Source organism: Seriola dumerili, unplaced genomic scaffold (assembly GCF_002260705.1).
Source record: "Seriola dumerili isolate Sdu_G_001 unplaced genomic scaffold, Sdu_1.0 BDQW01000110.1, whole genome shotgun sequence".
Lineage (NCBI taxonomy): Eukaryota > Metazoa > Chordata > Actinopteri > Carangiformes > Carangidae > Seriola > Seriola dumerili.
In genome coordinates this window covers 2,264,842-2,409,020 of record NW_019174365.1, presented here as the reverse complement: position 1 = coordinate 2,409,020, position 144,179 = coordinate 2,264,842, and the positions used below count along the sequence as shown (strand labels likewise).

General features: G+C 41.5%; 2 protein-coding genes across 3 annotated transcripts; both read left to right on the top strand.

The window, feature by feature from the left end:
• Positions 1-40,599: 40,599 nt before the first annotated feature.
• On the top strand, positions 40,600-85,021 carry col8a2 (collagen type VIII alpha 2 chain). Its single transcript, XM_022746951.1, has 3 exons — positions 40,600-41,169; positions 76,907-77,098; positions 82,840-85,021. Exons 2-3 carry the CDS (start codon positions 76,936-76,938, stop codon positions 84,741-84,743), a joined length of 2,067 nt encoding a protein of 688 aa, XP_022602672.1. The 5' UTR covers positions 40,600-41,169; positions 76,907-76,935; the 3' UTR covers positions 84,744-85,021.
• Positions 85,022-90,311: 5,290 nt separating this feature from the next.
• Positions 90,312-110,055, top strand: ptp4a2 (protein tyrosine phosphatase type IVA, member 2). 2 transcript variants are annotated; one of them, XM_022746953.1, is made up of 7 exons: positions 90,312-90,418; positions 105,894-106,190; positions 106,529-106,637; positions 106,724-106,816; positions 106,911-107,041; positions 108,747-108,821; positions 109,607-110,055. In XM_022746953.1, exons 2-7 carry the CDS (start codon positions 106,186-106,188, stop codon positions 109,716-109,718), a joined length of 525 nt encoding a protein of 174 aa, XP_022602674.1. In that variant the 5' UTR covers positions 90,312-90,418; positions 105,894-106,185; the 3' UTR covers positions 109,719-110,055. The 2 variants fall into 2 exon arrangements, with proteins under 2 accessions (XP_022602674.1, XP_022602675.1); XM_022746954.1 differs by lacking the exon at positions 90,312-90,418 and adding an exon at positions 93,367-93,436.
• The last annotated feature ends 34,124 nt before the right edge of the window (positions 110,056-144,179 follow it).

The window sequence follows — 144,179 nt, the reverse complement described above, 5'->3', positions numbered from 1 at the left end:
AATCTGAACTGCATGTCGGAGTCTTGGTTCCACTCGCTACCATCTTCATTCCTCCTCTCTTTCATTCCAACTTCCTCTCATTCTCTCTCTTCCTGACCCTGCAGCTGTTTGGGGGAATATTTCCTTTCTTTCTTTCATTCTCTTTTTGATCAGTGTCTTAACATATAGTACCTGGTTGAAGAGGGTATGTGATGCTTATCTCTTTCTCTCTGAACCTTTTCCTTGTCTAAAACCTCCCTGTTCATCTCCACTGGCAAGCGAAGGTGTGTATGTGAATATGTGCACGTGTGTATGTTGTGTACTCCATCCATCCACTCTATTCAGCACATCTGGGCCGCAGCTGAACGCTCCTTCGGGCAACGTCTGCACTGTTTGGTTTTCAACATCTTGTATGTGTGTGTGTGTGTGTGTGTGTATGTGTGTGTGTGTGTGTGTGTGTGTGTGTGTGTGTGTGTGTGTGTGTGTGTCTCTCAGTGTGAGAGAGAGAGAGAGAGGATGTGTGTGAATGTATGTATGTATATGTGAGTGTGTGTGTGTGTGTGTGAGAGGATGTGTGTGAATGTATGCTCTATAAGATAAGATGACCCCAAACGGGGAAAAAGGCTGGATGGATGTCTTTTATGTCTCAGCGTGTGCACTTGTGCTTTAATCATAATCACAGTGTGTGTGTGTGCATGTACATCTTGCATGCATGTATGTAGAATACAGGTGGATGTCACTCCTTTATGAACTCAGTCACCCCTACTTCTATACAGCTTCCATACCGTTCCAGGGCCCTGCAGAGCTAATATTTTATTAGGTAACCGAACACAGCCAATACGGGGGAACTGCACATTGCAGACATTGCATTCTATTTTATTTTTAGCTTGAGAATCAGACCAAGGTCCACAGACAGCGGTGATGGCTTTTAGAGAACGAGTCATACACGCCGCAGCCTTAAGACTCTCATGCAAGGTTTGAGTCTTTGGCAGGCGTCGGGGCCTGTGTGAGCTGAGCCAGGTGATTGTCTTTTTGCCTGTGTATTTTCTCTGTATTCAGGTATAAATATTTATTATACGGAGAAACAGAACAGAAGAGGCTGTTTGTCTTCACTTCCTCGGCCCCCAGATGATTTTCTTTATTCATGTGTTATGGATTTTGCTTGATAATTCAGATTTGCTAACATAGCTTAAAAATGATAGTAGCAGTACAGAACATGGGGGCTTTTGCTTTGTGCTTGTCACAAATGAAATTGTGAAAAATGTGAGAACTTTAGGGCTGATTTGGGATTTAGTTTCTAAAATTTGGCTGGCTCATACAAACACACAAATGCCTCATTCGTTGTTGTGAATGTTGTTGTGGATATTCAGATGTCCTGACTGAACTAGTGAAACGTTTTGCACATTGACCACCAATGCGTGATTTTCTGTGATTTGTCTCAATTTTCACACTTGTGTTGCCTTGTAAATGTAAATGTCTGTTTCCTGGCGTCATTTCACTGCTTACAATACAAAGTGGGCGAACAAAGCAAAGCTGCAGCAAGTACATTTGTATGTGGCAATGTTTTAATCAGGTTTGCCGTCATCCAAAGTATACCAACAGTTTTTCAGTGTAATCTAATGTGATTGTTTTTTTGTCTAACCTAAATCACCTGGTATTAAAGTCAAGGTGGAATTACAAGTAATTTTTCAAAAATATATATCTTCTTGACTTACATTGTCATTACTTTTCAGTTTATTCTTTTTTTAAATTTTTTTTCACACTAAAAATCACACGAGGTTTAAAAAGTAATCCAGGGTCGGGTCAATACAGCATGTACACAATACTGGGTTAACTTTACCTAGAACCAGTGGGTTGTTGTGACCCAGTGTTGATGATATTTATACAGTATATTACCATTGGGTCACGGTTTTTCTACTCATGGGCACTGGGTAAAGTTAACCCATTATTTTGCCAGCGCTATATTGACCAAATCCTAATTTTTAGGGTGTTTCTGCGGTGATGGCGCCCCCTACATTAGTGTTCTTCAGGGTGCATAAATTTGTGGTTTCAGCTCCCATTGTCGGTAGTGGTAATGTGATTGGTGCAACCTCTGCGTGCACTAAGACAGACAGCTAACTAGAGGTGGGCAATATTGATAGGTGTTGTTTAGGCCCATCCCTGATATGAGCACGCACTATGTCATTCCACAACTCCGTATGTTACTCTGTGTCATGTTTCAAATCACGGTGTAACATAGAGCTGAGTTCACAGGACTACTTGTTGCTCTGAGTTTTGATAGTGTGGTCATTTGCCGTCACAACTGGACCCATGAAAGAGGGATTAACGGCTAACGTTAGCTCAACCCCATCCTCCCCCTGTATAACGTGGGACAGACACAGCATTGATTGCGGCCAATGGCTCACAAGGTGTTATAGCAACATGAATGAAAGGAACATCTGATGGAATGTTAATGTTAATGACAGAGTTAATGTTAGCAAGCTTGGCTAACTAGTTAGCCAAGCTTGCTAACAGTACATAACCAATGCTGTATCTGCTGTTTGAAAAAGAGAAAATAACATCTTGTATCAATACTTAGAATCTATAACTTACAAAATTGCATGCTCCGGTCAGTCACGCCTACAGAAGTTAACAGCATGTCTCTTAGCAACCCAAGCTTAGACACTGTGTCCACAAATATGTCCAAAAACAGTTTTATCCTGTTTTGAAGAATTGAAAAATTAGCACGACAGCTGAACTATCATTATATTTCTTTAGAAAATAGTTAAAGAGTTCAAATTTCAGTTTGACTTTAACAAATAAACTTCCACAAGTAAGTGTTAACTCATTAACAACAGTAGAGCAAAGACTGTACCACAGAGTGACATGCCAATCCTGGTTAGAATGATGTTTAAAGCTCAGTTAAGGCTTCTGTACATGCAGGGCATTTATTACCATGTACACACTGGGCACATGTTTTCGATCTGCAGTGCTGTGTGACTTGTCTTGTTTCTAACATGTCATGCATACTGTTATTCCTCAATCTAGCATTTCTTGCTCCTGTGGCAAAACAAACTGTGGAGCGACGGATTTGAATGAAACGTAGATAGAGGAACAAGAGACAGAGCTGAAGGGAGCGGGGGGAAAAAAAGCACAGTGAATTTCCTGAAATGATCCCTTACACTTTCTGCACATGATTCCAGTGATTAATGGGCAGGGAGCACAGTGATTTGGTGTAATCGAGGTGGCAGGGATTGGTGCTATATACATCCAAATTGAGATTAATGGAGAGGACTGTATGTACTTTGCTGAAAAGGTACCCTGCACTACCTCACAGGGTGGGTGAGACGCTTGCCAAGATTATGTATGAAATTAAGTAATTTGAGTGTCTGTAAAAGCAGATATACTGTGGGGCCCACCACAAAATTCATCAGAGAATGCTTCTCACAACTGAATTATTTGCATTGAACCCTCTTATTTTCACATTTGTTAAAATATATTTTGTTTAAACTGTGTGTAATATTTCTAAATGGCGTTTCACATTTACTTGAGTAATTTGAGTTACTCTGACTCCCACTATGGTTCATTTTTTAAATTTATTCTCCGCTCTAACCTAAACATGTGAAGAATTTCTTAATGGTCCATTTCACAGATGGATTTCTGTTCATTTCTCGCTTATCAAATGTGTTTTTGTGTAATCTTTTAAAAACTGTGGGAATATGAAGAAGGCTGATTGAAATTATTGACCTCTAAGGCAGACGTACACACACACACACTGAAGTTTGTCCTTATCACTGTCTGTGTTTGTGTTGATAACATGCTGCTGGGGTCAAGAAATACACCACTAAACACTAGATTTATGACACAGCGCGTTTACTCTTGTCATATCAGTCAGTCCCAGGTGTCAGACATTCATTGCAATGAATGTCACAGTATCACACACATGCACACAAAAATTTCAACACATCGAGCGGTCATAACATGGGAATGCAAATCCAAACGAAAAGAGGAATTCTTGGAACAAAAGGGAAAACAAGCCAACAAAGCAGTTAACTGTAAATCAAGAGTGTGTTCTGACCACTGGATGATGGATGCTGGCTGCAGTGTTTGTGTTTACTGGGGTATCGAATGCTGTTTATGAGCACAGGCGTTACCATGGGAGCAGACAGACCATCCAGGGGTCGTGTGACGGAGGCCTCGGGCACTCCGTCATCACCGAGTGGAGCTCTCTGCTTTGATTTCCTTTATTAGGTCCCTCATGTTTGCCTCTGTGTGCATGTGTGTATTCGTGTGTGTGTGTGTGTCGGGGTTGATTCACTTAACGGGTGCTCGCGTCCCTGATGATTAATTTAACAGTGGAATGTTACCCATAAACGCTGAGTGACATATCAGAGCGTTGTTAAGTTTTTTAGTCGCAGCACTCTGGTTTCGTACAGACTATCTGTCTTTGATCACACATATAGTGTGTGACAGACCAGGCCACGCATGACACATACTGCAGAAACACAGTAAACTGTTTGCTGTGGTTAGTACAGTACATGGGCCAAAGTCTTTAACAAGCTCAGTATTGCTGTTTTGGAGTTACCTCTGTGTTGCCTGGTGCAGGCTAAAGCCAGACATGAAAACAACGGGCTGATATTAATTCATTTCAGTGGAATCGCCTGTAAAATTTCCCTATTTTGTAGGGTTCAACTGTGCAAATTCGCACTGTGCAAATTTGTTTCTTAACAATCCTGACCTTTATGGGAAAAGGAAAGTCCTAAACAAAAGAAGCTATTGTATCAGATGTGTTGCACCATCCAGTTTTTATATAAACCAACAATACACAATTCCAGCACCTGCACCTATTTTCTGTAGCCAAGACTCTTCCATTTAGAAATTGTGACTTTGATCTTAAAAGAGTTGACAGTGAGTGGAGACTTCACATATGTATTGACATGGTTAGAAAAAGCATACGTACGCTCTATGATACAAATGCAGTCTGGACCTATCACCATCAAAGTTTTAAATGACTTTGCAGCTCACAAGCAAAGCTGCAGAAAACCTTACTGAAAGATTTAAACACTGCGGCAACAAGACCCTCAGCTTCCAAATGTTGTTAAAGTCAACAATCATGGTCTTCACCATGAAATACGTCAATTACATCATTCAAATATGCACATTCCTCTGTCATTGGCTGAGGCCTCGGCTAACTGCCAAATGGGAGGACAAAAAAAAAAAAAAATTGATTTATCATCACACTAATATGAGGAACATGGCCACAGAGTAATTTTGATTCAGACATTAACTCAGTGTATCTGTCTACTGTATCTGTCAATCACTTGGCAATGCTAAAAGAATTTGGGAAAATAGAAAACTGAAGCTCACTGAACATGAGAGCTGGCAAAGGAGATCTTAGCAAATATAAAGAAGTCTAAACATTTTTCCTACAGTGACAAAAAAATAAAAAGCTGACACCACAGTTATATAGTTTACTTAATTAGTTAAGGAGAGGCTAGCCACACTATTTTCCCTGATTATGAATTATGGTAATGAATGAAAGCAGAACATCTGGTATATTTATTTACTGCCTTTTTTCTATTTTCTTCCATATGTCAATATCTTTTATGTTCTGCCTCTCTGATGAGATTTTCCACTTCGCAAATTTGCATCGAAAAGCAACAGTTTGACTCTTTAGCTCCACCTGTTGAGTTATAAGCAATGAGATCACGTTTGCCTCCGGAGCAGACTGACTCTGAGGTGTTTGTATAACTAAATGTCCAGGCTGAATGCAGACAGGATGTTATGATAGGCCCACTTTCACAAACAGGAAGCATTTTAACCCAAGCGACAGTACAGTTTGCAGTATTTTGATTATGATTTGTTTAGACCCCAGCAAAATCCCCCCCCCCCGCCACCCCCCCCCCCAATAGTATTGTATGCAAATGCATGATTTACTTTGTTACACTTGCCTGCTGCTGGAAGTGATGAAACATGGACGCTGGATCCATTTAATGCGATGAAAGCTTTTTTTTTCTTTTTTTTTTTTCTAACATTCCTTATCAGGTGATGTTTGGGTTTTTCGAGCTGATACGGAATGTGGGAAGTTCATTGTTTTGTCATGTCACTCAGGCCAACTAGAGTGGAAATGAACACTGTTGGCTGTCGTTTTATTTTGAAAAAGAAAAAAAAAAGTTCATATCAGAATGTTAGCTATGAAAAACTATCCTTGAATAGTTTTGCTAAAATCTATTATTTTTTGCTCCCTCTTTTGTCCGATACAGTTTTATATAATTACTTGAATTTATGCCATTACACCCATGCATCTCGTGCATGTTTCTCTTTCTGCTTTGCACCATTGCAGTAAAATTGATTTCCTCAGATTGTCTGATCGCGCAGTAAGAGCAGGAAGCAGGAAGTGCTTGTTGCCATGGCACAGCGTGAATGTTATGCTCTGACAAACACTGCTCAGTGACACTTGGCAAGCAGCGTTGTTACCGTCTGGACCGCCCTGCGAAATGTGCAGACGCGTGTGCGTGTATCCGCGTCTGTGCGAGTTTTCCTGCCTCCTTAATGCGTCGCTTCCTCCGTCTATTTGTCTTCTCACAGACGGGCGGCTGACTTTGCACAGGGGGCTCACGGGAGATAAGCCTCAGAGGTCACGGAGTGCTCATAAAGAACTCCGCTCATTGACCAGCTCGTTGTTTACAGAGTCTCTCGACCTTTACATCGATGAATGTCAGTCCAGCTCGTAACAAAAATTTAATGAATACTGGACAAATGGAAGGAATAAATCCAACCTGTCACATTTCTGGCTCCAAGAAGTATAATCATTGATGCTAAATCAGTTGGGTCTCAACCTGAAGACCGTCAAGAGAGGTCAAGAGAGATCTGTGATTTATAGCATTACTCAGCGGGAGTTTGGAGGGGGGGCGTTACAGGCGCCCCAGGGAAGATGGATTAAGTGAGGGCCCCGACCTCTGCCTCCCTCTCTCCCAGGAACCCTCTGCTCTTTATCCCTGGAAGTCACCCCTGACAGAGGCCCTATTTGTCCAATTCACATTTGCTCTTTGTCAAAAACAAAAAAGTAATGATAGGATGAAGGACAGGACTGTGTGTGTGTGTGTGTGTGTGTTACGTGACAGCACTTTGATAGCTACACCCACAAGCTTAATGCAAAGTGGTGGGCATGTTCAAGAACACATGCAGCGGACTGTCAAAAAGTGCCTTTGATTGCTCCGAGGCTGGCTAGTGTCATGTACCCCAGTGTGGGTATATGTGAGGTCGACAGTCTAACTACACACTGGGGAGCAGAGACTTTATAACCGACCTGTAATCACCTGTCACCCCGCAATCCTCTAACTACCTCTGAGGTCACGCGAGCATGTGTGTGGTTTTCAGTCTGAGAAAAGAGGCAGACAGACACATGGGAAGAAAGAAATACTTAAACCCATTTATCATCTTAGTTACAAGACAAATGCACAGAGAGAATTAGTATTAGCTTGAAATTTCTTGCTAGACATTAGAGTGCAAAGTAAGTGAGTCTCTTAAAGCTTTTGGAATGTATAACAAATGTTTCGGGCGCCGTTTTTCAGTGTTTTTACATTCCAGGCATACAGTGATGAGGGTCATTTGTCTTATGTGGTCATTTGTGTGAGTGCATGCGTGCGTGTGTGTGTGTGTATGTGTGTGCAAATGTGCGCGGGCGGAGCACATAGGATGGGAAACAAAGCGATTTTGGCCAAGGGATTAGGTATAAATGGGTGTACTGCGAAAGACAGGAAAAACAAAGTGAAGATAGATAAAGTGAGAGGGTGGAGTGAGGCGGAGAAAATTAAAGGAAAATAAATGGGAGGGTAGAGAGGCAAGAAGAAGCGGAGGAACGGAATAGGGTGGAAAATAGTGGAAAAAATAAGGAGGGCAGGAGGGAGGGCTGAGGGCCTGAGGGAGTGGCAGCGAGGGTCGTTTGAGTTGGAGCGAGAGGAGAAGGGGCTTTGGGAAGGGAAAGGGAGAGAGGGACACTGTGAAATGTTGAAAAACCTCACAATTGATGGTGTTTGATTTCCACAGTAATTACCATTCCTCTGGCTCCGTGCATTCCCAATCTGGGCCTATCTTATATCCACGCCACATTCCGCAAATGATTAGCTGGCCCACTGCTTCTCCCTGCTGCCCACGTACCGAGTCTGCGAGAATAGACAGGGAGAATTTGGGTTTAGATGCTCCTTGATGCAACAGAAACGGGGGGAAAATTTGCACAAGTACCTTAAAAACTCGGCTGTCATCTCATACTAAAAAAAATACCTGTGACATGAAAGGTGCAGGACCATTCCTAACAGCATTGGCCACGGGGGTTCGTAATATCCTTGCCCTCATGTTGAGAAAAAGAAAAAATGAAATGGAGGAAAAAGAAAGACAGAAAGAGAACACGAGAGCTGCTGTGCCAAGCTTATTCGCACACAGCTCCAACAGCAGCCGTGCTTAGCTGTGTGAAAAGAACTGGCTGCAGTCGTTTAGAAAAACGTCCACTTCACTTTTCCCTGTTGATAATTCGTCACCAGAGCAGAGCTGGTGTGTGTGAGGCCAGTACATTCAGCCCATCAGAGCTGACTGCTGCCGGATGATCAGTTTAGTGTATGTGTGATATTTGTTTGTGTATACAAGCTCTTGCAGTGTGTATCCTCTCGTGGTGTTTGTGTGCAACTGCACAATAAAGAGTTAGTGTGTGTGAATACTGCCACATGCAGAGGAGCAGACTGTAGATCAGCAGGCCCCGAGACCCACGAGCACCTGGAGGTCTCCGGCCCCAGCCACCATCCCATCAACCCTGTCATCAATCACTGCCCAGTTACACTACAGGGGGCTTCATTGTATGTCCCATAAGCCTGCAGAACAATAAAGTGGCCCTCATAGTTTCCAATATTGCACAGGGCAGCATGAGAACGGGCCCATACTGTAAGCTTCTGTACGCTGAGCAGAGTGAAACTATAAAACAGACGTACACATACGTATGCAGACCTGCACCTCACATGGATATATCAACTAGGCGCAAACAGGATGACCTTCTCGGATAGCAATGTTCTACACCCAGGGGTGATTCTGCACCACTGCAGTCTAGACAGAACACCCCGAGGTACCCTGCTCTGTTACTTATTTTCCCCTTCCGTTCTCACTGACGGCCTCTCGGGGACTGTGGACTGAACTGTTATCTAATATAACCACCACGGCGGTGTTGACGGGTGTTTATTTATTTACTTATTTATTGTCTTCTCCTGGGTCTTGGACTATGGATCCATTCTCAGTGGGGGTGGGAAGCATGTGGGCCAACTGTGCTTACGGTACTGTGAAATTTTGTAAATGTCTGGAACAATGCTTCTGCTTCCTGCTGCAGTGTGAGTAGCAGGGTCACAACATGCAACTTTTTAATACACACTGTTGCCCATAAAGTTGGAATAATTTTGTTTTCAAACACAATCCTCTGGTTATTCCTATTTAAATGCATCAGTAATCACTTTTGACCAGGTGCAATGATTACATTATGTGTCCCAATTACCCGGGTGAAATGAAATAAATCACATTGTCACAATCATTTCATGGAAAGAGGTATAAAATATTTTATTCCAACTTTACAAGCAACAGTGTACATGTCAACATATATGTGTTGTTGGAGTATTACCCAGTTCTTCTAATCAAAGCTGCTAGCAATTAAAACAGCCTGATCAACTCTTCATGGTGTTTTTAAGCCTGAATTGCACTATTATTTCTTTGGATTCAAGCCTCTGTTGTGCTTTGTTTATTTTCGTTTTCTTGTGAAATGAAATGGAAGGGGTAATCCACCGACAGGCTGAACAGATGGATGGAAACTTAACAAAATTTTTGATGTAAAGGTATCCTGCAGAGTTTTTGACCACTAGTAGCACTTTGGAGCAATGGTCCCTTGTTTTCTTTTTATTTTGCACACATGCACATGTACAGCACAAGCCATTCCCATCCTGCTGTCGGTGTTATAATATTCCGTTGATTGACAGATGATGGCTGTAACATGGCAACAATGAGAGTGAAGAAGATTGTTAGCAAAGAGAACATGGGTGTAAACAATGCATGATTTAAATAGATTTAAAAAAATTGGCTTTGCAGATGAGGAAAGGAAATGCATTCAGTATGTTTGTTGAGTGTAGGATACGCACATTGGATTTTGGTGAGAAACGCTGAATGTAAACAAAACTGTTTACAAGAAAGCTCCTCAGGTACCTGAGGATAGACCAGTGAGAAACCTTCATCTCTGAAACATATTTTCATCAAGTTTGAGGATATATGTGTGTTTTCACAGAAATGGGGACTTTTTCCCTGGAGTAGTTTTGTGCTAAGACCATACATGGAGTTCGACAGTCGCTTGTAGTATTTCAGCTTACAATTTTACACTGTTATTCAGTATTTTCCTTTGCCAAAACTAAAGAAATCATTGTGGTAGGAAAATATTTTGGTTTGTTTGTCCTTGAAAGAGAAGCCATGCGAATTTCTGCATTAAATAACAATGGAAACACATTTCGTGAATAAATAATGACACACCATTTATAGCAAAGTGTTTCCTGATGCAGCTAAGTTCTTTTTATCGGCCCTATTTTCTTTGCCAGTCAAAGCACACCTAACTCACATTACATTGTTTAGTTACATGTTTATGTAAGATTGCCTGCACAGCTGGGTGGAAACATGATTATGAATTACATCTACCCAGACTCTTCAAACATCTCTGCAGTGGTTTTTGTGTTGTTGATAATTTCTGACTGAAAAAATGACCAAATATGTTTATTTTACTCTAAAGAATTGCACAATAGAACTTTCTACAACATGTTTAAACAGGCCCAGTTAAACCCAAAGCTGTGGATTCCTGTATAAATGGGAAATGACGGATGAAAGAGATGGGGCTGCTGCTGTTGGAGAACTTTCGGGCAGATTATCAACATTTCTTCTCCCTGAGACATTGAATATTTGGAGAAGTGACAGTTGTGTATTTGGGTAAGGATGAGAAAATTCGTTTAAGCCAAAATAGAGGAGGGAAAATGAAAGTGAGAAAACAAACAGTGAATTCGGTTGCACACTTCAGTTGTGCAATGATTGCAAATATGAAATACATTTTCCCTCACTCTGTCGTTCAAGGACAAGCTCGCGCTTTCCCTCTGCCTTGAATTCTCTCTCTTTTATCCCTCTTTTATAATCCTTGCTTCAACCCCACAAAGCAAGTTTTTTTTTTCCACCTCTTCTCCTGGGAGCTAGGATAAATATTTAGTGTTTCCCTGTTCCACGCTTGTGTCCCACTGTATCACATGCTTTCTTTTTCCGCAAGTGGTCACAGGTGTAGCTACGCTCACAGCTTTGGAAATGTTTTCCCTCTACTAGGTTTGATCGATATATCCGGAAGAAGCTCGGAGCGATGCCACGGTCTGGGATTGCACAGGATTTTGGAATTATCCGCTGATGGGTTGCAAAGGGTCTGGTGAAACACTCGTCAGCAACAGGCTTTGATCAGGCGTGCCGGGAGAGGACAGGAGCGACACTGACCGAATATATTTTGACTGGCCCGAGTGAAAAAAGGCTGGCAGCGAGTGTTAGAACGGGCACAGAAAAGCAGAAAGTGTAAAACTGAATTTGTCAGACCTAACGGGACTTTTCGGTTTCATGCCGTCTGGGTCTTATTTTATTTTTTTTTTGTTTTGACCATCCTTCCTGTCCATATTCATAATATTTTACTAAGTTAACTGCTAGGATGTTGAAACATGGAGACTAAAGCAAAAAAAAAAAAAAAAAAAATCAAATGTGCGGTAAAATTATTACCAAAACTGTAACCACTATAAACATAAATCACTATTAACAAACTGAAACTTGTGTTGAAATTCAACTTAACGTACTTACCTATAGTTTTTGTCTACAATGATGGGTCATTACTAAGATTTTTGGGTGTGCTTAGTTTTGGTTTTATTTCCAAATAAAGTTTAAATAATGGTTTTTACACACAGGAAATTTGACCTCTACATCCGAAAGTAGTGAACACACACACACCTGGAGCAGAGGGCAGCTGTGGTGCAGCGCCCAGGGAGCCATTTGGGAGTTTTGTGCCTTGCTCAAGGGCACTTCAGCCACGTATGTTGAGGGAGGGGAAAGTACTGCCCCGCAGCTGCCCCCGTGGTCTAGAGGTTGTGTTTATGACCTCATGTTTCCTGCCCTGTCAGGTTTGATTGTAGAAACATCGTCTTGTTTCCAGATGGGAGCAGTTTTTTCAGTGATGTCACTATTGACCAAAACTATGTAAATGCAACCCAAAATAATCAAGAGAGATTTGACTTGAAAAGCCAATCCACCCATATCACCCCTTGTGGTAGCCATTGAGATAGTTTGATTTTACTTGCCATGGTTTTGAGCTACCCACCAAAAATTGGGACCTGTGAGGGACCAAGCAGCAAAACACAGGACACAGAGTTTTGGATTTTTTTTATTTTTATTCGCTCAACAAAAGAGAAAAAGGCAAGGCAACAGTAATAGTTGAATTTAGTGCCTAATCTGACCTCAACAAACATCAAACTGAAGTCATCAAAGACAAAACTGACCTAAACGAGACATTAGACGACACAGTATACACTGGCTGAACCAACATTTGGTGGTAAAACGAACTAAATATGTGCACTTCATCTTGAGCCCAAATACAAAATCAAACTGTGTTGGTTCTTTAATCATATAAATGATGCCTGTAACTGTAGGTAAAATCTAAATCACTACAAAAGTAAAAAAGAAAGTGAGGGTCGGTGCTGGTGTGACCATCACAAGGACATTATTTAGAGAAAGACAAGCTTGATGAAGCAGCACAGACAAAGTTTCACTCTTCTCCATTGTACTGAGATAGCAGAAGAATTCTGGGCACAAGAAACTGAAAGTATGTGCAAAGGCGGATACACAACAGGTAAACAGAAAAATATCTGTAATTTGGGTGATCTTACCCTTTATCTGGTGTATAATGAGGAATGTTCAGTAGCAGTTTTGAATGTGTTTTCTTTTGGTAGAGGAGGGATTTCTGTCACCACTTCACCTCCTTCCAAGGTGAGTGGAGAAGTGGAAGTGTCTTCAGATGTCACTCACTTGTAGTATAAAGAACAACATCATTGTGAGACCAACACATTTGAGTTTGTGGTTTTAATTAGGGCTGTTGCATTCGGCTTGTTTTGGAGCTGTGGAGCTTTTGGAGCTTGTTTTTTTTTTTTTTTTTTTTGGAACAATTTATTTATTGAAAACTGTACTTGTAAAGCAGGCGTGTGCACTGAGACGCTGTATGTCCTTCCTCACAAACATGGAAACACATTGGCTAAAGTCCTCTGTCTTGCTGTGTCACTCCCAGCATGAAGCAGTAGTTTCATTAAGGAAACTGAGTTTACATCATTGCAGTGATAAGCTGTGTTTTGCTCTCATAGGACACCTTCATCATGGAACTAGACAGCACTGAAGCAGTCACCTCTCTCTTCTCTTCATGAGCGACCTGACATTAAGGCTGGTGGGTGATTATGTTTATTTCATTAAGCAAATGCTGCATTCTTCTGTCTCTCTTTACACTCGTCTTTTCATGCACCATCACACATGCACCTCATAATCCTATCTTTTACAAAAACTATCCACCGTAGCCTTTCAGGTTTCTTTCCTCTATTCTGAACTATGGCAAAAATGTGTCTGTGTTTTTCCTTTTTAGGAATTGGAAAGAATTCTCCAATCATTCTCTCTCTTGTCTTTTTTTTTTTTTTCCACCCACCTTTCATTTACAAAAGCATCAGCAGTGACGAGGAGCATGTCTGGACTTCTGTGCAGAGATAGCAGTCAAAATAAACCCAGGGGAGATGCGCTGGACCAGATGAAGTGGAAAGGTACGCCACTGAGTGACTATGAATTGCTCTGTTGTGAGAGGAATGGGCAGTGAGGCGGCTGGAATAGTTGGCATTGTTGAGAGACTTCATGGGATTCTGGGATGATAAAATAATTCCCCCAGCCACCATTCATCTGTTTTCTTTTTCTCTGGCAAATTATGTCATCACCCAAACTGGACCTGTCATCCCTCCATGACTGGTTAAGCAATGGTGCATGATGGATTTGTCGTCCCCCCCCCCATCAGGCCAGTGGCATCCAGTGATGCTTGACTGCATATAAGTAAGATTTGCAGAGAGCAGGGGAACAAAAGTGAGAGAGGACATAAAGATGAAAAGGAAACTCGCACGTGGTATCTGTTCGTTTATTTGGCCCAGACAGAGAGAAAGGGAAAGCTGTCCAGGGAGCAATGTGTGTGTTTGTTTTAACTGCCAGGTCAAATTCAGGGCAAGGGTCATATGTATTTAAGTGGCCCCAAGGCTGTTCTCACTGATGTGGGAGAGGAGGAGAGAGGTTTGAACGGGGTGGAACGGCACCCCCAGTGATCTTTTATCGCTGGATCCTCCGCCAAAGTGTTTGACCTGCAGCTATCAATCGGGGACTCTCATAGGTAGTTCAGAGGACACGGAGACAGTGGGGGGGGGAGTCACAGAGTGTCCATGTGAAAATAACAGAGTTTCAGTTTCCACAACTTAGATTCTGCATCAAATGTTGACTGCGCTCTCTGTTCTCCATTTTTATAAAGAACGATGTGATGTTCACCCTGATACACTGTACATACTGTAGCCGCCCTTCTGAGTTACATTACGTGTAATCCTCCACTGTGCTTCGAGGAAGATGCTATCGATGGCAACAGATTCCAGTCTCACCCCCTGCACTCTCCGATCCAATCATAGCGATTCCTACAACATTTTCAGCATTCTTTGCCCACACTGGCATACCTCCTGAAACTTGGCCCTTTGACACAGACAGCGAGGGGAAAAGCCAAAGAGCGGTCACCCAAAGTTGGGAACGATGAGTGTGTTATTCAACAGAAGCAGGGACGTCTGGATATTACAACATAATGGCGTGTTAAAACACAGGTTTATATGAGATCCCTGATGCACAGGCTCAGACTTATGAGTCACAGACCTCGAATAAAAAGTATAAAAATATGGACATTGTTTCAAAATGATCTAATGCTTCACATGTCATTTTCTGCCTCTGAGCAGGCAGGTATTTGCCATAGAAAGGTTCACAGCTTATATAAGCTAGATGGGCCTATAAAACTTAGCCTAAGGTGTATTATGCCTCCTGAGTGGATACACCTGGCCGGGCATTTGCATGTGCACATGCCAGCGTGTGTGTGTTTGTGTGTGCATATAGTACAGTTAATGTGCTTTAGAATTTTTTCACTCTGCTTCTGTTTGAGTTGCTGGTTGTATGGCTAAGTCAAGACGCAGTGTCAGTTTAGTCTCAGTTTTGACATTTTGACATTAAAACTAATCACCTCTTACTGAGACCAGGCTTCTAGCCACACTTCATTAAAAGAGCATTAAAGCAAAAGCAAGTCAAAACCCCACTGAACGTTCACAGGGCACATTCATTTTGTTTTTAAAGTTAGTTTAAACTTTACCTTTTCACTGGAGCAATTTTTGATAAATTCCATTTTTTTGTGAAACAATTGCATATAAAAAATAATTGTACCAACAAAAGGGTTGCAACATTGAGAGGTACTGTACAGATCACAAATAGAGAAATCCAAAATAAAATGGCCTGGAAGATGTTAAATGGAGCGTCCTAATGAACATTATAAACACAAAATTGGTTTGACAAACAAACTCTCAGCCCGTCCACTCACTAGATTTCTTTTGGAGCGCTTTGGAGTTTGTAAGTTCATTTTAGTAAACTTGAACTTGAGTCAAGTTCAACTCCCTCCGCATTAGCATCCCACTGAGCCAGCACAGTGTTCCCATTTAAATGAATTGGATTTTTCACGCAGTGCTGTTGCTTGTCTGAACACGGCTTTTAAACTTCTTATTGTATTACCCCAATTTAAACCATTTGGTGAAATAAAAACTAAAAACTAAAATATTTCCCTGCTATTCACGTGTGTGGGATCAACCATAGAAGGATGTTTCTGCTTTGTCGGTCCAAAATTGAGGAAGCTTGAAGAACTTTTTTCGGTGTAGGCACCAGGTAAATGGTGTGGTGATGTGTACGTAACATTTTAAATGTCAAAGTATGACTTCTGGACGGATTGTATGCCCACATCTTTAGGATAAACACAATCTCAAAAATTACACTGGATTAACGGTGGTAGGCAGAATTTCGGTTTAGCTCAGGTGAATAGCCCGTTAAATGACCTTTCAACTTTTAGCTCCCAAGGCCATTAGTCAGTCTGTATCTCCTTCAGATATTCATCTTTTTATCTGTTTTTTGGTTTGAGGTGGTGATATGTGTGTCAGTAAAAGCTGACATGCTTGGAAATGTTTTCTCTTGCTTTCCCAAGAGCTGCAGTTTGATGAGCTTCCAGCTCCTTCTCGTGTTCTGAGGCAATGATACACTGCGATGGAATGTTTTCATTCAGCATTGGCCTTTTGCAGCGACCTGACAAGCATTTAAATAAGAATAGGATTGGGAGTTCTACTTTTGGACTCCGATTTTTAAATGCAATTTGCAGATATTTTGTTGTTCCCCGTTTGTAATGAAAGACATGTACAGAAAGACTAAAGACGATGTGTGATGAGAATCTGATTTTCCTTTATTGAGACTTGGCTACAGAAGGATCAACAAAGCTGCTGTTTGAAACTTTCTGACGAGTTCAAGTCGGTTGCTGGCTGATCAGGACAAGATCAACTGTCTTTCTCGGAAGTCACACATATGACTTTTATTTTCTTCTGAAAAAGGGAACTCACCCAACACACAGAATAACACCTAAAGCAATGCGTCTTTGGCACTCCGACTGTTTCCTGTTACATTTTAAATTGATGATAAGGCTGTTTCTCACCTCACACAGTGTGTTTTTTATCCCTGAAAAGATATGCAGAGATGGAAGCAGAGGAGAAAGGGCCCCCACAACAAAGAGCCGACCATAAACTGTGGGATTCTTACTCATATTATGGTGTCGAGTGTCCTCTCGGTGGCTTTTGATCAGGGGCATTAGATTATACTTTTAGCTCCTCTCTTTGCAAATTCCAGTTGTGTGACTCGGCCAGTGGTGTCTCCTTTAATATTTCCACACACTCAGGCACACACACACACTCTCTCAAAAACACTTCATCAGCATCAGCAGATATCTGGACACGTTTGGCTTTGTATTTCATCGGTTTAGTGTTTCTTTTGTTCATTTTACTGCTAATCAGACCTGAGGCATAACTCACACAAAGAGGAAAACCCTGCCACTTTAGTGTGAAATGCTGCACCAACTCCCGCAGCGAGCGCAGCTTTGGTGGCCCCATCCAAATAAACTCAAACCTGCAAGCCACGTTTTTTTCGGCACATCTTCAACAAGAACCCTTGATGTCTCCTTTGTGATTTCACCTCATGGGAACCCATGAAACACCTGGAGCATTCCTCAGAAACTATTCATACAGAGAAGACATGAAGAAGGTATGAAGGTAAAGGTTGCAGCTGCAGGCTGTTTCTCCTGCTGAAATACAGCGCAGTTCCTCATGTTCCACCCACTCTGTCTCTCTTCAGGTCAACAGTAAACCAATCCCACTAATGAGCAGGCTAAAGACAACACGACGGGATCGAAGCTGAGAAAAATCAGCTCTGTTGCAGCATAAACTTGAGAGGGAAAGCCATCATATGCAATGTATGTATGTGCGCTTCTGGCTGCATGTCCGTGTGCAATTCATTCATCTTTTATGGCCTTTACAGTCGAGTACTTGGTATGTTATATGTGTGTTTTTAATGTAGCTGAGCTCTAATTTATGCGCGTCCCAGTCTTCATGTGTGGTCTCCCAAAAGCACTACATGTGGCCGTGGTTAAAAGTGGATTATTTCAATTGTTCAAAAAATTTAGCAAATATCTTCATCCCCCTGCCCTCCCTCTGCTTGTCACCTCCGTGGAAAACAAATGGAGTCTAATGGCATTCTTTGCATTCTTGGTGCGCGGAGCTGCTGTTTCCGTATTTCACGGATCTGAATGGTGTGGCCCAGGCAGTCTGGAATTCCTGGCTGGGAGATCAGAGGCCTTGATTTATCAGGATGTACTCTCTGTAAGGTGTGTGCACGGTCAGGGGAAACTCGGATACACACACCTGCTTGAATTTAGAAAAAGATCTTTTGCACGAGTGTAAACTGGAGTGAAGCCCCCGTCACTGATTCATGAAGTCACCAAATCGGGGGTTCGGTGTGGTCTGGTTAGCATTTGGTAGCATTTGTGGTTACATGTGCACAAAGAAGTGGCAGCACAGGTGTAGTATTTTACGTCTGGATGTGCACTGTGTACTGGAGGGTAATAGGGTGGGATTATGAAAAATCTGTCGTGCATTGCCAGTGGGTTCGATGGCCTAGTAATAACTGTGGCAAATCAAAACAGCTCTTCTCTTCTCATTTAAAGCAGCGTCCCTTTTCACCAGTGGAGATTTTACCTCTGTAACTCAGTACTGATGGATGCGTCATCCAATCAAAAACATGCTTACCAAATAAAATAATTGCTGCCTTGATAACTTTTGAGCGATGTAAAATTCTTCCTCCTAATATCCTAAACTGGTGTGCAGTGTTTTGGCATCTAATAAGCCTTCAAACCATGGATCTGTTACTCAGACTGAATTGTAGATTGTATTTCATGTCTCAGCGGTAAGTCAAACCACACACAGCCGTTAACGCAGCCCCATGCATTTTCTTAACTCAGGGCAGAACAAACCTCATACATGGTGATGGAGAGACATGAACTTGTCAATAGTCTTTAGTCTCCTCCTGTATAACACATAATTCATGAGCCAACGTATCCCTCCACTCCCACAACGAAGCAACTAGCTGTATGATTCTTTCCTGCCTTGTTCTCTGACGACCTAGCAGTGTTTTTCTTCATGTGACAGTGCGACCTTTGTGGCTTTACAAGAGGATTTTGTTCAGTCCTAAGCATTGGTCCACCCCAAATTACTGTACATGAGCCAATCAGTGTGTTTAGCACACACGGCACAATACCAAATATGCTACAAAATCTGCTAAAAATAATAATGACTTAGGGTCTTAGACTGGCCATATTAGACTACGATAGATTGATTCATAAGCATACTGTATATACACGGTAATTATATGTGATTTTAACTGATTTTATCTTTAGATTATATCTGCCACATGCAGTTAATTTGTGTTAAGTGCTTCCAGAAGCACTAGTTTAAAAACTACAACACGTTACCTTGTTTTATATTAAAGTAGGTAGGTCTGTCTGTTGTGTTTGGGAAATTAAGCTCCAACAGAGAGGGAGAGAGATGCCATGAATAAAATGAAGAGATATATACAGTATTAGTGAACTACCAGTGCAACCAAATGCACCCAACCTCTCCATTTAATTGAAGAAAAGCTTGGCAATTTGCTGTAGAAAGCCCTCTTTGCAGTGGGAATGTGAAACCATTCATTTAGACAAGACCAGCTTGGATATGTGTCCCTGCAAGGCAAACACAGTCAACACAGTTATGATGCTGGGGGCAAAATTAATCACCAAGTTTTCCATACAGGAAGCCGCCTCATTCACAGAAGTCATGAGGTAAATGCCCAAAAGGTTCTGGCTGGTTATTTTGGGAAAGCACAAGCTCTTAACCTTTTGAGGGTTGACGTGGAAGAAAATGATGAGGGTAGCAACTGCACACTTTGCCGAGCTGTTATTTTGAAAAACAGTAACGTTAGGCTGAAGTGGCTCGAGCAGAGTCGTAAGTGGTATTCTGCAAAATTTGCTTGTGTTTGCTCATAATGTCAGTGACAGTTTTGACTGTTGAACACATTCCCAATTTGACAGCTTCATCATGGTGAGTTTTGTTTTTCCTCCTCCAGAGTGGAGGCCATGAAGGAGTGCTGAGTCATGTCTTTGAGGTGGCTGGAACTCTGTAAAAAAAAAAAAAAAAATCAGTTGTTCACCAGTGGTACCCAGGTCCCAAGCCCAGCACTTTTACTCAATCACAACCAGCTGTCCACATGCCTGAAAACACATAGTAAGCCACAAAACTTTGTTAAAATAAAGAGTGAACCTGCTTTAAAAGCCCCAGATGTATAGCTGCCTGCTGTTTTCGCTGAGGACTGGAGCCACTCCTGAAACACCTGCAGCTTTCAGGAGAGTGCTCTTCTGAGGCCTCTTAGTACTTACTTACCGTAAATGATGCTTTTTGCACATTTTAGTGGCTGTAAAGAAAAATTAAAATGTTTTTCTTCTGATCTTATTATTTATATGTTAAATGTACGAAAGATGTCAAAACGGCAAGGTTTTCTGTTTGAAATATCGAGGTGCACCAATCTATATAAATTGTAGCAATAAATTTTTCATTTAATTCGCAAAGTTGAAAACTCACTTGAATGTAACACTTTTTCAGTTTAAGGCCAAATACTTACCGGTCTCACTGCGGTCAAACTTAGCTTGTGTTCCCCCGCAACCTCAAGGCCAACACCAACGGCATCATGAAAATACCAGACGGGTGACAAACCAAAGGGAAAAGCCTGAATAAATGAGCAGAGAAACATAATGAATACAGCTGCTTCCACACACTGCATGGTACAATTAAGCAATTAACATCGAGTCATGCTCTGTGGCATGTGTAAAAATGCCGAGCAGACCCAGCTGATTCTCATTTTGTTTTAAGATGGCAAGAAGAAAAGAGGGTTCATTGTTGGGGTTCGAATGGCAAGAGCTTCAGTCACAAAGACTGCTCAACTGGCCAGGAACAGTGACTAGAGTGACATCTGTATTTAGATCTAACTCTCAAAAAATAGGGTCGGAGGTTGTGGTCAACAGCGCACGTTTAATGACCGTGATGCTCGTGTGATATATAAGAAGACACAGGAGACTGAGAATTAACGTGACAAGGCTGAGTCAGCAAGAACAGTCCATCAACGGTTACATAGAGAGGGATGTTTATGCTAGGGTTGCGGTGCCTAAACCTTCAGTACGTACACAAACCATTGGCACTGGTCTACAGAGATGTATAATGATATGATCAGATGAGTCATCCTTCACCATATTCTCCACAAGCGGGCGGGTGCATGAAGAGAATGATACAGACCTGAATGATTGTGACCCCTGCAGTGAGGGGATAAAGTGGCTCTGTTATTCTGTGGGAGGCATTTTGCTGCGTGGTTAGTGTCCAGCTGTCCGTTTAGAGGGACAGGTCACTGCAAATCAATACAAAGTTGTTCTGAGTGATGACCTTTATCCTATGATGAAACCATCTAACCTGATGGGAGTCTTCTCTTCCTGTATGCCAATGCTTACATCCATAGGGCACGAGGGGTCGCTGAATGGTTTGATGAGTGTGAAAATAATGTGAGCTATGGTCTTCACAGAGACCAGATCTAAACCCAATTTGAACACCAATGGGAGATTTTCGTGTCTGGCAGCACTCTTTACCATGGTGTTCATCCCTCCAGTGGAATTAAGAGGCTCAGAGAATCAAAGCCAAGGAGTGTTGAAGTTGTTCTGGCCGCACGTGATGGCCCAACATTTACTAAGACACTTTATATTGTTTTTTATTTTTGTCGCCTGTCTGAAGTCACCCCACGGGAGCGTGCACGCTTTAAATTTCTAGAGGCAGATGAAATCAGAGAGAGGCAGCGGCCATTTTGCATCAAATAACTGCCAAAAAGCTATTCTGGCTTATCCAGTTCAGGGAACCCATCCTAGGATGCACTATGTAGATGGGAAGGTACGTCTTGGCTAATAAGGCTTACAACACTATCTTGTGTAAAATGAAAATAAGCTAACCAAACTGTCAAACTGCAGTAATCTTACTTTTTTTTAACCAAAGGAATCAATATGAATTTTCCATCAGTATTGATACATCATATTTTTGCATTTTTAGTTCTGGAAACCTACTGTCCTGTACATCGCAAAGAAGGCTAGTCAACATCAGCATCAGTACCTTATACTTGGTAGAATAGAACTGACGTCACAACTGACGATGTTCGACACCAACACCAGTAGTGCTGTTGCAGTGCATTTAACACAACAAAGTTAATGCAGAAGCTCTAGGGCCTTCACACACATCCTGTAATAGCAGTAACATGCGGATTACTGACTGACTTATCTGAGCGCACACAAAGAACAATCCGTACACCTTAGTTACACATCTTTATTTAGTTGGAAATGTATTCTTTTAAACTTTTGCCTGTTTTTTCTCAGTTCCATTTGAAGACTTTTAATAGCTACAAGTGCTACATGCATGAATCGTAAACCAGCTTCTTGAGTTGAGCTCATAGTCTGAGGTATTTCTGAACACATTTTTGGATATAGCCACTGAAAAGCCACACACGTGCTTAAGCATGGGAGAAACTCGGCGGGTCTCACAGAAATCATACTGTCAGGCACTCAGTCATTCAGGCTAACACACACCCACACACATGTACACTCACACACACATCATTCCACAAGTTTAACTCTCTAGCTAACTCAATAATGACCTTTAAAAAGTATTCTCATTATCCCTAAAGCAAACAGGCATCCCTATAAAAAAAAAAAAAAAAAAAAAAAGGTTAAATGAGATTCTGTAAAGTCAAATATACATGTATTTTACGGCCTGCTATTGGATCCACATGCCAGGGGTAATTTAGGAGAGAACACACTTCTACTTCTGTATCCCTATGACTTTTTGATTGTTACAATTACATGTGCATGGCTCTTGTTAAGACTCCTGACCGTTTATGGTTTCCGGCTGAGTACACAGGTTCAGATATTTTTTTCCTTCTCATTCAAGCAGGAACATTAAAGCCCACCTCTGAGACCTTGTCGCAGATGGTCCGATGATCTGTACGCAGAGGACCCCACACTAAAATATTTGTACCCTTTGCCTTTCTTCTCCTCTTCCCTTTCCTGCGCCTTCTCTGCATTTTGTCATTTCTCCTGCCAACCAGTAAAGCTCAGCTCCCTGAGAGCTATAAAACGAGTGTTTTAACAAAAAACACTGGCATGCCTTTGCACTCCTTCAAAGGCGACTCTTCTGGCGCTGGACACAGTACAGAGACTCCGCTCATGTCTCGTTGGATACTCTCAGACACGTTCTCAATCGACAAACACAGAGGGGTGGGATATTTGCATGGCAATTCCAAGCATCACCACAAACTTCAGACACATGGTGCACGGAGACAAAAGACGAGAGTGACAACTTATTAAAAGGAACTAAAACGCAAAAACCTCCAATAGCCATACATTTATACCTGAGATGGCCTTGAGAGTGAGCGTTCCCAGGACTCTGATGAGTGCTGCGCTCTGGCGCTGCGGTTCCCAGGAGGTTGTGTGCTCCAGTCTCTCTAATGAGAGAACCTTCCACGCTAGACATTGTGGGCTCTGGCTCCAGCCTCCAGCCCATGCTGTTCTCACCACAAAGAAACAAGCCAAGTTATTCACTGATTCCTCTCTGACATCCCTGGCCAAAATGTCTCCAATCCCATCCTCCTACTGCCACCACTCTCAGCTTTCCCTCTAACACTTACCCTCATCTTTCTCTTCTCTCTTCTCTTTCTTTCAATTTCTCTTCTAAAATGTGGTTGAAGTTGTTATTATGACTCAGAGAGCTCATACTCTTATATTAAAGAGGGTCAGAGACACACAATTTGAAAATGCGAGGGCACAAATCTTACATGGGCAACTCTCAGGCAAACTGACTCACACATTCAAACTCTTACAGGAGCGCTGCTGCTGTGCTTGGCATGTTCAGCCAGCGTCAGTGTTTACACAGCATGTGATAGCTCTGGCTAACGGGAGGGAGGAAATAGCATCTGCAAAAAGGGTGGCCAGTTCTGAAGGAGGAGGTCCATCTGTGCAAACAACACCTAGTTAAGGGAGTTATTAATTACCCCGGGTCACCGGCCAAACTTTTGGCCCGGCACAGGAGCAGGAGCACAGGGAGGGAGAGGGGTGACGTTAAATAACAAAGGGAGAGGGAAAAGCACTGGTGAGGACAGTGGAGTAGTTGATGTGAGGAACCATATTCCGTGGTGTTCCTCAAGACTTTTTCTTCGTTTACATCGATAAAAATCAACCACAAAAAGAGCAAAGTAATCAAAGTTGTAAACTTCTTTGGAACATTTGGCACACCTTGTCTTATCCTACAACCACATGCCCTCCTTTCTCCTTCACTTTCTACTCCTCTTAAATTTGGGAGAGAGGGGTCAATTGCTCTTTTTTTTTTGTTTTTTTGCCCCTCCTTTCTGCTTTCAAGAATGTCTGCAATGCTTCCCAGGAATCCTGCCTTGTTGACTTTGGTTTGGGATAAAAGGTATAGCGTTCTCTGTTCTCCGTGCTGATCCGAAAGGTGATTAGGCCGGGCCTCAACATGAGCCCATGCATAGCCCAGCACGTTGGCCCAGACAGATTACCCTACGTTCCTGTGTGCTCCTGTTATTCAGGGGACCCAGGTGAAGAGATAGATGAGAGGGGGGAAATTAAGGGAAGAATGTTGGTAGCTTGGTGGTGGTAGAGGGGGACACATTTTTTATGGACAGTGAAAGTGCAGATGCTAATTGTATTGTGTTGAGGCTCTTGTGGGTCATTGCTTTTTTTTTAGTAATAGAGCTGATTCCCTGACTGACCACATCGCAGCCAGGTTACAGGAGGATAGTATCAATCACTTTGCTGATAGATTTTTTTTCACTCTGCGTAAAGATTTTTTGTCACTGATGGTATAGTTTTTTGTTTATGTATTATTTCATTACCATTTAAATGTACATAAATGCAGATGTACAAACATCAGGATGCAGTTGAGTCTGATTGTTGCTTCTGAATCTTCTGCTGAGTTTTGGATTCTGAGCAGGTTCAATCTGTTGCAGGTTGTAACTGTTTTGTCCAATTTAGTGAAAGACATTCAAAATTCATATACCTGCCTCTCTTCACCTTAAAGGTTTACTCTTTAACACGTATCTCATTTGTTCAAAAACCGTTCAAACTGACAATTTCTGGAGTTATGTACCTTTTCTTACCTTAATCCTCTTCATCCCCTGAGGGAGTGAAGGCCACAATGAGCTCCCTCCTTGGTTCTCTATTTTTGCCAACACTTAAAGCTCCCTAAAATTAAATTCATTGTGTCTGGTTCACCCGTCATAGTTCTGTACCAGGCTATTTTTGGTCATCCAGGTTTTCTTTTGCCTAGAGGAGTCCATCCGAACATAACATAACTCCCTAACCCCTAACCCGATCTGCCTCAATCAGAAAAAAGAAAATCTTCTTTAGTCCTGCAGATGTGAAGAAACCTCTTGGACGAGAGGTGAAACGTCTACAACCAAGTCCAGTTGTCCTCAATTCAACTTTTCCTTGATAACCATGACCTGGATGACTGAGAATCTTCACAGACATCTTGCTGAGCATTTTGGGATGAATGCCCTCAAATTGGTGAAAGGATAGCCAGGAAAAAAACACAAAAGCGTCTTTGACGAGAGGCGAAACGTCTTCAAGTATCTACAACCAAGTCCAGTTGCCCTCGATTCAACTTTTCTTGGATAACCATGACCTGGATGACTGAGAGTCTTCACAGACACAGTCCTATCACTCATACTTTTCATGCAGAGCCAGTCCATCAACACTTTCTTATTGCCACTGTATCAAGGTGGTATTTCCTCATCTCTCTGAGAACTTGTGCTGTCTTAGATGTCAGATAGATGCTTCGGACGTTCCATGTTCCTACACGGATCTTGTTTTTTTTTTTGTCCCAGCAGGTACTCTTTCACACCCCAGGCTTCCCACAGGTTTTCACCTGGGGTCATACAGTTACTGAATACTTCCTTTGATTCAATGAATTAGTCATTGAGGTTTAGAGGTGTCGGTAGGTGCATGTATTTTCAAACTTTAGACGGAGGCAGGCGAGCTGTTTCTCTCTGTTTCCAGTCTTTATGCTAAGATAAGCTAATCACAGCATGGATGCAGGTATCAATCTGCTAATCTCACTCTTGGCAAGAAAGCGAATATGTGTATTTCCCAAAATGTCAAACTATTCTTCTAACCACAAACTATGCCACTGACATCATAAAGTGTGCATTGATTTCAGGGTGAACCAACTTAAACTCTTTGCTTTTTATTCCTCTCTCCTGTGTAACACTTGATTTTGGAGAAGTATTGTTTTTGTTCCCTTGCTGCTTCAATATTCCTTTCCTCTCTGCACTGTAATTACCCTCTCCCTCCTCCTAACTCTTCTACCCAAAACTACCATCAGGAAGCTGTAAGTAACCAGTGTTCTGAAATAAGGGCTATTTCCACATGCACTGTACTCTGATGCATGGGTGAGAGAAAATCGTGATTAGCTTGCATGGGCCAACAATAATATTGTGTTTAATCTAGATATCATTACATGCAAAATGAGCAGGAGAAATTCAAGGGCACCATTGTTTGCCTCGGCCAGTTTTTCAGGGGTCCAGTGATGGAGTGTTTCCTTTAGAAATCCAAACCAGGAAAGAGGTGGAGGTGCCACTTACAGTATTTGAGCAAAATGAAGAGAAAGACCTAGAATCAGAGCGACAGGAGGGGAGAAGGTGAGGCAGAAAATGCCTTGAAAGCAGCACAATAATCAATTACCTTCTAATAGCACTTTCATACGTGTGTTAACAGCATGTATGTGTGTGTTCTGTGTGACAGCATGGACGACCACACACCCAGTCTTTCGGCGCACTTGAAATTACTCCTACATGAAGTTAATCGTTGCTATTTTTGTCCCCTATTGTTCAGAACCAATGTCTGAACAAATATTTTCTTGCTGGGAATTAGATGAGAAGATCAATGGCCTAATTAATCAAAAGAGACTAACAGCGTTGTGCTTACCATAATGGTACTAAATGGTGTGTGTTTCTCTAGAGAATGGCCAAAATATTGCACACTGACAAACAGGGCAGTTTAACTAGATAACAGCCAAGTTTGTAGTTTTTACAGCTCATGTTATTGATGTTAATTATCTACAGCTAATAAAATCCACAGTGACAGTTGTTATTTCAGCCAACAAATTCAAAAGCTAACCGCTAAAACGGAGCCTGGGCCTGATTTTTCTCTATTTAAGGTTTTCAGTTGCCAAAGGTCAGGAGAGGGAACGTGAAGTGGAAAACCCAGTGCTTCTACTTGGCGAGGGTTTGTCCTCATGGATGAGGCACTGGGACAGAGGCAATCCTCTGCCGCCCCGTTTCTCATCGCCTCTATCCAAGAGGACGAATCAGGGCCAAGTGCAGCAGTGGAGAAACAGGAGGAGGAAACAGAGGCAGGGACATCTGTAGGTTCCCCAAATTGAGCCAGGAAGACTGACAGAGACTTGTTGGAGCTTATTAGGAGGACACACAGTTCCAGGAAGAGAGAGAAAAAATAAGAGGAGCAGGGCAAAGACCAATCGTCCATTCACCCCCTTTTGGAAAAACATGTAGAAAAATATTAATAGCTGCACAAATTGTGGAAAAAACATATTTTTTTGGAATATAGCTGCACAATTGAGTATTTTCTGCATCTGTCTGTGTGCCTCCTTGTTAAAAGGACTTCACTGAGTTGCAGCACATCAAAAGACAGATTCTTACATAATTTTCTTATACTTTTTCCATTTCTGCCATTGTGTGTAGAATTAGAAAATGTCTGACTTTGGCGACTCCCAGTGGTAAGTATCCAAAAAGACACTTAGACACACAGCAATGCACACAACACTGCAACACACCCACATAGACTGCACATACACATCGACTGCCTGTTTATCAGGTACACCTAGCTAAAACTAGCGCCTGCGTACGTGAAGGTTATAATGTTCAGATTTTGTTGGAACTGTTTTACAGAGGTATTGATTCAACTGTATGATCATTTTTGGAGGTTGTAATTTGTGGTGCTATTGAACTGCTATACTGACAAATGTTTCTATTATTTTGTCCACTCCATTTGTGTGTACATAATAAACTGCCAGCTGAGTGTATTGCCACTGGGTTTGAAAGATGCTATGAGGAATTTTAAAAGGGTTTAACAGCATCCGCTTGGAGCGACACTTGAATGTCAGTCGAACCTGATAATTTGTGTTACTTGGGATCTTTCAGAGCACCTTGCTGCTGAAATATGTCATAATAAAGAATTCATGACCCAAACACTCTGTAGCTATCCACTTGAAAGAAGCACTTCGGTGGTATTTGTGATCAACAAACAACATGTGAGAGATTTTTCATCATCAATCATGCAAATTTAAAGACTTTTGTTCAAATTCCACCAACATGTCGTGATCGCTGGAAGGTGAAAAATACACTGGCCATAAAATATAACAAGTAGCTGGAAGAAGCTAAAACATCCCATAAAAATTGGAGGAACTGCAGAGTCCGGTGATAATTACCGTTGGCTTCATCACTAGCGACCTCTGTTATATTACACTTAGTCTTTTCATCCACTGTTAATATCAAAATATCGATGAGTGGAGTTTAAAAGTTTATTGATCTGCACATACTTGGTTTACTACTCTGTGTGCTTAGTTAGACAATAATCACTTATTTTCATTCATTAGATACTTGATATTGTGACCAAAACTTTCAAACAAACATGGAGACGAAAGTGATACTTCCACCACCTGACTGTTAGAGTGTTATCACATATGCACTTGTTTTGAGGGAAGATGTGTTTTCATTTGAAATAGTACTTGTGTGTGATTTTTCTTTCCAGTCCATTTACAGGGCAGAAACAGATTTCTCTCCCATGTGTAGTGCATTGCAGACATTCAGCTCACACCGATTAAACAAACTTTAACCATAGCCTGTTCAACATGGTGTTACACTCCTTTTGTTGGGAGAAATTTGGGGTATAGCAACTGCAAAACAGAACAGCCCTTTTATACACCTAATCCATAACATTTGATGTATTTATGTATTTGTGGAAATATGAAACACCTTTTCTTTGGGATTGGAGGCAGAGAATCAGATAAGAGAGAATATTTGCCAACCACCACAATCTGATCCTTGATTTCCACAAGTGATTTACACCATTATATTACACAGGAAAAGAAACGATAAGATCAGCTAATGCTCTCGGTCTCCCCATGCCCTTCTTAATAACTCCTCAGAGAGGGGCGAGAGGAAGAGGAAGGAGGAAGAGGGAGCTCAGAGAGGGTGAGAGTGCCACGGGATGTGATTAGGCTGGACCTCCCGTTTATGATTTCTGTATTACAGGCGCTTGGTGCCAGACATTCCCTCCATGGAAGGAATGTCTTCCTAACCAGTTCCATGTGAATGGTTTAGGAGGGAACCACAGCCCACTGGTTGGGTTGAGGGCTCAGCCTTTAAAACACACACCAAGGGAGAAATATGTAGAGGATGCAGGGCAAGAGGCTGGAGAGGAGGGAGAAAGAGAGAATAGAATGGGGAGAGATGATGAACAAAAGGTCAGAAATGAGCGGAGGGATCTAACTTGTTATATACCACATGCACATACATACTTGTTTATACAGTATGTACAGTATTCAGTTCACTTTGTCCCCAGCTTTTTTTCTTTTTTTTTAACCTAAAACTACTACCCACTCCAGCTGCTGTGGGCATAAATTAACATGGAGTGTTGAATTAAACGATATTAGGTGGTAGTGGTGATTCAAATAAAGTTAGTGATGTGGCTTTAGGTTTCATACATAACACAGACTAATATCTTTTCCAGGATAGCATGACTTCAGCTTTATGAGGCAAATATAGGGGGGGGTGTTAACCCTGAGCAAGAAAAGAGAGCATATTTATAGGCTACAAAATCTGTTGGCTTTTTATAGATGAGATCATTGAATTTATTGTGTTAAAATTGTTTTGAATGAGGCATCATTTACTGTCTCCTCTATATGCAGTAAATCTGATCCAAAGGTCATGCAGAACATACAGCGATTTTCTCTGAATTTTCATTATTGTAGACTTCTATCACACAGACATCTAGACACTAATACACACTCAGACATTAAATGACATCATAAAAGCTCTGCCCGCTGTCTGTGTTTAAATGTTGGACTTCATAAATTCCACCGACTGCACTTTGTGACAATTTAACGCAATTGAATTGTAATTGCAACACTAACAAATCATTATTATGCTTTTAAAAAATGTTGTTTCCTCTGCAGTTCACATTCTGCTTCTCTTCCCACGAGAAAATGGCCTGGAGAGAGCACAAACTCAGCTCCGTCCCTCTGCAAATTATTTGCATTTTACAGCCTGAGAGTAGCACAGTGTTGGATGCAAAGTGTGAATGTTTGTTTGTCCTGGAATTTGTACTGGGCTGGATTAATCTCCTTTGTGACTTTGGCCACGTGTAACATAGTGATAACAGTGGCGTTGTTGGGACCGGCTGCAGTCACTGAGCAGCAGCTAACAGCAGGAAAAAGCTTCACAGAGTAAAACTGTTGCAAGGAACATTTATTTGGCAACTTAAATTAACAATAATGTGCTATAAAAAAACAAAAACAAATGCACAACCTCATACATAACTGTACAGGTGCTGTTAATAATGTATGTAATGCCTGATTTGGCTCTTCTATTCCCTCTCACTTATTTTCTCATTTCTGTTATTCCATGCATTAATATAGCCCACCCTCTTAGTGTCTTTCTTCAACACACACACACACACACACACACACGCATACACAACTGACAGATGTCATGACCTTGTCCTATGCAAGTTACTGGCCTTAGCTCCAACAATAATGTTTATTCGTCTGTCTCAGGAAAGAAAAGACACGCCTGCCGCTAGCAGCTAGTCAAAGCAGGAAATCTACAAGAGAAAATGTAGATGTCCTGCACATGTCCAAGCCTCTACATTTCATTCACATAAACACTAGTAGGTGTGCAAACAGACAGACACAAGCGTGCAGAGAGACAGGCTGAAGCCCCAAGCCTGTGGCAGCCAGCTGTAATTGGTAATTGAGGAAGGTGCTAATTGGTTAAGTGGTGGTGAGTTGCTTGGCCATGTGGAGGGTCTGGAGGCATGTTAGTGAAAAAGACTGCAGAGGATAAAGACCTTTTCCAGGTCGCAGCTGCAGTATGCAACCCGTACACCAGACACCGATTCTGTAAACTTTTGATTCAAGTTTTTAGCATTCAGTGTCAGTGTTCTTTTTCTTCCTGCGATATCCTGTGCATGAAAGTATGGTTGCAATAATGAAAAGATTGTACTTGTGGCAAATAAACAATGGTTAGCTAAGAGTATCATGAAACCAAACCCCATTTTATTTTATTTGTGGTTGTTCATTCTATTTACATTCAGTAATTACCTCTCTATATAGTAGATTTATTGGTAGTGGTGGAGTCCACCATTCCTACACTACTTTCAGATTGCCTTCACATACACAAGGTATTCACAGGGAACAATGCAAGCATGTAATCCAGCAAATCCAGCAGTAAACCATGCTGTTTATGGTTTAGTCTCTTAATGCTGTATCAGAGCTTTATCAAGTAATTACTTCTAGAACCCTAACATTTCCTTCTGCTGCTGCCTCACATTAAAGGAGCTACTTGTAAGTTTTGCTATTGCTACATAGCCAGTGTTAACATTAAAAGCTGTTTGCTTACCCATGTAGAAGAAACATTGTGAGTTCATCATCAAAATTCATTCCTCTATTTGCTAAGAGCTGTCTCCAATGGTGGAGAGCAACACCAATGTTAACTCTTGTCTCTATCACGTCTTTTCTTATACTGAAGTTAGCACGCTAATCAGCTAGCCTTGGCCCGTCTCGTCACTTTCTGATAGTGACTCACCCGACAAGAAACAAATTACCGGCAGACAAAACGTACATGTACCCCCTTTAAAAGTGTTGAGCTGGTGAATCACAGCATGGCTTTTATTGTGAAGCAGTCACAATGCAATGTATTTGTCACAGACGTCATCATCATTCATCAAAAATGCAACAACAAAACAAGGCAACAGTCATTTTCTGCACTTTCTAACTGTGAATCAATTAAACACTGCAGGGGATAAACAATAACGGGCCACAGTGAGCTGTTAGATGAAGAATCCTCACGCCATTTGCAGCATGAAATTAGATCATGGCTTCAGTTATATTTGACTGACTTCTTTATTAAAACAAGCTGAATTTGTTTGGCTGCATTATAAACAGATTCACTTGTTGCTCCTCTGTTGTATTTCTGACAAAAGTGCCTCCTCAACCAGTGTATACTGTAGTGTTAGACCACACTTGTTGTTACCACGGTAACCATTGCAATTCCTACGCCTACTGGGCTTCATTATGACATGGCCACATTTCCATTTACTCTCTTTTCTGTCCTTGTCGGTTTTTTTATACTTTCAGCTGTTTTTGCGGCACATCTGTATCTGACTCTTTATCCATCCATGCATGTCGTGCTCTTTATCTAGTAGCACCCTGATCCAAGATGCTGGTTTTGGTCTTGGTTGCTCACTTGCCGCCTCCATGGGTGGTCCTAGCTGCAGTTTTTCCTGCTGTGGTGTTTGTACAGTTCGCAGGTCTTTGTTTTTCTGGCATGTCTCTCCATGCTAACCAAAGCTGGAGAGCCTGCTGCCTGTTTTCTTTTGCAGAGCTACATATCTGCAGGCTTTCGCAGAGAAACCGGGCAAAAAGCAAAAAAACAGAAGGAGGGGAGAGAGGCAGAAAGGCAGAGAAACACAAATGCTTTGCCTTCAAAAACCAAGTTGTCCCCTTACTCCCCATAGGTGTATGTGAGAGCAAGAGTTATCCCTGCTCTGCTGACATAAACTGTGGTTTGTTGGCAAAGGCCTGGCACACATGTTGACAGCCTCATTATTTATACCCCATTTTGACAGCTTGTTTTGTGTCATACACACACACACATATTTCCATCTTCGCGTGGCCCTGTCTTCTCAGTTTCACAGGAATAAGTCAACTAAATGAATTTTGTATGAAAAAACAGTGTTTCCCCAAAGGGTGCGTTATGGATCAAACAGTCACTCAGTCACCAGCGCTTAATGGCTAATTCCCCCGACTCTGAACAAAGTCATATTGTTCCCTGTTTATACTCCCAGAATGATCAAAGGTGAAAAATGATCCCTTCCGACAGTTAATATTTCTAAATGTCTCACTGAGAACCAATTTTGTGTTATTCAAACTGGTTTCCCAGATGCATTTATCAGGACATATTACCCATTCAGAAATTGAAATTCATGATGTGATATCCACAGAATGTGTGTGAACAGAGCTCTGAGACAGTGACTACAGTGTAATTTCTCCGTTTCCTTGTGTTTGGAGGATGGTGGGTGGTGGGACACGTGGAAACAGCTGTTTAGGGAGGAGGTTCCTGTGAGCATCAAGGTCAGGACACATTCACAAAGCTAGACAGGAAGCCAGGTAGGACAGGACGCCAATATACTGTATATGAATGTGTGTGTGTGTGTGTGTGTGTATGTGTGTGTGTGTGTGCGCATTTAGCAGGATGCACGTCTGTATGTGTGCATGTGCCCTCTCACAGATGGTACCAGTGACAGCTTCACAGTTAAAGCTCAGTGGGAATATTTGGTTATAAAGGGGCTGTAACACAAAACAAACAATACTAGAAAGTTCCCCAGGGTCAGCAAGTGGTCAAGTGAGTAAATGAGTTTGTTATAATAGGGCTAAACTCACAACAGCGAGTTTGAGAGGACCGCACTGACCTCCTGAGGCATTTGCAGCGGGAACACAGAAGCTACTTAGTGTGAACACAGAGGGTAAAGGTTAGGAAAAGGATTGCTTCCCCTCAAAAGGTCATAACCCAGGTCGATGTAGAGCCCTGAGAGAGCAGGACCTACAAGTGTAATACAGCTGGGGAAATTATCTCAGTGAGACATTCAAGCTGAAGCACTGAACTTTTGATGGAGAGTTGATTAATCATTTAGTTAATTAATAAATCAGTCAATCGACGAATTGACAGCCTATGTGCTGATCGGTTAATCAGTAGTTTATTCAAGCAAAAATAGCAAACGTTCTCCGGATCCATCTCCTCAAATGTGAAGACTCACTATTTTTATATGATTCTTGAAAATTGTCATGAGCATTTTTCACAATTTTTTTTCTCATTTCATAGACCAAATCTTTGATTGATTGAAAAAATAACAGACAGATTAAGAAATAATTAAAATAACCATTAGTGTCAGCCCCTATGTAAAAGTTAAACTCATTTTGAACCACTGAAAACGACATGTGATCAGAGTGTTTCACTCTGGGAGACTCATCTCTCTTTAAGTCTTGCTGAACTACAGAAATGACGTGTCACTACTTAGCAGTGTTTCTTTCTCTAACAAATAAAACACACTGGGTTCAAAATGGAAGTGCTGTAAGAACCCGAGCAATAACTGAGGACAGAGCTATATTCTGCTCTAAACAGTTTCTCATTGACATGTCCTAAGATGGTAAGAAGCGACAAACATTTTGAGCACACCTCACTTTGCTTAAACTCGCTGACAGTTTACTGTAGCATCTTCTCATTGTGCTTATCATGCTTTTGTTTTCAAAATGGAAAGTCAGCTGTGGCTGCTTAGCAAGCTTGTTTGGCCTATCGAGAGCTTAATTACCTTGTCATCAGTATATCATACTGTTTTCTGATGTACAGGACTTAATTATCTAATTATCTACACATATGATATGTATATATTGTGCCGTCAGTTGTCCCGAGAAAATAGTTTATATTATTATGTTGAGATATAAAATGTCATTATCTCACGATTAAAGCTAAAATATCTCACTAACTCTAACTTGAAATAAGCCTGATTGCCCCAGTAATGTGTCTTTTTAGAGTCTATCCATCAGACTGACAGAATAGACTATGTCAGTGGGAGTGCTAACACCACTGATCATTTAATACCAACTCATTTAACCTTTGTCTTACACACACGCAGAAATGACACCAGGTCTTTCTTTTGTTTTTAGGCAATACATCTTTGTCGAGTCTCTGTTGAATATATATATCAAGTGCAACTTTATCTGTTTCCCGGCAGTTAAAATTGAATTTGTCACTACCATAACATAACATATACATCACAGTGATTTATCCAAGTGATCACAAGAAAACACCCTGTTAACATGTTTGACATCTTGCTATGATTAAAATGGTGGATGTTAATTAATGGGTTTACAAAATGTAACAACTGGCACATCAACACTGCAAGCTATTATATCATGCTAATGAGATAATTGGGTCACGATTATGAGAAACAGTTTGTTTTGAGAGTGAATGAGATAATTAAGATGTGATCTCGAGATAAAGGACCTAAAAAACATTTGGAGCCAACTTTGTCACTCTGGGCTTCATTACATTTTACCTAAAATAATAAACCTCCTGTACTCAGAAGGCTTAACATTTTCCTGTCTTAACAGTAATTCTTGAGGGTAAGACACTCATGAATGAACTTTGCCTATCCTTGGACCACAGTGCCAGCCCCTCATATCTGACCAGGGCGGAGTTTTGGATGTGCCGCTGAGATCTCTAAACTCCGGCAGTTGACTTTATTTATTTGGACCTGATTGTTTGGGTTTGGGGATTCTGTTGCTGCTGCTGTGAAGGGAAATTGCTCTCGTGCCTGCTGGTCCTGAAACGGAAAATGGTTTTTAAAAACTATAACAAAACAAACCTTAACGTGTCTCCGTCTCGCTCCTCCTGTGTTTGCGAAAAGACCGCCGTTCTCATTGCCCCGTCAGGGCCCGGCTATAGCCGAGACGAGTCTGTCGACAAGAGGGAGGAAGAAAATAGGATTTGAATTGTTGAATAGCTGGTAGAGCGATGAGCTTATCAGTTGAGTACAGATCTTTGGGTGTGTTTGTTTTTGCATGAGAGTGTGTTAGCAGAAGACTGGCAGGATATTGGTTCGGGTAGTGGCCAGGGAAATTACAGTTGCAAAGTGTGTTTGTGTAGGTATGCACATTTGAGAACGTTACATTGAAAGATGAAGAGAAATAATGAACTTAGTTTTTGGGACTCACCAAAACCTCACAATAGCCTCACATAATATGACAGGTTGGCTTTACCTCAAAGCATTGACGCTCCTTTTGGATTCCCATCACTGGGTTTTTCTGCTAATGCACGTATCTCACAACCTTGACTTGTGCTACAGTAGATGCGTGTTCGTGTACGCACACACACTGCAATGAAAGTTCCTCTGTTTGAGATAAAGCAGCACTGTTGCACTCTGGAAACAATTACCCGGCAATAATCTTCACATTCTTTCATCCCACCACCAGCTCAGCTGATTGGGATATTCACTGGTACGCAAGGCTAACCTCAAACACGCTCACACACACTTGCACATTTTGAAGTTTCTTCCATACAGTGCAGTACAGTAGGTGAACTCGCTCCCTCATTGGTTACTGACCAACCCTCTTCTCTTTCTGCTCACACACACCTGACATCTGATTCCCGACTGATGATTAATGACCCTAGAAGTCTTTCAGCAGGGACCACCCAGGGTCAAAATAACTCGCCATAAATACAGAAGCAGTAAATTACCACCAGTCAGTCGCCACTCTTCTATTTGCACGTGCTGCGGCATCTTGCATGTGTAAGCGTGAGCACGCGCACACTGTAGGCGTGTATGTGCCAGCGCAAGAATGATGGGAATTACTTTGCTTACACCTTTCAAACCGCACCGCCTCTTCTTCATTTTTCTCGCTTTTTTCCTTTTCTCTTTCCCCCAGTCTCGTCTTGCCCCTTTCAACAGATGGAAGAATTGCCCCGGCTGTCCTCTAATCTCTCCAGAGAGCTTTTTCCCAGGGTGGAAACACTGCCATCCTTTTTCTCTGCACTGTCCCCCCTCCCCCCATTTTATCCGTGTCAAATGATTACCCGAGGGGAAACTGAGCTCGGCAACAATATACGTCAGGTGAGCCGGGGAAATCCAGCCAAAAACTCCCTGTCTCCATTCATCCAACCATCCATCCATCCATCTATCCGTCCATCCATCCATCCCTACACCACCCCTACTGCTCCTCTGGTGCCCTCCCATCACCCCACCCACACTCTCCACCCATGTGCCAGCCGAGCCCAGTGGCAGAGCCCCAAGTCCATCTCACAGGAATTTCCCTGTTGAAATTTATATCAGTTTCAGAGGCCTCAAGTTTTGTCCACAGCGTGTGAAAAACTGAAACTCCCTTCTCCCTCTGTCATTCACTTTCCATCCCTTCCCCTCTTCTTCCTGCTTCTTTTCTCTTCCTGATTGTCCTCTCCTCATTCTCCCTCTTTTCTTGCTCTTTTCTTCACCTCAGCCGTGCTCCTCAACTATTTATCTCTATAAAATTCCCTTTCCTATTCCCTTTCTCCTTCACCACCTTTTTCCACTCACCTTAACAGCCCTGTGTAGGCACAGCCTGGTGAATGCCAGGCATTCCTTTGTAAGGTTAGAACAGACAAAGGTGGACCACATCACCTGAGAGAGAAAACGGCCCTTTTTGAATCGTCGCCCGAGGGGAAGAGAGGCTGATAGCGAAGGAAAGAGGGATTATAAAAGCAGAGGGGCAAAGAGAGAGATGGAAGAGAGGAACACCTGTCCTCTGCTGTCCTCATGTGAACCTTCAACTCTGACCTTTGTTACGTGATATCGATGCCTTGTTCGAATAAAAGGAGCTTAGCTGAAAGGAAGTGCTATAGGTGCAAGCTGCCAATCTAGTACTGAAAAACAAGGTGTTTAGGAGCTTTTAAGGTGTTTTTTTTTTTTTTTTTGCATCAGAGCAATGAGATTAAACACTGTCAAAACCATATTAGCTTATGCTATCAGCGTAATTACTACCATACAATACTTTACTCAGAGAGCAACCACTGACTTGAATAAACAAGGTCATATTACAACCTAAAAGTTAATTCCAATCAAGCTCACAAACACAAACAGCTCCACCCTTCAACACACTCCGTCCATTCACAAAACCCACTCAAGGAACATACACGCTCAATGCTCCCACAAATAAATTCACCCCACCACCACCTTTGACTAGAACAGACCCCTACACGCCAACACATAGTGGGTCTATGTTTGGTGACGCTAGGTGTGGTGTAGGGTGGAGTGTATCGGTGACGCCAACCTGCCTTTTCACAGCTTATTTTAGGGCTTTCTGACGAACATCAAGGGCAAAGCCTATGTGATGCAATGCAACGGTTTTCCAGTCAGTAAATGGCTGCTGTTTGTTTTTGCTCTTACTAATGGAATGGAGCGAAGGGGAAAAGTGGAGTGAAAAAAGAGAAACTTATGACAACCAGGTGTTTTTTCCCTCTTCTCGGGAATGTTTCACCTTGTAAAAGCAAGCGAGTGGGAGGGAACTTGTGTACCGTGCTGAAGTGAATGGTTTGGGGATTTTTCAAGGGGTGTGTGCTGACCAAAAGGGGTTATGAGTGAGAATGAATGTGTGTTGTGTGAGAGTATTAGAGGGTGAGCTGAGTTTTTTTTTTTATTTTATTTTTTTTTTGAGGAGCCAGAGGCAGAATTCTTCAGTGGAACTGTACCATAGCCACGACTGGAAGAGGCAGAGGCTTTCTTGTGTTGGTGTGTTTGTGTGTGTGTGTGTGTGTGTGTGTGTGTGTGTGTGTGTGTGCGTGCGTGTGTGTGTGTGTGCGCGCCTCTACCAAGGCCTATTGAGCTACAGAAACCTGTTGCTTTTGTGGTAAAGGGTGTGATCAACAACAACACAAACACACATTCTCATACAGAATCACACACCTGGGGGATGAATGAATGAATGGCAGGCCTGCCTACCACACAGGGCTGCTATTGATGACATCATTGCTGGGCATCTGGTCACTCCACCCTTTCCATGTTCAGAGAGTCATTCAGTCAACCTCTACTGCACCATGGCTCTTTCACAGACATGACGCCTTTTGCTTATTTTTTTGAGATTATTCAATTAAGCCGGCTCCAGTTGTGAACAAAATACTTTTCTGTTGACTCTGATGGCATAATCAACAATCGGCCAAGTTTATGGCGCTCCATCAGTACAGTAAAGACATCTGTGAGTAGAAAGAAATGAAATGAATTCCATGCTTTATTACTCTAATGCACGATTAATCACTTTGCTATCTTGATATTGATGAAATTTGCCAAAAGCGAACAAAAGAAACACATAAAACCCCATCTGCATTGTAAATTTTGCCATAATAACATTCTTCAAACGGCGGGTCCCATTAAATATAGTAGACATTATCCAAATACGTCCTTATTGAGATGTAGCCGATATTTCTCATGCGAGGCAAAGCTGGGTTCAGCCTGACTTTGGTTCTAATGTTTGGTAAATTACACAGTCTGGGGACGTTTATTAGTCTTCATGAGCGAAACATGAATGAAAGGAGTGCAGCGGGACTGCCAGCTCTCGATAACTAGCTGGAATTTATGCAGTGATTGAAGTAATGAATCAGTGGATGTTACTGACATGACAGACCTTTTAATAAATTAGTCCCAGCTGGCACAACGTGATGATGAGCGGAGCCACAAAAAAAAAAAAACTTTGGACAAATGTTGGACACTTGCCTCTCTTTCTCCTCTTTGCTGCAGCATTTCAAGATCCACTTGGAATCACTGTATCTATCCGATCTCCAACTCCAACCAATGGCTTAGTCCCAGTAGGTCTTTCAGGAAAAGGCTAGGCCAGCTTCCCTCCAGCTCGTCCAATCACGAGCCCAGAACTGCTTGCTCTTCAAGGTCCACTACCATCGCACAGGGCCAACTAACACTCTGCCAATTAAACACTGAATGCTAAGCCTGTGCTGGTCTTACTAGACCTCTGCTGTGTTGGAAGTTACCTGGTGAACGATAAGAAACAACTGTAGTTCGTCCAGGTTGTTAGCTAACGTCCAAAACATGATTTCCAATTACCCATGCTGATGAGAATTTATGCATTTTCCCAGCAAATGCTTGGCACGTTTTAAATGTAAGGTCTATTTGATACTTGTAATACATCTTGTAGCAATGAATAGCAGCGCTGTAGCAGTGAAATATGAACCGATGTCATTTACTGCTGTGCTTTGGTGATTAACCCCGAGAGAGTGCTATCATGTAATGATTATACGCAAACTGCAGCAGGTTTTAGGCGACGACACAATGCTCCTTTATGTATTACACTTATCCAGTGTTATGTCATGTAAAGAGATTATTAAATGGCCGTTGGAACTACAAGACAAGTGAAGAGAGAAGTTTTTTTGTGTGAGACTCTAGGATTAAAATATCTGTGGTGTTTCATGCCAATATCTACAGGTTAAATTCGATTTGATGATTCGATTAGGGAGCTTGTCTGAGAAGCAAAAGGATAAAGGGCAGGGTGATTTCTTGGAAGGTGAGTTTGGGAAGGAGAGGAGAGTGGAGGGAGGCAGAACATGAGCGAGAGACGCCTGCCAATTCCCCTTTTCTCGTCTCTTTTCGTTCCCTTCCCTCCTCTTCATCCCACCCCACCCCTCTCTGCGCGGCTGCTACCCCACCCCTTCCTGCTCACTCCCCCCTCTGTGCAGCCAGCCACAGACACTTGCTTTTTGTATGAAGGGGGTTAACCCAATGAACAATCCTGTCTGTCTTTCCCAAAATAAGCCAGTGGGAGAGGGATCGGCGAGTAAGCCAGGGAGATTGGAGCAGCGAGGTGCACAGCCCCTGGTTATAAGTCCTGGGAGTGGGAGTGCAGCTTGCTTGGACCCACATATACACTGCCTTGCTGCCTGCCTGCCTGCCTGACTGACTTGACTGACTGACTGAGTCTCACTCCACTGTTACTCACTCTCTCTCCCTCTCTGTCCTGCTTCCTCGCTCTTTCCCTCCTACTTTCCACCCTGAAGAGCGAGAGCACACAGTTTGGGAAGGTGCTCTTCAGACCTGCGTCTGGACAGCGTGAAGACGGCACAGAGAGGATTTTTCCCTCTTCTCTCATCTTCTCCCTCTCTTTCACCATCTCTGCCAGACAGCCCATGGATGAACTTTTTTGCTTTTTGCTGGCGGCAGAAAAATAAAAGTTAAACAGACAATTTGCTCCACCTGCAGTTGAAAATATCAAATTTTTAACTTTTGTTTTTGGGGGGTTTTTTTTATTCCTCTGCACTTGTGAGCAGCACTGGACCAGTTCAGGGTGCCAGGTCTTTGCCCAGGAGGACACCACTCCTCTTTTTTGGCTGCATGTTCATTGAATATCTGATGCCATTGCATCCCATGGGAGACACGCGTGGCTGAAGCAAGGAGGGAGGTAGAAGAGAGACCCACCTGACGCTCACACCTACCGCTTCCCTTACCCGGTGCATCCACCTGCCCTTTAACGCTCTGAGGAGAGAAAGGTAAGCCCTACCTGCCCTCAAGTTCCCTCTGGCTGTGTTAGCATCCTCGTGTCCTGTCATCTCTTGTCTTTTCACTTTTATCACATGTGGCTGCAGTGAGCAGGGCCAAAAGAAACAGAAGGAGAAAACAGGAAAGGAGGAAAAATATAAAAATAAAAAACAGACGGTGCAATATCTCAGTCATGGGACCTGCATAATTCTCCTCAGTCCTAAGCTAGTGCACAGAGTAACAACTTGCAGATTTAAAGGAACTGGTACAGTTTGTTCACCGAGCTCCAGCCAAGACACCGTATGGTCACTGATTCTAATATTTAAGTTGTAGCTATGCAACCTCTGTTGATCTGCTTCGAGTGTCCTGACGTTCTCTGCAAAGACAGGGACGTTTCTCTGCACTGAAAAGTGGTGTTATTGATCGTGGATTCTGCCTCGTGTACATGAATTTTCCAGGTGTTTGGGCTAAGACACTGTTGATGCATCCATACCCACACACATCTGGGACTTTTGCTGAAGATGTTGAAGTGGTCGTGGTCTGTATTTGGCGTGTGTTATTGAGGCGGGGCAGCGTGTGGTAGTTGGATATGTACAACGGGTTTGGCTCTATAACAGATATGCTGATTATCCCCTGAAGAGGAGTGTCCTCCATGCGGACAGATCCTGTGTTTGTATCTGTGAACCATGAGTGACCAAAGCCATGACTCACTGTCACATGCTCTGTTGGCATGGACTGCCACTAGCTTGATAGTTTGTGATAAATTTGGTAAACAAACATATTGTGACGTGGAGGACTACTGAAAATGACCTCATGGTCCTCTTGTTTTTTCTCTTCTCTTCTCTTCTATTCTCCTCATCCCCCCGTTGCTTCACTCTGTCCATCCACTGTGACGTCTCTGGCAAGCGACGCTGCATTCCATTGTAACGACATCCCTCCATCGCAAACAGAAAGAGAGGAGAGATAGCCGCGACTGCGAGTCCTCAGGTACCCCGCATGACAAAATAAGAGAGAGCGAGACGAAGAGGAAGGGATGAGCAAAAAGTGAAAAGGAGAAGGGAGCAACAGGAACACATTAGTGAAGCTGAGAAAACGTCCAAAAATAAAGAGAAGATTCCAAAATGCATGCTTTGCTGAGATGATACACTTCTCGATCACATGTGTTTCAGTGCAGCAGCAGCAGGCTTTCTCAGGAAGGAGAGAGATAGAGGGAGACAGAGAGAGAAAGAGAGAGAGAGAGAGAGAGAAGTATAGCTTGAGAGAAAGAGAAAGAGCGAGGGGGGAGAGAGTCTGGAAAAGACAGTGGGCTGGAGTTCTGAAATCCAAAAACATTTGGCAGCATCCCTCTATTTCACTGGCTTACGGCAAGAAAAGTCAACTGGATATGTACCTGTGTGTGTGTTGGTGCACGTGTAGCCACACATGCTTGCTCCTAGGTGAGTGAACCTGTGTGAGTATCAAAGTGCGTTACACAATCTTCAAGGGGAGTGGGTGAATGGATACACACTAAAGCGTGAACTCTCCCCCCCTGGCAGCGAGGTTCTACAGGAGTTCTGCGGTCTGCAGAGCTGCTGCTGCTGCACAGCAGCGTGCGCTTTACTGTTCAAAGTCGTATCTGCTCACAAGGTTCAGGCCCTCTCATACAGATTTAGTGGTTTCCAGTCAGCTTCCCACCCCCTCTTTGTTTCGATTCAAGTACCTGAAGTTTGAGAAGATTTATGCTTCCCTTCTGCTTCTGCAAGCATCACTCTCCTTTTTTTTTTTTTTTCATGGCATGTATTTCAATGTCTGGCACAGGCGTGATGACAACATTGTGCGGTGACCACGGCAACCCCCACGCCACTGACTGGGGTTCTGTGTTCTCAAGTGGGTGGCGACTGGTCAGCAGTTGGTTGACTGGTGGTTACACGCAGCTCAAGTGTGTATTTGTGTGTGTGTGTGTGGTACATTATTTAACCACAACTAACAGCCTCCAACCAGCTGCCCATTCCAGTCTTTTGATCCTCGCTGCCAAAGCGTGACCAACCATACACAAACACCAGTCACGCTGGATGCACATCGGCACACACATGCAAACTTTATGCCCTGTGCAATGCAAACATCTACATGGATTTAGCACTCCTTACAGACATACACACACACACACACACACACACATCTCAAACAGATGAACACGCTCACACTGTCCGTTGCCAAACCGCCTGCTCATATAGTGCTGAGCTTCTCACGCCCCACTGCAGCTACTTTATAGGCCAGAACGTGTTGAAGTTGAGACTTTTAAGACTCCAAACCTGACATCAGCTCTTCCATTTTTTGAAAATCTTTGCAGATAATTCCTGCTCTGATGTCAAGGTCAAAGAACAAGGGCTTCTCTGTGGATCTCTAAGCTTTTTTGGTGGAGGCTTTCATCCTCATTAGAGCAGCAAAAGAGAGGAAGAACTGAAAGGAAAGAGCATGGCTCAGATGTAAGACACTATGGATGTCTCTCTACTCAGTCAGGAGCCTGACTGTGGTTCCTTCTTGCTGATTCTTGCTGAAGAATGTCTCACTCCTACTTCATCAGAGGGATAGAGGCTGAGTCGATGCATTTGTAGAAGCCAAGAGCAAAAGAGACCAAAGGAGGGTGAGCGGATTTTAATTGGACTTTGTATCACTCTGTGTCTGGCTTGTAAAAGAGTTTACACTTTGCGGCCACAAGGAGGCAGAATACCAGGCAGTTCAACATCTAGAGAAACATAGCGTCTTGTAGTGAAGAGAACCTGTTGTTGTATTTGTGAACACTGGGACTTTATGAGTGTTTTTACATTTGGCAAATGTAACGCTCCACTAAATTCTCTCATACCACCCATGATATTCGCTGTAGTTGCTCACTGTTCTGTTTCCAGCTGTCACACCACAACCCGAGTAAACAGATCGCTCAATCTCACCCCTGATGCCTGATCACTTTTAAAATTAGCTCAAAACGTTTATGTATCACTTGCATGTTCCACACTCTGCTCCCTAATAGTCCTTTAGTTCATCTTTGTGTATGCTTTTGCATGTGTGTGGGTCAGTCTTATGCCATGCTAGCAGGAAATGAAGGAGAATGCCACTCATTCTCAAGGCAAAGTAAACGCCCACTTATTCCTCAACTTCCCTGGAACCCACACGCACGCGCACACACACACACACACACACACACACACACACACACACACACACACCTTTTTCCTTTTGTTTCATACATACTTTGACATAAAGAGGAAAGAGAGTGAAAACAGGGCACTCCTTTAAGGGTCTCTCCAACAAAGAGTGTGTTTTCTTCAAGTGCTCTTTTCTGCCGGAAGGCCGTGCCTGTAATTACACACACACACACACGCACACACACACACACACGCACACACACACACGCACGCGCACACACACACACACACACACACACACACACACACACACACACACACACACACACACACACACACACATACACACACACATACTGTACCTGCACACACTCTTCGGCACATATTATAAGGCTTGCTAACTGGTGCTGCTGATATTCTGAATGAGGAATTGCCGTGACGGGCGGTGGAAACAGAATACAGGTCCTGGTCTTAATCATTGCCTGGACCATAACATTCAAGATTAATAGGCCGGATTTGTTTTTCAGATAAAAGGAGGGGGGAGGGGGGAGAAAAAGAGAGGGAGACAATAAAAGGCTGAAGCATTTTCACAGGCACTTGCACGAAGATTTGCATGTTGTCTCCCTTTACCTCCTTTTGCCTCTTCTGTTTATTGTCTCTAAGCTGTTTATACATTACCAGTAGCCATTTTGGCCTGGACATGTAGCTGATATGTGATAGTCGGTCAGCTATATGGCAGATAGGGAATCTGCATGGCCCTCCAGAGTAGATGGAGGAGCATGTTATTAATCAGGCCCTTGTATTGAAGGACATTGTTTTGGCTCTCTGCTCTGTATGAGCTGTGAAGAAACAGAGTACAGGACAGGCGGAGGAGGAGGAAAACAAAAAACAGTAGACAGTAGAGTTTTCCATGATTCTAATTCTGTTTTATTTGTATTAAAATTCTGGCAATTTAACTTATTTAGGTGTGTGTGTGTGTGTGTGTGTGTGTGTGTCAGTCTCTGATTCATTTGTCTGTCTCCCTTTATCTGTGTTTATCTGTCTCCCATTTGCACTTTCATTCTCTCATAACAGTGTCTGGACCAAAGGGAGTTTTTCCACTGGGCTGGCAGCAACAGGGGGACAGAGAAAGAGAGACAGGGAGACCGAGCAGTGGGGAGGCTTGGCAGACGCCCCTTGTTATTTTTCCTCTGCCTCCCATTGACTCTGTCAGCAGCGTCTCAGTCTTAGAAGAGCCTGCAGGCTCAGAGGGGCTTGACAACATGCCCTCTTCAGCTATCTAGAGGAAACTTATCGCAGGCACGCTTACGAGACAGAAGCAGGAGGAAGTGGGGACTTACATCATTGCATTGCCACTTTTTCCCCTCTCAACATTCCCTGTCCTTCTTGAATTCATTCCAGTTGCCCCTGCTTCTTCCCTTCTTTCTGTCCTTTTCCATCATTTTTTACTGATGTCGACTACAAATCCTCTTGAATCAAACCCCCATTCTTCACCAGGCTCAAACTAAAACCCCTGCGGTAAAGCAACCTTGTTCTCCAATTCCAGACATTGCTTTTAGTCGGCAAGGCCTGAACAAGGCGCAGTAACTAAGCCACGGACAACACACGCATTAAGCAATGCTTCCTGGAGACAAATCTATATTTTTCCAATGTGTGTTGGAGTTTTTTGGGACGGCAGCTTGTGTTTTCAAAGAGGATCCAACAGGAACAAACAGGAACGAGAGCCTGAGTGCTCATCCAGCAACAGTGCTGTTGCTAGTTAATGGGATGTGACATCTCGCGCTCTTCCGCTGAGGCTGAGTTTTCCCTCGCTCATCGCTGGATGCAATGGAAGCGAGAGCTTCCCCATGTCTCCTCAGGATGTGTGTGACCTCCCCACTTAGTTTCTGTTATGGGGAAGAAAAGGAGGGGGGGGGGATCCATAACACTGAGCAAAGCCAAATGAAGATTGTTTGATGTTAGTATGTTCAGGTAGCTGGTACAAATGAGCATGTTCGCACAGTGCATATGGGTAGGTTTATTTGCCTTTGGCTTTTGACTCTGCTACCTCTCATTCATTGCCCCTCAGTTCACCGTCTGGCAAGAATTTTGTTTGGGGCTTCCAAAAGCAGGACGTTGGGCCAACTCTTAACAGGGGTCAACTCCGCAGTATTAAACTCGCATTATCCCTCTTTTCATCTTGTTGCAGATGTACTTCCCAAGCCAACTGTTTATTTTTATTATTTCACTTCAGATGCGGGATGGATATATCTCTCTCTGATGGGTCAATATTGAGTAAAGGGTTAGAAACAGCTCTTCTGAGACTATTCGAAAAGCTCCAGACTTTGTTATTGTTCAGTCTGAGCTTGATTTAGACGTGTGCGTAGGTGTTCGTAAAAAGAGAAAAGAGACCGGGGTTATTGTGGTGTTATGGTCCCCTCGGAGCAGGATAATAAAAAGCATTTTATTTCACAGAGCCAGATTTTCTGGAGTAGGAAATGGATGCTTACTAAGTGACACATGTACTGTACGCTCAGACACAGCAGGGTTTTTTTCCTAATCCTCAGTAGCAGACAGCAACCTCATTTCTACCATGCATCAACAAGTTTTGTTCCACCAAATACCTCATAGTTGAGTTTGCAACTGTTAAAGGAATAGTTCAGCATTTTGAGAAACACTCTTATTCACCCACATAGAAGATCTATACCGGGCAACCAGCACCTCTAATAAATTAATTAATAAATAAGAAATAGATCCAGACTGAATTTTCCGCTTGTATGGATTTCTTTTTTCATCTAACTCTTGGCAAGAAAGTGAATAAGTGCATTTCCCAAAATGTTGAATTTACCCCACTGAAATTTTTTCTACATGGTTACATTTCTGGCAACAGTTGTATTGTTGCAGAAAGTGTTGGTCAAGTCGGTTGATATAAAGTAACATAAAAAAGAGCAGAAACATTTATAACACATTTAAAGCAACATTAAACGATTTTATTTTTGGCCACTTGGGGGCAGTAGAACAAGCCGTAAACACACTATTAATGTTACTGTGTTATGGAGTTGATGGTGAACATGTGAGCACAACGTTGCATACTTACACATCCAGTGAAAACGGAACCACACGAGCATTCATTCTTTTGTGTTTCTGGCCACCTAAGGAATGCTAAAGTCCAATATTCACTTCTAGCTCTGTTTTGGTCTTCACCAACTTCTGAGAAAAACATCTCATTCTTTAGCCGATGAATCCCACCACTATGTGGGCGAGTACCGAAGTACAATATTGATTAGTGCTATGAGCGTAGTGCAGTCACCAGAACTGAATCTAAGATATGCTTTAAAAGTTAACAGTGGGAGGTTATGACATAAACTACTTTGATATGAAATGGAAACATTTAAGACCGTCATTGCGTTTCTTATGTCCTTTCACATATTAATCACTGCGGCGTCTCTCACTAGCAGGTGAGGACAGGTGCCCACCACATGGCCACAGACATCTGTGAGCTCTCTTTCTTCCAGCCTTAGACAAACTGGCAGGGGTTGCCAGTTTCTGCCCAGATAAACACCTGAAGTTTGGCTTGGCTCTCACTGTTCCTCAAAAAGATGGATTTAAGAGGACTTATCCCCTACAGTGGACCACCTTGGGCTTTCGGTTTGTTTCTTTTGAAAATTTTGTTATGTCACACTGTATTATGCATCCCAAGAGCATAAATTACGCCTCAAGTGGGTCATACAGCATTTGTGTAAATTGATATATGTTTACCTTGGCTTCAATCCCATGTGAAGACAGCAAATCAAAACAACTAATTAGACAGAACACACAAATTTTGCTCGAGCCATCACAGTATCCCATGATTGTTCAATGCAGGGTGCCGGTTCACTCAGACTTTATGTTTAAATGGCTTTGGCTTAGAGACTTAATCCTTTCTGTACAGACTTTGAGCTCATTGGGCAACATGTGTTTCATAATGCAACGCTCAGAGGCATTAGGCAGCATACAACACAACCAGGCCTTCAAGGCTTTTGTCCTAATCATTTCCTGTAATCAGCAGCAAAGTAGTGAAACGATGAAATGAAAAAGCGACTTTGTGCTCATTCCAGCTCGTTTTAGGTGAACACTGTGTGAGCTTTACTGACTGCATTCTGCGTTTTGTGTGTGTGTGTGTGTGTGTGTGTGTGTGTGTGTGTGTGTGTGCATACGTGGTCTTAACTGCAGTTCTCTTGTTTCTGTTTATCCCTGCAATATATGTAATGCTTCCTGAAGTTCGACAGGAGAGAGCAGTGCAGTCTGGCAGCATTCCTACGCGCTTAAAGAAGCTGTTGAAGAAGAATTATTTTGTTTCATGCTCACAAGACAGGAAGGGTTATTGCTCTGCCTCCAGTAACAATTTAGGAGGGATACAAGTGGAGTAGAGTTTCATGGAGAACATTTGAGATGATGTACAGTGAAGACTAAGATAAACAAGCACAAGACTAATCGGATGACAGCCTCGCTGTTTGCCTCTCCATCGCGCATTAGCTCGTTTTTGTCTGTCAATGTGAGCTTAAGTAGGTAACATAAGTAAGCATGCGAGCAACTATGGAAAGCTTTTCCTTATAAAACCTGGAATTTAAGTTAGTGGTGTCTCATTCACCATATATAGCGATGACGCTAAGTATATTCATGTAGATCAAATACAATATTCAGCTCATTCATCCATATGAGTGAATTGTTTCTTACCCTTTTCCATGCATGAGAAGAAGATTAGAGGGTTTAGGAAGCTGCTGTCGGCTGTAAGAACACAGCTGTTGTTGCATAAAGCAACACAGCAGTGAACTGTCTCGTTAAAAACTGAGGAAGGTCAAAGATTTACATGAGCTTAGTTAAAACCCGGACGTTCTGTGGATGATAGATTGCAGAATGAAAACATCCTTTACCTGACATTAACCATGCAAGTCTGCAGTTGTTTGGACAGTGAACGCTACAGAAGTACAACCACTTCTGGGAAGATGTTCATTGGCCAACCAACATAATACTTAATTAGAGAGGGCTTTGAATCAATTACCACGCACTTTCATGTGGTTTGCAGATGGCTACACAATCTCTCTTCCCCACTTTTTCTGCTCTTTCCTCTGCGAGCCGCCAGCAAAAAAAAAAAAAAAAAAAACCCTGTTGCGTTGCCTCATTGCTAATTTGAACCAGAGAAGTGGTCATTTCCTAACAGTGGGCCCCGGTCTGCTCCGCAAGCCGAACCGACAACCAGCCCAATGGAGCCTGAGCTGGAGTCCTCCCAAAGCTGGGCAGAAACCACACAAACCCAAGTCTTCCTGACATGTGGTGAAAGTGTGATAGGGATATAGGAAACATCAGGAAGGGTTAGGAAAGAGCGATGGCGATGGATCCATTTGGAAAAGAAGGAAAGATTCAAGTGAGACACGATGAAAAACGGGGATAGAAGAAAGTGGAAGGGGCGATGATTGTGGGAAAGAGGCAAGGGGAGGTGAAAGCACAGGAAAAGATTTGAGGGTAGAAGACGCAGAAAAGAGAAAATAAGCTTGGTCTGAGGAGCACTCGGTTTGTAGCAACCATGTGGCGTCTTTGATCTGGCCGAGGATTTGAACCAGTGTCAACAGAAACATGCAGGGGCCGTCTGTTTGCTCCCAGACACAGATCATTCCTCCATGAATTACTCTGCTACAGTTTGCCGCAGCCTCTTTACTACTCCAATGTTTGTTTACCCTGTCGGGAACACCCGGCCCATTCCTTAAATTGAGCAACAACCTCGGTAATACCTCAGAACTCCTGCAATCAGCTAAACTTTCTATGCCGTTAATCTCTAGGGGGAAGCAAAAAATCTGGGTAGTTTTGAAGATTTAAAAGATACATTCGAGTCAACAGTGCTGCCTTTATATTCTGTAGTTTACTCGGCAACAGAGTCATTTCTCATTTAGCCCTGTAATACAGGATCCATTCATTCTACTCCAGTCACTGTCTTCCATCATAGGGACGAGGCATGTTCTGTATCCCTCGTAGTCTGGAAGGAAGAGGGAGGGATAACAAGGAGGCGGAGGAGGAAGACGAGAGGATGTGTCCTGAATGCTGCATCCCTGCCATATGACAGCCTGCTGATTCAAACCGCATGTTGGGAGCAGAGAGACAGAGAAGAGACAGTAGAGTTAGAGGCTTGTTCATGGTTAGATTGCAATGTCCATCTAGAGACTCTGTTGTAGGAAAGAGAACCTTTTTGTTTTTAAAGCTGCACTCTGATATGCATCGATATTTTAACATGAACATTGGGTCAAATGACTTTGTTCAGTGTGAAAGGAGTAAAACCACAGAGTTATCACCCGACTCTGTGGTCACACTCAGCTCCACAGACCTTCTTAGCATCTTTCAGCTCATTGTTTTGGGTTTATAGCCCAAAACTTTGGCTTTGGACTGAGCTTTCTGAAGTTGGCTCGAGCTTGCAAAGTGCAAATTTCTAAGAGAAAGATCAAGAGATGTCTTTGAGTTGGATTATGGGAAGTGTAGGATCCAGTGTTTTTGGATCTAGACCATACAAGTGGCTAAAAGTCAGGATTTCTTGGCCTCTGCTGCATTTATTCTTTTTTTAATCGGCCTCTTGCAAATCCCCCCACATTATGGAAGAGCAATCATAAATCATATAATATTTTATATTTTATGATTTATGGACATACATAAACAGAAAAAGTTGCTCGGATATCTTTTGATGGTATTGTCCCGTGAAAGCAGGAAGATATGCAGATATGAAGAAATTCTATTTCAAGTTTTAAGTTTGAGCCCTGTCTTTGGTTCTTGGATTTTCATAGTTTTCAGTATAAAAACAGACATCAGTGTTGAGTGAAAATGGTTGAAATATCAGAGACATAAGGAGAACCACATATCCGTGTGCTTAGTCCCTCTCTGGGAGTGAATCAGCCAGGACATCTCGTCTTCAGGGATGCTGAGGAAGGCCAGCTGAGACAAGCCAGGCGCAGCGAAGTAGGGAAACGCACAAGCAGCCATCCTCTGTCACGTGGAGACAATGACAAATCCAGACCTCTTCAACACTTGCGGGGAATGTGCGTAGACCCCCTCCAAGCCAGCACAGTACACGGGGCCTTTCCCCCGTGGGCTGTATACAATATGTCTATGATCCGAAAACCAGGTTCGCGAACATTTCTCTCTGTCTTGTGTCTTTTTCTGTTCCCATGCATAATGCTGTCGATCACACGTCTTGCTGTTTTTCTCTGGAGTTTTGCTTGTTGAAAGGCGTCTCCCAGTGAGCAGAAAGTGATGATAGTCAGGTTGTCATAACGCAGAGCTCATCTCGAAGACATATAATACTTCTGTTCTCCAGCGCCATATTACTGTGGTCCAAGAGCTATTGATAGTAAGGGAGAAGAATCACTATCATGCAGGAGGCTGCAGTTTGTCCTCAATCACAGACCTGCAATGAACTTTTCCCTTTTTACATACTGTGAAAATAATTAACTTCAACTTAACCACACCCGTAGGTGCCATGTGCAGAAATTATAGAAAGGGAAAACTCTTAAAAAGTTGACATTGTCTATAAAATAACATTAACACCCCCACCCCCCTAAGGTAGTGCTAAGACAATTATTTTAAACTCATGGTCCCACCCACACACACCTCTAGAGGCGCGTATACTGTACACAGTGGTTGCCAAAGTCTAGGGGGAACAAAACTTAAGAAAACAGAAGCTGCGTTGTGGGGTTTCTCACTGCTGCTCTCCTCCTTGAGCAGTGATGCATATCAAACAAATGGGAGAACAACGTTGAGGTATGCACTCCATGGAGTCTGCATCGATTAATCTGCTAATCTACTCCATGTGACAGTCCTCCTGCCTTCGTACCTACCCATTACACTGCACTCAATACGATTATTCAGAGAGGAGAGGAAAAAGAAAAGCATTAGTTGTAATGCTGCCAGGGTCAAAAAATTGTCCAAATAGTTCTCAGGCCTGCCAGACACAACAGCATATTCACAGTCTCGGCCTGTCTGTGGATTCAATTCTGTCTGGCACATTTTGATTCTGTCCTCTGTTGTGTCCCTTTGCTATTTTGGCAGTTTGCTAAAATACTGCCTACATATCTTGCCTGTCTAGTCTCCAGAAACTGCAGTGAGCGTGCTGCATAAGCATGAGCCCATGTTCCCATGCAGAGACTCAAACTTTATGTCTCCTCAGTCCATTACATATCCTGAGCTCCGGGGAGGAAGGAGTCTTGTCATGCCTCATCTGTAACCTCAGATACACTTCATCCTATGTCCTCTCTACATCTTCTCTCGCTCTCTCTGCTTCTCTCTTGGTCCATCGTTGACTCCGCAGAGGGCGTGTGGAATGTGTCTGTAATCATTTTCAGTGCATTTTTCTGCAACAAGAGGGAAGCTCAGACAGTAACACAAAGTGTCTGGTGGGTGGGAGCACATGCAGAGATTCAGACAGCACAGACAGGCAGACAAAGTAATGGATGGTGACGTTTGTTAGCTGAGAAAATCATCTGATCTACAGATACAGAAATTAAGACTGGCCAGGACAGAACAAAAAACATCTTTGTTCTGTTGACTTATGATGCTTTGGGAAACACAGTTTTCAGCCCAGATGGTAGGGTTTTGTCTCCACTATCAGTCTAGACTCCATCTATTTACACATCTGTGCTTGTGCGATAAGCAAATTGTAGCCATTATCTTATGAGTGTGAGAGGGCAATTGTGTTTTTCCCCACGGTGTGGATAAAGAATCAGAGGCAGAAGGAGGAGGAAGGAGAAAAAAAAAATGCACACAAGCAAAAATGAGTGTGACCACTGTGGGAGATGTGGTGAACATCAAGAAGTGGGGGTGGAGGTGGAGTTCTGGGGGGGGAGGGGGGAGGGGGGGGGTTGGTGGTGGGTGGGAGGGTGAAAGAAATTTGGCATCGCCGATGGAAACGGGGTCTGGAGCCGGCGCACACACTCGCGCATAAACACATACATACTCACTCTCAGAGGACGGACACCAGCACCCATCATTCAAACAGCATTTTAAGGGCCATTTAAGTCATTCCAATAAAAACCTCAGCCGTTATAATACGTTGTCCAGGGGAGACAGAGGGAGAGAAAGTTATGGCATGGGCAGGCTAGGGGTAAGGGCTAGTAGAAAGAAAATGCAGGAAAAGTAAGTCAGACAATGTTTGTTTTCAAGTCTGCACTTTGAATCTTTTTCATGTCATTCTCCCTCCCTGCTTTCCTCAGTGAGAGGGGAGGCAAGGTCTCCAGTCTGGGAAAATGATTTAGTAATAGCAGGAAGGTGCGAGGGGTTTATATTCCTGTCAGTCTTATCAGTAATCACTTAAGTTCCTCTGTTAAAGCGAAATGTGTGGTATTTCCCACCGGTGTAGTTCTTGAATGTAGTGATTTATTCAAGGTGGCCAAATAATGACCCCATGTTGGCAACTTGTTGCCAGGAAACAGGATGTCTGACCCTGTGGTGCATTTTGTGACCTTTTGCTACTTGCTACTACCTATTTACCATGATGTGTAATAATCCATCTCCAATGTGCTAATGTTTTTTTTTATTCATTTACCCCCCACCCCCATTAAGACCCTAGACTACCTTCAGACAACAACCTCCTCCAAAAACTAGCAGACCAGACCAGCATGTAGCAGAAGAGCAGGGGGAGTTTATCTGTCTGCCTCACGACCTTAAATCTCCATCCAAGGCCAACAACCGCATAAGCAGCGTTGCATTCCGACGACTGTTATTTCGGCATTATGTCTATTTGCACTGTACTCAGTTGAGGGGCTGTGAGAAGCCGTCTAAACACAGCTCCCTCATACCATGCAATCCTGGCCAGTGTTAGCATAGACAGCCGAGTGCAAATATGGAACAGGGCGATGGAGATGTCGGATAATTGCTGCTCCTTGACTTCATGGGCTGTGTCTTGATCCTTTTTCTTCCAAATCTTCTTTTATCCACCTGTCCAGTAAGTCTCTGAAGCATTCAAATCCTCATGCCTCTTCACCCAAGTTACAAAATACTTTCTCTTACATACTTCCAGTGGTGCCTAGTCGTTAAGGTAATTTTGGTTTTGTCCAGGTTTTGAGATTTCCATCTTTTGAGGTTTTTGACTCCACTCAAATACAGTGCTGGTGGATATAATTTTATCTGTGGCATTTGCAGCAATAAAATAATAATAGTAAAAAATTCAACTGCAACCTGACTTCAGCTGAAGCCAGACTCCGGTCACACATCTGGTGATTTTAGTCTTGACTTGACAAAATGGAAAAAAGACTTGCAACTCTACTCCAACACTACTGATTCATGACTTTTAGACCTTTAACTTGGAATGACTTGATATTTTTGCCAAGCCTAAAGATTTTTAAATGATGTTATAAAAAGTGTGTGGTGTCTGACGACAAATACACTTTTAATCAACCGAACAGCATCCAATCATGTTGCATGAGTTGGAGGGATACAGATGTTTGTAGTGCAGACCAGCAGACAAACAAATAATGACTTGCAAGGACTTGAAATACAAAGTTTAGGACTTCACCTTGACTTGGGACTTGTTGGTCTTGACTTGGAACTTGACTTGGGAATTTATAACCAAGACTCTAGATGTATTTGTGACTTGCAAAACAATGACTTTGTTCCTCCAGCCTGTTAATCTGGATAATCCAGAGAACCAAATATCACAAGTTTTCCTGGGAACATTTCTTTGGTAGAAAGCAGTTCCAATGAAAACTGTTCACAGCAACTTCTGTTGGCTATCCAGAGTAATGAGGACCATGATATATGAGAGCGTTGTTGATATTGAATTTTTTAAATGTGCTTTTTCAATTCTGCAACACCACAAATAAAATTTCATTACCTTCATTGTATTTAATGGCAGCAGAAATCTATCCTGGATCTACTTATCAGCTATACACCACTAAAGTTATTTTTAATAACAACAAATTCAGTGACCAACCCTTAAAACAGTTGGTGCTGTTATATTGCAATGGACTCTGGCTGTTCTTTGCACTCTGTAGCAACGGTTTGGCCCACTACCATAATTTATTCTTCTCTATTTTTACTTAGACTCACATGTCTGTGATGCATATGTATGCACACACACACTCACACACATACAAACATGCACATTGCACGCGTACAGGCACGTATGCACACCGCTGACATGCTAAAGCCTCAGAGCATTTTTACAGACCATTCAAAAGCCATTACCCCTGATCTACAGTACACGTATTAGCTCGTTCTCCTTTAAACCCACCTACCACAAACCTCACTCTCGACATGCACCACCTCCACCTCCAACACACAAAGTTTTCTTAAACTTATGGTTTGAGCATGAGTTGATGTCTCCTGTCCCCATCTAGTTTTGCTTTGCATATAAAAAAAACACACACACACACACACACACACAAAGAGTGTTGGGGTTTTCACTCCTACCTCTCCAGACCTAAGTAAACACGCTGGCTTCCAAACCATACAGAGTCGTGCTAAAGAGACGCGTCAGACGGGGCCCGGGGTTATGCTTTCTCAGCAGTGGATGAATGATTTGAAAGGAAAGAGAGGTTTTGTGGGCAATTTACATACGCGGGACTTTGAGTCATTTCGGGGTCGTTTGCGGGCTTCAGGCAGCCATTTTTCTGGCTCTGGACGGAATATCATATCTCTATGTGATGGCAGTCATTCACACGTGCCCTTTCACCACTCAGTTATGATCGCGCAGATGATTACATCTGCAAATAAGCAGACAAGGGAGACAAAACAGAAAAAACAAGACACACAATCAGTTTCCATTGCGCAGTGCATGCCCTTAAAGCACAGATTTCAGATTTGGTTGATGAGTCTTTCACCCACCTCCCTCCTCTCTGTGTTGCCCGCTAGCATGATATTGCTCAACTGGAAAACAATGGCAGAAGTCTTCCATCTGGTTGCAGTTTGTATCCCGTGCCAGTTTGAACGGGAGTGATACAGAGACCTCCAAGGGGCTTAAAACAACAACAGTTCACAGTCAAGAAGACAAGTTGCATATTTCCAGCTACTGTAGCAATAAACACACACTCACACACGCGTGCGGACACACGTTCATACACACAGAGACTCAAGTGTATAACTATTAAATTGATATAATTTGAAAATCTGGTGACTGATTATGTTCAGAGGAATGGCAGAACGGTATTGAAAAGACATTAAAATCATGGATCGTATGATGAGACAGAGGGATAGAAAGTATGACATGTATTGGGCCCATGGTAAGTGCAGTGGTGGAATGTCCTGGGGTGTTTTAATGGAGTTTGTCTCTCCACACCTGTGGAACTAATAGCGTGCCACTGAAGTCAGATGTCCTATGAAAATATTTGGTGGAATGAGAGAGGGGGAGAAGGGGGCGTGGATCAGTTCGGAGGTTCATACCTAAAGACAGGCGTGTAGTTTGGCTAAGGCCTAGGATTTCCATTAAACGGCAGGTTTGAGGAACAAGATAATTGCTCTAGCAGAGTCTCCAGACTGAACCCCATCTCCTCGTCTGTCCCTGTTTCTCATAGAAGCACTCTGATCCATGTGCTGCAGAGTCTCTCAGAGGAAAACACACCGTTTATGGGCAGGATGTTGTTTTCAAGTTTGTTTGTTTTTTTTTTCAAATTAATTAAAATCAATGACTGGTTAATAGGCATTCTTGCAGTATATGGGTGTCTGTGGAAACTGCACTAGCCGTGTAGATATGCACATATTGTTATGTAAATATTCTAATGAACATTTGCACATGAAATATTAAACTGGATTTAAAGCTCTTTTATGGATTGAGCAACACGTTTCCTCAGGGTGCATGAAACATTTTTATTGCCAAATAACTTACTTCAAAAATGTAGGCCTTTCAAGCGAAAAAACACTTTTTCTCTTCTTTTTGTTTTTACCCGACAACAGTGATATGCCTACAAAGGTTTTATGAGGTCAGTGAGGATAAGAAGCCAGAATGTGGTATGGAAATGGGCCTGGTAGCATTAGGGGATTGGTTGAGGCTTTCCACTGATGCAACCACTCCCCCTGTTGCTCCCTCTGTCTTTCTTTGAAGTCAGTGATGGGAGTAGTTATCTCAAATGATGGTGTTCCCAAGTTCCTTTTATAACTGGGGAGTGAGTTGTGGTAAGCAGTGCAAAATATGTATGTTATGACTTATTTTTCTAAATATCAGCCAATGGAGCGAGATATTTTCATGTGCAGTTGTACTTATTTTGAAAAAGATTCTCAGATCATTTTATTGAAGCCAGTGATGTTAGATAGCCTGCCTTTTAAACCGTTCTAGTGACAGGGCTTTAGGGATGGCAATGTCGGTTGGTCCACCTCGTTCAGACTGAGATATCTCAACAAGTATTGGATGGATTTCCATGAAATTTACAGGTACAGATATCCATGATGCCAAGGTGATGAATCCTAATGACTTAGGTGATCCCCTGACTTTTTCCCTCTGGCGCGACCATGAGGTTCATGTTTTTTTTTGTTTTTGACATTTGTGAAATGTTTCACCACATATCCGTGTCTCCCTCAGAATGAACTGTAGTAACTTCAGCAATCCATCTATCTAAGTAGCGCCATCATCAGGTCAAAATGTTAATTTGTTCAGTACTGTGGTGTGTGACCAAATGCTGAAGTTATACTTTGTGTTTACTGCTAATTAACAAATGTTAGCATGCTAACACACTAAAATTAGATGGTGGAAATGGTAAGCATTATTCCTTCTAGACATCAGGATGATAACATTGTCCTTGTGAGCATGTTAGCATGCTGATTTTATGGAGTCCATGGAGCTGCACCATGGCTCCTCTTGTGGTCTTGTTGTAGCCAGTGATGTTGGAAATTCTGCCTTTTTTCAAGACATCAAAACAGTTTCTCCCCCAAATTATGAAACTCATTCAATAGGATTATTACATCTGTTTTGGATTTTTGCTGTTCCTGTAAAATGACCCTCTAAAATGATGTGTGAGACAATACAGGCCAACTGTCTCGATTTGTATTGACTTTTTTTATGTTCCAGCCCTGGAATTGAGACTACAGTAAAAATGTTAATAAAATCAACTAATTTGCTGACTGTGTAAAGAAATAAGATTTGTCTGCTATTGTGGACGACCAGTAGCACATGTCAAAATTCCTGCTCCCAGTTAGGGTAAGGCCACTGAAAGCATACCATACATGAAAATAGGAATGCTATCGATATTAATTTGAGTGACAAACACTCAATCCTCAAATTATATGATAAAGAGAAGGCCTCACAGTATCTCAGGAAATCTTAATTCACAAAACAAAGGCATGATATTTGGATGTTGGGATCTTGCGACCTGAAGAGACTCAATTTTTACCTGCATCGTCTTCATAGAAACAAACAGCGTAAAGACTAAGAAAGCAAAGGATCACAGTGTTCTGCATAGTCATACAAAACTACTCAAAAAAGTATTTAATACCTTCTGCAGACACATACAATTGAAATACTATTTTCTGTGTATGTGCTCAAGAACTAGCACAGGTGAACATAGAGTGACAAGGGTAACGAACATGATCCTTAAAAGTGACTGACATGAGATCTGACCCTCTGACTCTTTCTACTGCTCCATAATTGGTGACATTTCCTAGGTCATGGTGGGTCACAGTGGGTGCACAGTTGGAAACGAGGAAGAAGTGATGGTCTGGTGGCTTTTGACGGACAGGTGCTTAGCTTGTGGGCAGATGCTGGTTGATAAATGTAAAAAATGGAGAGAGCAGACAGGAGGTTCAAAGGGAAGCTTAGCCATTGCTTGCTTTTACAGTGCTATAGGGTCACATTCCACCCAGACACAGACTTTTAAATCCTTCCAGAGATGTTAGAGCACGAGGTGTGAATGGATAATGGAGGATTTTGCTCAAATGAATATATCTTGAGAGGAAAACCGATGTAGCGCTGTCAAATTGCGGTGAGTATGTCAGAGGAAACAAAAGCCCTCCTTCATTTGCCAGCCATCTTCGGTCACCAGAACAGTGGGCAGACAGAGGGCGAATAACTCCATGGATCAAGCCCCATCTAAAAGCTGTGGCAAACTGCCGGGCTGCCCCATACCACACAGCTCTTCCCCTCACCCAGACTTTAATCTTCATCCCACTTTGATATCAAAGACAGAATCACTAATGTGGGAGGAATGGAAGAAGGGGGGAGAAGAGGTAGAAAGAGGGGGGAGTAATGGGGGAATAATTGAGGAATATGGTTTCCAAAGCCGTGTTATTTTTTTTATGAAGCTGAGGGACGTATTCAAGTCTGGAGATCAAACGGTGTGGTGCTTTTTATGTTCTCAGACCACAGTGAATGAAGGAGCTGAGGTTTCCCGCAGCAGCCTGCTCTGTGTCATCTGAGGAACTCGAGCAGCTTTCTCTTTCCCTGTCTACCTCTCTTTCCTCCTTTCTCTCTCCACTGTCTCTCCAGTTCTTGCCATTAAGCTGCTGTGTCAGTTTTTGGAAGTCAGTCTGGACTTTGCTTGGTTCGATGGAAGCCATTCAAGTCCCTTAATCAGTCTGCAGATGATATCTACTATCCTGACAGTTAAAATGGCACACCATTAAACCTGTCTGCCATGTAGGTCTGCACTACTACCTTTTATTTCAAAATAAAATACAAAGCTTAACTTTACAAAGCATCACATAAATCACTGAAGAACTGACTCATTCTGTATGAGCTGCTCAGCTGTATCAGGTGTTTAACAGAACATAAAGCCTGCTGTGTGTAAAATTTGACAGATCATTAACAAGGGTGTATCCCAGAGGAAATGACACATTCTCTCATGTATGATCTCACTCGCACACATGCACATAGGTTGAAGGCATCTGCCTGGGCAGGGCAAGATCACACAGTCAACCTAATCTGACTCACTGTTGCCGGCCTGCGGTCTTCCGACCACATTTGGCCCGGTGCTCCCTTAGCTTCACTTTGCACTTATTTGCCAACTGACAACTTGTAAACAAACTTGGTGAAAGAGGCCGCTCAACACCCACTTCTCCCTCAAATCCCCTCTTCATCCTTGTCATTCCTTATTTTGGCGGGTCGGTCATTTAGGTTTGTTTGGAGTAATAACACTGCAGAGACTCCCACCCTTGGAGGGATTAAGTTCACTGGAAGGACTGAATATGACTTCATGAAGGTATACCTTTCACTCTTCCTTATTAATGTTTCATGTTTCTCATTTTACCCTTTATGTGTCATGCTGCACAGAAGAGTTATTGTGCTACAATGAACATACAGTAATTAAGATTTTTGCAACTTCTTAAATCTGCAAAAACTGATTTTTTTTTTTTGGCCGCTTGGGGGCAGTGGGAACAATTTGTGAACACAGCACTAACATTTTATCACCTTTTAAATATGGCCAGTTTGTCAGCAAACACTTACATGTTTGCACATCCAGCAGATATAGAGCAAAATTAGCATTCATTTGAAATCATGTTTCTGGCCACCTGATGATTTTTCCACCAGCTCCACCAACTCCTAAGGGAAATATGTGGCTTTTTAGCTGCTAAATGCTCCTCTATATCCCCCCGGCTTAGTCTTTAATTCAATATTTCTATTGTTTGGTTCTGGGCAGGTAGCATATAGGTAGCATTTTTAAAGGTTTTTCTTACAAATTAGCTGCCTGTTGCATTTGAAAATGCTGTTATCAGTAAACAATAAAGTTTCAAACCAGAAGACCCAAACAATGAGCTGAAAATCACAAAAAAACTGAGAGTAACTCCAGAGCTGGGTGATAATGCTCTGTGGGTTTATCGCCACAAATCTTCACACACAAATAGTAGCCTAATGTGATTCATGGTTGGTGTAAAAGTAATGACCTTTAAATAGGAGAACTTGTAAAGTTCAGGCAGTACAACAGCTGCATCACCCAGATGTTTCAAAGTTACAAACTATTTTTTTGAAGAACACGTGCACCTCGGGCTTCCTGTAAAGACAACAGCACCAGTCTCTGTGTCTGTTTGAATTTATTTGCTCTGGATAGGCTCTGTTTAAGGAGCCTGGCTTCCACCACCTCTCACCATCTCTCCATCCTCCCCCACTGCTCCTCTAGTGTCCAAGGATGTGTCTCATTCTCATGTCTGTGGTGTAAGTTTTATTCCTCTCTAACTCTCATATTCCTCCCACCAATCCTCCCGTCCCCTCGAGCTGCCAAGTGGAGACAAAGAAGCTGCTTCAGCCCTCCTTTGGTCTGGTGATTATCTAAGCGAGGGCCCATCAATCTAAACTAACTCCAGACTCTCAAGAATGTCCCCTTCTCCTAGCTGCCAGGTCGGAGATAAACACATATCTGATCTTGAGAATCAGCCCTTAATGAACCATTAGAGTCATTAGATGCATGAGGACTGATGTAGCCTCCCCTAGCCTTATCATAACCTCCCAAACTGTGCTCCGTCATGCTAGATGCACTGATATAATCTGATTTAGGCACTGAGCACAGATCCCACTGTTCAAAAACAGGAAAATACTTACTCAGTGTTGCTTTATTTCCACTTAATTTCGCCCATTTGCTACATAATGCATAATGAGAAGGTTATTATTGCGTCTAGCATCGCAGAGGTTGAATGTGCTGTTTTATTGGATCTTGGCAGCCCTACAGGAATTCCATGAGGCAGGTGAACAAGGAAATGGAGTTCATTCAACACTACACAATTATCTGAATGTTTGTTGTCATTAAATTCTCTTTCGTTTTTTTTCCCTCCCTCCTTCCTGATGAACCACACTCAAACTTGACATTCTGGGGAGCAGACCAGACACTTTTACAGCCCATTAACCATAAATTTGCCCTGATTTTGTTTTGTTTTTATGGCAGTAACAGATGTGAAATTAATTCCTTCTCACTAAATTAAATCATACTTAAGATGCACAGTCTCTCTTATAGCATGCAGACATTTCTTTTAAAGTCACATCCAGATTGTATAAATTTGCTGTATTGTTACGCACCAAGCTTTCTGTCCCCCCTAAACTGTCCCAGACTGACACTGTCGCCCAACGCCGACTTTGATCTTTGTCATTATATCTTGTCTCATAGCAACTGGAACATTCCATCGTGTGTCTCTGATCACCTCCTGATGACTGGGCCTAAGAGATAAGAGAGGAAAAATGAGGAGATCTGGTTTTAATATGAAAAGGAGCCCTGTTGAAATCAATCACAAAAACGGGAACTGAAACAGGGAGTCACCCCGATCGCGATTAGTGTCGAGAGAGCGGAGGGGTGTTGACAGGACGGGAGGGAAGGTCAGAGGGAGAAACAGTGTCAGAGAGAGAGAGGGAGAGTGAGACAGCGAGATAAAGGGGAAAAAAAAGGGACGTCTTCCTCCCCATCTGCGTCGTAAGTTTTTAGGGAGGAAATATTGAGTTAACCTCTGTATCTACGCGGCACGCTCCGCCTGTCCTGCTCCAAGCTTGGACTGATTTATTTCTCCTCTCCTTCTTTGTCTCACCTCCCATACGCCATACTTTTTTTTTTTTTTTTTTTTTTCTGTCCCTCATTCTCCTGGGTTCAGCTTAACAGACAGGATGATGCGCAGGATATGATAGATGAGAGGGACAGCCAAGACAGGTGCAGTTTTAACATGAGATGAAGTTATACAGTGACGTTGCTATAGTTGTAGTGGAACTGATACAACCGAGTGATGTTGTTCTCAAAAGAAAGCACATTTTGGGCTTTGTTTGCATCACTGCCTTTATTTTTGAAAGTGAATCCATTATTCTAGCTGTGCTCTTTGTGTTGTCTTGGCCTGGCTGCAGATCCACTTTTTGTTTCCTCCTCCTCAGTGTACGAAGTGTGATTATTGAAACAAGGTGCAATGCTTCTGGCAAACCAGCACGTCTCTGTCTCCCTTCCTTCCTTGATATTTAACAAACACATCTGTCGAGCTGCACTGGATCACAAGCAAATTAGCAGACAGCATGCCCAATTTGTCCTCTGTCTAAAATCAAGAATATTTCAGCTAATGAGTATAAATAGCCTGAATATGATTTCAGATATTTTAATGAATACATTGGCTGTTGCATTTGCCATTTTTTTTTCTTCTGGAAAGGTTATTATCATGATAATGCCAAATTTACATGTTGGCCTATTTCTAATTGACTGAAGTTGAGAACACTGTGTACTTCCACAAGGAAATGTCTTTATTACCTCTGTGAGGTAAGTACTGATGACATTTTTAGTATCCAGGGATTATCTTTTTATTATGGGATTTTCAAAGAGCTATAGACTGCAAAATAATACCATTCCACTGTTTCATAGAGCACCATTGTTGTCCTGCATTAAAAAAATACTATTAACAATGTGCTACACCTTTGCACTGACTGTCATGTTCCCTCATTATAATGAACATCAGCACTTTAGTTTATTTTGAGTCAACACCACATACACTGTTCTAGTAAACATTCGCTAGTGCACCAAATGTGTATTAATCTGCAACTGAAAATAGTCCCAATAAATGCAAGTTTACACATAGTTTTTGTATGAACCGCAATCCCCAGCTGTATTAGCATTTTTAAATGAATCCAGGCGAACTACACAGCAGAGTGTACAACTGAAACTTGGCATTTTCCTACATTCAAAGCAGTCAGGCAGTTTAACAATGAAGTGTCCATATTCATCACCAAGGTCTAAAGATAAAAATGTATCTGTTTGCTTTAATTTAGGCAGACCAGCCTCAAAATTGGGGTGAGCACTCCTCAGCTGGTGGCAATGAGCAGTAATGTTTTATTGGATTTTGTATTGTAAATCATATTTAGATTCAGAAAATACCTGATATCTTTTATTTTGACATCATTTGCAATATCTTAAACAAAATTGTCTATCTAGACGAAATCCATTAGTCTGTAAAGCTTATTAGTTAAATGCAGCGTCAGTAAGGTGTGTTTAAAGAAAATAGTCCTGATCATTGTTACTGCATTTCATGAACATGTTGAGAAGTGATCTAATGAAGCCAAAACTATTCACTATTCATTTTATTTATTTCCATTAGCAGATTGATACAGTAGAACTGAAATAACTCATAATCTGTGCATCAGTGTGACTTCTTCAATATACACTGCATAGAATAGGTGTGTTCATGTAATTATACATGAATGCAAATGTTGCTTGTATGTGCATGTACTGCTGGATGTACTGTATACTTTAGTACACTGTGTGCATGTGATTTGCGGGCACACGCACACACACACACACACACACACGCAAGACTGAATCTCACTCAGTGTGAAATCACAGACTACATCAGACATGTAGTAATATGCATGTAGTGTCCAGACATGATCCCAACCCTCCACTTGTCCTCCTCCTCTCCCGAGTGTCTGACACTTCCCAGACCTCCTAATACTGTCTGGTCTGACCTGTGCTCCCCTCTGGTGGCTGCTAAGGCCTTCATGGGGCCCAGCGTGGGCCGACAGTACACTACTCTAACGGGACGTATCACTTGGTTTTCTCACAGCTTTTACATGACCCTATGGGTGCAAGTCTTCAGCCAAATAGCTTATTTTATGTGTTTCATGCTAGAAAAGCAGACTGAGTGTGACTGCACAGATGTAGCCACAGCAAAAGTCCCACTTATCACATGCTTGCTCCACCGACAGTGAACTGTTGTTTCAAAAACTCCTGCTAGAAACTGCTTGGAAACTCTTAAAAATTATTGAATTATATGTGAGGGATGATATTGGGATATTATTTTCTGTGCTGTTTCCCACATCTGTTTCGGTGCCTTTACATTGTTGCACTGCAGTTTTAAAAAAAAAAAGTGTTCTCACTCTGATGTTTTGACAACTACCTAACATTTTATTCTCATTTTCGAATTTCCATTTCTCTCTGTGCTCTTGCTTTTTAATTCTTGCATCTTCACACCATCTTTACAGAAATATAGACAGAACTTGTATGCACACAGACACAGACAAAGACACACACACACACACACACACACACACACACACACACACACACACACACACACACACACAGAGCCATGTTTATTCAGCCCAGCGGTGGATTTTGGGAGGTGTGAGGCCAGAGCTGGCAGGGTCCTTTTACACAACCAGCGCTCTTAGCCAGCAGCTAATAAAGACTTGCATTGATCCTGATGGGTGGGGTGGGCTTCAGTGAGGACCACAGACAGAGGGGGCTATGCACTGTACGCTGGTGGTCTGGTTACTATGCATGGATGTGTGTGTGTGGGTGTGTATGAGGCACTTTGTGGGTTCTTTTCTGTTGGCTAGCCCTGGAGACTGAAACACCCAGCTGGGATCAGCGGTGTTTTAAGTGAGTGATCAATCAAGCAGAGGCCAATGAACAGTTAATGTTCCTCAACTGGGATTCATACCATCCAATGAATTTCCATTTCAAACATAGTGTGAGGTGGAAGAGGGGAACAAGTGATTCCTGAGCAGAGAGGGATTCTGCAGATTTTATTGTGCGCTCTACAGCAGAGTGAAGGGTAAAGAAGTAGAGGGAGTGGCACAGTTTGACTTAAAATACTCTTCATTGTGCTAAATATGCACAAGCAGTTAGCTGAATGCACAGTTTGATCCAATCTCAAAACCATGTTACAGTAGCGTTAATACAAAGATTCCCAGGTGCTAACACACTACACAAACACTACACAAACACACATACACTATTGGGAAGACAGCGACATAATTGCAGTGGTGTCCAAGAACTCACAGCACATCACTTTGTGTCATCCCATCCCACCTCCTTATCCTCTGAAGGCCCTGTGTCACACTGTCTGAGCCCTGGAGCAACAACAGCAGGATACATGCCAGCTCATTTCCTGGTAGCTGCTTTGTTTTTTTTCTCATGATGCATTTAGTCAATCCCATTATTGTTGATTTTCAAGAGGAGTTGACACTTTACAGAGAGATCGGAAAGCCTGTTACTCTAATTTAGTGGTTTTGTTAAATAGTTTCCCTGATGTGTATTTTTTTCTTCCTGGTTTTAAAGTCAGACTGTGTAACTTTTGAAAGACAAAAAAACACAAACACTTCGTACAAATGAAAGGCTGAATTCATAAGTAATAAGACACGCCGACTTTGCACAATTTTGCATGTCACGGATAAACATTTTAATAAGTACAAGTTTGTGCACTTGTTTCGCTCGTTCTCAGTCGGGTTGTCAAACCACCGTGTTTTTAATAGAAATGACTCAAGAAAATTCTCTCAAAAAAATGAATGGAAATTCACTGTGCCATTAATTTGCAATGGCCACCTACTTGTGGCCACAGTGGCAGCTTTTCAGCTGTTACATAGTCTCACTTTTTCAATCGACATTCAGTGGTGGCATCCTTGGTGCTAAGTGGTAATAACAACACTGTTTTTTCACTGCGCTTCCCAGAGTTTCAATCCATGTTTTGTTAACATATACTCTAAACCCATACTTCTGAATTTAAATCATAATTCTGCTGCTTTTACAGTATTTTATTTTGGCAAACATATTGAATGGTTGCTTCCTTTAATACAACATTTACTGTGTTTGATGAGTTTGGTTTGTTTTGTTAAATGGACAAACCATAGAAAAAGTGTTTATACTCCGTAAAGTAAGGTGTGGAAAAAGTAACTTTTTGTATTAAGTATTGACCCTCAGGTATCATCATATTGACACCAGTATAAAACTATTTCAAGCTATAATCAATCATAGACGGGGTAGAAATTAAAACTGATGCATGAAAATGTGTGGAGTTTTTAAACCCTTGGGCACCAAGCCTCATCCACTTACATGCTTCACACAAAATTCATCAGTGTGGATCCAGCAGAAATCATGCAGCTGGATTTACAAATTGCTGGTTTGATATTTCTTATAGGAATATGGCTCCAAACCATGGTAGGGTGGGATTTCTCTCTTCCTGGTCTATTGTCTGCTTTTTTAGTTGTCCGCCCTGCCGCCTGTGCCAGAGAAGCCCATTCAGATGGAGCTCAGTCAGTCTATAGTCCAGTAGCCTCCAGCACGGAGGCATTTCAGCTCCTTCAGGGGGATTTGACCAAGATTTCCTGCCCCTTATTAAATTATAATCTCCCTTCTACCTCTCCTTCTTTCTCTCCTTCTCTCCATTTCGGACAGAAAAATAGGCCTCCCCCTCTGTTTTGCTGCCAACTGATGTGTGTGTTTGTGCGTGCACGATGCGTGCATGTACGTGTGAAGCTGTTTCGGCTGCCAGCGGAAGGAGTGTGCAAGATGATTGGCGAGGCACGCATCTGAAGTGGGTCAACAGGGAGATCAAGAGCTAAAGCTTTTACTTTCTGCTCCCTTTCATTTTTCTCGTCCATCTCCCTGTTTTTCTTTCTGCCTGTCGTATCGACTTCATGTCTCCTTCATGGCGTCTTGCTTCCTCCTCCTCTTCTGTTACTTCGATTTCGTTTACGGTCTTAAGGCGCTTTCCTCTTTTTCTTCCTTCTTTCTCTGTCCCTTGACACGAATTTCCATCTCCCTCCATCGCCACCAGTGGTAGCCTTTGACAATGTGATCTGTAATAGCTTAGTGTTTTCATGGAGTGTCAAACTGTGGAATCCTTTGATAGAAACAGACTACGAGAGGACTTTTCTGGGCTTTTCCCTCCTGGAAGTTAGCCCCAGCTTCGTGCAGCTTGGGACTTTTTCCAGTCCTGGCAAAAAAGAATGGAACAATTGATGGTGTGCGATTGTTCCTGGTTTAGCCCCCTTATTTCAGCGCCCCAGAACATTTCTCACCTTCAGACCGCTGAATCTTAAATAGACCCATGCACTCTCTCTCCACATGGGCTTTGACTCCTCGCCACAGTCAGCTTTGCCTTAGGATGAACTGCCACCATGAATATTTTGACACAAAGCCAGGAAATAACGAAGCTGCATTGCAAAAAGGCTCACTGCAAAACCTGATATGGAAAAAAAAAATAGTGGTGGCTTGTTTTGAGCACTTTTCTTTGTTTCGACTTTTGTCAGTTTTCTGTGTGTTCCCTGGCCTGTATGTGTACTGCACATTTTAGAGGCCCCATTCTGGCAGACTCAAAGCCACCCACCCAGTGAAGGGAACAAGGTAACAGCTACTTGGAGACATGGCACAGAAACTCAAAGACATAACACAGACCAAACCAAGCCCAGTGCATTAGAGCCCCATGGAGTCCTGCATCCAATTCCTGATGCAGGACAACACCATGACCTGACTATTCACTTAACCCTGCCCCTATACAGTGAATGTCCACTCATAGCTTTGCAGCTGTATCTAGACACAACAGGCCTGTCAAGCTTTGGACATTTCCAAATGCCAAAATCCACGTGGCTCTAATAAAAGTACAAGTGTAACAAATGTGTAACAAAGTGTAAGGAAAGGATTAAACTGTGTGTTTATGTTTTCATATGAGCTGCAAAAGTTAGAATGCTCAACCAACGAGCCTCCTACCTACAGTTAAAGAATGGCAATAGCTAACTAGTTACATTTCTCATGGGGTTATAGATTAGGTTAGCAAAACACCAGGCTAGAACATCTACTGTGTGATGCTAGCTTAAAGAAATGATGATACCCTGCTCTTCATTTGGTAAACTAAATCAAACGCATTAGATAATACCAGTGATAACTAGTGCAATGCTGCTTTATTTACATGCTTCTAATTGGATCCTCAACTGGTGATGATGCAGACATTTGCCAGAGACCTGTTAGCTTTAGCATCTTTTAGCATGATATAATATATGTGGGCATTAAGCACATATTTAAGAGTTCTCCCTTCTTCTTTTTTTTAGCTGGAAACACAGTATTTAAAAAAAAAAACTCAGTTTGAGATAGAGTCATGGAGTTTTAGCGTTAGCATTAGCTTATGCTAACTTCATTTGATAAAATCTGCAAGGGGCAATCATTGTTTCAGCCTACGAAATCCATGCTCATCGACTAGAAATGTGAAGCTGTTTCTGTTTACTTGTTGGAAACCCATCGTTTAAAAAAATTAATGACCTTTAAGTGATGAATGTGTCACTGTTACTTTTGTTAACTGCGTATGTACTGTGCTAGAGTGGAAAGCGTCATTTTCACTCGCTGTCCCCTCTTGCTTTCTCCTGTTTTCTCTTTTCCTCTCCAGACCTTTACTGTTATGTTAAATTAAGAATAACAGAGAGTTGGGTATATGTCAGTACCAGTGGACTTACAGAGGGGAAAAAATGCCTTGCTTGGTCAGGTCTTGGCAGCAAACAATAAAAGTATTCACACCAGCAATGAGCGTCACAGAGAGCGGGAGGCTTAAGGTGGAGAGAATAAGGAGAATCGAGGAGGAGGAAAGAGCTGGGGCTGCCAGTCGAGACAGAGTGATCGTTCTGATTTACAGGCGATTATATGACCAGGGGTCTTTGAAGTTTTCCCTTTAGAGGTGAGGTCATCTCCACTGTGCCCTCTAACACACAATCTACTGTGCAGTTATATATCCCAACACATGAATCTCTATGTTTGTGTTAAGTTCAAATTTTTCACATGATGAGAAAATTATACGAAGCCAGGAGTGTCAGATGTGGATGTGCTCTTTCAGTGGCCTGTCTTCCTGGATTGAAAAGCAGAACATTTATTGCTCTGGAAAGGTGGAAGCAGATCGCCCTTTATAAGATTATTTTTTTTACTCTTTCCTCTCGATTACCTAATCAGGCACTCATATTGGGTTTAGGTGCACCACCGGGTCAGACGAAACGGTATAGCTGTGTCTTTCTGCCGACAGACTCTTGCTTTCTCCTGTTCTCAGCTCCCCCATACTGCACTGTAACCGGTTTCTTGGCAGGTCAGGGGTTAGTCTGGATCTTTTGCAGACTTTCAATCTGTCTCCCTTTGGCTTTATCTTGAACTTACATGCCTCACAGAAAGATGAGGTGATAGAGCATGAATCGGTGAAGCAGCAGGGGGCCAGTCTGGCAAATATATTGTAATTAATATCCTTTTACTGGCCTGAAACGGCACCTGCTCGGGGCTGAAGAACAAATGACGGTCATCTTTAACCGCACATGCAACTGTACATGTGTGAGGTCCTATAGGTTAATAATCCTGTGACTAATTAGCCTCACTTTGACTGCTTCACCCTTTTTCCCTGAGTACACGTACACTTTCATATGCACAATCCATCACCCCCTCATTCATACGATTAGCACGTCTGCTTCTGCACTTAAGTTAAGTGCCCAGGGGTATTAAACGTGCTCCTCTGAATGAAGTCATCAAGAAGTGAAAACCCTCTATCTGACCCCTTCACTCCTTTCCTCTCCCCATGTTTTCCTCACACCCCTCTAACCTGCCTCGCTCTCCACACTTTCCCACCTCCACTTTGTTCTACTCTTTTACTTGTTCCCTCTTTTACCACTTCATCAGCATAAACTCACCCCTCTTAACATCTCTGTCCTTTTCACACCCACTCTGACCGTCAGGGATTTAAGGAAAACACAGCCCGGCTCCACAGGTACCTTTTCCTGAACCGATGACTCTCTTTTCCTCCATCTCCTCTATGTTTTATTAGTTTTTTTTTCGCTGCTGAAGCAAAATTAGGCCTTTTTCAATTCAGTCTTCAGTTCACCCATTGGTAAATTGTTGACTGTCATCTTCTGTTTTGCTTCTTCCAATAAACAAAGTGGCACAATCATATCAGTTTATACCGTCTCAGTGGAGTCCTGGGTTTCAACAGATGATGGACAGAGGCGGGCGTGACGGATTCACAAAAAAAAGGAGGATATGATTGAATGTGCATGTTCTCACGCTTGAGCAGGCAAGTGTTGCATGTGTAAAGTTGAGGAGTGCCCTCTGTGTCATCTGCAGCACAGATACAGATACCGTATATCATCATTATTCCTACCCAGAAAAAGGAGAAAGAGGGGAGCTGGATGAAGTCTGTGTGCCTGTGTGGCTGGATGAAGAGACATGGCACGAACACACTTTCTCTCTTTGACTTTCCATCATTTTCTGTCTCTCTTCTGATGAATGAACATGTCACGTGCTGTATGCTGCTATAACTGCCGCTAATATTCTTGAGATTTTGGAAACTTTCTGCAGAGACTTTCCCTCATACATTAGTGAGGTAGGGCACTGATGGTCTGACCTTTGCTTTCTCCTTTTCTTTACGGACTTCACTTTGTGCATGGGGGCAGTGTCATGTAGAAACAGGAGAGGGCCGTCCCCAAACTGTTGTCACATTGTTGGAAGTAGGGCTGAACGATTAATTGAAGTATTATTGAAATCGCAACATGGCCAAGTGCTATGTCCAAATCGCAGGTGCTGCAATTTTTAGGTAAAATTAGGTAAAATGTGGCACAACATAGAAGTAAAGTACCCGCTACAGAGACACCCTGGCCTACAAATCATGTTCTCCATAAGAGACATAAGAGAACATGTTTGTAAGTATGAGCCCATTTCAATGAAAGATGGAAAATTTGGTGTCTGTATAGTATAGAGTTGTACTGTGTACTGTGTGTTGTAATTGTATGTGAGTAAATGTGTGGTTGCACACATGTGAATCAGCACGTTACAGCAGAAGTATACATCACATCTCGACATTAAAAAGAATCATTTATATTCCTTCTCACGGCTGCTCTGTAATTTACTAATGATTCAGTGGAAACGAAGAGAACATAGGGGCTTTTATTGTGGCGATGCAGAGGGAACTTTTTCCTAAGAAGCAACCAAACAAAACCTTCAACACACTTTCCAGCTGGTGGCAACTGAAGTAACACATGTTAATGGCTCATCGCATATGCATTAGCTTAGTGCCCACTTTTATATACACACACACACAGGGACACTTTACGTTAACAGCCACACTGTTTCCCCAGTGCTTATTTGCACAGTGTTGAGTAATACAGGATGTGTTCAAAGCCACCAAAAACTGTGACCACCACTCAAATATTATGCGGTTTGCTGACACCGGAAAGGTGTAATGGCACAAGTGCTTCTCAGGCAGGAGGAGGGATTACCTCATTCAAAAGAAGGTGATTCTCTAAATAAAACCCCACATGCTCCGTTCCCTCTTCCCTCCCCACACACACACACAACCTCAGACTCAATAAGAGCTGTATGGCTCTGGCTCCCAGCATGTTGTGTAACTTCTGCACTTACTTTCTCCCTTCTCTAATATTTCCCTGACTCTCTCATGTATGTATAGAACAAGGCGTATATACTCAGGTCAATGGTCAATGGAGTGCTGTGTTGCCTGGAACCATAGTAGTGTTTAGACCTGTTTGTGTATGTTTGCCCAACGTCTGCAAGTGCATGTCTTTTATACTACAAATCTGTAAAATCCGTTAATACTCATATGTCTAGACTACAGATTGAATAATAAACCACAGATGTATGAATTGAATTTAGGTGTATAAATTGAATTTGCTTTTAAGTGTGCCTTTCTTCCCCTCGAGTGATGGAAATTCATTCCTGCTGTAAAAGGGTAGTTTCCAGCATTTGCTCGCTGAATTTACAAGAAAAGATTTTGGTAAAGGTAGTCGGCTGTGGTTGAATAACAGCTGACCACTCCTGTGGCTTCATGGTCGCCGTTAGGAATGGTTATGGTCATGGTTGTGGCTTAGGTTTGTCAGAATTGGATGAGTCAGCTAAAATATGTGGTCGGGCTTTAAGTGCAGTTGTCTGCGAGACCTGTGGTTGTAACCAAACTAACCATCATGAACCTTGGTTATTGTTGAACCATTTGGTGTTTTTGTAGAAGTAGGCATTACGCGGTACATGATGTTCAGGTGATGATTCCTCCACTCAAGGAGCGGCTCAAGTATTCACCACAAAAACAGCCGCCTCCTCTTCCCTGCATGACATTAAATCCTCGCACTCGGTCTACCTATAATCTCTCTGTGGCACGTGGTTTAGGAAATGCCTGGTAGTCTGGATCCACACATGTACCGCGTAAGGGAAGTGGAGGCAGAGCACCTTCAACCTCACCTCCCCAGTGCTGTTGATTTCATTAGCGGGTAGACAGAGCAGTTAGGGAAGTGTGTGCTTGGCGTGAGCTCAGCTGCGGTGTCTGTGTCTCTTCTGCCTGTCTGAGCAGGCCACTTGAGATGCTGCTGAGTATGGGTTTGGAGGCCGTCGAGTCTGCTCTGGCGGCCCGAAGCCTTTGCAGATTAGCATTTCAGCTCTGTTAAAAATGGCATACAGCACATGTTTGAGAAAGACGACGGTTGCAAGTTTCGAGTGCAGGTTTGTGTTGGTGACTCAGATTACCAGGTGGTTTGGAGACAGATCTGTGAGGTGTATCGTGTGTGGGAGAGTGGATTGTCTGTCTATATTCTTCATGTGCACTTTCCAACATGTGTCTTTGTGTTTGATGTGGGCATGGATGGATTACTGAACAAGCCTACCAGGCAAAAATATTCTCTGTCAACCAATAATGACCCAAATTTGTTTTTCCTTATTTTTTCCTTCATATTGCCGCTGCATACTGAAGCTACAGCAACAGTTCATTAAAATACAGTTAAGTTAGCCTCTCAGGCTTTTCTTTGATGCTTTCCTATAATATTTGTAAATAGTATTTTGTATATAATGTGTACAGAGGAGTGTCAGTGTGGATCTGCTGTAGCAAGACGAAGTGGTTCAGGTGCAGTTTTCCTCATTAGATATTGCGCATCATTAATTTACCTGCAAAATGTGTAAGAGACGCAAAACAACTGCAAGAAAGAGACAAAAAATGACTTCAAAGAGACAAAATGGTCTACTATTAGATGCAAAATGACCACAAAGAGAAGCAAAACAAGTACAGACACAAAAGCAACAACAAAGAGATGCAAAATGACTACAAAGATATATAAGATCATTTTAAAATAGAAGCAAAATAGCAAAAAACTTAAAAAAAAAAAAAATGCTGTGTCATTCGGTCACTTTCTCTTTCTCTTGTAGGGCGGGGTGGGGGGAGGTTACATGCCTGTGACCAGAGGCGTATTTTCTCACAGTCCGTCCATGGATTTGGGCGTCAGACGTAGCATTCAGTAATTTGACAGCTGCCTGGCAAAGCGCTGACTGTAAGAATGCGATGGTGGAGCTGGCGTTGCCCTTTTACACCCGAGGGTCAGACTCGCTGCTATTTCCTCATTAATGCTACTTTTCTGTTCTGCTGTTTCTTCCTTTGTGTATTTTTGGATCTGTTGCCGTAATATGTGTGTGGTGATTTCTTTCTCAGTAAAATCTGTTTTATATAAAGTGTCACTGGGCCTGCCAGATGAGGCTTTTTCGCTGTAACTTTGGATGCTGCTCACGTTTAATGACTGAGGGAGGCTTTGATTCACCATTAGCTCCTCTCTCCTCTCAGACCCAGGGTTTTGTTATGGTTTGTTTTGAATGGACCGGTTTTATGTGAAAATGGAGGGAAGTTAACGAGTTTGAGTGTTTTCAAGACACCCCGCGTAACCACTTACCAGAGGTATATTGTGTTCTCATGCATGCCGAGAATGTGTGTGCGCGCTGTTTTCGTGGGTGTTCTTGTGTGTGAGAGCATGTAGGAGTCTTGGTCCAGCAGTGGCCCATGGTGGCCAGCCAGAGAGGATTGCGTGAGACTTTTTAACAACGTCTGCAGAGCTTTTCAGCAAAAACATTTGATAAACAGATTGTGGAGGTCTGTGAACGGCCCGTTTGTGGCTGATCCCTGTTCATGCACAGCTTCTGTGTTTTAGTGCGTGTTGCTCTGGTTCTTCAGAGAGTTTGACGCCTGCAGAATGGTGGGCATCCAGAGCCGCCTGTTAAATTACATCTGCACCAAAACCACAGACCCCCATACCAGACGAGCCTCCCTGCCAGCCAGCCAGCAAGTCGGCCAACGACCAAACACTGCCCTCCCAGTACTGGTCTCTCTTTCTCCTGTTTATTTCCCTTAACATCTTTGTCTTTGCTTTCTTCAGTTTTACTGGGTTACACTTCAGTGTGAAAATTTTAGAAGTGTTATTTGAGTTATCGTGGCAAAGACTCACGCAACGCAAACAAGCATAAACAGACACCGCAGACACACACACGTATGACTAATTAAAAAAAAAAAAAAAAGCTCAGAAACCTAGAGCAACACTTTGGTAAATGGCTGTAAAACAAGAATTTGACTGCCTAGCTATGTGGTTGCTAAACAATCACAGACGACAGCGAGGCAAAGCTGTAAAACAGACCTGATCTCAGCACACATGGTGGCAATGAACACACCTTTTTTCTAAGTACTTGTGATTTGAAGTCTGCTGTGAACTCCCGCATTACTCTCAATACCTGCTTCCAATTAACTGAAGTGTGTTTGATTTGATGTAATTTTCAAATTAGAAAACGTCGGATCATTTTCAAATTAGAAAATGTCAACTGATGTTGGTGTAACTCCTCCTGTGCCTCAGAGGAAAATCTCCTCTACCTTGCGCAATCCAAACTGAGTCCATCTCTGCAGAGACACGGAAGCCTGTCTCTCACACACACACACAATAACATGATGAGTACAATATAAAGCAGGAGAGATTAAAGGATGCAAATGATACTTTTATGTGATCAGATCAGGTCTTGATGTGGATGGATGCCTAAAGACAATATGATCAGGGTCTAACAGGGGAAAATAAAGAAATTAAGTCTCTCTTGTTTCTTATTTGATTTGCAAAATGTCGCCTATCCCTGTTATTGCTGTGACTTTGCAGCATCGTCCTGTAGACGATACTCTACGTCAATTAAATCAGTAAATCCCTGGCAGGTGAATGGAAAGAAGCTCTCACTATACAGTTTTTCACAGCTATGCACCATTTCATCCTCATCCTTCGACAATTTCCATGCCTAATATTAGGGTGACATTTCTGGCATTAACTCCTGACAGTCATCAGTCCACAGAGAGCTGATGAAAACAGCTCAGGGGAGAGCTGCAGTTGAAATTTATGCCATTTTCACACATCACTCCACCAGTTAAAGCCGGTCGTGGACTCTTACAGTTGCTCACTTATGACACACAAACGCACTGTGGCGGTTTCCTGTTCGCACCTGACCACGGTTGTGAAAATATTTGCCAGAGGGCGATGTGGTCATGTCTTCCTGTAATAAATTAAAGTCAACAGATCTGCCTGTCGCAGTTGCTTGAGGGCCATCTAGACCAAACAGTGCCCCAGCCAAGTACTTACCACACACTGTACCTGAGCAGCAGCTGACAGCAGGGACATACATAAGCAGCACGCTTACAAGTTATATTTGTGTGCATTTGCATCTTTTATTTGCACATATAAAAGTGCACCACTGCTGGAAATAGTGTGTGTCTTTAACAACTCGGTGCATAGAAGGACACACAGTTATGTATGCTTTTGTAGATGCCAGCCAACCTTTTATCCCTTTATATTTGTGCAGTCATATCAAGCACTTCCCATGCTTTTGTGCAAGAAACGTGCTTCCTCGGCTTCCTTGGTTTGCTTTGGCCAACTGTCTGTGGCTGGCTTGGATAGGACATAGAGGATGTAGAGAAAATGTAAGGGCAAATCTTCACAGCAGAGGAGATTTGATACCACGGTATGCCTTCGAAATGCTTGGAAGTAGATCAGTTCAGTCATTTCAGCTGATAAAGAGTAAATGCATCTTTCAAAAGTCTTTCAAGTATTTCAAATGAACCCAGTGATTTCTCTGTGACTTGTTGTGAACTCCAGTCTACAATAAAAGGCAATGAAGCCCATAATATGCACGCACATGTTGCATCTGGTCTTATACCCCCTACCCTCTTTTTCTCTTACCTCCAGTTCTTTGTGTGTGACACGTGAAGCCTGGGATGCTGGTGACCATGCTGTTGGCTCCTGTCTGTGTGCTACTGATGCTGGGGGGGCGTGCTCTTGCCGGAGGCTATCCCCCCATACCCCACGTGAAGTACATGCAACCCATGATGAAAGGGCCTATTGGACCCCCATTTCGAGAGGGCAAGGGGCATTATGTTGGTGAGTAATCCCTGTGGGTGTAGTATACGTGTGTGTCTTTCACTTTAATGCCTCACTCAACATCTCTACAGGCCGAAAGGTCCACTTACACACTTTAGCTACAGTCCACTGGGTCAGTGGAAGCACTGATACTTTGAACTGATTCAATGTGATTTACCCCTGTGTCTCTCTGTCTCTCTTATGTTAACTCAAGCATTCAGAAATACATTCACAAAATAGGACCTGGCTCAAAGCCATTTTTCTGCAAACAGTATATTTCCTTGTAGTATCCTGTTGGCAGTAACCTTAGAATTAGATATTTTTCCAGCTATTTGAACCAAAGTGAGCATGATAATTATCATATGATAATGATCATACTGTACAAAGAGTTCTCCAACATTGCAGTTTAAAATGTAATTGATATGGAGACCACCCCATGAACCGGACAGGCTGAAGCCACTGGTTTAGTTTGTCCTCAGTTAAAGGGCTCAGTGTGAGTCTTCTTGCCCTGTGGGTCCAACAGCATTTGGCCTGAGTGCCCACTGGGCCAGTTATTCCTCCTGCCATCTGGATGCTGTTATCACATGTTTATCACATGTTTCAGCTGTTAGATGGAGGAGAGAGAGTGTGAAGTACATAAAAATAGATTAAATAAAAGACTCGGGCAAGGGAACTTAGAAAAGGCAGGGGGCACTAATCATCCTGCAAAAATGTGCACATTTTAATTGCCATCATTATCAAATTTGACTCAAGCTACAAACACGAAATCTGGATCAGATGAAATGCCTTGTTTTATCTTCTTCAAAGCGAAATCCAAAGCAAATGAGGGGCACATTTTTATTTCAGTATCATAAAATGATGACAATGAAATACTCCAGAAGCTGGATTCAGATCAAATTCAGGCATGAAATTCATCATTTAAATTCCTCACAGAAACATCAAAGATCTGCAAGAATAATTCACCCAGTCCTAAATTATGCTTTCTGGGATTGGATGAGAACACTACAAGTGGTTCACAAGAATACAGTGCTTTTACTGCCACTCAGTGGTCACATGTCCACATTGCATCACCACTGAAATACTCTATCAGACATTTTTATTGGAGTATGTAGCATCTGTTAGTTGCGGCTCACTGTAACTGTATGAAAAAAGATATTCCATGTATGATTTCAGCTTTTGATTTCAAGTGATTTTAGTTAACCATATACATGTCTGTGTCTTTAAATATAGTTTATGATTGTCATAAGATCTACCGTATTTTGTCGTTGTCACAAACAGGGTAGCACAGCCATGACAAAAGAGGGAGATAACCAGAGACAAGCCAATTAACAAATGTTTTATTTTAAAAAAAAAATAGACAATAAATGTAGGAGAGGAACCTCAACTAACAACGGCATGTGTAATCTCTAAGATCAGCAGTGTAAGTGAGTGCATGAGTGAAAAAGTGTGTGAATGCAATGTTGTATGGTGCAGCAACATAGACAACAGAAACCAAATGCCAACCAAACCAAATGGGTGACTCAGGGAGGAGAGAGAACCAGAACTGAGCTCCAACATGGTTTTAAAAGCACCAGCACACAGGGCACAGCTGTGCTCGGTCTGCCGATGAGCCCAGGTACTGACAACCCTTAGCCACACCCACCTCTATACCTCTGTAAAGGAAGCAGCCACACACATGAAGCAACAAGTACACAGGTGGAGAGGGTTGTCACATTGGTGCAGAATCAGAATCCTGTCATGTGTTTTAAGTCAGCCTTTACAGAAGTATAGAAACATTTTTTGTGCTGTTACAGAAAATAAATAAAGATGTAACGCATTAGTATCATACCATCAAAAAGACCATGATTACAAAGCAGACGCCAGGATACTGATATTTATTATACCACATGTAAAAATTTTCCTACTGTAATAATTTGAAGATATTTGTTTTGCATAGGTCAGTGAGGAGAATGCACCCACGTTAAAATGTGATCAGTATGATTAATAATAGGTGTTTAGTTACAAAGAGAGGTTAAAGCCTCAATTATGACTAAACTTCAAAAAATGTCAAATGTTTCAATGAACTACTCATTTTTCCTCCACCGTTAGTCCTGTGGGAAATATCAAAACATCAAACTAGAACTTTACTAAATGTAGTCAGTCACAATTTTAAGCTGTACTTGTTTTTACTCTGCCATCTTTGCTGCATTTTTTTTTTTTTTATAACTATTGAATTTTTCCTGCACTCAAGCACTCATGTGTTTCAGGTTATATATCAGTATTATATATCTTGTAATGACCCTCTAGCCTGTTGGGTATTCCTGTTGCCTTGCTCTTACAAGAGCATATTTCAATACAAACGTATTTGAAAGCACAAAGCAAGTCCTTCCAGGGGAGCATCACAACAAGAAATCAAGAAGCATTTATAGCCTCTGAAGTGTGAAGCACCTTATCTTTCCTCTCTGGGTGATATATTAAAGTGGTTTACAGCAGAGCTACATGACAGGGAACATGAAAGACTACAAATGAGGCCATAATGCTCATTGCACATTTGAAAACAATGTTTTTGATGGTTGGATGAAAAATGACGAAGCAGCTTTGCTATTCTTAGATCCACTAGTGGTGAAATAATATAGTTTGGCCAGAAGGTGGCACCCTTACTTATGTAGACATATCTCATTATTCTACATCTGTGGTAAATAGATCAAAGTTAAAGCTGGGAGTCAGTCACTGAGTGAAATAATGGACATTGGCAATGCACAGATGGGATATTCATTTAATGGCTGCCATATTTTCTCTTCTTTAAAAGTACAGTATTTTTGTTTAGTCTGCCTGACATTCTGATCATCCACAGGTTTTTGCAATAAAGTTGTGAGGTTAAATGTAACAATAAACAATAGGAATAATGGCCACAGCCCCCAAAGTAAGATTCAGTCTGTGGGGACATATGATCACTAGATATGAAATGTGTGAGTGTGTGTCTTCTTGAATTTTCCAAATTATTTTTTATGCTTAAAACTATATGATGCAGACCTACATAACAAAGGTACAGCATGCTGCTCACATACATGACTGTTACAACATAACTGGAATCATATAATACTATTACCCAGATACAGTTGAGGATCAATAAGCTCTTCTTACCGTTGTGTTTGATTTTATTTGTTGATCATAAAAAGGCTGCATGTCTCATTACTTGCCACTAGGGGGAAGTAGTGGCCTTTGGTTACATTACAGGATGGAATGGGAACTTCAACTTGAATTTCTTTGCAAGCTTGTCACAAGGAAAGGAAAAGAGCAAGTTTTTGCCATGTCTCATTTATTGCTATTGAGGTGTTCTTAAATAAGACACCTGGGGCATTTTGGTGATCAATTAGAAATAGTATATTACTGTGGTTGTATTTGCAGGTGCCAGGTTTGGGAGGCCATGCATCACATATTCTAATGCATTTATTGGTTGTAAAATGCAGAGGAATTATTCACACACAACTGAATCTTAGCCTTCAAGCTTTCAGAGGGGGAGGATGGCAGTGGTTGGCAGGATGAGCTGTGTCTTCTGGACATATATCCCGCCTTGAAAAGTAACATTCAGACACAGTGTTGCTGAGATGAGGCACTGGAACAACAAGTCAGTTTATGAGTTTTTTTTAATTTTTTTTATGGTATACTTGTTTCTCTCTGTTATACAATCAAAACATTTGCATTTTACAAACACTCTCAAACCCAATAGCACCCCCAGGTCAGTCAGTTGGAAAACAGAAATGTTAACTCCTGTCCAATTGTACCATTACATAACAACTGCTCAACTCAGGAACGAGAGTACTGTTTTATATATGGATTTACGACCTGTGCAGAATATGCTCTGCCTTCCACTCAGTTCCTGAACAAGCAGAATGGATGAATGACCAGAATAGTCAAACATCATCAACATGATCATTCCTTTGATGGAAAAGGTATAAAAGTGAATTCAGAGGACTCTTTCCATCATATTTTCAAGAATTTCAAGATATAAGCAATTCCCAGGCTTTATTTTGACATGACTGAAGTTTGAATTTTCATTTCCCCATTTAAGGATGTTGTCAGATGTCTCTTGTATGTTACTCCTTAATTCATGGTGTCATTTTTTTTTTTCTCACATTCCTTCTGCCCTGCACACCTGTTTTTCCTTTACTATGGACATGAACTCAGACAACCCCAGGTGTAGTTTTTAGGGATTTTCCGATTAAGTATTTTTGGCCGCAATCTGAGTCCTTTAATTCTGACTATCTGCTTATACCGAGTCTCATCTGATGCTTAAAGTAGTAGTTTAGTTAAATATAAAGTTTATAAACTTAAATTATTGATAGTTCACTTGGGTAATGCCACCCCACCACAGTATGTGTCACCATCAGACTCAATTCACTTGCGAAATTGATGAATATTTTGAGCCACTTTTGTTGGTCAAAACAAGTCAGAAAATATGTCAGAATCTCCTAAAGATTACACACATTGCTCTGCTGATTTAATTTTGAGATGGAATGCATGGAAACTAATCCAGGATGATAAAGGAAACCCTTAGGCAGTTATTGTAAGGCACCTACCAAGGAAGGTGGAGGTAAAATAACCTAATGGTGTTGTTTCCCCCAAATGTATCTACAGCAGAGACATGTATGCACTTATAAAGTATCCTTTTCATTACCAAATGCATTCTTTTGGGTCAGAAGATCGTCTACAAAATAACTAATTGTTCTTGTACATCAATACCTCATGATATGGCCTTTAAGACCCCAATAAAAACATTTACATTCAAGAAAAAAGGCATTGTTGATGAAATTTCTGACCTTATTGTTTTTTTTTTCTTTTTTGACCCTGTTTAAAACCTGACACTCTTATCACTAAGTGGCAGTAATGTGCAAAGGCCAGTGTTCCAACCGCTTTTAATTCTTACATGAGGAAGAAGTCATATTGCCTTCTGAGTAGAAAACAGGTGGTGTATCTGCACTACTTGCACATAGGACCACTGTAACTCAACACAAATGCAATTTCTTAGCTGCTTTTTTTATTGCATAATATTGTTTTACATCTTATTGTTTTATAAGTTACAGTAATATATACATTTTATATTTTATTTATATATATTGAATTTTAAATAACTGTAGTTTGAACTCTTATATTTTTATTGGGGCTATATGTAACTATTTTAGTTTAACATTCAACATTACATTACATAATCAGATTGCAATGTCATCCTGTATGGAAAACAGCATTCACCAATACCTGCAGGTTTGGCAAAATGTCAACAACTGTCCTCTGCTGAGGTTATATTTATTCATGCTAATGTTCTCTCAACATAAGGTTATGGGTTGAAACTTGGTTGTGAGTGTCCATTGAGCCCCTTCACTGAACATACAGGCAGCACACTCTCATGCACACCCAAGTAACAGGCACACAGATATCCCATAGTGCTAGTTCTGGACTGGTGCTAGTGCCAGTTTGGAGTTGGTTCAACTTGCGAACCTTCTAAGAGCTAGTTTGCTTTTCCAGGGGCTAGAGAGCCACCATAGAGCAATGTTATCATGTCACTGTATACATGTGCATATGTGTGAGCCTTGCCAGCAAGGCGCCAAGCACAACAACAATGATGAAATACATTGTCTCTTCACAATTATTTTGCATCAATTTCAAGTCCATTCTGAAACTCACTACAATACACACATACAACTTTGTCCGACTGTTTTTTTTCTACTTATTTTTTGTTTTGAAGTACATTATACTAACAAGATGATCATCTTCTCTTTCTTTAGATATGCCACCCATGATGGAAGTGAAGGGGGAACCAGGCCCCCAAGGAAAACCTGGACCAAGGGGCCCACCTGGGCCACCAGGACTTCCAGGAAAACCTGGACTAGGAAAGCCAGGTCTCAATGGCCAGGTAGGCCCTCAGGGGCCTCCTGGCTTTCCAGGAATTGGTAAACCTGGACTACCAGGTCTTCCAGGAAAGATTGGGCCAAAGGGGATGTCAGGGTTTAATGGTGAGGTTGGCCCTCGTGGTGAACCAGGTCCTAGAGGTCCTCCAGGGCAGCCTGGCCTCCCTGGCCCAGCTGGCCTGTCTTTGAATGGGAAACCTGGACTTCCAGGCATCAGAGGCCCCCCTGGGTCTCGTGGAGAGCCAGGAATAAAGGGTATTTCCGGCCCACCAGGTGAGCGTGGGCTTAAGGGCGAGAATGGAAATGGGAAGACTGGGCCTCCAGGTATAAGGGGTCCTCCTGGGCTGAAAGGCAGTACAGGACCACCTGGTATTCCAGGAATAGGCAAGCCAGGACCAAAAGGTTTGCCTGGACTGCCTGGTCTTAAAGGTGATTATGGACTACCAGGGGATCGTGGAGAACCAGGAGAGGGTGGGGCCCCAGGTCTACAAGGTCTCCCAGGGCCAGTTGGGTTAGGGAAGCCTGGGCTAGATGGATTGCCAGGAGCACCGGGTCCACTAGGACCAAAAGGTGAGGCGGGAGGTAGGGGTCCTCCTGGATTTCCTGGGACTCCTGGCTATGGAAAACCTGGTCTGAGTGGGCCAAAAGGAGAAAAGGGCCATGGTGGGTTGCCTGGACTTCCAGGGGACAAAGGAGAGCAAGGAATGGTAGGCCCAATTGGGGAGCCAGGGCTTGATGGGCAACCTGGGCCGGCAGGACTTCAAGGCCCAATGGGACTTCCAGGAAAACATGGAATGCCAGGACAGAAGGGAGAGCTGGGGCCCCAGGGCCCTCCGGGACTGCCTGGCCTCAGAGGTGACCAAGGCCCCAGCGGACATGCTGGAAAACCTGGCATCCCTGGGGAAAAAGGCATCCCTGGACTTAATGGTCCGTTTGGAAAACCTGGACCCAAAGGTGAAGCAGGTCATATTGGCCTACCTGGAAATCCAGGGCTGACGGGTGCTCCAGGGTCTAAAGGTGAGACAGGGTTCATAGGGACTCCGGGCCCCAGGGGCCAGTCAGGCATTCCTGGTCTTCAGGGGCCCATGGGTCCCATGGGGCCACAGGGTGCTCCTGGCCCAAAGGGTGAACCTGGACTTCCAGGGTCTCCAGGACTGGGTAAGTTTGGAGAGAAGGGATCTATAGGTCCCCAGGGTCCTCCAGGAAAACCAGGCCCTGTTGGGCTTAATGGTAACCCTGGCCCCCCTGGGCCACCAGGGCCCCCTGGTCCTCCAGGAAACGGCCAAACAGTTGTTGCAGGGCCAACAGATTCACAGTTGGAAGGGGATGAAGTACCAGGGGACAGGAAGGGGTCTGTGTACAGTCAAGTTCCTCTCTCTGCCTCTGTAGCACCAGCCTTCACTGCCATCCTCACCACACCTTTCCCTCCCTCTGGTATGCCAATCAAATTTGACAGGACCCTGTACAACGGGCAAAATGCCTACAGCTCTGCTACTGGCATGTTCACTGCTCCTTTATCTGGTGTCTACTACTTTGCGTACCACATGCATGTAAAGGGAACTAGCCTGTGGGTGGCACTGTACAAGAACAATGTACCAGCCACCTACACATATGATGAATACAAGAAAGGCTACATGGACCAGGCGTCTGGTAGTGCTGTCCTAGAGCTGAAGGAGGGTGACCAGGTATGGGTCCAGATGCCCTCGGATCAGGCAAACGGCCTCTATTCTACCGAGTACATCCACTCCTCCTTCTCAGGATTCCTGCTCTGTCCCACATAACCCTGTCCTTTCCTTCAAACATGTTCCTGTATTGGCACCTCAGAGCAGCCCTAAACCTAAAATACCTGCAGCCATGATAGAAACACCACAAAACCCATAAAATTCTCATTATTACTGCCAACATCTTTAAATGTCTCACCCTCAATATCATGAGTGAAAGAGAAAACAAACTTTGTGAATGAAATATGGAAAGTTTTAAAAAAGCAGGGGGTGGAATTTCATACTGTGTTCTTTGTTTCAGTGTCCTTCAACTGTGTGTTTTTGGGTTGTATTTTATGTTGGTGTTTTTTTTAGCTTATATTATTTTAATTATTATATTGTCATAATTTTATTGTTATTATTTGGTCCTTGTCATCATTGTTGTTGTTGTTATTGGATTCAGACTATTAAGTGCCTTACTTTGTAATGTGCTAGTAACAGACCTTCCCATGTGACTGCACATCCTGCCCACATGCTCTGACATCATAAGGACAACATCACCAGACCCTGGGGGGTGAGTGGTTCCTCTGGCTGCAGTCACGTCCCCCTTGTGTTCTTATTTAAACCGTGAATACTGACATAAAGAGCAACAATACAACATAGAAAATATAGACAAACAATAGCAAAAAAATGCATTTGGTGCTGTAATACCATTACTTTTAACTTTTCTTTTGTTTGACCTTTTTGGTACTTTAAAATTATTAATGGGATTAAATCTTTGTTTTTAGCGTGAGATATATATTTTGACATTTAGCATCTGTTGGATGCTTATTTCTCTACATCTTTCTGAATTTAGTAGTTGACCATTTAAAATGATGGGTCTTTGTCTTTTTTTTTATAATTTACCGAACTGTCCAGAAATGCAACCCAAAAAAATACAATCCAAGAAAATGGCCTCACAGTATTAGAATTATTAAATTTAAAATGCCCTTTTAAAGAGGATCAGCTACATCATGCAAGGAAAATGCCTTTTTTCAAACTTTCAAGACAATATTAGCTGAAGATGATATGTATGCATACAGTCAATGTTTACATGTCATAGAATAGATACTGAGAGCAAATGGAGATGGATTGTAAGGACACAACTACAGTATGATCGATAGCCTGTTTCCTTGTATCGATCTAGTTTTTCCCATTTGCACTGCAAACCCCATCACTATGTTGTAGGCATCCTCTTCACATACTCTCACCATGACATCACTGCTTTCTATTGGTATACTACCTATTAATAAATCAGTATCGCATTAACATTACCAGTCAGTAATTTGTAATTCCATAACATGGAAGTTCCATGCTGACCACGTATTGCAAAACCTGTGAAGGTGCTGTAAACTCAGTTTTGCTTATAAATGAGCAACATGGATAACAAGTTAAATAGATCAACTTATTCCTTCAATGCAAGTCTCTGTGTGACTTCTTGCTGGACAAATGAGAGCAAGTCTGAAACATTTGTAGTTCTGAATGAAAAGACTTTCTGTTAATTCCCAAACACTTGTGTCAAAAATAGCTGAATTATCATTCAGCTAAATGGAACATCCGTGGCTACAAGGACAGGATGTTTCAGAACTGAATAATGTCAAAGTATACAGCTGGAAATGAGAATCGATCTGCATTTACTGTATGAATAAGTAAAGGGACTTGACTGAGGCCCACAGGTTGTGAAATACAGGTTGTGTAACTTTTAACAAATTCCTGCCAGATTTCTGGGAGAGGTGGTGGGCCAGAGGTGAGAGCTGTGTATTTACCCATTTCTGTTGGATAAGGCATTAAAGACACGCTGTGTGTGTGTGTGTGTGTGTGTGTGTGTGTGTGTGTGTGTGTGTGTGTGTGTGTGTTGTGTCACATTATCCCCCTCACATCCAGGTCATGAACACTTCAGCAAAGATAATAATAAACTCGAATGAAGTGACAAAACCTTAGGAAGAGCCAACAGGTCCTGTCAATGTTCCACAAGAAACCTGACTTTAGAACGTTTCAGCATGCTTTAGCTTTTTAAAAAAAGTTCCACACTCTCTAATGGTGCCTTTGCAAAGTAAGGGAACAGGTGATGAATGTAATGGATAGATTATGGGAGACAGAAAAACCTGAAATTAAATTGACATTATGAGATAAGGAGATAACATTTCTGGTTAGCACTGAATGGGCTATTTTGCGTATTGTTCCAATGAGTGGCCTAATGGTGTGCAATAAATCTGTGTTGTACCAAGTCATGAACAAAAAAAAAAAGACATTCTGGGAAGTGTGTGAGATCTTTATTTAGTGGTTGCAGTTAAAGAAGACAGAAGATAAAGAGGTTTGACAAAATTGTTGTGATTTAACAATGAGAAGATGGTGTTTATATTACCACCTCCGTGCCTTTACATGCCTCAGCTCAGACATGATCCCAATCTAAACTTGTACCGCCCGAATGCTATCATTACACTGAATTTCGACTACCTTACACCCTGATGGAGGAATGTCAATGTACAGGAGGATTGTGCCAAATTTTGATCTTCGCAATCAGAATGAATGTATACTGTTTGAGTGATTTTCAATAGTATCTACAAACCATGCTGTGCTATTATACATGAACAGTAACTTTTCAAGTTGCTCTACAGAAGCAGTGCTAGGATAAGGCCTAATCAGTATTTTACATCTATATAATGCAAACAATGCACTTGCTCTTGCCCTTTCTGTCTAATAACATGAACACACCTACAACTGCTATGTGTCATTATTGTTACGTGAGTCTACAAGACAGTCCAAGGCTCGTTATGTACTGTATGTTGCCTTTTTTTTTGTCGCCTTCTTTTTTTGAACATATGAAATGGTGATGTGAGTTACATGTGGCTAACACTCGCTGTCCTTATGTTTTCATAGACAATGTCACTTGCTTGCAGAGTTTGCCCTGTGTGCAAATCATTTAACAAGTGTCAGTAAGATCCATGTACCGTCTCAATCACAAATTGCTTTGAAGTGTTTTCTGTTTTTCTTTATAAAAAAGAACAAAAAAACAAAAAAGACAAAAAAAAAACAGCCTTGCTTCGGTTCTTAAGGGATATTTGTTTGTTTTAGTTTCAGTAAATACAAACGGCCATTCCCATTTGCACATGAAATTAATGAAGATGTATTTATACATTTATGATAATTTAATAGGGATGCCAAAACCGACCACCGAAGCCTAGAACGTATAAATGGTATTTAACAGCATTGATGAGTTAAGAGCATTTACAACATGTAGTTAGCATTCTAGTGTTGTTTGTGAAGGATTATTTGTGGACTTTTATTTTCTATTTGTGTAATGTACAATGTATCAGCGTATAGGATTTTTGTCATACAAGGCTATTGCGTGCACTCTATGCAATAGAATTTGGGTATAAATGCACTCTTTTTGATTGAAAATGTTTGTCTGCTTATACAAAATCTACAGTACTTGATTGTATTGATACCACATCAATAAAAAACTTTCTTGTATGTTGGCGTCAGACTCCCATTTCTGTTTGCTGTAACTGCATATGGATACTATAAAGAAGATGTAAAAATCACTGCAACAAACAGGAGTCACTCCCGCAAAATGTTCATAATAGTAGGATTGGTAGTGTTAGTACCCACAGAGTAGTAATTAATCTTCAGTAAAGATACCTGCATGGCACATTTGGTGTAGAAATCTGTTGCAGGTAAAGGAATGGACACTAGAGGGAGATATACAATAATAGGAAAAACAGTGTTTCAGGCCTCTAATTTATCTGAAAGATCCTTGTCAGATCTGCCAGTAAGCTCAGAGTGGTACTGAGAGGCTTCCGCCTATGACTTCCAATTACTTACTGTAGATAACAAAAGTGTTAGTCAGTTACTTGAAATGTAATTTCATTACAGATAACATCACGAGTTGGCTTAAAATGAAAACATACACACACACTAAGCACTTTATTAGGAACACCATACTAACAATAGTTAGGCTCTCCCTTTGCTCTTCAAACAGCCTCCATTCCTCATGACATGAACTCCACAAGATGTTGGAAACATTCCTCTGAGATTCTGGTCTATGTTGTCAGCTCCACATTCATGCTGCTAATCTCTCGTTCTACAACATCACAAGGGTGTTTTACTGGATTCAGATCTGGTGATTGAGGAGGCAACTGAAGTTCACCGAAGTCATTGTCATGTTCAAGAAACCAGCTTGAGACTGAATAATTGATCCATCACACTGGACTGTTGATACAAGGCAGATTGAGTCCGTGGATTCATGTTGTTCACACCAAATTGTGACCCATCTCAGTGCCTCATGGTTCACCTTGTTGTGCATTTTGATAGTCCTAACACAGTTGTAAAGAGTGGTTATCTGAGTTCCTGTAGCCTTTTTGTCAGCTCCAACCAGTCTGGCCATTCTCCTCTGACCTCTCTCATCAACAAGGCGTTTTTTGTTTTCTGCAGCATTTTTGGTAAACTCTAGAGACTGTTGTATGTGAAAATCCCAGGAGATCAGCAGTTTCAGAAATACTCAAACCAGCCCGTCTGGCACCAACAATCATGCCATGGTCAAAGTCACTGAGATCACATTTTTCCCCATTCTAATGTTTGATGTGAAAATTGACTGAAGCTCATGACCTATATCTGCATGATTTTATGCATTGCACTGCTGCAACATGAGAGGCTGATTGGATTGCGTGAATAAGCAAGTGTACAGATGTTTCTAATAAAGTGCTTGGTGAGTGTATAGACAATATCAATCTTTGTCTCAGTTTGTGTCTGTGTTATGCCATCCCAAAGACTGCTTGTGGCAAATTACTTCAGGGGGACTTATGGAACAGAGTTCAATGTGTGTCTAATTTTATCATTCTAGATTGTTATATTTTATTTTCTCTCCTGTTTGACAGGGTTGTCTTGTTTTAGATTGGGTGAAATTATAGACCCTTGGGTCTATAATAGGAGTGCCTCAGTTGGCAATTGGAGGTACCTGAAATTCGATTGGATTAAGACATTAAATTATAAAATATTTGTTACAAAACAACCCATGAGCACATAGATAATAGTGTACGCTTATTTCATGGATATATTATAAGACCTTTTCTGGAACTGTCGTCACTATGGTGAGCTGTCATCACGCACCCGGATTCTTCTTACGTCGTACTGACGCCAGACCCTCCATGCTGCATTCGGGTGATCTCGGTAAACTCGAACATCTTGTCAAACTACTTGAGAATACGAGTTGACGAGCGTGCATGTGCGTGCTTTTGTAGAGAAAAATATCAGCAAACGTTGCAAACAACCTCACACACAATTCGGAGGAAGACAATGTCGTCGGAAACGTCTGGAGAATGTTTATTCATTTCTTTGTTTTACTGGAAATGTATTGCCTGTGGTCATATTAGCCTGCATCTCGCTGTGTGTGCGTTGTAAAAAATTATAAATTAACAATTACACATTTAAAGAAATTAAAATTGCTCTTACAAATGAACATTTCCCAGTAAAATTTCTCTAGTTTCCTACGGTGTTACCTTGCCAACAACTTGGGCCGCCTTGAAAGTCACATTTCCGACAGCGCCTGAGGGTGTCGGCAAACTGAGGAGGCTCCTCCTCAACAACAGTCCCGACCTCCGACGAGAACTCAAGCTGCCACATTGAAGAGGAACAAAAAGGCGACCTGACAGCGCTTTCTGCACTCCCTCCACTTTCTCCGGGGTAGTCACGGGATTTCAATGTTCAGCTTGCTCTTTGTAAGTAGCTAATAACCCAACTAACTGAGAACTGACCTGTAGAAACTTGTCTCTGATACGATCATACACGATAGCAACACCACAGACCCGCTAGTGCCCGATTAAAAGTTGGGTTACATATTGTTGGATGTATGGTGATTAGCATAACACAGGGCAGCTAAAGTAAATTTCATGAGAGTCTGAGAGTCATCTGAGTAGTTGGACCAGTGTGTAGCCACGTTAACATTAGCTCGCTGAGTAAAGCTTGGACGGTGGAGTGTTGGCTACGTACACTGTTCAAAATTGTGTTAACGTTTATTAATATCGATCATCATTGTTTTGCTAATTGCTATCACCCAGCCTCATGTTAGTTGACTCTAATTTAGTGAGTGTTGACGTCTGGGCTGGTTACTAAATGTTGTTGGGAAATGCAAAGTACGGAGCTGAGCTAACCAGCTAGCTAATGTAGCTATGTTAGCTTGCTATCAGGGCTAAGGCTATTTCCTAGAAGGAGAGGAAGCATACGAAAAATCTTTAACGTTGCGAGCATTAGGTTATATCACCATGTTCCAGCTGGCTTTTATTGTTATTTTGGAACACGGCACATTAGATGTCGTATTATCCCATGTTATAGTCCAAATTGTACGTCGACTGCAATTTCATAAAATAAGAGCTGGCGTTACCCGTAGCTGTACAATGAGCCCTGGGTATATCAGTATAGGTAGCATTTCTCTTGGACAACATCTAGCTTAACGTTAACGAATGCTTTGGTTAACATTTTAACAGCTGTCTTGGCTAACGTTCATGCCAATGGCTTCACGTGGGTGTTTAAAATATAACCTGTGCTTGTTATTTCCAGTATTTCCATCTTATTTTGGTGTTAGGCGGTGTGGTCTCGACAGGCGTCGGTAGCTGGGAAAAGCTTGGCTAAAGGTAGATGGCGACTGAGCAATCTGCTTTCCGCCCTTTGTGACAAATCTTGACCCACAGTATGGTTGACCCATTTATATGAAGCCATATGCCAGGCTAACGTTAGAACAGCAAAGCAAAGTGATCGAGAACCCGATATTTCCTGTCTATTGGTTGCTATGCTATCTTGGGTTTCCGCTTTTGTATTATCAACTGCTGCCTTCATTGTTAACTAGCCGGTTTGACTCAGTAAATTCGATATGCTTCCATGTGGAAATGTAGCTAACACTGGGGTTAGGTCGGTCTATAATTTAGCCTTGTCTGGTTTCCTAAAACAGAAAGCACCCAACAATTTAGCCATGTGGGCTGAAGTGAAATGAGGAAATGCACTTGGGGAGGAAGTTGACTAGAGCAGCTGTGACACTAAAGGCCGCAGCACATTCCCATGCCTCTCAGTTTTCAATTTATGACCTTCCAATGGTTTCAGCCTCCACTTTGGTAGTAAATTCTAGTGGCTAGCTAATACCAAAGAATAGCATTGATCACACCTACCAACATGGGCGTATGAGTCAATGCTTAACTGGTGTAACAGGTAAGCTAATTATACATTCCTGCTTATGAGTCACTGCAAGGTGACCTAATTCGCTTGCAGAGTATAAGAGATGAGATGTCTTAATGCAATTAGTTATCAAAACAAACAGAAGCCATAACAATTTATAGTGGAAGTAATGGAAGTGATTGTTGTTGTAATTCTTTAAAATAAATATTTTTAATGCACATCTCGTAATTATACTGCTTTGAGTATTGCAAACAACAATGACATACACTTGCTTCTTAAGCCTAGGATTTCGCAACTCTTACAGAAGACTGCTCAGAGTCTTTATGCTCTATTCACATTTTATTGTGGAAGTAGGTCAGTCGTACTTGTGACCTGCTTTATATTATAGCTAATTGACACATGATGCACAGCCTAATCTAGAAATAGCATAGCTCCACTCTGTCCACTTAGAGCACAGCCTGCAGCGAAAGGCAGGCCTATACACTGGTAGGCACTCAGATACCGCACCTCAAGCCAAACTCCCATTACCTGTGGGTCCACTCTCTATGAGTAGTGTTTATTTTTGTACAGTACAAAACTGCTAGGCTAATCCACCATTTCTGTCTGTAACTCTTATTAAATAAGCATAAACATACATTATTTGGTCATATTTTTGTTTGGAAAAAAAATCATAACTAATATGCAGCCTGTTGTAATTTTGGCGTTGTATGCTTTGTGTTTGCAACACGCAGTTAAGAACCTTTTTTAAAGATCTGGCTGATGGCATATGCTACATCTAAATATGCATTGCCTTGCTCTGCTTATGAATAAATTGGTTTATGCTTGAGTTGAAGTGTGATAGTAGGTATAAATATAGCTGGATGCCGACATGATATTTTACACCAACAAACGGGTGGTTCCTCTGTCTACAGCCAGCATAAAAAAGGCAATGTGACAAGTGAGGAAGTTCTCAGCCTTGGTTACCGTAACTGTGAAAGGTGAGCCCAGTGTACAGTAACATGACGCCAACTTACCAAGGAGGGTTACTGGGGGAGAAGAACACCTATGTTGTAGCCTGCTGGCATTCAGCCCATCTAACCACAGGGTGGCTGTGTGTGTTGAAAGGTAGGGTTGGAGAGGTCTGTTCAACAGTGACTGGCTTAACAGATTTGGCCAATTTAAAATCCAGTTATGCCCCTGGGTGTCTGGCTGTGGTGAGAATGGAACACAAGCTTTGGTTTTACTATGTGTTAGCTTGCTAAGATCCCTGGCTCCAAAGCAATTTTGTTGTTTTGAAATCGGCCCAAAGTGGAAAGCTAGGATTAGATGCCCACACTTTTTTCTTCTCATTTCAAGCCATTAAGTGAAAACCCATATATAATTATGCATTAGTCGCCATGGGCACCTTGTGTTTCTTGTGCTGTGTGTTGGTTAATGAATCATGTCCTGGTCGGCACGGTGTTCGTTTACTGTTGTTGCCACAGCGCTGGGATGAAGCAAAGGCACAAGCTCTGTAGCACTGGCAGTATCTGACAGATTGACGCCTCTTCTAGATGCTGCTGCAAGGCTGCCTACTGAAACTATAGCAACAGGTAGGAATAGGATCTTCCTTTGTTATTAGTGTTTTCAGCTACCTTGTCTAGCTACAGGTGCCAGAGCTGCAGTTAGCAGGGGAAAACACAGTCCTTTGCCAAAACATGCTATAGTGAATGGTGGTGTTATTGTTATTAGAGCTGTTGTTTGCAGGTGTTTGTAGCTGCTCACTTTTGCTGATCCAGAAAGTGTTCTAGTTTTGAAGCAACTATAGTCTAGAAAATGCTGGGTTATTACACATAAACAAGCTTGCTGTGTTTTCCTATTGCCTAGGCACTGTGTTGTTTCTCAGTGGAGCTTGACTTTTCCTTCATTTCCGTAAGCGGTTTATTAAACACATGAAATGTGTGACTACCTCTCACAACATGACCTCAAACTAATGTGTTCATTGTGGCCATAATCTTAAAAAGATGGATTTGCTACCAGGGGCTAATCTGAGAACACAGAGTATACTTAATTCTTCTGGGAAGGAGGTTGGATTTCATTGGTTAAAAAGTTCCTAGATCAGTGTATAAGTGCAGCCATCCAGTCTGAACCCTGACCCTCTTCAATACTGCACCTCCTACTGCTTCTTTGGCTTTGCCTGGTGAATGTTTAAAGAGAGCACCATTGCTCTTCTCTGATCTCTTCACAAGGAACAGCAAAAATCCCTACAGGAGCACTTGTTGCTACCGTTGAGAGAATTGTTGATATGGCAACAGGCATCCCCTGATGCTGCTGTCAGAAGGCCATGTTAGTTTCCAAATGTCAGAAGAATTGATGTCGCAGTGGGACTCTGCACCTCTCGGCAAAAATGCGAGCAGACATTCTCCTGTCTGTTGATGAGTGTCGGCCTCTTGTACTGAAACTTATTTTTATCTTAGACTGTCATAGGAAGTTTGCACATTTTTTTTCCCCAAGTTGTTTTCTGTCTTGGTGAACTTGTTCTAAATTGACACTAGTGCATTTTTCTGGCATTTGGAGAATTAGTTTAACACACAATCCAGACACACCTTCATACCTTTTGTCTATATAGAACTAGTTTTGCCTCAGTGGAAGTGCCTGTCAATTATTTGGCAGAATGGAAGTAATTGTGAGCTGGAATGTGGAAGGAACACCTTGTATTGTGATTGACTAATCAGCTCTATAAATGTGCAGATCTTTGCTCTACCTGATAATTTCTTGTGAAAAGTCAGTTTTATTCATGTGTTGGCCAACAGGTAGAGGTGTCACTCACTGCCATGATGCATGTGTCTGTCTAGGCTGGGAGACGTCGTCCTGGAGCCGATTTGAGGATTTTGACATGAGATTATGACTTATCAAAGGAGCTCAGAGACGGCCGAATATAGTCCATCGACCCATATTCCAGATCGGTAGAAAACTTTCCTCTCCCATCTGGGGAGATATAGTGGTATTGAAAAGCAATCAACAATCTTGATGCACATTAATGCAGACAGATATGTTAATGGAACATTAAAACACATTGGTAAAAGTGCAGGTAGGTACTTCAAGCGCTTGTAGTCTGGTGAAAAGTGTCCTCTTGTCAGATGCTTTCCTTGAAATTTTGAATTTATTATGACTTTGTATCTGTGGTTGTTTTGAATGAATCAGGCTCAACAGTCATTTAGTGATCCATTGAAAATGTTCAAATAACTTAGGTTCAAACAGTTTGATGTTTCCATCATAGAGGCTCTAACTAGGGATGTCTCAATTAAGTTTCTTTTTTGACTATGTAATCCCCAATGTAAACAAGTTGTTTCATACTAGTTGAACTGTATAGGTATGGCATAAAATAATTAACTTCCCTCTACAGTTGTAAGACAAGACGACAACAACTGGTCCAGTTTTCCAGAAACCCTGCATCAGATTTAAACTAGCCTCTGCCTATCACAAATATAGTTGACATTTGATATTGTTTAGCCTTTGTTGAAGCATATTTTTGGCAAGAACACTTGTCCATGTTGAGAGCCTAACCTCCTTTGATTCCATTGTCAGCAGATAATCAGTTTTCCTGTGTTCTCATGCTCGATCCTTATTCAAATCATAGTCAAATGTCAGTGTTATGTCTGGCTTTGTTTCTCTTTCAAATGTAATTTTTCAGGTGCTGGTGTTTAATTTCGTGTTAAGTGTGATTAAAAGTGCAATTAGGCCACAGTGAGGAAAGAACAGGGCTTTGTTCAGATATGTTTTCCCCTTTTCATTTCCATTTCTAAGGTACTGAGCCCTGGTCTCTTTCAGTCCTTTCCAGAGACAGATCAGTCCTTGTCTCAACCTCCCCGCCCTCCCACTAAGCGCTATCGTAGGCCTTTGATCGTCACACTGTTTATCTGTACTCACTCAGAGGCTGCAAAGCAGTGTGATAAGTGGGCTTTGCCATGTGCGAGTGCATGTGTAGGGAGAGTTTGTCTGTTCGTGGAAATAGGGGGAGTTTCATATTCTCTCACCTCCTTTCTCCAGCCTGGTTTAGATGGACACAAGAGACCAGAACAACAAGTACTCCACTGGAAGATTAGCTCCTGTCCTCTGGGAGCACAGAGAGGTAACCCGTTGTGCTGAATAGGGGATAGAATGAGGATGTCCATTCATCAGGATGTCAACAACACTGAGTTGGACAATGAAAAAACATATATTAGCATTTTGAACTTTTGATATTTTCAGCAAAATAATTAGTTTTTTGAGATTTGAGACTACAAATAATTTAACACAGTCTAATGATGCATTAAATATAGGCTTGGCGCAGCAACACAAGAAGCACTAAAAGTCCAATAACACAGCAAATATAATAAGCCCTGTTAAGGTGGACATGTACTCGTAACAATATCACATACTGCGCTACCATCAACGCGGCATACATTAAGTAATAAGTGGATCTAATCAAGAAGATGCAAAAATAAGATTACATTACAACAGCGTTAACATCTCTGTCACATGGTTTAGCAACTCACTTCTGACAAACCGCAGAACAGAACTTTGTAATATGCTGATGGCAAGTTTTAGGACTTTGCAAAAATGTTTGCAGGCCTTTAAATACCAACAGCGCTGAACTCAACCCAAAGAAGAATTAACTCTGTAAACCTGATAGAAGAAATAGACTTAACAATCATGTTAATTTTATTGGATTGCTTTTGATATATGTATCATCTCTGTTATAAGGTTATGTAACCCATGTGTCATTGGCTGGTAGTTCAACTGTTAAGCAACAGGATATCGCAAAATCTTCTATCAGATTTTGGTGGATAGATGCAGGATCATAATTTTTAGCTAGCAATTGCTTTTACTGGCACATTTTTATCAGCTGTAGCTAATTAACTCTTAATTAAGTTATGCAAAGAACAAAAAGAGTTTTGACTGGGGTCTGGTTAGTGTGTTCTCTGCAAGGCGGTGTCTATGCTACAGTATCTATATGACCAAATGGTTTCCAGAGAAACAAACACCACTGTCTACTGTTTTGATCTTTCGAATGAAAGCTAGTGAATTATTGCTGGTAGGTAGAGTCACAAGCCTTTCTTAGAGGAACAGTCTAGTAGTTAAACTTACAGTTAACTTTAAAAGCATTATGATATTTTGAGCTTGTCAATTTAAAAAATCTCTGTAGGTACGGCAGAGTCAGGTTATTCTCATCTGCCTTTATTTACAGCCATTCATATGCTGTTAACCCTTATTCCAACCAGCTGGCTTTAAATTGAATGTGTGCCCTTTTAAACTTGAATTAGCTCTCTACTTTCTTTGGGGGTTTGGTCAAAGCAGAATGCTTAGATAGGAAACTGGGCACTGATCATTTTCGCCCCACAACAGCGTTCCTTATTTAAAGACAAATTCACACCTCAATACAGCATTCCTGTAAGACATTTGTCAGTAAAGTGACCATTGATGCTTTTCTCTTTTAACTCTATTCCTACTTCATAGACTTTCACTTTTGTTTTGAACATATAAAAAGCCTGTGAACAAGGCTAGGTGAGAGATTGTGGTGAACCTATAAACCCTTCAAAGAGGTCTGCTGTGGCTGGAGGAATAACTTGTGGGCAGCCCTGAGGATTTTTGTGCATCTGTTGGGTTGGACTGTTGCATTTATAGACGGGTCATCCTGTACCCCCAACATATTTCTAGGCTTGATCACAGTCCACCCACACATATGCTAAAACAAGAGGAATATTTGTCTCTTTACAAGCAAGTGCGAAAAGCCTTTATAAAGTTTAAAAAAATTTTTTTTTATGTATCCTCTGAGTGTTGCTATTTCAGTTTACATTTTGTCAGCGATGCAAGATCTTTGTGTGATTAAGTGTAAGTCTGTCACCAAACCTTTTGGCTTATAGAGTTTTAAAGGTATTTCCCAAGCACACTGCTAAATGTTTGTGGCTCTATCACCACATTTGAATTTTGGACTTAAAGTACTATTCTCTCTTCCAACATAGAGATGTCTTGCCCTGTGGTTTACTTTTGAGTCCATTTCAAAGTAGTACTACCCACAGTGGGGAGTCTGTTTATCTCGTGGGTCTGCAGCAATAACTCTGGAAAAACAAGGGTTTATTATATTTCAAACCGAGACAACCACAAGCCTGAGTCAGAGTGTCTGTGCGTGGTTCTACCTTCACACAGGTAAACACAGACATGATCAGTTGTGACTCATGTCCCAATTATAAGGCTCTGATTAGATGACCCGGTCCAAAGGCCCGCCCTAGTGTATTATGTTTTCTTGTATTCACTGATTCACGTTTGTACAATGTCCATACAAGTACAAATATATTGAAACTCCCATGAAAATGCACAAAATATCCAGTTTAGACAGGCTGCACAACCACATTCACTGTACATCATATTTAGACCTGGGCAACTTGTAACTGCTCCAGTTAAGGCAGTATTTATGTAGTATTTTTCAAAGATGGAGGACACACCAAATAACGTGATAAATTTCACCCATTTATTTTTAATATTGACCGAGTTAGTTTTTAAGCATGTGATTTTTTATTTTTATTTATTTTTTTCTTAATTTTCTTAAAATTTTTCTGCAACTAATAATGACTCCTGTTATCAATTAATCTTTCCATAATTATTTAGTCCATGGTATGTTTAAAAAAAAAAAAAAAAAAAAAAAAATTCCATTTAATATTCTCCATGCATGTAGTGATGCCTTCAGCTTTCGTGCGTTACCCACTTAGCAGTCCGAAACCTAAAGATATTAAATTTACAATCATATACAACACAGAAAGGCAGCAAATCCTCATGTGAGAAGCTGACCAAGAGTAATTTGGATTTAGTGGTTTGGTCAGGCTGCCAGTAGTAGCAGCAGCATTCCCCACATAGCTATAATTACGCATTGCCGCAACCATCCCTCTTCCCCTACCTGCATGACAGGTAAAGTAAAGACGCTGTTCTCAGAAAAGTGTTGAATGAACATGTACCAGTTCTTCCCCGATCCATGACTACATTCTTAGAAACCCATAGGCGGGCACGTTATCAGAATTCAGTCAGCAAAGCAAAAGGGCCACACAGAATCTACTGATTTCAAGTATCACTTTCAGCCTGAGGCACTTGTTTGCAAATCCCAGGAGTGTGCAGCTCATGGGAGGCACAGCAACAGTTTGGGATCGCTGCTGGAGTTCAGTTTTGCATATAAACCTCCTCTTCTCCATCTCTCAACGCTGTCTTGTCCAGGCATGCCTTGGGATTTTGGTGTCTTGCGCGTTACACTAAATAAACTGGTGAGGCTCAGAAAAAGGAGTAGAAGCTTAACTAGTGTAGTTTTTTTTGTAGGTTTGTGTGTGTGTATGTCATTGCTTTCTTGCTTGTCTGTTTGTCTTTGTGTGTTTTCAAGTATGACTGATGGTGAATGAGGGCTGTGCACACTATTTCCTTTATGTGTGTACTGTTTGCTGAATGCTGTGGTGACCTGTCACCATACCCCATATTGACAGGCCCCTTCAGTCTTGGACTGTGTCCCGGGAATCTGCAGCGTGCATTTTTCTTTATTAAGCATGAAGTTAATTCTCTTATGTACTAAGAGCTTTGAATGTTACATTAAGAGCTTTTTCAGACCTCTAAGATGCAAAAGAAAAAGCAGAATTTGTTTGGTAGATGTTACCCAAGGTTTGCTTTTGTATGTGACCTGTGGACTGATTGTGCAACAGGCGTTCATGGCAACAGAGTAATGCCAACTACGTCACACTTGCAAACACTGAAAACTTAAAGACACTTTTCATTTTAATGCCTGTTACTTTGGTCCAGCTGACATGCAAAGAGAGATGAAAACAAGTGTGTGGTGGGTGTGTGGCTTTTCCCAGTGCAGCTGCACCTTCACACTAGACTAATTTCTTGTTTTTCATAACAGTGCAGGCTTTCACATGACATGTGTTTTGTTCTGTGGTCTTCCTGCATGGACTCAGACTGTGAAAGTAAACTCATTGTATTGTGGTCTTGGTTTTCCTAATAGTTTCATGCTGTCGCTACACTGTAGTGCGGATGACTGTAGTGTGACACTTTAAACCAGTTATGATAATTAGCTTTTACTGCGTGAAATGGTTGTCCTTCATATTTGAAAGTGGACACCAGCGGAGCTTGCTGTTGGTCGTGGTCACCCATGCCACCTTTTAGAAGTGGACCAGAGACTGCTTGTGTGGCCAACACCCAAGTTTGACACCAACTTTCACAGTTAACTCAATGTTCCTCAGTCAGCGCAAGTGCCCTCGGGCCCTCAAGAACCTCCCCAGTTGGCCCATGTGTGAAAAACACCCCAGAAGTTGGGGTGTGTGTGTCAACAGGGCTTTTCTTATAAAGTTGGCCTCTGCTCAACTTTTCTCTGTCACTAAGCTCTCTCAACCTGCCGCTGCTTTTTCTCTGCATATCCCAGCACTTGTTTGAAATGAATAAAAGGTTCCTTCATCCATTGTTGCTGTGAGCAGAGTTGGATTGAGTACAGCTCCAGTTTTAGGTGAAATCCACCCACCCAGCCTATCAACAACATTGACGTCACTGCAAATAACCAGCTGGACCTATGTTTTATCTCAGACATAGTCACTGCCAAGCTCTTGGATTGACTGGAGTTTTTTTGCTTTTACTGTCTTTTACTTTCTTTTTTTCTTGTTTAATTTTGCTTATCCATTATGTTCTCTTGAAGGTTTTTCTCTTACCAGCTTTCTTTGTTACTATTCCTTTGTCCCCGACCTCCTTGACATTTCCAAGCCTATCAGTTATCTCTTATTTGGCACTCACAGAGGCCACAGGAATGGAGACATGCTTCTGTGACACTTGGCCCCATTTCTGTTCCCACCGATTTATGGTTTCTGTAAGTTTAAATGCAGCTGTCAGTGTTTCCTACTGACTCTCCTTGGAGAGTTTGAGATCAGGCACTTAAAAGAAAAAACATTTCTCTGACACCTTGTATTTATGTACGTGTGTATTTTTGTTTATGAAAGCGTGGAGGATGAGTAAGTAGTCTAAATGAGACACTAAAAGGAGAAGTGTGTGCTGTGGGTGTAGCAAGCAGGTGGTATCTGGGGCAAGTGTATGTGCGCTATTATTTTTCTTGTGCCGTCCATGCTGCTTTCAGTGCAAGGAGAACAGGGGCTTCCTCCCTCCTCCTCTCACTGTCCATCCTGCCATGGATGACAGGCGCTCCCCCTGCTCCTTGACTCGGCTCCCACACAGCAAATTAGCCCTCCAGCTGCTTCAAGGCAGTACAGTCTGGTCATGCCCAGTCTGGCTCCAGACAAAACATCAGTGAGACTCGGGCACAACCTCAGACCACCAGACAGGGTTGGATGTAACACTAACATCTTTCACAAGGGGGGGAAGTAGATGGACTAAGACATTCCACATTTTGCATAAAGGTCTGACGTTTTGCCACCTTGCCCTTCCAGCACGTACAGTATATGTCCAGACATTTTGCTCTTGTGTGTCCGTCTTTTTCTTTCTAATTTTAGAACAACCCCCCTCGCCTTTGTGGCAAATGTATTGCCCCAGCCAGCTTGTGGTGGTGCAGTGATGGAGATAGGACATCTGACAGCTATCAGGTGTCCACACAAGCTGCCCACAGCCTCAGCTCTACAATTACCCATAGAGTCCCATGGCAGTAAAATGCTTAACACAGTGAAAGGCTTTCAATAAGCACTCCCACTGTAGCAGTTCAGTTTCTCCCCATGCACATTAGCTGCGATAACTTTACAACTTTCACCGACAGTGTTCCAATCTTTTGCTGATATTATGAGCTTAAAACTGACATGTCTTTATACACCGACACACTGAATCATCCTAAAATGATGAGTTAGCAGTTGTAGAATACCCATGTCCCAGTTCTCATTCTTTTGCCACTTTATCACCTGTTTAGGTTTGCGTGCCCTTTTCTGAGCCGAGATACCACTGTCCTTATCAGCTAGTACTGCTACTCTCTGCTCTCTCGCACTCCCCCCCACTCCCTTTCCCCTTCTGTTCTTTCTCCTTAGTCACTGTAGGAGATTTCTGGGAGAGGCCAGCTGATTTGGGAAGTTCTCCCTATCATCTCAGTCAGTCCCACTCCCCACTCACTCTCCCTCCCTCCACTTGCAGCTCTACTCCAACATTAGAACATGTGATGAGGAACAGGGCACCAAGGGAGCTTTCTCTGGGCCACTGCGTGGGCCTCTGCCTTTACTCCGTGACCTTTCTCCCAGTTTAGTATATATACTTGTACATAGACACACATGCACAAAAGGCCGGATGTAACCCAGTTGTATTTTAACAGAAGTACATTAGTGTGTGTGTGTGTGTGTGTGTGTGTGTGTGTGTGTGTGTGTGTGTGTGTGTGTGTGTGTGTGTGAGTGTGTGAGTGTGTGAGTGTGTGAGTGAGTGAGTGTGTGAGTGAGTGTGTGAGTGAGTGTGTGAGTGAGTGTGTGTATGTGTTTTTTTTTTTTTTTTTTTTTTAAATCCACAGCTGGGTAATTAATCCAACAACAACACAAGCAGGCTTTATTGGCACCTGTCACTGTAACTCCACCACCATCAAATACAGTATGATGGGTTGTGATCATGATGCTTTGGTTGTCGGTTTATACAAGAAAATGATTATTTAAGGTGTTCTGACAATATAGTTAATACCATGACTGTAGAATGGAAATGATGAGTCTTATTAACAGTTAAGGTAATGGCTAGACTGATATTTTTTATGGCTGAAATGACAGTTTTTGTTGTTCCATTTTGTCAAATGTGAATTTTTGTTTGAATCTTCTATTATTGTAAACAACAAAACAAGCAATTTATAAATGTCAGTTCGGATTTCGGAAATTGTGAGTGGCTATCTCCTTATTTGTGGACATCTAAGACCAACTAAATAGTTGTCAATTGTTGAAATAATTGTTAGTTGCAGATAGTAAAGTGGCATGGCATATCACCCATTCATGTTTAAGTCTAGAGTTTTCAAGACTTTTGTATACACTGCTTCTTGTTTCCTGTGTGGTTAAACATGTTTTTGCTTCTACAAACAGATTTGGTTCTGCATGTATGTGTGTTTGTTTTGTCCTTCCTGCATCTGTGCAGTGTGTAACTGCAGAGAGAGTTTGCAAGTTTCTGAGTGATTTGCATGTATTCTCGACAGTGTTGTGATGGCAGACTGGCAGACTGTGTGGCAGGCCAAAGTTTACTCACTTCTCTATTGAAAAGCTTACTCAAGACCAAGAGGGCTAGCTTTCAGTCGTCTATTGTCGATGTCTCAATATACCTGCTTTCAGTTGACTAATACATCAGTAAGTCAATGTATTGTTTCTATTGTGCCCATCAGATTGGAGAAGTATGTTGTAATTTAACAGTTAAACATGATGGAGGGGAGGGTGACAACCAATACAGGTGGTCCAGTGCACACTGCATGCATTATAACTGTCGTGTTCCTTAGCCACTTCTCAGGCTTCCCACCTAACCCTGATACGCCTCAGTTCATATATGCCAGTGTTAACTTTGAAATGGTGTTTTGGTGCCTTTTGCGTCTCTTATTGGCTGCATTTAAAACACAGACTGTATGAAGTCACTGTGTACATCTGGACAACCCTCTGCAATCCAGTTGCTTTTCATCTTTTAGCATAAGCTGTCATTGTGGTGACCTTGGCGTGTCTGTTGGCTATTTCGTTCTTCAGTTTTTCCTCCATGTTTCAACAGTCTGCTCTCCTTTCCACTGTCCAGTTTCACAGGTGAGAAGCACATGTTGATTTCCCTCCCTCGCCCTTTGTCCATCCTTTTCATCTCTCGGGGATTAGAAGCTGATTGAAACGAGCCTTGAATGTCTGTTGCACTTTGTCCAAGCTTCAGTTGTCTGCATGCAGCAATGCCACACTGTGTTCAGCACTGCTCAGAGGTGGTAATTAAAGGCGTCACGAAGGATCTCAGCCATCACACAAGGGAAAAAAAAAAATAAAAATCAAGGCTGTTTTGAGAGCCCTTGTGGGTATTGCCAAGTATAAAAGATGGAGGGGAGGAAAAAAATTTAGAGACGAGAGTGGGTTGATGCATCTTTTTGTCAGTGGTTCTGAGGTTGGCAGTTAACTGAGAGGGTAAGTGACAGTGGGTTAGTGAGTGGGAGCAAGAGGAAAAAGGAAAGAGTTGGTGTCGTTTTGAGTGACTTTGTAAAATGAAAAGGTGTATACTGTCATGCAGTTAAGTTAAATATCCTGAGTAAATTGACGGAGTGAAATAGGAATGGAGAGAGTACAGAGAGTCTAGTGTCAGTCTCAAGGAGGTGAAAAGAGGGAGCGTGGGACTGAAATACTTAGGCTGTTTGAAGCTTTGCCCACCCTGTAATCCTCACCTTGTGACTACTGCCTGTGACACGGTGCTAAAGTCCAAGCCCTTTCTCTCCGTTTCCCTCCCACTATCGTTTATACATGGTCGGCGTAGTGACAGGCAGCTCTCGTCATCCACTCTCCCGCTACTCTCCTTCCTCCCCCTTCCTTTCCTACCTCCCTCCTATGTTGCCCTGAGACGGGTTCCAGCCAGTCTGTGGCGGCTGAGTTTAGACCGTCATGGACTTGGCAGAGTTTGACTGCTCCCTGGCTGGTTACAGACTAGACATTACCTGTTCTGTAAGACACCCTTGTGTGCTTATGTGTTCACTCCATACTGTGCATATTATTAGTTTCCATTTTGGGGACAGGTGGTGAATTGACAAAGTGATGTAATCCAAAGGTGTAGTCAGTTCACAGCACTGTGGCTGCAAGGTAGAAACTGTCATGATGGTACTATTTTAAGTTTCTGAGCATAGTTTTATATATCCAGAAAGCTGAATTTCCTAAATCAAGGGATCTAATCAAACTTGCAAGTTTAAAATGCAACTGTCTAATTCCATTGTTACCACAGCTTTGATCATACTGCAGATTATGTTTCAGTCAATCAAGACTTGAGTAAATACAAGTTGGCAAAAGGATTGTTGAAATCAAAATTAAATTATGTTGAAAGATGAGGGAAGAGCGCAAAGATTTGAAAAAAACTTTTCATTGCAATTTTTTTGACCAATATTCGGATTTGAATTGCAATAATTTTCTAAAAATTTAACTCAAGAAATTTGTTTTGTATTTATGGCATATTAAAAGTGTCAAGCATAATCAGAAACTTGCTGTGTGTCTACTATAATAGGGTCATATGAAATAATCCAGTTACTGTTGTCGATGTCCTCCCATGGTTCAAATGAATCAGTCAGAGAAAAGCCAAACTCCAAATAAACTTGGTGCTCTTTGGGGAAAAAAACTGACAAATTTTGTCCCACATTTATTAAGATATTACATTTATTGTATAATTAACATTACTCAAGAATATTTAAATATAATCATGACAAATTCTATTTATTAACAGCTGCAAATTTGGCCAGCTATGTTAGTAATGACAAAGTGCTGGTAGGTCACATCTGACAGTGTTTTCACACCTAACCCATGCAACCCAACGTTACTGTTGACAGGTCTTTACTGTAACTGCTTAAGCTAATGTTATTACTTCCGACAACTCTGTTCATTAGCTGTCTTACCATGTACTTGACAAATAACAAGCGACCTGCTAGCTACCTAACCCAAAGTGACACATGGCAATCATCCAGAGTGTTCCATGTATGAAAAGGCTTCCTGATCTGTTGGTCCTTTATGAATAGCAAAAAGACACGTCTGTTTTCATCAACGAAACTATTATTGGTCATTTGTAAATGTACACCAGCATACAGAGAGCATATTTACCAGACAACACTTCTTTTTTTAATTTTTTTTTTTATTTGCTAGCACACAAAATTAATGTTGATGAACTACAATTTACCAGTTGTCATTTTTTTACCTGGTGAAATTGCTGGTTTAAATGTGCCCTTTTAAGACACTGGTGGTTATGCAATTAAAATAATGGCTCTTCCAATTTGAAAGTTGTTAAAATCCTAATTTTGATTTAAAAAAAAAAAAAAAAAAAGCATAATAGTTTAGGTCTGGGTGTGTGTGTTATTACAATTAAAAATGGCATATACTCAGTCTGTTCTTTCTCCTCTCTTCACAGGGTTTCTGTGTTAACTTGAGCCGTACCTATATGGCGTGTGTGAGCGGAGAATTTTGCCAGGCACAGCACCTCACCTCTGTGGAGAAGTGAATCGGCCGCCCCCTGAGGGACTACGCTACCCAGAAACCCCCCTGACTGCCAGCACATTAGGAACTGCAGACTCTTCTTCCAAAGGCCCCCCTGGGATATTGCGTAGTCCTTGGCCCGACTGCCCTGCCCTGTCCCAACCAATACGAAAAATCTTTGCATTCTACTTTCTCCTTGAACAGCCAATCACAAACAGCTCTCCTGAATGGGGTAAACTGATTGGATGACTCCTGGATAGTCTCTCCATCTTTTTTTCTTTTTTTTTTATTCTTTTAAATTTTTGGTTTTGTATTAATTCATTTTTCTCTTTTTTTTTTTACATCTCGGAGTACTGTGGACTAGTTTATCCTTTTTGTTACCCTTCTCTGTGTACATCATCCCATAGTTGAACACTTGTTGTCCTCCTGACCCATCTTTGTCCACGTGTTGTCACTTTTATTTATTCTACCCTTTCCTCAATACATAAATCTCCTAGCAGTCTTTGCTGACTTCTGAGCCAAAAGTCGCTTTTGTTTTGTAAGAGTATTGTATTGTAATTGTTTTTTAAGCCGTCTCGCCAACATGAACCGCCCCGCTGCAGTCGAGATTGCCTACGAGTGCATGAGGTTCCTCATCACCCACAACCCCACCAATGCCACGCTTAACAAGTTCACTGAGGTATGACCTCATCTGTCTGTTTGTATCTCTGTGCGTCCTTTTGTAAGTCCTCTACCTAAACTCCTGTCTCTTTTGACATCTGCCAGGAGCTGAAAAAGTTTGAGGTGAACACACTGGTGAGAGTTTGTGATGCCACCTACGATAAGGCTCCCGTAGAGAAGGAGGGGATACAAGTCCTGGTAAGAGTTGACTCACAGCCACATTTGTAGCAGCTTTACTTATTTTACGTTAATCCCTCCCAATTTATATTCTTTGTACTTTTGTCTGCTGTAGGACTGGCCCTTCGATGATGGTGCCCCTCCTCCCACCCAGATTGTGGACGACTGGCTCAAGCTGCTCAACACCAAGTTTCGAGAGGAGCCTGGCTGCTGCATCGCTGTGCACTGTGTGGCAGGGCTTGGCCGGTGAGTGGCAAGCTGCGTTTGTTTGTCCAGGGATGTGACTATAACTCAGAAGGCAGAGCTGACTATTTTGTCTCATCTTATGACTGTTGTATGGTTTACTGTTGCTAAAACCTCTGCTACTCTGCTACTAACAGTTCTGAGTCATGAAAGATACATTGACTGTAATATGGATCAGGTAGGGACATGAAATACATGATTGGACACAACAAAAGAGGTGGGCGGTGGCAGGTGTGTGGATGTGTTATCCACAGATGTTTTTTGGAGGTTGGAAACTGTAAACTTCTCCTTGGTGTAATGCATCCCATTTGAACTAACCTCTCAACCTCAGGGTACACCAGGGTCTGCTTTATCTCCACTAGAACAAAAAGAGTCCAAGGAGATGTGTGCCACCTGTAGGAGTCGGCACACACAAGGCCACAAAAAGCAATAATTAATTAAATGTTACAGGTGTCTAAATAAGTATGTCTTCTCCTAATCTTCCAGTCTTTAACTGTCTTCTGACCCTTCCTCCTCCTTGTAACACTTGTTGCTCCTTCAGCATTGGTCACACAGTTAAGGCTGGCTTGACTAAATGTGCTGCACAGTACCTATATTTCCTGTTCTTCTGTATCTAATCTTAGAAACCAATGATTCATTCAGTATCTTGAATGGTCATCCTCTCTTCCTGCTCCTGTTAATGCTCTGTAAATAGATCAGCTGGTTAAGTTACTGTATCTGTCATCTGTGACGACAGTGTGTTGCAGTTGCCTCTGCAGGCTTGGAAAGGGAAGGCAATTACATTTGCATGTGATCTGTCTGTTGGTCATGAGGTTGCACAGGCGATGTGGAGATATGCCTAGTCATATTCACAGGCCAATGTGACAGTGAATTTACAAATGAGTTATGCAGAATAAACAACATAAGTGTGAAAACAGAAGACAGAAGCACATGACGTGGGCGAGCTGCTGTGAAAATGTCTTTCCTGACCACAGACGCACAATAAGCCAATCAGTTCTCAATGGCTTCCAGCATTTAGCATTGCTGTGGCATTCGGGAGGTTGTATAATTACAAGTGTCAGTTGGACTGGCATTTTCTGAATCCATCTCCTCTTCTTCCCTGTCCAGTGTTTATTGCAGTCATTCTGGTTGCTTTACACCAGTCAATATTCTCTTAAGACCCTCAGTGTGGGAGGCTGCAGCTATTTGCCTTGTTTTGTTGTTGTTTGTCTTTTTTAAACAATATTCTTACCCCTCTTTTTACACTATTGCACTGTTTTTCTTCTTCCCATTTTATCTCTATCCTTTCTTTCTCACATACTGTCCCTCGTGAATTTTGTGTGAGAAAAGCCACTCAAGGAAATGCTCTGTCAGCACTGGATTTGACCTGCCAAGTTGTCTACAAAGTTTTTATATTTATTTTTTTTCCCCTCACCCTATCTCCTCTGGTGATAAAGGAGAAGGTTGTCTTACTGTAACTTATCAGAGTTATGTGTGTGAGGCTCAGGGTGTGAGCACAGGGCCCCAGCAGGGCAACGGTGAACTTGTGCACCCCTGTTGATTTCCCAGGCCTGTTTCCCAGATTTAAACACCCCCCACCCCTACCCCTCCACAATATTACTATGGAACCATGTGAACCTTGGCATTTAATCTTCTCTTCTCCTTCTCTCCTTCTTTGATTCTCTCACTGTCTCCTTGAACTGGTCTACTGGATTTCTTTACCTCTCAGAGCTCCAGTCTTGGTGGCCTTAGCCCTCATTGAGTGTGGGATGAAGTATGAAGATGCTGTGCAGTTCATAAGGCAGTAAGTACCCTCCCTACTTTTCAGCTTTAAGGTTTAAATAAAAATTTAGCATTAAGTCAGTAAATGGTGCATAAATAGAAACAGGGTGCATGTGAAAAAGCAACTGGCCCAGCCAAAGATTGACATTGTTCATGAGGTAAATAAGTTATTCCTTTTGTTGACAACTTATTAATTTTGGCATTTGTGTCTCTTTAGTCTGCAAAATACCAGAAACTGTTAACAGTAATTCCAGAGTCTGCTACTTAAGAGTCTTTGGCTTTGTTTCTAGAGTCTGGTAGTCCCGCTAGAAACAAAGCTGTACCTTGGAAGATGTCTGTTGTTAGAGGAATCCTTGCAGAGACTCCAGGAAGTTGCTGCTCCCAGCCAAGAAATAGTCTGGCACATAAACCTCCTGTGAAACCAGCAAATTGTCGTTTTTACACTTCAGTTTTAGTACAGATTAGACAAACAAGTTATAATGTATTAATTAGTGAGTTTAAGGTGCTGGCAGGTGGATTTTGTTGCCTTTGGAGAGAGCCAGGCTAGCTGTTTCCCCTTGTTGCCGGTCTTTGTTCTAAGCTAAGCTAACTGGCTGCTAACTATAGCCTTGTATTTAAAAGGTAAGAGTGGTATTGATCTCCTCATCTAACTCTCTGCCAGCAAATACAAGTGAGTGCATTTCCCAAAATGCTGAACTAATTCTTTGATCACTACAGTAAAGGCATAGTGTGTTGAGTTTAGTGCGGTCTATTGTGGATAGCATTGTTTTAATCATCTGTCCCCCTTTTTTCCTATGCTTTTCACAGGAAGAGACGTGGAGCCTTCAACTCCAAACAGCTTCTTTACCTCGAGAAATACAGACCCAAAATGCGTCTGCGGTTCAAGGATACCAACGGCCACAACTGCTGTGTGCAGTAGGCTGCCTGTCAGTGCATCTTTCTTATGCACATCTAGTGGGGAATCTTCCAACAAGGGGAGATAAAAAAAAAGAAAAAAAAAAAAAAAAAAAAAAAAAAAAAAAAAAAATGGAGAGTGCTATCAGTAATTATTGTGATGATTTGTTAACACTGAGTCATGGTTAATTGATCAGAGAGAAAGCGAGTGATGGAAAGAATGAATCCAGATCTGGGGATCCACCAGCTGAACCAATGAATGGAAGGTCAAAGCACACAGATTGGCCCGCCTCCCGGTTATACTGTACAACCACGGGCCAGAATTCTTTCAACTTGAGTCCATCCTGTGTTTTTTTTTTTTTTTTTTTCCCTCTCTCTCTCAGTTGTAATCATGGGATAACATTTTCCATTTTGTGAATTTTTATTTTTACACAAACAGTGGTGATGAAAAGATGTATTGTTAAATGATATTCTGATTTTTATTTCCACTAATTATTGATATTATGATTAGGCCAGAATAATGTACCTTTTAAAAATATTTTTAAACTTTGAACACATTGTGATTGTCCCGTTTGGTATTGGGTGTGTTTTTTTTTTTTTTTTCTTTTTCTTTTTTTGCACAAAAACTCAAAGGTTCACCTGAAAATGCAGTAATGTTTTTCTTTTACCCTTCACTTGCTTAAAGTCACTTTCAGTTTAGGGGCTCACTGAGTTTGAATATGTCTGCAATATTTATTCACAAGATATGCTATGTGTGACAGTTATGCGTTTGGCAGGGGCAAGGACACTTTGTTATCCAATAGTTTTTTTTGTTTGTTTGTTTTTGTTTTTGTTTTTTTTTTTTAGCCTTCAAGAGCCATGTCTTTCTTTTTTTTTTCTTTTTTTTTTTTTTTAATCTTGTTGGAGTGCAATAATCAGTCCACCTCAGATAAGCCCACCAAACCTTGCTGAGCATCCTACACACATGCACACATACACATACACTCTCATCCAGGCAGTTAAACAGGAAAAAAAACTTAACTCCTACAACAGGTACTTCTCCTGCGTTCATTCATTCTCCCTAAGGGGGCTACAATAGGACTTCCCCAAATATGCATATTTTAACTCATACACAAAGATCCAATCTGAAAGACAAGGTGGAGCAGAATGAAAATGGTCAGTTTTTTATCATTGTACCCATTTTGAAAACATCCCCAATTCGTATTGGTTCTTACAAGATAAATAAATTGAAATAAAAAGCATACATGTCTTTTGTGTCTCATTTGCACACATTTTAGTGGTACACAAGTAGTTGGACTCCACGCCCATTAACAAAAAATTTATATTGCTGGATATATAGCTATAAACCTTACATGTCTGTGCTAGCGGGTGCTTTTTATATTTTAGTTGAAATATTTTTGTTAGGCTTCCTATACAGTGTTACATTCATAAAAAGGCCTCAACAAAATGTAATGTTCATCCTGTGTTTGAAAATTAGTTAAAATGCTCTCACCTTGCACTAGGTGATAAACACACTAAGTGTTTCCCCGACACTGCTCATTGTCAAAGGCTGCCCTACATATCCTTTCCCCAGTGGAGAGTGAGTCAGCACCATGTGGAATGCACAGGACAGCGTTGTACTGAGAAATGAGTCACAACCTCAGCTGGTAATCACAACTACAACCATTACCTGAACCAATTGAACATGCCCCCTCTGCTGTTCAAATCCTGTCATGACGAATGCAAGTCAGAAAGCACATGTTGACAATGGGTAGTAAAATATACTAAAAGGTAAGATTAACAGCACAGTTATGTAGAAACAGAGACCAGACACAGTAAGTAATTGGAAGTTGCTACAAAATGATCAATCATCCCAGTTACTCTAAAAAAAGCCTTAAATTTATCCAGCTCATGTCTTTTGGGATATAGTTGTGTTTTGAGGTACAGCTGGCTAAGTAACAAATTCAAAGGAAGGTGTAATTATAGACTTACAGTACATGAACAACTGATACACTTAGTGCATTGCAGACCGCCGCTGTGCCATGCTCCCCACCAACAGGTGGCACTAAGAGCAAACAGGGTTTTAGTGGTGCTGTAATCGATGAAGCCCAGTAGATAAATGACTCACCATGTTGTAATTGCTGGGTAAGATAATGATCAAAGCCATAAACAGGTTGGCCAATGGGTTACTAGCCCAAGACAAGGCAGTGGCCTGCTGAGTTTCTTACTTGGCAGGTAAAGAAGACTCATCTTAATGAGAAGTACACCATCTTGGCCATCTGACTGGGGCAAATCTGCCTTAGAATCATTCCTATCTGCAATAAGGAAATAATATTTGCAGTTAGGCTGATTTCACAGATCACATTTATAAAGATGGATCACAGGCACCACAGTTTTTCAGGGCCACTTATATTCCATGACTCAGTGAAGTTGGTCGCCATGGATACCATTGAGCACCATAACCAACACTTTTCAACTGTGCAAAAATAATAATAATACACTCAGGTTACCTTGACTTGAAGTTGGTCACATCTGAGGGACGCCCACACAGATGCTCAAACTCCATACATCTAGTGGATATGAACCCAAGACCATCGTGCTGTGAGATGAAAGTATCAAAGTATCAAACATTGTTATCTATACAAGTAACACAATAATGATGAATTAATGTTTATAATCTGTCTATATATTTCTTGTATAAAGGACAATGATTAATATATAAGCTTTCTCTAAGTAAATATAGGACATCAAATTTTGATACTCCTTTATCACAGTAGACATTTTGAGGCAAGCACAGGCATAGCAATGACAGATGATAAAGCCTGCATGGTGCTGGATAACACTTGTAAACATTTTAATACCTTTCTACATTCAAAGACTATCCAAATGCAACTCAAAACTAAAAACTTTTTGTCCAAGTTGTCCATCTGTTTTTAGACCAAAAAAGATGGCAGCCAGAATGTAACAAATCTCCTTGCTCCTTTTAGATAATTATTATCACCAGAAGAAATATTTATTTTAGTCATACAAAAAGATACTCCATATGAGTTATGTCACTTCCTGCAGCCATCTTGGAAAATACTATTTCGTCCGCGCCACCTCACCTGTCGTTTTGTTTGTTCTTGCCCGACAGAAGAATCCTAAAGTCGGCTTAAATTTATCTGAAACCAAATTAGTATTATTAGTAGTATTAGTATCATTAAATAAAAGAACTTGGCATAAGTATCAAAATCGTTTGAACTTTCTCTGTAAAAAACAATTTAATGCTTTGCCACCTTAAATTAACAGTAGCGCAACAGCAGTGCTCTTTTAGCAGAAAGCATAGCTAACCACCTGCACCGGTGCTAACATTGATACCATAATACATCCATGATTGATACATGGAAATTGACATTTTGAGGACGAGGAGACCCACTACTTGCAACTACCTGTCGACCCACACAGTGCTAGCAGAGGATTGTACGATTTTCCATTCAAAAGTAATCTGCACGGACTTATTAAAGTCTCTGCTGTTTGAAACCAGCAAGTACCTGTGAATGTAAGTCGGAGACTCAGACAGGTACAGCGACATTTTCGACACAATGGACATAACTTCTACAAAGAGGAGGCGGACGTATGCGACGCCACAGGAGACTCACACAGTCCAAAAGTTCGGCGCATGGTTTCGATCTGGTTTCCAAGAGAAGTTGAACCGACAAACAGTAAGTGTAACTTCATTTTTATGAGCTGTGTTGTTGTGGTGTGTTGGCCGCCGGGCCGGGCTATCTCTCGAATATGTGTCTTTTTAAGCCTGATGCTGTAATTGATTTGCTTGGCCAAGTGGGCTCGTGTGTATAAATGTCTGGATTTGGGTGATTATTAGTGTCATGTGGTACATGTTAGGCCTGAGGCATTTATATATTTTTAGTTTGATTGAGTAAATGCGCTATTGATTTGCCTGTATAATTGTTTAGAAATCTCATTTATAGAATAAGTATGGTAAAGTGGAAGATAGATAAATGGGGATGTGTGGAGTTGTATGTAAAAAAATTCATTTATTAAACTGGAGCAGCTCTGAATCTCAGAACCTGAATCTAAAGACTAAATCTGATCATCACAGCCTTCATGAAGGCAGGTTTTATTGCAGGACTGTTGGACTTTTTTTTTTCTTAGCTACATGTTCCTAATAGCTGGCAAGTGTAGGTCCAGGGTCTTAGTGGCATTTGTTCAGATCATTATAACACTTGAGGCATCTCCTGTCTGTGTCTATTTGAACAAGAAACGTGTTTAAACTGTGTCTACACATCTCCATGGCTGGGATTGGCAGTGTGTAATATTAAACCTTATGCTTGAAGCTTGGGATGATTTCATTTTAAGAGTCATTAAACTGGCAGATAAATTTATACATGAGATTTCTTAGAACGGTTTGTGACTCCTGCGGCCATAAACATGTCACTTGCATTACACCATCTAATCTCTTCAGTAATAACCTCATGGGATCATTATAAGCTACTTGAAGTCTTTGTAAACCTGCTTTTCTGTAGTTTCACCACAAGTCTGCAGTATGGAGTAGTGCACAGTATACTCTGAACAGAGACATCATCACTCGATCTGTCTCCATGCTAAATCTGTGTAAGACAATGTTTGCTTGTGCAGACATCATGCAGCATTGCCTATAAATATCTTCATCATGTGTCATTTCTTATGTAAGAAAATGTCCAAGTCATTTTACCTTATTATAGACACTAAGATTATTTTCAGTCCTTTTACACATTTGTCCTCTGTGGTTCCACAGATCATGACAACATTCTTCCTGGCATTGTATTTAATATGATATTGCACTCCATAGACAGAACATATAGTAAGGAGCTGCTTGAGACCAGTGCTACATTTAATCAGATCATCTGCATGTATATTATGGTTCACTATAGTACCATGCATCAAGTATTGCACGGTTTCTAATACTTGGACAGACAATCAATATAAATATTACTATTGCATTGCTAACCCCAAATGGATCTGAGCTGAGACACTATTACCCCATTTTACGTGCATAGTCTGGTGTGTGTACCAGTAACCCAGAGTTTTCATAATTTATGTGGGCACCCCTCTTTGACTCAATTTAACAAACAACTTTCTTTGATTAACATGATCAAAGGCTTTGAAAGCATAGATAAAACACATGAAAATGGATGGGTTTTTAGCTCTGTATTTGCTTACAGTTTCCTTTAAGGCATATGCAAGTCAGTGCTGTGTTTAGCTTTAAAATCAAACAATGGACTCATATCTATTCGGCAGAATTCTTTCTAGTATGGGCCTGTCTGGGCTGCTGACTTTACCTGCTTTGTCCTTAATGACTGGCATTAACAGAGCAGACGGCACTGAGTCTGGTAACAAACCATGAATCATAAAGCCAGTAAAACAAATAGCAAGGAGAAGAGCTATTCTCATACTGGCATATTTAAGATGTTCAGCAGAAATATGATCTAAGCCACTTGTTTTGTTGTCAGACAGCTTGTTTATAGCTTGGTACACCTCGTGTGACATAAGCACAGTTGAATCATTACTCTCAATATCGTTTGCTGCCTTATACAAATCGCTTTGGACACAACTGAACACAGGTCGCTGATGCCATAACTCCGCAAACTTGTCTGTTGTGGAGATTCCACCTATTGTGCAGGGTGGAGATATTTTGCAGTTGTTCAGAACTCTCACTTCCTTCCCATAATCAATATCATTGTTACTTAGCAGCATCTTTGCCATGGGATCAGCGCTTATAGCTTGCTAATTTTTACAGTTGAAGCACACTTATGTCTTGCATTAGTGAGCTTCCTGTACTCAAGCACAGGTCCCTGTCTGGATCTGCCTGCTATAGGACATGATTTAGTGGCTTCATGGACTTTGAAATGATACTAAGCTACATATTTGTTCCAGCCAGGCCTGATATTATGTCATTTTGATGCTTCTAGTAGGGCTTACTGCCTTCATACAAAGCACTTACTATATCATTATACATGGCGCATATATCTCTTCCATGCATCACATCCTTACAATTAGCATCATTACACATAATTGCATCTCTAAGTAGAGGAATGGGACTTGATTTATCTTAAAGAGCATAAAAGGCTAAGATGTCTTCCTTTTGTCAGGGCTGACCAGTCCCGTTTTTCTATGTTGCGACTATTTCGATTTCTTGAGAACAAAGGAATATGTTCAACATTTATAGACATAGCAACAGGTCTATGATCAGTTGTTGTTGCCCCATACAGGATGCTTCAACACCCCAATAAAGCATGCACATCAGCTGTACTAATACAGTAAAGTAGTAAAAAAGTACAGCATATTCATTGACCTGAGAATATTCACCGTTGTCACTAAAGGCATTAGAGTAATTGTGGCAATGGTGGGTATATAGTTTAAATTAACCTGTAAATTTATTAGGCCAAAGCTTCTCTTAACTCTCTTAAAGAGCTATGTCAGTCCTCACTCTAACCCACTAACTGGACATCAAGAGCCCAAGGACTGCTTGGGGCAGGAGAAGGCCAAACGGTTTACATTCTTCTACAATAAGACCTTGATCTCATGCAACACTCAGCCCTCTGCATAGCTGATCTGGGCCACACTACTAAGCAGCCAACTCTGTGATATGCCATTGTGAATCGTGGCCCTTTAAAAATGCATGTTCGCTCTTGGCTCTGTATCTTTAATGAGGTGTGTCTGAAATATTTGATAGCCTTGTGCTCATTTGAAAAACAAATACGTTTATTTTCATTAATATTTGATACGGAAATGAATATATGTAAAACACATACATTAATTAGTCTGTTTTGATCAATTGTCTCCGTCTAATGCAGACCGAATATTTCCGCACAGTAACTCCCCACAGGCAACACTGGTGCATATCATTCTCTGGTGCTTCAGAGCAAAACCATTTAATTTTCAAAGTGGGATTTAGCATCTTTTAAGACTATGCACACTCAAAGAAATTATCAATTTTCACTCAGCAGTGCGGCAGATTTGTAAAATGGATGTTTGTCACATTAGAATGTGTTGCTTGAAGGATGAATGAATAGGAATGTGAAAATCACAAATGTGGCATTACAGATATAGTACTGTGACAACTAAGAACTGATTTTACCTCAGAGCCCCAGAAACAAGGCTATAGTGTCAAATGAGGTTACTGAAGTCGGGGGAATCTTTTGCAACTAGTGACGTTATATTGTATAAAAAACTAACATGCTGGGTATTTAGGCCGATTACAGACTCTTGTATATTTAAATCTGACCACTTGTAGGCCAACAAATACTACCAGCATTCAGACCTTCACATTGAAGGGGAAAATTAAAAGGAAAGTGTAACTAATATGGGTTGACAACAAATAAATAAAAAAACAGACATTTGATTGTGAAAAAAAGCTGCTGCCTGTCTCTCGACTTTTCACACCAAATGCACTGCATAACAGAGAGTTCACAACCCAACTCAGGCCCCAGAGAGAGTGAGTTGCACTTCGAGTTAGGTAGTTTGGAAATACTTTGGATTTTGGTCAGTAGATGGCAAAATTGTGGCACCTTGAGAAGTTGCATACAAGCTATATAAGCTAGAGTTAGCCTAGCCAACTACACCAGCATTAGGAACCTGATTGGGTTGCCCTCCTATGGACATTATGTGGAAAAATAGATGTTTTTTCTTTTTTTAGAATGAATAATCAAAAATTTTGGGCAAATTTTGACAACACTAGTAACTAATGTGTTTATCACATTGCAAATATTAGGAAAATCCAAATAGTATTTTTCCAAAAACTTGAGTGGGGTGTGTGATGTTAAGGAGCACATGGACTGTGAACATATTGGAATATTATTAGTATGCTCTCTTTCACTGATGCAAACTCAGACTCTGTTTAACAACAACAAAGAATGTGCACACACAGTTCATTCTTACTGCTTTCAGTGCTTACTTCAGTCAGTACTTTAACTGACATCTTCATTCAATTTATTCAATTTATACTTTTGAACTTGCACTAATTTCTCTCGGGACTTCTGCCTCAACTGACTCTTTGAGCTCAGTTTGTCACCTGAGCTTCAACTCCTATAAGTGCTTTAACTTTGAACTGAATCTTCAGCTTCTTTTTGCACTGACATTTTAATTGCTCATTCAACTTCTATCAGTATTATTTAGATGGCAACTGCAACTTTAACCCTTTCATTATTTCATCTACTTCAAATGTTTCAACTGAAACTTTTCAGCTGTAAATACCCTTGTCTAGCTTCATGTTGTCATTGCCCATTATTCTATTGAATTCAGTTGACTAATGGCCCATATTAAAGACAATCAAAGTATTTACTATCAGCTGTTAGTGGCAAATGAATGAATAAATTAATACACCTCTTGGATTTCCTCATCCCAGTATAAACAGCTTTGAAGTACAATGTCTGTACATCACCTCTCTGTTTCTACAGTCAAGCACAGAAGGGCTTTGAAATCAAAAAGTGTAATGTCTCCACTCCCCACCGGATGGTGATGGAGACCTACATGAACAGCACAGTAATACATGTAATGACCACTAGAGCGCAGTGCTAATACACCCATCCCTCAGATGCCACTGGTGGGCTGCAGTGTTGAGAAGTGTGATGTATTCTCTCTGGCAGCACCTTGGACAGCGCCAATCTGGTGAGTCATTCTGCCACTGTATTCAGGATGTTTGGATTCAGCAGCAGAGGCTGTGCAGTAATTAATAGCCACATATTTACTGTTTGTGGATCAAGGAGAGAAGGAAAATGGAGCATGTTTAACTTCTCAGTGACTCACTCTTACCTAACTCAGAAGAGAGACTGCAACAAGGAAAAATGTGCTTCAGATTGTACGAACTAAAGTTGGTTGCAGGTTGACTTGGCACGTGGAATTATTCACTTCTTACAAGTTGGAAAATCTGCAAATTTCTTGCAGAAGCTTTCTCTAAGATTGCAGCAAAATTAGTGTTTGTTTGTATCAGAAATGGTTGACACAGCTCTCAGATGTCTTGCCAGAATAACATGGATGCTTATTGAAAAAGAGCTGAGCAGGGGCAGGGAGTTGCATATTTCAAAAACTCCTTTTATATGTGTTGCAGCTCTTTGGCATAGAACAGCTTTATGTGGGTGACTCTTATTGTGCAGTGCTGCTTTCTGCCCTTGGCTCCATCGCAGGGAGCCCAGCCAGTGTTGATGCGTGTGAGTGGATGGTGAATGACAGGCCGAGACACTGCCAGTCAATCATCAGGGTTGTCTGGACCCTCTCCTTCACTCTCTAGGGGATAAGATATGTGTCATCCTCCCATGAGGCATCTCAGTATGGCGCTGCCTCCATCCTCCCTCTACTGTGCCAAGTCCTCCCCACCCTACTCTGCTTCTCCCTGCTAGTTTGACGACAGTGTTCACCCCTTCTGTTGTATCTCTGAGTTTTTTCTCTTCTCTTCTCTTCTTTAGATACCCATTTGCTTATTACCCCAGCTCTCATCTTCAACTCCAGCTGCTTCTTTCCCCTTTTACTGCGGATTTGCTGCTCTGTGGTTGCTTCACAGCTTCACCCTCTAACCACGTCGATCTCTCATTCACTGTTCAATTTCTACCCTTCAAGCACCATCTCTACACCCTGCCTTCCCCTCTTAACTCGTTCCCTTTTTCTCTAAGCTGGTAAAAGACAAAAACTGAAGTAGCAAGTACACAATGGACGAGTGGGTTTTGGTTGCCATTTAGCCGAATGACCTTCATGCAGTGCATTCAGATCCCCGTAAATTTTTTCACATTTTGTTATGTTGCAGCCTTATGCTAAAATAAAAAATTTGTTTTTTTTTCCCCTCATCAATCTACACTCCATTTTCTTTTGATCATCTCTGCGATGTTTCTACACCTTGGTTGGAGTCCACCTATGGTAAATTCAGTTCATTGGGCATTATTTAGAAAGGCACACACCTGTTTTTAAATTTTTCAGCATAGCATTTTAATTTTAGCATAAGGCTGCCATACACAAAAATGTGAAAAATTGAAGAATTGAATGGAATACTTTCCAAAGGCAATGTATATTTGCTCATTAAAAATGAAGTAGTTATTCACCATAGAATACCACAACAGAGAAAGGGACTTGGTTAGACCCAAAGACTTTTTTCTCCTCTCTTAATGCACTCGTTAAGAGCCATATCAATAGCCCCAAAGCAGCCATGAAAGGCCAATCTATCCTGACACAGCATGCGTTAAGCGGCCGCTTTAACAAGCACCACTACTAATTGGCTGTGTTTGAGCTCTCTATTCATTAGCAGTAAGGGTCATGCCATTCCAGTAGGCAGGTGTGCGCATTTCTTTTGTTTTTAATCTCTGTCTTATCTCTCTCTGTCTCTTTTTCCACTGTTTAACTTTTGCTCTGTCGCTTTCTGTGATAAGCGGGAGTTGTCTTGTGCCACCCTGAGCATGTCGTCTCCTTGAGCACATATCTGATTAGCTCTGGATAGAAACAATGTGCAAAAAATGTCATGTGGCCACACACATACACACACATGAAATGCTGTCTAATTAGCAGCCGTTCATCATTCCTTCCCCACCTGTGAAAAAATAAGACGGTAGGAAACCAGGTCTGACCTGTGCTTGAAACAGAAAGCAGAGGAGAGGAGAGACACATGACCGTATGGCAGCAAAAAGCAGTAGAGACTTTAAAATGAGAAGTTTAAAAAAAAAGTTTCTTTGTATTTTTTGGTGGACAGGCAGTGGTAGGGGAAACACCGCAGTACACACACAATATATGAATTAATTCAAAATAATACATAAGTAAACAGCATATGTCTTTTAGATGCGGAATTTATTTTCATTATTGATTAGTCAAATATTTTCTTGATTAAGCATTTTGTCTATAAAACATTAGAAAACAGAAAAAAAAATGTGTCGCAGTGTTGTAGAGCACCGGATCCAAATATCCTAAATATTCAGTTTATCCAAATTTAAGATCAAGAAAAGCGTTGAATTTCCACATCTGAGAACCAGGAACCAAAGAAAGGAATGGCGGGAATCAAACTTTTGACATTTTTCCTTGAAAAATGACTTTAACGATGAATTGACCATGAAATTAGCTGCTAACTGATTAATTAACTTATCATTGCAGCTCTAATATGTCAAGTAGAGGAAAGCATCTTAATGTGGATTGCTTACAATTTATTTACTGATCCTTCTGTTCGCTGACAACATTTTTGACCAGTCAGGCTTGATGAGGTGAATCAATACAATCAGTTTGATGTAAAAAGAAAAGTGTTAATTAAGGCTCATGTTTGAGAATACAGTAATAAAGTTTATCCAGTGCCACACACTCTTTCAAGTACCTCCCAGGATTTAATGTAACATGAATTTGTATGCATCCATACCCAATTGTCACACCTCAACCAGTGTTCAACCTAGTATGTATTAACTCTACTCCTCTTTGGTACACTGGTGTTTCCAGGAGAGATCACCTTTTTAGGGTCAGCTGTCAAAACACTCTCCGGAGATGGCGTCAGTATCCCCAGTGTAATCTGTTCTGGCAGACAGCTGATCCCTGCTGAGTGAAATGGCTGCCAAGGAATCCAGTCTGAATGCCAAGCCTCCCCTCCAGTCTCTCACTGACAACGAGCGAGCCAAGACCATCTCTGGGGTCAAACTGCTAATCAAAACAAAGGCATTAGTTATTCTTTTGCAGCTTACAACAAACACTCCTCTCGCTGACTTACAACCTTACTTCACACGAGTGTGTCTCCGGGATAGTCCTTGTTTCGACTTTGCATTGAACCACATAATTTAAGTAATGTTAATCTCTCATTATTGGTCAAATCGTTGACTCAATAATGCTCTCTTTTCAGTGCTGCCCTTTTCCACTATTGACTCTTAGTACAATGCGTTGCTCATTGGCTACTGCCAGAGTGATATTCCTGGGAGTGGATGATAGGGGGTTGGAGAGGTGATCATACCATTATCTCTAAGCTGCTCCTCCATTGTGGGCAGATCAAAGTGGTATTTATGCTAGGCCTCTGGATATGTGCATGCCACGCTGCTTTGGAGAAGGTAGATACTCAAATGTAGTATCAAAGGTTCTCCGTTAATGGATGAAAGGCCTAAATCATCAGATGGAAGTTCAAAAGGGCTAATTAGGCCCTGAGCAATCCAGTGAAATGTTACTGTTGCATAGTATCAGCCACACAAGGATGTTATGTTTTAAAGGAGTAGTTGGACATTTTGGGACAGGAAATTGTTACGCTACTTCATTAAATAGTCCCGCATACAACTCTTCAATTTGAATCAAACAAAATAAGATGTGTTAATAGAGACACTTAGAGGTGATGATAGGTACATTTTGTTAGATTTGGATAGTCAGTTTCAAGTCTTAATACTAAGCCAAGCTAACTAGCTGCTGGCCGGTGTTTCATGTTTACCCTACAGATGTAGGAGTGGTAATAGTCTTCTCAAGTAAATCTGTGTAAGAAAGAAAATATACTTATTTCACCGAATGTCCAGTTATTACTTTTATGATCCTATGTATCACCAGAGTGTTCTTTTTCAGCACTTCTACAATATAGAGGATCCACCTTTCACGGTTAAAATTTATCAATGAAGGAATTAAGTCATTGCTTTGGCTCCGATACTTTCATCTTGTGCTCTCTGCTTTCTAAGAGAAACACGCGCAGTGAATGAATCGCTTAAAGAACAGTACACTACACTAACCTAAGTACACTAATCCACTCAACTGTGAAACTTTGCTTCAAAGTTATTTAAATGTAGGCTCGACTGTAGCCTGCACAGTTGGAGGTACATGTGGAGCCCATCAGTGTGTGAGATTGAGGCTTCTGTAGGAGCTCTGAGCCTCTTGTGGTAGCTGTGATCACTGGTGATGTCTGCCTTTTCACAAGATAAAAGTGCAGGTGCTAATGTTTTCATTAAGTGACAGACAGCATGCATCTGTCTGAAAAGAATCCTTTAATCTCTGCAGAACCATTCCTCAAAAGAGGGTTAGACAGCAAACTTGTGAACCTGTCAAGAAACGCAGCTTTTCTGTAATTCTGCAAGGATTCATAGAGAACATGTACAAATGGCTGTTAAAAATTCAATAATTAAGCACTGTTAACTTTTAAAACTTTAAATGCAAGGATGTCAAAGTCAAACTTTAATGAGTGCAAACCATCTGTGGCTTGAGATTTCTTTAAGTTAATGTAAAATGAAATTAATTGAATATGATATTCCAATGTTCCTATGTATTCATTGTGTAGTGAGATGACAGGGTTTTTCTTTCATTTTAAGCACCTGAGCTGCAATGACAGGTGTGTGTGCCTTTAATTGCATGCCTCCATGTCTGCATTCATTGACATTCATTGCTTTATATACATTTTTCCCCTTGTCAGTGTTCAGTTTTCCGTCTGTTTGCATGTGTTAGGTTTTTTTTCATCCTGTCTGTAGGAAAAAGGAAAGAGACGGTGGCATTTGCTGATTGCTGATAGCGAATGCACCGCATGCAGCAGGGCTTGCATACTTAATGCCGGAAGCCTGGAACTTCGACTGCAATCAGAGGGACTGAGCATAGGGAGGTGGTGGGAGGGAACAAACAATAATACATCCAAATTCAACAAGTGCAGTTGACAGAGTGCACCAGAGACAGGGAGAGGAGTGGGTGAATCGGAGGCCAGCATAATTGACAGCTGATTCTACATATCGGACCTCCGACCTTTTTCTGCTTTGTTTTTCTCTTCCACTTTTCCTCTCCACACACATATTCACAGCGATCTCCAAATGCATGTATAATTCAACCCTGTTTCTGCAGCAGAGCCCGTATAGAAGCATTGTACAACCCTTTTTAGTATTCCAACCGTTTACTGCGCTGGCACGCAGGCAAACACCCGTCACTGTCAAGATGTATAACAGGTTTTCTGTTGGTGGAGGTAATAGGAGTGGCCAGGGAGGAAATCAGAGGGTGACGAGAGGTTGAGAAACTGATGAACTTGTCTTCATGCAAATGCGCTAGTGCACTATTCTGTGTGTGTTTCCTCAAATGCATTTGTGGAGCACCACCTTGATGGTAATATGCTGAGGCCATGTTAGTCTTGGAGGCAATTTTCCCAGCAAACAAACAGCAGGATGTAGAAATAAACTGAAGAGGGACGGAAAGTCAGGAAACGCATGCCTGTGGGGCTGTTTGTATGTATGTGTACAAATATATATATATATATATATATATTTATTTACATGGAAAACTTGATGCAGTGTGTCTGCAAAGTAGAGCTCCATAGTACCACAGTGTTTACTGTTATAAGATTATTATACATTCGGGGCCAGGCACCTAAGGCTTTCTTTTTGCCTGTCTCTAGAAGCCAGTGAAGGAAGACAGGAAAAGGTCTCGGAAAGGTCTGCCGAGGGCTTGGCCTCTTGTAGCTAATCAGACTCTCTCTCCAGGCTGCTTGTCCACTCAAGGCCTTTGCCTCAATCTGACTACATACAAAGACTTGTTAGGACATGAACTACTGGTGACAAACTGTGTCGCCACCCTCGGCAAGCGCACATGAAGGGTTGTGCATAGTTTGCACACAGTACGCTCAGTCATGCAGAAAGGCAACAGGACAACCAGTGGACTTTTTCTTTTTTCTCACGCTACCTTTTCTTCTTACCAACCTTTGAAGCATCCCTAACTCTGCCTGAAAAGACTAAATTCTCCATTCTCTTTACCCATCTTTCTCCCTGAGGCTGCAGTCTATCCTCTTGCCCTATCTCTTGTGTAGCTAGAGTGATGTGGACTAATCTTGAGTGACAGGATTCAGAGCCTTATGTCCTGGAATGCCCTTTGCAGAACCTTCACAAAGGGGTGGCACAATGTTGATGTTGACTTGATTGAGTGTGGCTCTGACAACTGTTTTTATACCACTGACAAGTTGCAAATCAGTGGCTTTAAGGGACAGACTTTTGAGGAGAATGTTCAATTCAAGCTTGGAATGTGATTATATGTTTTGCAAAGATATTCAGTGTTGTGGAGAGTAGTGCTGCGTTACGGGGAAGTCACACGAGGGCTATCTTCATTTCATCAAGCTGTGCGAAGGAAGTCCAGATCCAGCTCAAATTAGGAATTGCGGAAACACAAAGCACAAAAGTCTTCTTTGCTGCTTGCAACGCCACCACTGCTTCCCCGAGTGCTGCAGTTAATAAATATCTGAGACAATCTCCCCCTTCCTCCCTTATATCAGGCAGACTCTAAATCCAGTCTGGGTTGCATTCACTGCTATCAGATCCCTTCTGTCACATTCCCTGCAACACAAAGTCTCACACACACACACACACACACACACACACGTCTCAGTGCCAACACAGTACCTACCCAGCTTGCATGGTTGCCTCTATATTTCATAATGCGTCATGTACCAGTGTGAGATATGGTCCCTGATTTAATTTATGTGGAGCAATGGTGGATCTCTTATCTGTGCTGGAGTGAAATAGCTGTGGATCAATGTCGTTAATACGTCAGTCTCAAACTGATTGAGTGTTTACATGCCGTAGAGAGCTACAGTGAAGCATTTGGAATCTGCGCCGATACAGGAATGTGTCAGATAAATGCAGCCGTTTCTTGGCTTTTCTATGCTGATGTTCACTCTGGATTTGAGTTTGACCCAAGTTCTTGATTCAGCCTGAAACTATGACTTCTGGATTTGGTTTGTTTGATAGTAAACCAAGATTATGTGAGAAGATTTAATCAGTGGTTGATTTTCACATACGCCGATATTACTCGAGGAAGTCCATTTACATTCTCCTTGACCAATCACCTTTGTAGCATGTTTACTGATGAGATTGATGATGACAAAAGCAACGCTATGTGTTAAAAGCCAGCTGAATGTCACTGAAGGTTGCAACTTCAGCTTTCAATGGATTACAGTATTTTATTTAAAAATAAAAATGTTTAACAAATTTACAAGACTCTCTTAGGGACACAAACCTTTGATTCTGAAACCAACTCTTCAGATTTGTTGTGTTGTAATTTTTGTTCTGTTTCCACATAGAAGCACAACTAAAGGTCACAACCAGCCATAAACAAGTTTGGTGACAGCTTTTACATGTCCTTTTCATCCCAATTTTCCCTCCCCTGATTAAAGATATGTCAATTTCCAGCAGATTCACAGAGACAAAATGCTATTTGGCTCTAGCTGTGAGTAAGAGCCTGTCTTTATTTTTTTTCAGGCATTCAGACTGCTGCAAATCATACAGAAATAAAATATGATAGAAAGATGGATAGAAAGCAATCATGATATTTTTCAATCAAAATACCTCATGAGGCATTTTCCATTGTCTTAGAGTTTTCTTTTCTTTTTATGAAATCATTATTTATTTCCATCCATTATTGAATACTGTGGTTTTGTGCTGCTGTGGGCTTTGTGCTCAGTAATTGAATCTGATGGTCTGGTCCAGATGGAAACTTTGTATTCTGAGGAACAACAAGCGAAGCTGTTGGCTTAGGGAGATAGCGAAAAGAAAGCACAGACATCCAGCCAGCCAGCCATCCCAACCCCGCAAGTATAACGAATCATCACACAGCTTACTGCCTCCCATCAAAGTAGCAGAAACATGTAGGGATTTTTAAGATGACTGTAGTTGAAGTGTTTCTCTGTGAGATGTGTAAGCATCAGTGTGAATTCCCAAATATAGAGTGGTGCTGCGTATACCCGCACTAAATCAGTCAGCTAAAATCTCAGTTCCAGTCTGAGCTGGAGCGTCATGCTGCGAATATAAACATCCAGACATGTGCCTATCTGTCAGGATCGGCAGTAAGCTCACAACTAGATCAAAATCCTTACAGTGCCATACAGTGAAATATGACAAACTGTCAATGTGCATGTTGAGCTAGAAATCACTTTTGCCTCACATGGACACTATGTATTCATAACACTCCATCATAGCTCAACTTAAAAGACCTCTCTATGCCACTTCCTGGTTTCTTGCCATAATAAACTCCACTACGTTCACTAGTTATCGTTCTTGTTCTACAAAAGCAGTCCACTCATTCCCTAAGGTTCAAGCAAACCATATAATAATGAATACCAGATATGGAGTTTTAACATTTGAAATTATTCCATAATTTCTGACTAATGCGTGACTAATAGCTTTCTTGCTCTTTCCGTCTTCTAGCCTATCTCGTCCCCTCCCCTCCTTCCTCCTTCACTTGGCTCACAGTTTCTAATAGCCTTCTTTCACTGCTTCTTTCCTGCAGTTTGTTAAGAGATGTGGCAAAAAAAAAAAAAAGAAAAAGAAAAACATCGCGAGGGATAAAAAGCTGCCACTTTGCCAAAGGAAGTTTTAATTGGGGCCCAGGGGAAAAGAGCTCCTCCTGTTTTTGCAAATTCTCTCTGCACTTTATGGCAGAGATGAGCAGCGATCTGATACCCAATAGGGATGCAGTTACACTGACAAATAATTCAAAAAACGGACGCCGCTGCGCACGTTCATAAGACGCCTTCTTGTGTTTGTATTTATAAAACAGCAGGGCTTTCTTTCCCTCCCTAAATGATGCAGTGCTTTTGAAATCGGCCATGGTGTTCCACTGTCACTCAAGATTTCATCATGTAGTCACAGACGTCTCGGAGGAGTCGGACGAGGCTATCTGTGGAATAAGATGTTATGCATGTAAATAGAAATTAAAAGACATTGGCATGAATAAACCATGGCTGAATTTCACTACAACCCCCAGAACAAAGATTTTCTATGGGAGCCATTTTTTAAAATCTGTCTCTCCCTCTGTGTCACTTCTAAAAGCTGTTGTCTCACTCCCTCGCCCTCCATTGCATTCTTTCCTCCTCCCTTCGTCTCTTTCTCCAAGTTCATTCATACAAGTACTGGCCTGTATTGAGTTTCTGTCCAGGCGCAGCCACAAACTGCCAGCAACGCTCGGCCTAAACTCTAAAGAAATGTCTATCAAAAGTCAGCCGAACGGGAGGAGCAGTGCATAACAACAATGGCGGCGGGAGTGACCCCTTGACAGACTGACATCACCAAGAGTAATTGCCTGTCATGTGCCGTACTGTTTCACATTTCACATAAAAGCCCCCTCTGTTATTCATTTAAAGTTAAGCCGGGGTGGCCAAGGTCGCCGCACTCGTCCTGTAAAGAGAGGGATAATTGAACACCCCACCTTCTCTCCGGACTGCCACAGGATGGAGTGACGGCCACGTCAAGAATGACTAGAGGTTAAGAAGAGAGGCATTTGAATTTGAATAAAGCTGAGATGTGTCGGTGTCGCTGGAGTGTTTACACCCAATGTGTGTGGGCTCAGGATGACTTTTTATCCTGCTTGTTATTTTCTCTAACTCCCTTTCTCAGTCCCTCATCTTTGCTCTCTTTCCCATCCAGCCCTGCTAGTGGGAAAAGTGTGTGTGTGTGGGGTGTGTGGGGTGTGTGGGGTGTGTGGGGTGTGTGGGATGTGGAGTTTGAATCTGTTTCTTAACTGAGAATTTTATCATTTCACAAGGAAGGAGATCCATTTCTTCCTTTTCTTCTTTAGGCCAATGCCGCTCTGTTTCCTCTGCCTTAGCCATAACCCTAGACAGGCTATCACGTAATTCTGTAGCTGTGTCACTTGCTCAAGCACACAGCTCTATCATCTGTCATTGGAGTTCCTCCAATAATTTTGGTTGTCTGAACTCGACTTTGTTAAAATTATACATTGCATATCAACTGTTGAATTGATAGTGCAGCATATCCCTATGATCTCTCAGCTACACGTATTTCTTATTCATCTCCTCCACGTAAACATGACAGGCATGAGAATAAGGTGTGAAATACCATACATATGGTTGATTAAAATTTAACTATTTGACATGCAGTGTGCTATAGATCCATACCTGCACAATAACCTGCTATAGGACAATGTGAATAAAAATCAAGTCATTAAGGAATATGTGTATTTTCATATAATGAAATGATATATCATACCCTTTTTAAGACGTTCATTTCACGTAGGCATGTTTTATTGAAGTCCATCATGATGAAAAATGTCATTGACTGTTGAGTTTTCTCATAACAGAAGTCGTGCCCAGCTCAATACCTCCCCATTGCAGTGATATACTGCAGGTTAAAATATATAATCAAAAAAGTTATTTATCTCTTACATAACATTTATAGGTGTGGCTTAATTTTCTCATTCCAGGGCTATTTTGCTGTTTGACAATTTAAGTATCTTTACTGATTTTAAAGCTTGCGCTTTGTCTACACGGGTCATAGTGAAAGTAGCAGCAGCTTCAGTCCTGTGTCAGAGTCCATCTAGGATGCATTCAGTCAGAGCACCTCTGTCAACTCAGAAGTGTTTTGGCAGTGAAATCAATACACAATCAATGTAGTTACTGTACAAATCGGAAGACAATGGACTTCAGTGTTGCCCCACACACAGGCTCTACTTGGACGGACCGCTCAGGTAGACTAAGACCCGCCCACTTGGTTTCAACTGAATCGCGTGCTTCAGTAATGGGGAGTGGGGACGCCAGGCTTCTATATGTGCAGCCGCCTAGCTAGTGTCTACCTGTAAGCTGCATGTGAGGTGTTTAAGGAACATTGGTAAATTGTAACATCTACTGATAGTCTACATAATTGGGAATGGGAATTGATAAGCTTTTATTGATAGCATTGCATTATTGATTCTGCTTATCGATCCGATTCTTTATCGATTCACTCATCGATCCCTTTGGATTTTCTGTGTGGAAAAAAGTAAGCCTATATAGGTTTTCAGTGTCAACAACACAAATTTTATTATGAGTCCCTGAACACTGAACAAGATAGATAAATGCTCTGTAGCTGTTCAATCCCTCGAGGAGGGTGTGCTGTCTGCCTTGTATTAATTTACTAAAAAAGAAAAAGAAACGGCTCTCGGACGGCTCCCATCGTTCACTTAAAAGAGCAGGCTCGTTTGCGACCGACACATCGCTAATACGTACCTTCACTGCTCTGCTGAGACTGGGAAGCACTCGTTGACCGGCTGCGTAGATCATCAAACACATGGCACTCCTGATACTTAATGCCGTGCTGCGTCGACAAATGTTTCAGCATGTTGCTGGTGTTTCCACCCTTGCTTGAAATCTTAGTGCCACAGACATTCTACTTTGCGCTGTTAGTGTCATTTGTGTGAGCCACACTTCCTCCACTCCTTCGTTGTCGTTTGCGCTGAGTGTCTCTCGTGAAAGCGTGGTGTTATTGTTTTGCAAGACTAAGTGGAAGGCATCGATAAGTGAATGGTTAAGCATAATGGCAAATGATGTCGATGAATCGAACCTCTCTCAACTGGAACCGGTTCTCGATTCCCATCCCTACGTTTAGGGAACATCTGTACATTGTAGCAACAGAAAATGACTGGAATCGACCCTCCCCTTCTAAACTGCATAAGTCTTTGCATGCATGTTGGTCACACGCTGCTCCACCCACCACCACAAGTAAAGTCTCACCCTGTGGGAAACACTGGACTTGTAGCCTAAAAAGATGCTTTGTTTTCCTGGTTACTCAGATAAAGCGCAAGAGAAATGTGAGCCTTTGCATGTCAGGCTGTATTGATTTATAATAAAATCATATCTGCTTCATTGGACAAACATTACATCAGATTATTCATCCCGATTATTATTACACAATTATTTTAGGGAGAAAATACTTTTTCTTTTCACTTTAACATTTAAAAAAACAGCACTGTTTTCACTTCCAGGCTTTGCTACATTTCTGCTAATGTACAAATCTTTGAATCAAAATGAGACTTAAAATAAGGTTCTTCTTCACCTGAATTCATCTCCTTGAAGCAAAACATAAATAAAATTGTGCCCAAAATATAGGCTAATTAAAATGAATATGCCATATCAAAACACAACCAAATGAAAGAACCACGCGTTTACAGGTTTTTGGCATAAAACACAATTCTGTAAATATTTTTCTGGCATGAGAGACAAGTGAGTGGAGCTCACTTTATCTCCCCCAGTGCTAATCACCCTCTCTGAAGGGGAACTTGTGGCCAGAATGTGCAAGTACTTTTTTTTTTGCCAGTTTTAAGAGTCGTGGGTAGAGTCTCTGGTGTTCCCAGTCCATAGGGTCCTCCTCACTGTCAAGGTTGCCTAATTGTAAGACTAATCTCAGAGACTTGTTGTTCCTGCTGGGGAGACGGTCTTGCTGTGGTCCCCTCAGCGGTCTTGCAGAAGCTCTCCAAGGTCTTCTATTTTCTTTGAAGTGGGTGCATCCTCAGTAGTCTCAGGGTGGAGATCAGTCAGATCCATGTCCTTGAAAAGAGTAGGGTAGATAAAATATGAATACCAAATTCAATCTAATGAAACACATTTAACATCCATAACCAGAGAGTAGATTACAGCACATTTCAGCACTTGATTTCATAGCACATTTTAATCCACTTCATTTAATTAATTTATAATAATTTCTGTATCTGTATGTAATCACAATAATTACTTACTATGATGCCTGCAGGCACAATCCTTGCCATCTCAAAAGTAAGTCCTGCTTGGATTGGTGCAATATTGTCCTCACTGACATACCTCACCTTGATTTCCTACCTGAATGAAATGAAGTAGTAGAAGTATCTTAACTGGTAGACATACTCTCTAAATATTAAGGAATGGTGATTCAATGCCTCTTTTCTTATCTCCTTTATAGGTTATATGGGACTATCCTTAATGAAAGCTGATAATGTCGTCCCACAATTCCTTGCAACAGTAACATTTAAAGTGACACACCGTTGTAGTTTTGCCATCACAAACCAATGTAAATGTAGAAACAGACAACCATTTTTTTTTTTTTTTTTTTTTTTTTATGCTTGGCAAACGTTTCGAAACTTATGGAAATCCTTGCATGATTGGCTGAGCTCCAAACCAATAACATAGATTTCTTCTCTTTCAAATCCGTCCCATCAGGAGTCATCTTGAAGGACAAGCATATTGAATGTTTTGTTAAAGCATAAAGTTTCCTGCCATATACTTAAGAATATAATTTGCTCTGGCCTCTTGCTCAATTCCTTATTTTTATGTACCCTAAGTATAAATTGACAACATCCTTTCTTAGGAAGTGTGATTCTGTTTTGGACAGGAAACCTTACTTGAGTTGTGGGCATACAGCTTTGAGTTTGTCAATGTATTTATCTTCCATGTTTTATAAATAAATAAAGTTGCAAGGCTCTCTTGCACTGCATTTGTCTTTTCCTAAATCCTTATGAATTCTCCTACACATCTGTCCTTGACCTTGTGACATTCTCAATCATAGTCAAGGAAAAGTGGTTAGGAAAGGAGATTTTTTAAAAATTTTGACCACAGCCCTCGTGCTCTTCCTTGTATTCTAGTCTTGATGGTGCTTGTGTAGTCTGGGACATCATCCTTCACTTTCAGGATAGAGCAGCTACAGCCCTTTGCTGCTCCAGGACTCTTTCCATCATGGCCTGCCTCGATCCCTACCTTGTGGGGCAGTCTGTCTTCAGTGCATGCTCTGGAACCTCCAGCTCCCTTTGTGCCTCTGCTAGTCCCTTTTTATGCCTTCAGCTGTAGGAGAAACTGCTCCCTAGCTTTTGGCAGAGGCCCACTGCACCACCAATCTGAGGATCTCTCAATGCATTCTCTAAAAAAAAAAAAGAACATGACATTCATATATAAAATTAAAGCACACATTAACAGAATCAGTACATATTGCATACAATGAATCATCACAGATTACACACAATATTTCAGTTAATTACATGCACTTTTTTTCTTTTGTATTTGTTTTTTTAATATATAATGCTACTCACTTAGTCTCTCATAGCCAGACCTCTACAGGTCTACGTCAGTGCTGGAGAATGGTCTGTCTGCACCCATTGTCATTCTTCTACAGGAGAAAAAAACACTCTGGATTTTAAAACCGGCAACAGGCAGGGGAAGCGGAAAGAGAGGAGAATGCCTCAATGGCAGGCTTATACCTACAGCCTACATCTGGTGAGTCAGACTACTACTCGCCTAATGGAACCTGTGACCAAAGCACTGGTGCCTCATCCATTTATTCAGAGAAGCTGCCTAAACAATGTTTGATGTGTTGTCTGTTGGAATGCAGACAAGTCTCTCTTCCTGCAAACTCCAAGAGGCCATCACTTCCCTCTGTCCCTAGGCAATTGACTCTCCTGTGTGGTCTCGTGGGAAAAATGAAGTTTGGAAGAATCAACCCTTCATTGTTAAATCACCTTCTGTGTAATGAATTGTCTGGCTCATGTTCGGCTCCATTGTTCTGCTTGACCATAGGTCAGTGGTTGTCGTGAAGTACTCGACAGCTGTAACATCCCTCTCCATTTCCCCTCGGCATTTTGCATACAGCGCAGGTAATGCTACTTTGGAGAAGTAATTGCATGAGGGGATCACATGTCTGTAGTTCAACGCCTTAATTTCTCACAGTGTTTATTAGACATGCATCTTTGCCAAATGGAACGTGATTGCATGGATTATTTCAGTCTGTCTTTGGTGGCTGGATGGACATGGTGATGTGTTGTACAGTGTTGCTGTTGTGTCTGAGTTGACACTGTACAAAGACAGGGATTCACTGAGGTAATGTTGGCAAAGTTATTCTTCTTGGCCTTCATGCATTCATCACACTGCAGTTTGTGGTGTTTTTTTCAGGTGCTTGAACAAGTTAGTTGTGTTGGTTTGCGGTGAAGCCAAAAGCTCTCGATTGCCCCGCTGGTGGTTGGCTGTTAGTTGAGGAAGTGCTTTATTTGATATGTAGCAGGGTTTTCTATGAGCGGAGCATGCATTCTAAACTTCAATATCGCAGTCAATCACGTTCATTTAATTATGGGAAAACTAAAAGCGTGATTGAGATTAATATTTGATTAATTGTGCAGCGTTAACATGAGACAGATTGATTGAAAAATACAGCTGAAAATCATCCTTTTTGCACAGTACAGCTGTTATTAATGAAAAATAAGCAAAAGTGATGACCCTTGAAGCTCAGCAGAAACAGAAATCATAAAAACAATAGATTTAATGCAATCAACTATTTATATTTTCGTATACAGTCAGTATTGTTGGGGGCAGAGAAGTATGAGAAGGACATGCATCCATATTGTGGAGTCCACCGGTTCGGTGTCGATTTATTTGTTTTGTAGAGAATGAGACAGATCTGCCATTTGATCTCATTTACACCTGGCATTAACATGTCATCTGTATGTGGATACCCTGGTTGGAAAAGGAGAAATGCATTCTAATGCGAGGCATAAATTCACGCAGAACACATTGTGATTGGAAATGCAATCGACTCAGACAGACCACATGTGGAGGTGGTCTGACTCGCATTGTGATCAGATCTCAGCAAGGTGTAAATGCAATCTGTAAAGCGTGACCACATTCTTAAGAAAGAAATCTGCCCAACCAGCTGAAAGGTCACCTAACTCTGCCTCTTCCTGCTGAATCGAGCCACCCAGCAAAAGCTACAAGGTAGTGGCTGTAGTTAGCATGTCTTCCCTTGCAAAAAGTGATTTTAAAATGAATTTACATATTAAGATCCTATCACTATGTGGGCAAAATCGAGGCAGTGCGAGCGCTTACCCATAGAGTTCAAGAGGCTGATAGAGGTTGATGGTCGTCTTGGCAGTGGTGTCAGTTGTTTATGGAAATGACACTAATGCCTCATCATTTATATGGTAATGATTTATTAATGTTAAAATGTTGCAGCCTTTTATATGGTTATTTTTGCAGTGTGATGATGAACAGGAAGCAGAGACGGGGAGAAGGGAGGGGAGGGCAGAGTGGAGAGAGCAACGGTTGCAGAGGTGATGTGATAAAAGATTCATAGCGCAGCGGAGCCCAGGTCATCTGGGGCCTCTGCAGCCTCTCTATATCACCAGCAGCAGCTTATCCAGCTCTCCATGCAGAGGCAGGGAATTTGTGTATATGTGTGTGAGTGTCTGAAAAATATAGACAGAGACAGAAATATAGATGGAAAGATACAGGTTGTCTGTTGAGAATCAGTTTCCGCCTGCAGGTAGGTGATCTGATTAGCTCTTAACACTTGGTCATTTTAGTCATAATGCCATAATGCCAACATTAAAACAACTCTAATGTATGTTTGAGACTGAGCTTCAGCTTCGAAAAAACGTCAATATTGTTTGAATATGCAAATGATATATCAACTCCTCCGTGACCTGAACGCCTCCGTGTGAGCATCTTACACAGCTCTCTGTGTGTGCTGTATGGAAATGCCAAAAGTTGCACATGGGTTTATTCAGATAAGAGCATGTGGCAACACTCCCCACCTTTAGCCCATAAAGCAGTCTGTCTGACAGTGCCAATGAATATGTTACCGAGTCTGTGAGATTAAGAGGGACAGGCAGTGCGTTCCATATCAAATCAGGTGGAAGCCATTTCCACCTCTGCCATACATTTATCATCCCATGTCAGGAGTTTTTTTTTTTTTTTTTCTTCCCCATCGTACTCTGCCGCTCTCTCACACTGTCAAAACAACACCTTTGGCTCTTTCTTCACTCTCCAGAGAGAAGCAGAGAATTAGAGTTGGGAGCGAAATGAGTGATCTTGTGATGAGTTAGGTGTGATTTATAATAAGGTGTTCCAGTGCAAAGTGCAAAAAAGAAGTTTCATTATTCAAACTTTTTTTTTTTCCCCAGGGATTCTGTAATGATGATGTATCACTGGCATTACCTTCTTGCTCTGATTTGACGTTGGCACAAGCGACCGTATTGAATTTTGTTTTCAGGTTCTTTTCCTGGTGGTAGATAGGGGAGAAAATGTACTTTACCGTCGGTGAATTCTCCTCGCCTTGGTGTTATTTTTAGGGCGACAAAGACTTGATGGCATGCAGGGGAAAATGTCAGGATTTTCTGTTGCTATTTTTCCAGCAGGAAGAATACAACGTCAGGCTTCTCACACGGCAGCAGAGCATGGAGAAAAGTTAAGTTTGACATATTTTGATTAGAAGGAGATGCAATACTGCTGACTACTATGTAAAAATGTGTATCAAAATGCTTCAAAATGTGCCTGGAGTTTTTTTTTTTTTTTTTTTTCTTTTTTACATGATCCTCTTTTTTCTTTTTTTTTCGAGCTGGGTGGTGGTGCAGATACACAGTCCCAGAAATAGAATTTATGGTAAATCAACACTTTTTGAAGTGTGTTGCAGAAAAGTTAACTGTGTGTGTGTTTATGTAAATGTTCGCCCGCTTGTATTTGTTTATTTGAATTTATCTGTGTGCACATGTGTGTGTGTTCCTATGAGCGTGTGCATATTGCATCTCTGGCTATGATCAAATATCCATAATGCCGGTGTAGTGCCGTCACTTCTGATTATGTTGAGAGCTCCTAACGTTGCCTGAAGCCTTTGTGTGTTTTCACCATCGCTCTGGTTCTTCTGTTGCCTGCTCCCACTCATTGTCTTTTTCTTCATTACTTTGAATATGGTGAGAATTTTTCAGTAGATCTAACATTGCTCATGTTTTTCCATTCTTGCTTGTTGGGAAGAGAGAGTGATGGAAAAGGGATGGAGAGAAGGGGGCAGAGTGGAGAACTTGGTGTTGTCTTGTGGAGGACAGGAAGGATTTAATGTTCAGAATGAGGGGTACGCAGGAAATATGGACACACGGACAGACGGCGTTTAATCATCCCTGCTCCGTTGGCTGTATATAGTTCTGGTACAGGCTTTTAAAAGGATTGCTTGCTTGCTGTAGACACCAGACAGCTAGACAGCCAAATGAAAGAGGGTACATGAATTGTTAGAGATTCACAAGACAGTGTTATTGGAATAAAGCTGTGGCCAGTTTACTGACAGAAATGTATTGAACAGGAGTAGCACTGAGGCTCTGCTGAAGGAAGACATGGCATTTCACAGGTTCAGAAATACAGCTTTTATCGTAGTGTATTATGTATACAGTATATTGAGTGATAATTTGGAAGTGGGTTATTGTTGAGAAGTGGCCTTGAAAATTACCCAAAGATGTCTATTGAAATTGGAACAAAAGGAAATGATTAAGATCCTGCAGGAGAGACACACGTCTTGGTGAAACTGAAGTGGTTTCATATCACCTTCATTTGTGCTGTTTTACTAGCAACGACAGCGTGTGTCTGGAACTGTTTTCACCTTGTGAGTCTGTGTGTGCGTGTGTGTCTGTGTGTGTCATCATGGCCAAATGTGGTCCTGGAGACACCTACTGTAGTGGGAACTACCACAGAGGCTTTTGACTACTTTGGCAGGTGTTTACATATCTGTGGACAGATTTTTGTCAGCATGATAGTGTCACAACTGTGCAAGATGCAGTCACAAAATTTTACAGGTGTGTAGTTGAGATCAAGAAGAAGCCTGAATTCAGGGATGTTTCTGGTCTGACCCATGAGTATAGAGTGAGTACTTGTGTGTAATAATGCCCAAGGTAATGTATTTAAAAAAAAAACAACATCCAAAACCCCCAAATAAGACCCAACATTTATACAAATTCTCAGCCAGATGCTGGTTGCCTGGCAACCAAAGAAGACATTCTGATACATTAACCCCTGTTAAGCCACAATGTTGCACTGCATCTTTACACTACTTTTCATTGGATTAAACATTACGTGTTCACTTCACACGTGTTGGTAGGTGGATTTTGTTACTTTCAGACCGAGGCAGGACAGCTGTGTCCCTGTATTATAGTCATTGTGTTTAGCTAAGCCAGCCCGCTGCTAGCTGGAGCTTCATTTACCGTACAGACATGAGAGTTGCATCAATCTAACTCACGACAGGAAAGCGAATAAGGTTATTTACCAAACTGTCAAACTATTTCTTTAATGATTACAGCTGGAACTAACAGTTATTGTCATTGTAAATAAATTGGCTATATATTTTCTTGATTAATATATGAATCATTTGGCCCATAAAATCAAAAAATAGTAAACAGTGCCCATCACAATATCCTACAGCCCAAAACGGCATCATTACATTATTTACTTTTTGCAACATATATTCAGATTCCTGTCACATAAAACAAGCCAAACAAACAAGTCTTTCTAATTGAAAAGCTGGAACTAGGGAATGTTTTGCTTTTTGCTTGAAAAATTACTTAAAAGATTAGTTATCAAATAGATTCAGATAAATTTTCTGTCAGTCAAATAATCGGCTAATTGACTAATTGTTTCAACTCAAAAATGGTTGTCATTCAGTGATCAGAATTGTTAATTGTCTGTTTTCTGCAGCAAAACAACGCATTTAAATGTTTATTTTTGCCCATCTGGGGAAAAGACTGTGGTTGCAAGTGCTGAATTTTAAGAAGTGTTTGTTTGCTGCTTTCGATGTAGAAATAAGCCAGAGAGAACTGTAAATCTTGTCTTGAGACTTTACAAGTGCAGAAATCCTGCATGTATGTACGATTGAATACTTTATAATAAGTCTAAGCAGCATCCTCTGTAAGCGTAGCCTTTAGGGGAATGTACAAACAAACAAACACATTCACAACAACAAGTTGGAATCAAATACATATGCGAGCACCATTTCATTTGTTCTGCTACTGAGTTATAAAACCCCTTTTTATAGATAAGTTTGACAGTGAATAGAGACATAAACGACAACGGCATGTTTCCCTGGTAATAAAAATCACACTCTCTTCTGGATGTGCCTATGGTAATTACTCTTCATGAGACATAAAAAACCACTCTGATATTGATTACTCTCATATTTCATTTTCATCTTATGAGACATCTCTACAGGGAGAGAGTAAAATATGCTGGCAGATGAGCACTGCGTCCTGAGCTGAATGTTTTTCCCAGCAGGCTTTGAGGTAAAAGATTCCTGCTGCAATAATTAGTGGAAAGGACCAGGACTCATGGCAGTGTTCGCAGTAATGCTCACACAAACTTTGACATCACCCACAACTATTAAAACATTTTCTAAGGATACACAGACAATACTACAGACAATGTTGTTGATTTGCTCTGTCTGGGTCGATTAGGCAAAGCAATTTCTCCTGTGAATATTGTACAAGGCAAACACTCGTGAGGACAGAAGAAGTTTAAAAAGTTGAGAACAGCCTTCTCGTTCAGCTTAACCAGAAATGTGTTTTTTCAGTGGAGTTGAAATAATTAAAAGATAAAATGATCGATTGATGAGAAAATTCACCTGCAACAACTTCTGCAAAATGAATAGGCCCAGATATTTCCTTTAGAAGAGTTGGTTAGACAAAAACATTTTTTTATTTTTTTTTTTAAAAAACATTCTTAACTCAAGGTCCACTTACTAGCTTTTTTCGGGAGTTTTGGAGCACATCTCACGTTTTATATCTGGGAATGGAAATTGGTTCAGTTGTGTCATGTGTGTGTGATAACTAACCCGTCTCCATTGACATCTGAGCCAACTGCAGTTAACTAATGAAGATTGGGGTTTAAAGCTCTGGAAAAGCTAGTAAGTGAATCATGAGTAAAGAAAATGACCAATGTCAAGAATGAACTTTCACTCTCGAATAGCAGACGTTACGGTTCACAATGATTGGATATGAATTAAAGAACCTGCTCCGATTCCCTCTTCTTTCTTTCTTTTATTTTTTATATTCATACAATACATTTACAATTACAAATTGGATTGGGACTTGGGAGGAGTGGGATAAGTGGCAAGTGTGATCCTCAAGCCGAAATCTCTGCAGTGTAACCAACACAAGTGTCCATGTCATGGACATGTTAGAGTCAGGGGTCAGGGTTTTATCAAAGTCATACAGATTAATCCTCTGGAAACCATGATTTTTTTGTTGAAAAATTTAGTGCCAATCCATCAAATGGATGTTGAGATATATAGTATTTTAGTGAATATGTGAAGATTTTGACCTGCTGCAGGCACTAGATAAAAAGACAGGGAATCACCAAAGTCATTAAGACTCATCCTCTGGACATGATGAATTCCAAATTTCATGACAATCCATCCAGCAGTTGTTGAGATATTTCAGTGTAAAGAAGAGTGACAGACAAACACATTGGTGTACAGACTGACTGTGCCATCCCCACGAGCCATGGCAGCTAAAGGTTCAAAAGTTTGATTCATTTCTTGGTGCGGACTCCAAAAGAACGACTCACCAACAGTGTCAGACTGCCCGGCACTGCGTCAGATGAGATGAATCATCCAGACGTGAAGTTAGTCCTCATTACAAACCCCCCAGTTACAAAATGGCTTGCGGTTGTGATTGAAGCATTTGGCTGCACACTTATGAAAACCCATGTTTTTCAATGAGACACTTGTAATCAAATGAGTTCCATGATTATTCCGCCACAAAACAACCGGGGAAGATAAGACCATGTGTCTAATTTACAGAGTGGCTGCTCTCTCTCTCTCTTTTCCTCACTCTCTCCCGCTCCCTCTTGTTCTCTCTTTCCCTCCCTGTCCGTCTTGTTCTCTCTCCGATCCTTTTTCTCATTTTGCATCTCAAAATTAGCCACTCCTAACATATCTGACGAATCTCGGACTCACATTTGTTTCTCTTTCCTGTCCATCTCTTTGTTGTCTCTCTGCATCTCTCTGCCCCCCCGCCCCCTTTCCATCTCTTCTTCCATTCATCATTAATTCATGTGATGCAGCGCAGCAGAGCCTTAGTGAGTGATACACTTCAACCATAACAAACAAGCCCAAATATCTGCACTCAGCAGGAATGATCTGCATCGACCATGACTGACGGGAGGGAGTGAGCTGGGCATAAAAATGTATTTTCAAACTTTTGTTTTTGACAGTCAAAAGCAACAACTTTTGCCTGCTTCATCAGAACTTTTGATCTTTAGATTAACCGTCAATTTGATGAGAGGAATTTTCATCATATTAGATTTTTTCCAGCGCTATAAAGGATATTCAAATGTTTTACTGAATACCGATAGCCTGTAAATCACTACTGCTGTTAAAGTAAATTTGCCCTCTTTTGAAAAAGGAATGAGGCGCTTTGTTAGTTTTACATGAAAATCATCAAACTTCAGAAGTGTTCTCACTATCTGCCACAGTACCAACAGTATCTTATGTATAAAACCTATAACTTAATGAATGAGAGCTAAATTAATGAATAAATAAGCAGAATGTTAAAAAAGATGAAAATAAATTGGCTAAAAATATAAAAATGATAAAGAATAGTTTACAATCTCGGGTTTTCCTTTTAAATAAACCATGCAGCTTAGTTGACCATTGAAGCTAAAGTAAATGTTTTGTTTTCCCATTCATATGAATCATGTCTCTGTTTTGTCATGGCAACCAGCATGCCCTTTAATTTTCCCAGTAAAGGGAAAATAAGAAATAATTGTCAGATCAATAGGTCTTGACACTGCCCCACACACACACACGTTTGTTCCACTTCCCTGTGGGGACTCATTGTGCATTCCCTAACCACTTACTCTAACCTTAATCATCACAACTAAATATCTAACCTTAGCCTTAACCTTAACGTAATTGTAAGCTGAACCCTAAAAACAAGTCTTAGCCCCTATCCATGGAAACCTAAATTTTTGTCTCCATGGTGACGTGCATCCCCATGGGTTTGTGTGCATTCAAGTTGAAGTCCTCACTTTTATGTAAGAACAAACGCACACACACGCACACACGGACACAATACATTCACATCATCAGAGAGTTGGACTCTACAAAACACTCCTTTCCAGATTTTCGATTAGCAGTCCTTGTAAAATTACTGCTCCAGTGAAAAGCCCTAATTTGAGTCTATTTTCTGATAACTGCCTCATCAGCTTATCACGCCCTCTCCCCGACAGAGCCCTAATTTTTTGTTACGGATTTGTCCACAACAATGTTGAAAGTTCGGCTTGACAGGAGCAGCCTGAGCACTCGTTGTGTTCAGATGGAGGCTTGTCCTTGAAGTTGTGCAGCCTTCCAGGACATTGAGCAGATTTCATCCCCGGAAGAGAATGCTGCCTCTGAGCACTTTCTGCTGGCTCATGTCCCCCCTCTGTGGACAGAACAATTCTGGCAGGCTGTTTGTCAAAATGCCACAATATTGAGTGTGCCTATAGGAATGTGTTCACCCAAACCGAGTGCCTCGTCGTTAGTGTCAAGACTGCACTGCTCATGGATTAGTCTGTCAGATTTGCGAGTGCGTCTGCATGTTCCTGCTTTTGTCTGTTTTTATGCTTTTTGTATTAGTCTTAAGTTCAAGTGCTGTCTCAAGTCTGCGTCATGCTTACACACAGTGCTCTGTGTCTCGTTTGAGGAGTTGGTGATAAGATTTTACCTCCTTCAATGGTACAAAAAAGAAGAAAAAGGCTCACAAACTCAGCCTCAGTTACAACAAATCCTGCTACCCACATCCATTAATATTGCATGGCATTTTTATAACATTACCCCACCTTAACCCAGGCTCATGCTCTGGATAAGCCGGGAATAGCCCTTACACAAGCATTCAGAAAGGCGATGTAAGACCACGATTGCGAAAATATTGCTTTTGAATGCGGCTTCACCTCTTCTCCATTATTGTTTTCAATGTTGACTTGCATATTAACAACTGGACAAGTGCACCACACTGTAATGTGTATTTTAATGTTTGTTGTTTGGTGCTTTCCTGCACTGATACCTCAGTATACATCTGTACAGTAAATATGAAGCTACCGCCAGCAGATGGTTGGCTTAACTTAGCACACACACTGAAGGCAGGTACAACTACAGCTACTGTACGTCTCTTTCTTTTGTCCGTTTTGCTTTTACCCAAGGTTACCTCACTCAGATAGTTTCATGGCAACCTCAATAATGTAACACTCTACATCCTTTTGAGCTCTTGCTGTCTCTGCACACAGCTGAACCCTGAGCTTGAGCAGGAAAGATCTACTCCCTATGTTCAGCGCCCAAGGTAACACAGTGGATGTCTCCATTCCTGTTTAAAATACTGATAAAATCTGAATGATTGACTGTACATATTCTCGAGTCTTGAGCATGTCTTTTGTTTGATTTCTATGAGTGCAGGGACTATTTCTGGACAGCATCTCTAGGCTTGAGGTATGTTTTATTTTCCACTGGCATTTGTTTGAAGTATCATCAAACATGACTTGCAGGCTGAAGAGGGAAAAATACTGAAGATAGATGGTGGCTTTGTGAAAAGATACTTTTTGTTTGCTCTATATCCGTTTTATTTGGGAGAGAAGTTTAAATATTGCTATTTTATGTATATGCAAATGAGCTGCGGAATCAGTTGCATAATTAGTGACCGTAACAAGTCCCTGGAGTGCCACCAGCCCTGACATGAGAGATTTCCCAGTGAGGAATTCACCTATGCAAACTGGATGACCCTACATGATTAATATGCTCACTGCTCTTAAGGTTTGTGTCAGAACTTTGTTCCAAACTTCATCTCAGAGTCCATTTTATCACTTTGGGGCTCCTTTGGGTCTTTGCAAGTATAGTTTTAACTTTACTGCAGACTATCTTTTTACCTTGTATCCTGACTAAAATATTTTGATTAAAGGTCATATATGGCTACACATCTCCTGTGATGTTTTAACACTGTCGCCACATCCTTCTTAATTATAATGGGTATAAGCACTGTTTAAAATGATATTGACAAATGAAATGATATGGCTTACTTACATTTCTTTTACTCTATTATAATTGACGTATGTTTGACAGTTGATGCACTTGAATTACTAAAAAAAAAAAAAGAACTGGTTTATCTACACTGAATGTGTTGACCTTCTCTACAGAGGTGTGAATGTTGTGCAGTAATGCCCAGCTACTGAAAATGAGGCCTGTGATTCACTCTGCAGTCCTTGTAGTCGATGAAGGACAAGCAGCGTTTCCTACCGAAACAGCCTCCAGGCCAAATAGTGAACTTTCATGTGAACTTTGTTTTAAATATTGCTAACCTCATCATTAACTGAATGCTGGCAAGGAAGATGTGGAGTACACAGTTGTGGGCTGACCCGTTATCTTTAAAACATTTGTCCTCAGGTCCATTACCAGGATCATTAATGGGAGATTGCCATTGGAAAGTGTGCCATAACAACACCATTAGTCTTCTTCCACTTTTTGTTTGTTCCTAAACACACATATTTTTAGTTAGCAATTTGCCTAATCGCCTGTAAACAATCATTGTCCTGTCCCTTAGGAGGGTTGAACTCTGCGCAGTGTGTTTGAACAGTTATTGTTATGGCATGGCTCCAAAAAGAAATGCTCAATTATCCAATCAGCACTTTACCCCTCCTCCCTCTGTTTTTTATCCTCTTTTTATCCTTTTTCAAACAGCATGCACAAGACCTCCCCCATCCCGTCCTTTTACTCCCCCCTCAACACATCGTATTCAATGCTGCATTACACTTGCAAATAATCACATTATTGCCAAAGACACCCTCTGATAAACGGAGCATGTGTGCATGCCAATGAGTTTGTGCATAAACAGTGTGTTATTATTTTAATGAAGATCTGTCACTGTTGTCAATTTTGTTAAAGTGCGTATGTGTCTTTTTGCAAACTGCCTTTAATTTGCCACAACAGTGCCACTGGGGCCAGTGACAGAATAATTGAATGAGATAGAAATAATGAATTAATATAAATGCATTAAAAAGATCCTTCTGTGGAGAAAAAATATTTTGAACAGC

Bases quoted from the DNA above. Each gene is read 5' to 3' on its own strand.
- col8a2 (XM_022746951.1), top strand. From the start codon at position 76,936: ATGCTGGTGACCATGCTGTTGGCTCCTGTCTGTGTGCTACTGATGCTG. The intron at 77,099-82,839 runs GTGAGTAATCCC...CTCTTTCTTTAG, and splicing joins GGGCAAGGGGCATTATGTTG to ATATGCCACCCATGATGGAA.
- ptp4a2 (XM_022746953.1), top strand. The intron at 106,817-106,910 runs GTAAGAGTTGAC...TGTCTGCTGTAG, and splicing joins AGGAGGGGATACAAGTCCTG to GACTGGCCCTTCGATGATGG. The intron at 108,822-109,606 runs GTAAGTACCCTC...TGCTTTTCACAG, and splicing joins GCTGTGCAGTTCATAAGGCA to GAAGAGACGTGGAGCCTTCA.